The sequence below is a fragment of the Lissotriton vulgaris genome, chromosome 6 (genome assembly GCF_964263255.1).
Source record: "Lissotriton vulgaris chromosome 6, aLisVul1.2, whole genome shotgun sequence".
NCBI classification, from domain to species: Eukaryota; Metazoa; Chordata; class Amphibia; order Caudata; family Salamandridae; genus Lissotriton; species Lissotriton vulgaris.
The window spans coordinates 282,739,573-282,883,751 of NC_141694.1; positions in this window are offsets into that span (position 1 = coordinate 282,739,573).

The following is a 144,179-nucleotide window of genomic DNA, read 5'->3' on the forward strand; positions in this document are numbered from 1 at the left end:
TGGTGGAACAAAAGACAATTAGTGAAGGTCACACCTCAACAAGTCAACATCAGACAACAGAAGGAGTGTTCTGCAGATGGCCAAGAATGGGTGCAGTGGTTGCAGTCTGATGTGAATGGTAGGACTATGTCTGGAAATGTTGGTGAAGTTAGTGAACAAAGGTTGCTGGCAGAATCTGTTTCTGTTGACATTGGTCACAATGTTGATGGTAGTGTGATAGGCTCCCAGAGTAAGTCTGATGACTTTGTTAGGTATTAAATATGACTATGTAAGATATTTCACTCTCACAAGTACAGTCATACACATGTAAGATGTATGTATGAGTTTGTAGTCTTTTTGTGTTTTAAGGGGGGAAGGTGATGTAATATAGATTGCACATGCATCTCATGCACTGTTTAGCTTGGGACGTGTTTCCAGACAGTTTGCTGTGAGTGTTATGATTTAATGTGCATGGAGCAAACACTGGTGACGGTTCGAATGGCAATGGTCAGTTGCTGTTCAACGTTCAAGCCAGATGGATGCGACATGCTGTGGGTGATGTAAAAAGTGGAGATAAACAAGATGTTATCAGACTTACTTTGGTTGGTCTTACTTATCACAGCGCTCCTGCTGAATAAACGTATGAGAACCATCCGGAGAGCTCCTTTACAGTGATGTTGATTTTATGCTTCCCAGTAGTAGAATACACTCTGCTGGAGATCGGGGTTGACACCATACTACCTTCTTTCATCATAGATCACAGTTGCGCCTTTGCCCACTCCTCAATACGACTTGGCACAGAAGTAATTTTTTGTTGAAACACCAGTGTACAGAACCTGTTGACCCTCTCTACAAAAATCTAGGAAAAATGTCAGACATTCATTTCACACGACTGCTCAAAAGTGAGCTGCATGTAGTCTGTGAGGTTGAGACAGTGGGCACTATGTTGGGGTGGGTCAGTGAGTTTGTGTGTATGCCGCCCCAAGAGGGTGAGGTTTTACCGAAGACAGTTGTAGAACATGACTCTCTACCCTTCTCTTCCTCAATTGCTCCCTTTTAACCCCACACAGGCCAGACTTACTCAGGTTCCTGTGTGTCTAGTAAGAATCCACACACTCAGGCCAATATGTGGCCTATAAAGTAACATTTGAATAAAAGAAGAAGACAAGAGCTTGATCTCATCTATGACGTGACCACCTTTGGTATTTTGTTTTCTTCCCAAGAATATGAACTGCAGCACCAGCAACACCCTCTGATTGGCAGAAGGCCATCTGAAGAGAATTCACATCCCTTTGGCAAATAAGGGATGTCTGCATTTCCATGGATACTGAGAGGGTATAACTTTAATGTGGCAGCTAGTTACCATGAGACTGGACTATACCCACTTAAGAATACTGGGTACTTTACACCAACTTCGAAATGCAGCAGAAACTGTAAATAACTATGGATGCTAACTGACCCTCTGGGTCAGATTATTAATTATCAGTTCATCAGCACAGGGGAAATGTTTGGACATGTTTAAAGTTCAAGTTTCAAGTTTATTTTTATTATCCATAGTTGCTAAAAACAGTTGCACTGTTATGAACTTATCAGGATAAAAAATCGTTGTGGTTAAGCAGTAAAATCATTGATTAAAAAAATGCTGTGCGTTGCCTACATACAAGTATACAAATAAGCAAATAAAGCCATTTCAATATGTGTCATTAAAATGTGACAATAAAAACAAGAGCCCTAAAAAATATGCAGTGCAGTACTACATGGCTGTGATAATGATGGTTAATGTGGGCTACGGTGTACATCATTTGTGTATGACAATAGGGCCAGACAGCCACATGGCGAAAATGCAAAGAGTGCGTACATATCATGGGAGGCTCCTAGTGGATGGGGGCAGGTAAGAGTTATCCCATATTGGGGGCTCTTTTTGAGTTGTTAATATTAAGATTAGGGAAGCAGCTTCAGGTTGGCAAGTCGGGTTCTATATAGTCCATTTAATGCTAGAGTGGTTTGTGCACTCCTATGGTGTCATTTGTTTTTTGTTCTGCCAGTGTGAGGAATTTGACCACTCTGCAATTTTGTTGTATGGCCCCTGAATCGATGGATGCCAGCACCGCTTACCTCCTGGTGTGGGTTCCTAGCTGCTTGAGAGGGGACTTTAGCAGCCATATCCTCTCTTGCTGCAGCACCATGCATGTGTAGATTAAGTGCAGAATGTCTCCTGGGCTTGTGTCACACAAGCTGCAAGTGTTTGGTGAGCATGCCCTCTTCTATGGTGGAAGGTTCTTGGCGCATGGAAGAATGCCCAGGCGTTACTTTAAGAACTTTATTTTGATAGTTTAAGGGTAACCCTGATTGAAGTACTTTTGCTGGGAACCGGGGCCAATCTGTAATAAAGTGAAACACTGGTCCCCTCGGGGTAAGCGAAAGCCTCAACTTCTTGGCAAATCTAGAAAAGCATCACCAGATTGGTTTTTATACGGATTCAAATTAAATGTATTTGTTTATAAAAACATCTCAAAAGAATATATCTGAACAAATTCCATCACAAAAAAGTACTCCAACAAAACAATGCAGTGAAAGTGAGTGCCTAAAGTGCACAGGTGCTATATACAAAGCATATATACAGAACTATGGGTTGATATGGATGTAAATGTAATTAACACCACTCTGAGTCAGAGTATGATGTGCCACATCTTAATTAAAATCAGCCCCCTATTGCATTTATCAACGTTTCGACCCTATTAGATTTATCTTGTAAGGGTCATTATCAGGACCAGAAATTAAGATAGCACCACCAATATTAAGTGATAAATCCTGATACATGCCCTTTTCACCCTTTTAATGCTTTTACATGGAGTCTTCTATGATTAATTAGGGAGTAAAAATACTTGTTTAGTCCAACCCAAAGCAAAACAAAGCTGTTCACTAACACTGTCTAAAGATTGGCAATAGGTTGCTTATAATGATCAACGAAGAGTAAATCAAAGAATGTTCTTCGCATTGTCACAAGATCGGTATTGTGAAACTCAAGAAGATGCAGAGCTGCAACTTAGTAGTCTGTTTCAAAGGATAGCCATGTCCCCTCTGGACACATCACAACAAGGTGAGTATGGCTTCCCAAATTATATTTCAGTGGTCTTCTTGCAAGAGACAACCACCCATTGCAGAGACAATGACTGCAAAGTGTGATGTATCATCCCAAGAGCCTCTTAGGTGAAGCACAATGTGTCTGCCGGTGTTGCTCTTCCTTCCCTGCTTCCAGCTGCTACCATGCTGTCCAAGACGCTTCCAGCTCCTTCTTGCTACCTAGCAGGACCATGAAGGGAGAACCACTGCTGCACTGGCATTTGGAAATGTCGGCCCTCTCCTTGCTGCTGACTGAGCTGACATATCACCATACCCCAGGGGTCCATGCCCAGAATCATTCTATGAACCTTTGGCACTGCGGAATAACATCTCTACCTGCCCAGCACACACGCACCCAACATTGACTCCATTAACTCAGTCTAGTACCTTAACTGTTCAACATCGCTACCACCTGAAAGTCAAAGCCCATAAAGAAGATGCCTGAAATGTCATTGATGTGCGTAATACCTCCCAGTCCTGGGTGGTTCCAGATTTATCAAGCAATACTTTTCATTATGACATCCTAGTAACTCTGAGGCCACTTGGTATGGAAGACCAGTGGTAAAGATAAAGGTTTCTGAGATACAAATAATCTGGTGTCCCATTTGGGAAGCAAAATGTCATAAACTAGGATAAGATGGTCTAAAATGGTGACGCTGCCGTCCTACTGATGAGAAAGGGAGAATCATAGTCTAAATGCAATAATCATAATACAAATATCTACAATTAAGTTAAGCTCAGACGTAATAATAGAATCCGAAGTAAGATAAATGATCAAAATATCTGTTTTGAAATACCATAATTTTGCCCAGAGATGCTCATATGTTCAAGCTCAGGGGGACGAGGCTCTGAATGAGCATTGCCAAGACACAAAGATGGCAGCAACCACTTAACATGCTGTACTATCTCACTCACAGTTATATTGTTCATTTTAAAGCTGCCATATTGCAGTCAAAATTTGCAGGAGAATTCTCTGCATAAGAATTTAAAAAATGATTAACACTTAAAAGTGATTTTGAGCCAAATAAGTAGTACATAACATGGCATGGGTGGTGTTTTTCCTTTGGGAAATCCGTACAACAAAATTTTTGTGCCAATTTCAATGTCAGTCGTAAAGCCTCCGACCGCTAGTCAGAAGCTTTTCAATTGCGGTTGGAGGCTTTCTGACTGACACGTCAGTTTGCAGTCCGACTGCTGAATTACAATGTCTGCAGTTGGAACGTAAACCGGCTGGTTATTCCGACCGACTCTCGGAGTCTTCCGACAGGTCGGAGCCACACCGTAATCCCCTACGGACGGTGTTTCAGCCATCGGAATTACAATATTAGTTTCCTACAGCCTTTCTGTATCGGCCTTTCCAACATGAAACGGTCAGAACTGCTGACCGGAGGTCGGTCGGGCCTGAGACCGAGACAGTGTCAGTCGGAGACAACTCCTTTTAACATCGAAATAAGCCCCTATGTGTTAGCCTGTTATAAATTATTTATAATTATATTGGTGGGGCTTTGAAAAAATATATAATTTCCACGTTTCCCCTGAAAATGTTACTGTACCTGTTCTGAGATGTGGACCATTACCTTGCCAGAGAATCGAAAGGGAAATTGCGGGAGGTCATTAGCTTTGCATTAGGTAGTGAAACCGATGTAACCTGTGCCGGTTCCTCATGGCCAAGACTGCCAGGCGAAGGACTTTTCAAAGAGCAAACGTATTACCCAGTATGTTTCATAATTTGGTGATAGTTATTGGCAGCTCTCCTGGAAATGTGTAACAATGTTGTTACTGAAAAGAGGTATGAGAGACTTCTTTCAAAATTCTGTACTAATTTGATTTGAGCATGTTTTCAATTCGCCAGGAAGAATAGACATGGGAGATGGGCAAACAAGGGAAAGTGTTTCGCTGGGGGTGGCTTAAGTTTACAGGGGTAATTTAAAGAAAATAAAAAAATTAAAAAATGGAAAAGGTTTGTATGAAATTCAGCAAGGTTTATTATAAGATTATATTGGGGGGAACACCAAGTAGCGTGCCTGACTTTTTGCCGACGGGCAGTGCCGTGAGGGAAACGGCGGGAAGCACAACACGTCGGGAGGCTGCAGGAGGCGTCCAGAGACAACATACCACACTCCCCAGCACCCTCTTGGGCGACAGCGCGCCCGTGACGCGTGGAGAGCGCCCGGAGGCGCCAGTAAAAGCCTGACCCCCCGGGAGCCCAGAGGGGGAACACCAAGTAGCGTACCTGACTTTTTGCCGACGGGCAGTGCCGTGAGGGAAACGGCGGGAAGCACAACACGCCGGGAGGCTGCAGGAGGCATCCAGAGACAACGGACCACACTCTCCAGCACCCTCTTGGGCGACAGCGCGCCCGTGACGCGTGGAGAGCGCCCGGAGGCGCCAGTACAAGCCTGACCCCCCTGGAGCCCAGAGGGGGAACACCAAGTAGCGTACCTGACTTTTTGCCGACGGGCAGTGCCGTGAGGGAAACGGCGGGAAGCACAACACGCCGGGAGGCTGCAGGAGGCATCCAGAGACAACGGACCACACTCCCCAGCACCCTGTTGGGCGACAGCGCGCCCGTGATGCGTGGAGAGCGCCCGGAGGCGCCAGTAAAAGTCTGACCCCCCTCTCGCCCCGCGAGACGCGCGCGGGAGCGCCCGGGGCTAAGCCGGCCAAAGGGCGGGCCCTCTGTGGCCCTCAGTGGTCAGCAGTGGTCGGTCGGGCCACCCCCCTTGTTTCTGCTTCACTTTATTTCGTGAGTACTGTTTACATTTAATTAGTTTTTAACTTGTTTCCTCGCTCATACCAACCCCACTACCATTGGTATAATGCCTCCAAAGGAAAATAAAGGGAAGAGTGATACTGTTGCTTTTACAGGAGCTATGGACCAATTCATCAAAAGAATGAACTGTGTGGTGGATGAAAGTATTAATATTATGGAAAGGAGGGTCTCGCAGGAATTGGACATTGCGAGAAGATCCTCTCTTGGGCCAATGGCATATGTTCAAACACCTACCTCTAAAGACAGAACTGAAATAGTAGGAAAGTCTATTGGTTCCAAAAGTAATGAAATTAATGTGGATATAATTACCAATACCGATATACTGAATGCCTCAGAGGGTAGTTCTCTAATTGTCTCAGAATCTATTTTACAATCACCTAATAACCTACCTAATGTTCGTGCTGCACCGGTACCTGTTGAGCAAGCTAAAGTATATAACACCAGACAGCAGAAAGGGGTGAACGCAGGGGCTATTCCAAAGAGTAAACAAGGGCCTTCAACCAATATTAGTGGTAAGAGAAAGAAGGGTCCCAAGCACCCTGTGTCACCTAATATTAGTCTGGAAGGGGCTGCTGGCACAAACAAGGATATAGCCGGGATTGGCGCAGAAGGGGGGGATTCTGCTTCCACTGTCATACTCGAAGCACTACGACATATGCTCCGCCCATTAGAGGAGAGACTGAGTAAAATAGAGGTATTTTTAAAACGTATAGAAAGGGACATAAAGGAGAGATTAGACAACCAACAGAGTAAGTCTAGTATCAATCCGCAATTAACATTGTCAACAGATATTCCTGTAAAAACCTCAGATGTTATACTAGCGCCAAAGGAAAAAGTAGCACCTAAACCAAATGTGGGGGACCCTATGACACCTAGAGATGTACCCAACAACCAACCACAAAAGCAAAGTACACCAAGCACAACAATAAGCAGTAAGGGGGTGATAAAAGGAAGCAGACCAAGTAAAGATCAGGTAAAGGATGTACTCAATCTTCCCCCGGAGGTCTGTCCATTTGTGGTAATCCTGACTGGAGTTCCAGAGCTAGGTGAACAGGAGTTGGAAAGCTCATCTTACCTCTGGAAAAGGGTGACTCAATGGCTAAACACCAATAGGCCGCTACCCCCTGGCCTGAGGGGTAATATCCTAAGCATCAGGCGAGTACCCTGGGTGGGCTACTTGATGAAAGACATAGAAGGGGATAGAATAGTTATCAATTTTGACAATCCAAGAATAGTTAACTATATCTGCAATTGGAAGTACCCTAATCCAGACCCAGCCACTACCATACATCCATTTAAACTAACACATTTTTACCCACCCGGCCATTTTCATTCTAGAACTGATGGGTGGACTATGGTAAGACATCGTGGTAGGAGACACCAAGGAGGAGGCTGGTCAGGACAAATCCATCACCCCCACAACTTTTTCTCGGATCACTGAAATATTATCGACGGTCACATTATCGACTTACCAAAATATCGTTGACAAATTATCGACGACAAAAATATCGACTTTCTATACTTATTACACAAATTACAAAAATATCGAGTACTTACTATATCGAGTACATAAATATCGCTTCTATAAATATCGACTACAAATATATCGTTGGGCATGAAATTAGCCCTAACACTACAAAAATATCGACTACAAAAATATAGACTACCAAAATATCGTAAAAAAAAAAATATCGAGTTCATGTTTGTACACTTTCATTTCTAAAATACCATCTTAATCATCAATAAAAGTCATTGCTCTATACAAAATACATTTCACATATAATACCTGTTACTTACATAAAATTACTATTAATCAACATTTGCTATACATTCTATTACATGCATTTTATCATTTTCTAAATATTCTTTGCATTTAACAAACTTTTTCATTACTTATTTTCACATAAAAATCTATTTCATTTAAAAACGAACCTGCTTTAATGCGGGAATCACCACATACCACCATTCTCACATCAACAAACACTCCAATTAACTAAAAAAAATTCAAACTAGCCTATACAATGCTTCCTTACATCCTACAACCAATCAAATCAAAGCACACATAATACATATACTATGAAAGGGATACATGCATTCTACCATTTGTTGCTGCTACCTCTCTGGAAAGTAGATGCCAACACTCTGAAGATTTTGTTGCTGATTAAACATCTTTAAAGATCCAGCTCACTAGCTAATTAATCAAGTAAGTAACACTGCATTTTTTAGAAATCTAAATTAGAAGTGCACTATTTTCCTTACATCTCCTAACTCTTACACTTATTTTATTTTCATCTCTTCCTACATTTTTGATAGAAACTACTCCGACACAATTCCTATTACATGGTCATATTTCTTCACGTGCAAAATCAGATAGTAAGTATATAATAATGCTCTGTTATACACCAACTGCTGTTTTTACACACTAATTTACAAGAGTATTTAATTTTTAAAAACATTATATTTACAGATATACTGAGATTGTCCTATTTCTACACAAAAAAGGATAAAACTACACTAATTACACATGTAAGTATAGATGTGTTTGTTATGAAACAGCCAATTTTATTATTGCACATTTCTAAGCAACATATCGTGTTTTTTACATCTTCCCTATAGATCATTTGAAAGATCCAACATCAACTATACCAAAAGACAAGAGTACCCTTCTGAAAAATGTAAGTATAATATTAATTTGTCTAAAACTGGCCAAAAAAACGCAAACTATATTCTTAACACCATGTTATATATTTTGAATTGCCTCTACAGATATTCTGAAAACATCATACATCTATTCTACATATCCTATGAAAACATCCAACACAAACTATACCAATATACAAGAATACCCTTGTAAAAAATGTAAGTATACTTGTCATTTCTCTAAAACTGCCGGAAATAACACACACTATGTTCTTAACAAAATGTTATCTATTTTATATTTCCTCTACAGATATTCTGAATACATCATACAGCTATTCTGCCTACAACAAAGAAAACGACTTATTTAGAAGTTAGTATACTTTTAAATATTTCCCATTTCCAAATGGTTCAATATAAAAATTAGAATAATTTTCATTTATTTCTTCTATCTACTCTACAGATCAGACCTGTACTAACTTGATGTACTCCACCAATTACTACAACTCTACTATTTAAACAAGTAAGTATATGTAATGTTTACATCAAATGTACAAGTAAGCAAAAATGACAACTGCTTTTTAGTAGGAAATACGTTTGTTATGTGTAAACATTAACGTGGCTTTTCTATATTTTCATACCAACAGTAAATAAAGACATACATACAAGAAAATCCTTCAAAAGACATTTCTGCTTTTGTGACTACTACTTTGATTAACTGTAAGTATAAAAACATCATTAATGATGTTAGCACCACAAAATGAAAAATATGTGTTTTGATTGTGTTTCTTTCTACTCTTTCCTAGAACAAGTAAATCAAAATGACTGAAGGTGCAGAATTTGTCATGTCTCAGAAAAATAAATTACTATTATGCTACATGGGTTATGTGTATAATCAGGAAAGACAAAGTGGTAGAAAAGTTTTTGGGAAGTGTACCAAATATTACTCCAACAAATGTTATGGGAGGGCTACTACTGAGGAAACTAATGTGCTATTTACTAGGGAACACAATCATCCCCCAAATGTCACAGAAATTGAAATTAGAGATGCTTTAGAAAGTATTAAAAGTGCTAGCACACAAAGTGATAAACCAACAACACAAATCCTTAAAGAAGAACTGGTAAAAGTCCCAGCCCATGCTTCAGGTCAACTACCCTCTATTGACTCCCTGAAACGCACAATTGCACGCACTAAACGACTCACTAGCACAACCCAACCCAACCCAACAACTTTTGAGGAAATTATTATTTCACCAGAAATGGCCATCACACACAATAAAGACAAATTTATCCTTTTTGATAATGAAAGCAGTACAAACAGAATAATTATGTTTGCAACTGCAAGTAATTTACGAAAAATCCAACAGTGTCCCCAATGGATGATGGATGGAACATTTAAACCATGCCCAAAACCTTTTTATCAACTGTATTCCATCCACGGTTTATACCATAATTCTAACATACCTTTCATTTACTGTTTGCTACCCAACAAACAGCAAAACACTTACACAGAAATCTTAAATGTTCTCAAAACGGAAATCAATAATTATTTTCCTGAAAAAATAATTATTGATTTCGAATTAGCTATGATTAATAGCATTTTGAGAACATTTCCCCACACAGCAATCCAGGGTTGCTATTATCATTTTAATCAGAGCATATGGAGGCATCTCCAAAAATCTACTTTAAGTATACTATACTCTACAGATAGCACCTTTGCCTATCAAGTTAAAAAATTAATAGCCCTGGCCTACGTCCCTGTTACAGATGTAGCGGAACATTACAATTTATTAATTGACAGCACATATTATAAGAGGAATGAGGATAAACTAACCCCATTACTGGACTATTTCGAAGACACTTGGGTGGGAAGGTTGCACAGATCTGGACATCGACGCCAGCCCAAATTCCAAATCCCTTGGTGGAATGTCTATCTTAGTACTTTAAACAAAGAGCCTAAAACAAACAACAGTGTAGAAGGGTGGCATAATGCTTTCCAAGCAACTACAAACAGAGGCAAACCCACATTCCATAACCTTCTAGAAGCTTTGAAAAAAGAACAAAGCTATCAGGAACTAAGAATGGAACAATCAGTGTCACAAATAGGTCCAAAACTCACTAAACAAACTAAACAAATGTTCCGACTACTTCAAAGTCAAGTCACACTATACCCTACAACTAGAGGATTAGAATACCTGTCAATAATAGCTAAAAGTCTACTATAAAAATGTCAACTAAATATACTAATGTCTTCTTACAATAATAGTAAAATTTACATTTCATAAACATATATAATCAATTATAAATAATACATATTTGTTTGACAAACTTATTTGAATTAGGAAAAATATTTCGTAACAAATATGCAATGTTTATAATTTCATCACACATACACATAACATTAAAATTCGACATTTCCCACCCAATGAAAATTGTAAATTAAATACTTACAATTTTTGGAGATGAGAAAGACGCAATCAAGCAAAAAGCAATCCATACAATCCAATCCAATATCTTACAATTCCAATATGGGAAACCCTCAAAAACCCGAAAATAAAGTGTAAAACTTAAAAAAACGCTCCAGGAAATCCTGAAAACAGTAGTGTGGACACTTTAGTATATAAAGTGATATACACACAACTTTTAAAAAATGGTCACGCATATCAATGTATCAATCCGATTCGAAACCCTCCAAAAAACCCGAAAAAGGTTGAAAAAGTGTTAAAACCGCTCCTGGCAAACACGAAAAATAGGAGATAAATGTCAAAATATAAGCATAATAAGTCAAACATTTGTTTCTCCGTAAAAAAACACGCTTCCTTCCATGTAGTTTTCATGCGAGGAACCGGAACCTGTAAAATAACATGCATAACGAAACCCACCCACAAATACCCCCTTCACATTAGTAAATATACTAACAATTAACATTAAACATGTAAGAAGACATTTACGAACACTTAAAATAACACTTGAAGCAAAAAAATCACGACACATCTATAACGGAGACTTTTCACCAAAACGCTACTTAAACAATTAAAACAAACACCAAAAAACACTACAAAGTTCGATTATACCCTCAAACATGACCACTTACTTATAATTTGTAGGTAAAAATAACCTTACCTCTCTCCACGTGAAGCAACTCCCAACCGCGAGCTTCTCCAGTCCAGAATGGAGCGCAATAACCTTACGCGGTAAAAAAGTAGTCCCCTTAACCCATTTGTGTAAAAGTATAATAGACAATACAATGTTATAGTAAAAAAATATAATACATACACATGTATAATTTTACAAATTAATACACTATACTCATTTCAATTTTCCTTATTTAAGAAAAATAAATATATTTAATATAAATTAATATATAATAATTATTATATATTAATAATATTAAATAAATATGTAAGACTTTGAATAAAAGATGTAAATATTTTGTTATTGTGTACATTTATATGAATAAGTTTGTGTTTAATTTTAAGTAAACATTATAAATGTTGATGGTAATAATTAATAATAATAAATAATATAACTTATTTATTGTTATTAATATAACAATTTGAACCATTTACTATATAAACAATGGCCATAAAAAAAGTATTTATTTTATCTGTGAATGTATGTTTTTTTGAAATTAATAAAGGAATGTTTATGTTTATTAATTAATAATAATAATAATAATAAATAAAATAGTTATTATTTTTATTAATTATTACAAAATGTTTTATAATAATTTCTAACTATAACAAAAGTATACAATAGCTTAAATAATATTTTGGCAATAGCAGATATTATAATTAAACATATTGTTTCCTTATACAATTATAAAGTTTACAACCGAATACATTTCTATGTTTAATTTTAAAACAAAATTTTCTGAAATATATATACAAACAAATATTTTATTTTGTATTTCAATTTCTTCTAACAAATGTAATAATAGTCATGTTACTTGTTCAAATAAATTTTTTTTATATATATTTAATGATATTAATATTTAATATTAACATTATTAAATATTAATGTAAGAAATGTATTAACAAATATTTTTTTATGTATTTCAATATAAATACTTGTAACTGTAAGTGAATGATGGGAATATGTTAAATTTACTGAAATAATGTTGTAAACAATTTTATTTTTATTATTGACAACATGTATATAAATGTAAATGTGTTATTCTGTGAATACTAAAAGTCAAAATAATGTGATGTTATTTTTGTTTGTGATTGTATTGTAGTACACTAAAAATTGGTTAATAAAGTTTTTTGAAAACATCCATGTAGCATTATTTTTTAATATTAAAAGACAGTAATGAACAAATGTATGCAAATGTGCTGCACACTGACCAATGTAATGTGTCCTATTGCTACTCCAGTCAAGCTAATATCATAGAAGCTGCAGGACACTAGCTAAAAATTATTTACTATTCCTACTCCAGTCAAGCTAATATCATAAAATGTGGTGGACACTGACCAATGTTTATTTAGTAATTCAACTCCAGTGTAGTAATATCAGTGATGGTGCTGGACACTAACCAATTAATAATTAGAATTCCAACTCCACTCTAGCTACTGTCTGGAAAGATGCTAATACATATATTTTTTAGATAAAATTAAAACTTAATAATGTAAAGTTATATTTTTTGTATTTTCCTGTAATAGCTTTAATGTCTAAGTGTTTTATTTTACACTATACACCAGCACTCCAAAATACCCAAAACTGTCCCTGAACACTAAAAATACCCCTTCACCCCAAAGCCCAAAACTGACCCAGAACCCTACAAATACCCCTTTATCCACAAACTTAAAACTGACCCTGAACCCTACAAATACCCCTTTACCCAGAAACTGAAAACTGACCCTCAACCCCAAAAATACCCCTTTACCCAAGAACTGAAAACTGACCCAGAGCCCCAAAAATACCCCTTTACCCACAAACTGAAAACTGACCCTGATCCCAAAAAATACACCTTTACCCAAGAACTGAAAACTGACCCTGAACCTTTAAAAAACTCCTTTACCCACAAACTGAAAACTGACCCTGAACCCTACAAATACCCCTTTACCCACAAACTGAAAACTGACCCTCAACCCAAAAAATACCCCTTTACCCAAGAACTGAAAACTGACAGGAACCCCAAAAATACCCCTTTACCCACAAACTGAAAACTGACCCTGATCCCAAAAAATACACCTTTACCCAAGAACTGAAAACTGACCCTGAACCTTTAAAAAACTCCTTTACCCACAAACTGAAAACTGACCCTGAACCCTACAAATACCCCTTTACCCACAAACTGAAAACTGACCCTCAACCCAAAAAATACCCCTTTACCCAAGAACTGAAAACTGACCCAGAACCCCAAAAATACCCCTTTACCCACAAACTGAAAACTGACCCTGATCCCAAAAAATACACCTTTACCCAAGAACTGAAAACTGACCCTGAACCTTTAAAAAACTCCTTTACCCACAAACTGAAAACTGACCCTGAACCCTACAAATACCCCTTTACCCACAAACTGAAAACTGACCCTCAACCCTAAAAATACCCCTTTACCCAAGAACTGAAAACTGACCCAGAACCCCAAAAATACCCCTTTACCCACAAACTGAAAACTGACCCTGATCCCAAAAAATACACCTTTACCCAAGAACTGAAAACTGATCCTGAACCCTACAAATACCCCTTTACCCACAAACTGAAAACTGACCCTCAACCCTAAAAATACCCCTTTACCCAAGAACTGAAAACTGACCCAGAACCCCAAAAATACCCCTTTACCCACAACCTGAAAAATGTCCCAAACCCCACTAAATACACCTTTACTCACGAACTGTAAAATGACCCTGAACCCTAAAAAATTACCCTATACCAAAAATTATTTAACTAACTCTGAACACTATAAATAATAATGTACACAACATTAAACATTAATATTTAATTAACAAAAAAATAATAATTAACAAGAAAACAAAGTAAATATATTAGCACATTAGCTATAATAATAAATGTAATTAATTAATATTGTTTAATTCCAATTAATTAATTAACATGAACATACATTTATACATTAAATTTAAATGCATCCAATTAATGTAATTAAGTCAGTATTATTAATTAATTACCAATTAATGAATTAAAATAATATGCAAAATATTATTAAGATAATCAAATAATTATAATTAATTTTTTTACCAATTTATACATTTCAATAATATGCTAATTAATAATAAAATAAATCACTAATTATTATTAATTAATAACCAATTTATCAATTAAAATAATATACAAATCAGTAATAAAAAAATTCACTAATTATTATTAAATAATTACCAATTAATCAATTAAATAATATGCTAAATACTTAATAAAACAATTAACTAATTAATATTAATTAATTACCAAGTAAAATCTAATTAAAACAATTAACAAACATATATTAATTAATTAATTATTATTAAATTACTTCCCACCCTATTCCCCTATAAACCCACAACCCGCTCCTAAACATTAACTACCATTTATTTATATATATATTTTTTGTTTTTGTTTTTTTTTTAACATTTTCTTCTACATATTCTCGATATTTTTAACTTTCACTATTTTTCGATATTTTGTCTGGTCGATATTTTTGAGTCGATATATTTGTATTCGATATTTTTTGGTCATTTTTTCAGTTGATATTTTGTCCAACGATATTCCTATAGTCGATATTTAGTTAATGTCGATATTTTTCCGTCAATATTTTGTCCATTCGATAATATGTAGTCGATATTATGTCCAGTTACCCTTTTTCTCCTATAACCAATTTGATTGCCTCGAGTCAGTTGATTGACTACAGGTATTATCACTGACCACTAGACCTGAGGAATCTTTATTAAATTATGTAATCCCCAAACCTAATGTTATACCTTTTAAGGAGAGTGGGGAGGTGAATATACCATTTAATCACCAGGAGATTGGCTGTGAAAAAGTTTGCAATAGTAACTAGTTGGCAGGGAATGGCCATGAAGTAAACACGAGACCTCGTGACTCAAAGGAAGGAGATAGTGATAACAGTGAGCTATTTGTGGATAGGTACGTAAACATCTGTACTACTGTCGATGAAAATCTACCTCCCACGGTTAAATCTAGTACCCATTGTTTAAAAGAGAGACCCTCATTGATAACTTTAGTTTCGTGGAATATTGCTGGAGTTGGTATAAAAATGTGTGATCCTGAATGGAATAGTTATATTAACTCATTTGATATCTGAGTGCTACAGGAAACCTGGGCCACGGATCAGGTCCATAGAATAGGATATAGAACCTACCAAGTGGCGGCCGTCCCTTCAGTAAGAGGGCGAGCCTCGGGAGGGTTGGTAATATGGATCAGTACAACTATCGATGTGGGGATAAAAATGTTAAATGCCGATTCCTTAGACATACTTGGACTGAAACTAATCACAAGTGATAAGAGGGTAATAAACCTTTTAAATGTGTACAATAGACCATGTCCCGCTAATAGGGAATCACCATGTATTGAGAAACTGGAAATGTTTATGGATACTTTAGATCAAGATGAAAGTATCATTTTATGTGGTGATCTGAATTGCAATTTTGAGCCGATTGTTGGGATGGTTAAATTGTATGAGGATGAGGACGTTGTTAATGGGATACCAGCACTGAATAATGGAACTGTTCCTGGGACCACGTTAGCCCTCCAGATCACAGGGCTGCTCACAGGCCATGGTTTAAGGGCTTGTAATGGGCGCATGCCATCAGACTCGCCGAGAGCGTTTACCTTTAGCAGGGGGAACTGTAGGAGCAAGATAGATTATGTTTCTGTTTCTTTTAATTTGTGGCCATATACAAATGATTTAAAGGTTAGAGAACGTTTTGAGAGCGATCACTTCCTGTTGGAAATGAGTTTCTTGTTTAGTATGCTGAATGAACCTGGTGTTACTGAGGGTATTCATAGCCTAGAAGCCCCATTAACTTGCGACAATGTCATACTAAGTAACAATCGAAGGGCCGTTAAATGGGCATACATTCTTGAAAGAAAAGATCTGTTGGCTAACATTTATTCCACATTTGTGAACACATTTGAATTCTATAATATGGATGAATGCAAACCTGGTGAATTCATTGGACTACATAAATCCTTTTGCAAAAAACGGATTGATCTTATTACTAAAAAACCTAGGAAAGGGAACGGGTTGGCTAACGCAAAATCAGTAGGCAAACCTTGGTTTAACAAGGAATGCCGAGTAGCCAAGACCGACCTGATTAATGCGGTAAAAAGCAAAGGCTCTGTTGAACTTAAAGTAAAAAGGAAAATCTACAATAAAACAATAGCTGCTGCCAAATCATCCTGGGATGAAGATCTGTGGTGTAGTATGTTATCAGCTGCAAAAACTAAAGATCAAAGGCAGTTCTGGGAGCTGGTAGCTAAAGGGAATAAGCCAGATAAAGGCTCAAGGGAGGTTTTCCTAAATGAAGCTATATGGGTTGATCATTTCACATCATTATATGCAGCCCAAATTACAGAGGAAAAGCTCCCGGAAAACCCAAACCAAATAGTAACCCAGATAGAGAATATGAAAACCCATTGGTTATCTTTGACATACAAGAGACCAAGAGACTGAAATAGCAATTGCTTCTGTGAAGCAAGGGAAGGCACCTGGTCTGGATAAGATCCCTGGTGATCTTTATAAGCACAATATGGAGATCTGGGCACCTTATCTAAATCATTTGTTTAATGTCATCGCAGCTGGTGACCAAATCCCTGATACATGGGATGGGGCTGAAATGATCACTATTTTTAAAAAGGGGGATAGAGGCGACCCAGCGAACTATCCCCCCATTAGTCTTAGAGCTATAACACTGAAAATTTATGCCAGACACAATCTCAACCGCGTAAATACGTGGTTGGAGGAAAACTTGGTTTTATCCAAGTATCAGGCAGGGTTTAGGGAAAAGACCGGAACCATCGACCAGGTACTAAGGCTATGCTGCTTGTACTGGAAATATGTCATCATCCGCAGAGGTAATCTATATGTTACCTTTGTAGATCTACGAGCAGCATTTGACCTTATCCCTCGTGATTTATTGTGGAAATCACTGAAAAAGCAGGGGTTCCCAGGTGAACTATTGAAATTAGTGACTGGGTTACACCAGAATAACTACGCTAGGGTAAGATGGGGCCAAATGGTGAACTCACAGATGCAATCCCTATCAAGAGAGGAGTACGCCAAGGGTGCGTGCTGGCACCTACACTTTTCTCCCTTTATGTCAACGATATTGCAGTTTATATGGAGAATTGTGACAATGACTCTCCTCGCTTGGGGGCGGAATGAGTTCCGTCCCTCCTCTTCGCGGATGACACGATTCTCATTTCTCAAACCCCTCGGGGCCTACAGATTTTATTAGATAGGTTCCAGCAGTATTGTATCGCAAAAGGGTTAGAAATTAATGTAAAAAAGACTAAATATATGGCTCTTAATCCCCATAAAAGTTTCAGGAAAAACCTAACACTGAATGGAGAAAAACTTGATTACGAACTAAGTTTTACTTACTTGGGGGTATTATTAGACTCATCTTTAAATTGGAGACCCCAATTAGAAAAATCTAAAATTGTGTTCAAACAAAATTGTCTTCCGATACTGAAAAGACATAATAAATGTGCAAACAAGGCAGTTACCCCAGCGTTAGAACTCTTTAAATGCAAGGTCCAGTCAGCAGTTTTGTATGGGGCAGAACTTTGGGGACCTGTGTGTAGAAAGAACTTTGAAATCTTGGAGAATAAGTTCATAAGGGGATTATTAAAGGTACCTAATAACACTCCACTATTACCCCTACTCCTCGATATGAACATACGACGCACCGATCTACATGCAATATTAAGACCGCTATTGTTATGGGTCAGGTTGTGGATCACCCCTGAGCTAGCTGAATACAAAAATGGATTGGTTGAAGTTTTGAAACTGGACACTAACAGTAAGATTTCTTGGTTTAAACATGTTAAAATCTGGTTAACAAAATTGGGTTTATCCCATTTTTGGAGCCAGACAGAATCTTTGACTGTGTCCTCAAAGAAAATAGTCAAACTTTCTTTTTGGGCCTTTGTAAGCCATGAAGCTGTAAACGTTGGAGCACATGGCCCCATAACTGAAAAATTTTTAATGGTAAAAAATGTAGCCCAGTTTGAAATGTTTCTTGATGAGATCCAGCCACCATTGGCAAAAACACTGTATCTAAAGTATAGGTACGGTACATTAAGAACCCGGGAAACCGAGTCAAAATGGGGGAAAATTAGTAATGACCAATGTGCCTTATGCACAAATAATGTAAGAGAAGACATTTTTCACATTCTGTTTTTCTGTTCAAGTTATGTAGAAACAAGAAGGAAATGGATAGTGCCATTGTGCCGTAATATCGGAACTACTTCGCATAAGGAAGCCGGAAGAATATTAATTACGGACACTAGTCAAGCGATAGTGTTTGGCATCAGTAGATTTCTCTTGGCAGTAAAATTTATTAGACAAAAATTGTCTCTGCATTTTAAGTGTCTGGCTGTTATAACCCAATTTAATGTTTTTTTTAACCTTGTACATATTTTAAATAATCTTTTAACTATATTTATTGATGTGTGTTTCAAGCCCATCCTCATGATTTAGCTGAGAAGAGTTATGGTTAGTATTTGGTCACGCACTAGCACTTTTTCTGACTGTATATTTTTGTATATTGTTGATAATAATGTGGTCATGTATATTATGTATTCTGTATGTATATTATGTATTTTGTACATCTTTTATGGTGCAATTGCAACTAAATAAAGATTATTGAATTGAATATAAGATTATCCACCTAGACCTTGATTTATAGTTACACTAAAGATGATACACTGCAATGCTACGGGACTTCATTTGAATAAGCGTTTGGGAGGAATTAAGAGTACAAATTGGTATTCTCTGCTTTTAGGTGGGTCATATCCCACCTTAAGATAACTCTTTGCTAAAACAGGTGGGGCTTGCTATGTTGTTTGTACCAATCATATCGTGTCTGTGAAAAAATGTCTCTTTTTGCATAGTCACTCCCTCTATTTGTGACTGATGCGGATGATTTCGAAACTCAGCATACTGAGGCAATGCTGACCAGGTGAATGTGCTCTGACCCCTAAGACATGGTAAAATTGCCAATCTCCAATTGCCATTTTAACCTGCTGGTAAGGTCATCTCCATGACTTTCTAAGATGAATACAATTAAGTTAACGTTATTTTTGATTGTCTAACCTACAGCCCTTGATATTAAACCTTTATTTCATATGACTATAGAGATTCTCCTGGAAGTATAGAAGGCAAAGCCTGTTAATCGACCATTAAATTAAACATGGAAGTATCAGATAATTTGCTTTCTGAGAGGTTTAATTTTGGTCTAGAAAACTCAGAGCAGCAAACTTACAATTCCAACATTTTCGCATAATAAACATGATGTAGTATACACCGAAAAAGGTTATTCTCTAAGGGTGTTGTTGCGATTCTATTTCCCTCAGATGTGGCTTAGAGAAAGCACATCATATGAAAATGTTTGTTAATGTTGTTGCCCTCAATAGATTTTGGGAATCAATTTCTCAGAAATTAAGAAGAACCACCTATTCTAATATTGTTCTGAATGCAGGTGCAATAATGTTTGGTAATGTTTAGCATTGATGAAAGCATATCATGCCCAGATACTGGACATAGTGTTATTGCTTTTAAATTGCTAATTTCTTAGCATTGGATTCCCTCAGAGCCTCCCAGCTTTGAAGAGTGGAATGCATCCTTATGTATTAAATATGAAGTAGAAATCACGATCTATAGGTTAAAGGGTCGTTGTGGCGAAAGCAAAGAATTTGCTATCTGGGGTCCTTTCATAGATCGGTTGGCTCAAAACAAATGCCTTCAACGTCTGTAAAATGTAACGGTTTTCTCATTAGTCGATTGGCCTTTTCTCTAATTCGTTTTTAGATTTGTAATATTGTGCATTTCGTAATACCGCTTTCAAATTCGTTTTTCAATGTGTAATATTGTGCATTTCGTAGCACCGCTTTTAAATGTTTTTTTCTGCTTTCTCAAAACAGCATGTTTTAATGGAAGTGCTGGCTCGTAAATTTGATGAATTATAACAATGCTCCTCACTTCCTCTGTTACCGGTTCATCAGGCATCATCACCCCAACACAGCGCTAAAAAAATCTGTTAGAAAATACATGCAACAATTTAATATACATTTACAATGGACTTCATATAAACTACTGCCAGGGTGAGACTTGACGAAGGAAATATTTACCAGACTGTGAATGCACCAATAAGTGCAACGCTATTGCCTGGAGCAGTTAAAGCATTGCCAGAATTCATTCACAAGCATTGGCAAAGCCAATAGGTCTCACCTATGCAAGAGCTATTGGCTTTGCCAATAGTTTTAGACAAGTTGTACACCAGTGTGGCTGCTGTTCAGGATGACTAAAGGTAGTGGTGTAGAGGAGAGTGGGATGAAGTGTCATAGAGGGGAGTGTCATAGAGGGGTGAATAGTTGAGTAGAGTGGTGAATAGTGGAGTAGAGTGTTATAAAGTGGAATGTTGTGGACTGTAGCAGAGTGGACTGGAGTAAAGTGGAGGGTCATAGAGTGGAATAAAGTGTCATAGAGTGGAGTGTCTTAAATAGAAGTGTCAGAGAATGGCATCGAGTAGAGTGTCAAGGAGTGGCATAAAGTGGAGTAGAGCCAAATAGTGGAGAGGTGTAGAGAGTCCTGCGATGAAGTGGCATAGAGTGGAGTGACATATAGTGCATAGAGTGGAGTATAGTGAAGTAGAGTGGAGTAGAGTCTCATAGAACTGAGTGGTGTGGAGTAAAGTAGCAGTGTAGAGTGGAGGGGCATAGAGTTGAGGGGCGTAGAGTGGAGTAAAGTGTTGTAGAGTAGAGTGGAGTGTTGAATAGTAGAGTGTAGTCGAGTGCAGCCACGGCCCGTGGAGGGAGTTTCGGTGGAGCGGAGAGGCGGGGCGGGAGAGGGGGCAGGGTGTGGGGTGTTAAAAACTGGAGTATGGATAATTGAAGGTAAGTAAACAATGTAATTAATAAAACGAATTTCATAGCACACCCTGCATCGCATTTTGCAATGCAGGGCACACTACGAAGTTTGTTTTATTAATTAAATTGTTTACTTACCTTCAATTATCCATAATCCAGTTTTTAGCACCCCCACCCTGCCCCTCCCCCGCCCCGCCTCTCCGCCCCACCGAAACTCCCTCCACGGGCTGTGGCTGGTCTAGTGGAGTGGTGTAGTGCAGAGTAGAGTAACGTGTCATAGAGTGGATTGGCACAGAGTGGCATAGAGTGTCGTAGAGTGGCATGGAGTGTTGTAGAGTGTCATAGAGCTTCATAGAGTGGGGTAGTGTGACTTAAAGTGAATCGGCCTAGTGTGGAGTGGAGGTGAGTAGAGTGGAGTGTGGTGTGGTAGAGTGGAGGGGAGTGGAGTGGAGTGGTGTGTCATGTCATAGAGCGGAGTAAAGTTTGTAGAGTGAAGTGGAGTGTTAGAGAGTGCAGTGTTGGAGAGTGGAGTGTCGTAGAGTGGAGTGGCTTTGAGTGGAGTGGCATAGAGTGTCATAAAGAAGAATGGAGTGTCATAGAGTGGCATGGAGTGTTGTGTCATATAGTGGAGTATCGCAGAGTGGATTAATGTGGCCTAAAGTGATGTGGTGTAGAATGGAGTGGAGTGAAGGGTGATGTGATGGAGTGGGTGTGGTGTGGTGGAGTGTCATGTCATAGAGTCTCGAACTGCTCGAACTGGCTGTTCGAGCAGTAACGGCACCCACCCCCTCTAAGCGCCTTGAGACCCTACGGGTAAGTAGTGCGCTCTATAAATGTCTTTGATTGATTGATTGATAGAGTGGTTTAAAGTTTTGTAGAGTGGAGTAGAGTATCATAGAGTGGAGTGGCTTAGAGCAGTGTATGCATGGTGTGTTAGGGCACTGCCATTCCAGAGAACACATTTTCAATTGAAATGACTATTATATTGCACATACAGTTTTAATAATAAACCTATACAGGGCTGAAAAAATAATGTGTGGAAATTATCTCACTTTATGTATTGATTTGTTTCGATCGCATTGAAATATTTGTTTTTACGGTTCAAAATCACAAATTGTTATACTTCATTTGTGCTTTCCTAATTCTGATATATTTGGAAATAGTTGCATAGTTAATTTACAGATAGTAACATTTTGTTGTGTGCTACAAAAAAAACTATGATCTCCCAGTACTTGGCAAGATTGTCACATAAATCCTCTCAGTTTAAAGTCAAGGAAAGTAAACACCAAGTTCCCTCGAAAGACTGAGCCTGACATTTCACCTCTGTCTTTGAGCACACAGCAAATGTGACAAGAACAACATTTTAAGACTTCTTTACAGAAAACAAAGACATGTGGACATGTGGAAGAATACAAAGAACATAGGTGAACACGCTTAGCTCCACAGCAGGGAGAAAGACATGCTGGACAACCTAAAACAAATAAAGCCATCAAATAGAAATCCAGAAAATATGAGTTACCAAACCACAAAGCCAATGGTAAGCAATCGGTGGAATGCATTCCCAGGAATGCTTTCAGAATGCTCACAAGAGGTCTTTTCACAACTAGACAGCTGTTTTATCTGGTAAGCTTGGACCTAAACAGGGCGTGGTGAAGTTAGGAACCTTTGAGATTCAGGAAGGCATGTGAAGATTCTGGGGGCGAAGTTTGATGTCATCTGGCCTTTTATTACCCTGCAGACGTTCAGCCAGATGTACTGGTTACAGATCTCCCAACACACACGGTCCTACTGTGTGTCACACAATATCAGTCAGCTATGCTCACACGGTCTCCGAGTGAGGAGACAATATCATACCATCCAATGTCAAGTGGTCTGTCAAGAGGGGCAATTGAACTTTGTAGTTTATAAGTTACTTGGGTTTTGCAGATGATGCACTTGTTCTCCTGAGATTTTCGGAAATTATGGCTGGGGTTTGTAATTGTAATGGCATGACTTTTATGAAAGAAGGTGCGTGGAAGGAATAAGGTAGCATGGTGACTGTATGCATGTTTGTGAAAATGAAAACTGGTTCCTTGAATGAAAGCAATTATTTTCTTAATTTATGTGGGAGACAGATTTAAACCACTCCCCCCAAGACTGTATCATTAATTATTGTTTTGATTCTTTGAAAACAACTTTTTTTTAAATATTTATGTAAGATTTGGATCTCCTACTCCACTAACCTCCAACCCGAAGACAGTAGTAATTTAATGTCTGGCCTGGAATGACAGCATATCCAACATGGTATATAAAACAAGTCATAAGATTTAAAAACTAGGCACTCCCAAAGATTTTGTGTTGTAAATATATTAACTAACATTATTCATAGACATTTCAGCATCTAAAAGATGCCCACAGCTTTCCATAAGTGGCAGGATAGACGTTCGGCCTTTCAATGTTCTTACAATGTCCAGTTCCACAAAACTCTAAAATGTGGTTGTAGGTGTTTGTTAATGGGGGAGGTCATCCATTAAACTAGAGTAAGTCTGTTAGTTATACATTGAATGCATTTTCAGTGAATTTAGGGGGCACTCTATCAATGTGGGTCAGGTGACGTGGTTCAAGCAAGCAGCCATATAGAGCCTTCGTGGGAACAAGGGGTTTCTCCAAGGGAATGGATGCGCATCTAAGTAAACGCCCCTCTTCTACTAGCTTAATATGGAAGTAGCTGTTTGGTTCTTTTGATTATTTAAAGGCTGATCATATGATTTATAGATTGGTAACAGTATCTGAGAGAAAACTGTACAGAAGAGCAGGATGTCTGTTAGTCCCACTATATGTATCTTTTTACCATCTTTGTAATTAAATGTCCTATTTGAGCACTGGCCTTTCCTGCATTCTGTTTTCGAAACTATGCAACTATGACCATAGTCATTAACTCCTCTATACTCTATCTTTGCCTTCCTTGATGCGTTGATCCTCCTTACAATCTCTTTCCTTTCAGTGCGTTCTCCTCTGCTTTGTGAAGCAAGACTCTAAACCCTCTTATCTTCCCCTAATTTCTATCAATTGCCCTGCCCCTGTCTTTCTTGCATCTTTTCCACAAATCCATATCTATTCCCGGCCATCTCTTGTAACTATCTTCCTTCCCTGCATAACCTCCACACTCAACCTGGCATTTTCCATCTTGCCCTTTGTGTTTCACTGTCCTCCATGCCTTCTAGCCCATTGTGTTATTTTCAGACCTTTTTCCTGCTGTTGGGGTTACTCCTCCACCTTTCCTGGTGTTTTTCTTGTCCCCGGTAGAACTCCTCTGACAACCCTCACCCCAATAACCATTTCTTGTCCTTTATCCTCCATTCTGTTTTTCCGTAGCTTCTATTACACCCTTGCCAGCCTGTCATCCTCAGTTCAGGCCATTCCCCCTAAACCAGTCAGCAATAGATTACGGGTCAGATGTACAATGCCATTTTGTGACTAAAAAGCTTGCAAATTGTAAAATCCCATTGTTTGTGACTGCAAAATGGCATGTTGCTATGTGCTAAAATTATTTTATGAATCAGAAAAGTAATCTGATTCACAATATGGGTTTACCAGCCCATTCTGAATCAGAAAGAGGGCCTCCCCAAACTGTGGTTTGGAATGGGTATAATTTAATGGTTTGTGACCACAATTGCGGTCACAGATCATTGAAATGCTACTAACTCTTCTTAGGAGGCGGAAAAAGATTTGTAAAGGGGAAGCTGACACCATTGGATAACTGCCTGCGCCCACTGATGTGTTCCCAAATAGATTTCATTTTTTTTATCTAGCACTAGTTTATTTAAGGAACGCGGGAACCTTTAAAAAAAATCCTATTTGGCAATGAAAACACAGGAAGGGTGTGATTCAACATTTCAATTATAATAGCTAATCACATGGTCCCAAATAGTGACTTTCCTAATTAATATTCATTACTGAAGCTGTTCTTGACCCTGAGACTGGAGATTTTGCAATTCGGCCTATTAGTACATAGACTGGTCGCAAAAAGTTGTGACTGAGTTTGTGACCAATCTTTTTGTACATCAAGCCCTAAATGGGGCTACACTCATGAACTGAAAAACAAGTCTTGTGCGCAGATGCAGAATTAAGGTTTCTTAATAATTGTTTGTTGGTCAGCCCACCTCAATAATCGAGGAGCCCAAAGTCTGTGCCTGTTAGCTGTAATGGCACAAACAGGCAGAATAGTTAGATGTGGATCTTTCTCTTCAATCTGTAAAATCAAGCTTCAGGCCGGACTGGCCGTAACAGGCATTGGGCATTTCCCAGGGAGGCTGGAAGAGTGGGGCCAAATTTGCAGTGGTGGGGGCGTTTTTGATACTCTGGGGCGGTTTTGCTGTGGTACTGCTATATCGTCAAAGTAACAAAAGCAGCAGCGGGGGCTGGTCCGTCAACATTGCCAGGGCTGCTTTGGGTTCCCAGTCCGGCCCTGGTAAAATTAGATCTGACGAAAAACAATGCCTGGTCTGTTCCACACATGTGAAATTCCTTATTAAATGACCTTTTTCATCTAAGTACCCAAGATCTGGAACAGCATCCCCAGCATCACCATCACAACCATCACACCAGGAAGTATAGAATCAAAGAACCACCCTCTCCAAAGACCCCATCCTCACTACACAATAGGAAATAACCTTCCCACGAATATTCTGCATCATTGCCAACAACCATAGATCACACCCCCACAAGCACAGCTATCAGTGCTGCAAGTGGTATCATGGCGCTGAGGTGAAAGGGAACCTGATGTAGGTTATGCCGGGTCTGGTGGCTCAGTGGGCTAATGCATCCACCTCAGGGGCCTGTGTTTGACCTCATGGTCACAGGTTAGAATCCCGGCTGGTCCACTCAGCCTTTCATCTATCTGAGGTCGATAAAATGAGTACCATTGAGTTGGGTAACAATAAACATCTGTTATGCAGTGCCAATAGACCTATGGGTGAAAGTGCGCTTTACAAATACATGTTATGTTATGGAAGAGCCCCCCTACCCACACCCACCCCACCGTTCAGAATGTGTTTTATGCTTCCTCCCTGGGGCCTGGCTCCCACGATCTACCCTTAAGGTCAAAGAGTTATTTCTAATTAAAGCATTAACATTTCAGATAGGAAGGATATATGAATAGATAACCCATTTAGTGACTGATTTGTACAAAGTGAAACCAGAAAGGTAGAATTATTACCAGCTTCCTGCGTAACCAAATTGTGCGATTTTAGGCAAATATTTTATTTCACCGATCCTCCTTTTATTTTATTACCACATAAAAACACCTTCAAATAAGTGAGTTCAGAATAGGAGCTGTAAAAAAGTATTGTGTTTGATTTGATCGACCTATCTATAACAATCTGGCCCACATACATGAGCATGATAAATTACTTGCTTCTTAGGTCCCCAATGACACTGTCGCTAGGAGGACAAAGGTGGGGACTTGAATAGTTGAGAGTTCATGTTTAAAAACTATCTCTTTTAATGAGTACCTCTCAGGGCTCTGATATAATGTGACTTATTAAGGTCAAAGTTTCCGCACGTTAAAGAACACACTTGTTTGAATTTTGAGGAGACTTTGTCATATATATTTTATGTGATGTCTGCTCCATGATTTTCATGGCAACCATTTTCTGGGCTCGGCTTGTGCATAGGCTCTTAGAGCCAAGCCAGACGCTTGGTTCAGCTCTGGATCATCTCTCCTCTAAATGCATACATACATATATGTCTAAAAACCTACATCTTCCTCAAATACCTTTCTGTAAGAGAGTTGTTGAAAAACTATAAGATGGTCCCTGCAGCAGGGTTGGAGAAATACTGCGCCATCTTGAAATATGCAGCTTCTAGAAGGTCATCAATTGTATATTTTGAGGCCCGTGTATTATCCATGACACATGAAAGGCTGTGCTCCTGGACTGCGGAGGCTGAATGGTGCAGCGGTAGATTGTGTGAGGCGAGGTATATAAATCCAGTCGGAGAGAACAATGCTCCAAGGTGTCAAGGGAATATACCGAGGGGATCTTTTGGGCTCGGATTAATGCATTCTCTCTGCAGATTCGTTCTCCGAGGAGCTCTAAACTACTCACAAAAGAGCATGAATATTTCGTGTGAGTCCGAGTAGCTTGCAGAGATATGCCATGTATTATTTATTGACTCTCTCGTGCCTTGCAACGGAATCTAACGTCTTATGGGATTTGAATGGAGGCATCGCGCGGCAGGCCGCGTGTTCCAACCGCACACAGACAGCACTGTTAACGGCAGCGCCTCGGCCTCCCGGTACATGCAGCCGGAGCGCGCGGAATGGGGCCTGGAATTTGGCCCCGGTCCCGGCGAGATGTGTCAGCTGACTGGCCATCAAAAGGGTCCCTGCACTTTGCCACATTGCCCTATAGGGGAGAACTTCGCCACCTCTCTCTTTCTCCAAGCGCTGGAAATGTACTGAGCTTTCCCCTGCCCTCTCACGCGACTTCGGGGAAGAGGCTCTGATAAAATCTTTAGAAATTAAAAATAATAATAATAATAATATTAATAGTGCTTAGCATGTCTCTTCTGCTGTTTCCAAGCACCCGATGTTACCATCCCCCAACTTTTAGAACTCGATTTACCAGCCGCAGAAAGTGGAAGGTTGAGTTTGCCACTGGGACGCCAACTGATGATTTTCAGACAACCGCTTTTGTCGGTGGCGAGCGCTCAACTCCCGAGGCGGCCTTCTTTCTTCAGCCGACAAAATAATGTGCGCTGTGCGAGGCACTGGGCTTAACGTAGGGCAGTTGCTGTAGGGCTAATCAGCTGAGCCAGGAAATTTGAGAGAACTATGCGCTAAGTTGATCCCTGGGGCTAAGCTCAATTTGACCAGAGCTATGCCTATTACATGCGCTCTGGTCAGCAGCTATGTGGGACAGACAATAGCTTCTGTCTGCAAACAGAAGCAGGTATTCAGATTGTTAACAGATATGATGGGGGGGGGGGGGCGAGGGGGGCTCATACCACAGCAGTAGGGAGGGGCGTGAAAGGACTGCCCCCTCACTCAGAGAGATCCACCCGCGCCGGTAGCCTCTGAACAGCAGCCTCGTGAAAGGTGTCATTTATGGCGCGTATGCTGCAGCACAGAATGGAAACATGAGGTAATAGTTCGAATCTCAGAGCCAGACTCACTAAATACTGAAAACCCACTCACATTGCCTCGGTTTATAGGGCTTCGGGGACTCCGAGACAACAAGCCATGCAACTGCAGACTTTGTTTAATGAAAAAATAAATAGTTACCAAAAAATTAGCCGCAGACTGGCGTTCCCTTGTTGGAGCCCCTAATAATTTTTACCATGCGGCCCATTCGCACTCCGTCCAGAACATAAAAGATGTATTCATCTCCCGTCCGGGCCTAAAAAAGGAGGCCCCGATCTGCTTTCTCAGCGGGGAAGGCTGTAACATTCTCGTCGACAAATTACCTACAAGCAGCTCTGGGTCCACTCCTCTCTGAAGTATGGCGAGTAAATTCTGAGCTGGATACTACGTGTGTTTTCCGTGGGGTTGCCTTTCAGAGACTGCCGACTGCTCCTCGGCTAACCTTGCACTACCCCGAAGCCATTAGGCGCTATGTGTCCGCAATATAACAAGCCCTCCTTTTTTTGCAGCTGGGATGTTCAACTTAAGCGTATTCTCAAAGAAATCCAGTGTCCACTTCATTTTATTAAAAAAATCAATAGTAGCTGAAGAGAAGGAGAGAGAGTCTTTATGGACGTGCACTAGTTTATTTTATCCCAGCTGATGCATGAGGAGATGTCTGAAAAGGAGAACAATTGTGTTATGGTATAGTTACCTTATGTGAGGTTAGGTTACTCTATGAGGTAATAAGAGAGCTCATTGGGCGAATCCACTGACTATAAAAATCTCTGTGGAACTATAGGGTCACCAGTTGGAAATCTGGTATTACCTCCTCGTCCTGTCTTCCTTCACATTCCTTAACAGCGAGCAGCTAGTCTGCTCCACAGAAACCTATTACCTAGCCGAGCTTTCGCACTTCCCCCAATATGGCGCCACCATCAGGTGACAATAGAGGGGGAAGTGCGTCATAGAAACATCCTGTTCTTTTTTTTCTGCGTTTGTAGTTTCCTTCGTGCCTAGCTGAGCTGTGGGTAAGTGTTCCTTTATTTATTTTTATATTGCGGTCGGCCTGCTTTAGCGGCCGCCTTGTTTATTGCTGTAATTGCCCTGGACCCTCTGCATGTGCTGCCTGCTGTGCCTGTGTGGTTCGTGGTCCGCTCTAGCAGCCACTTCTGCCGGGTGCGCTCACCTGATGGGGGTTGACTCCACGACCTGCCTTAGCGGCCGTTCTCCTACTTGCCGATCCCGCTGCGCCCTGCTTTAGCAGGCGGGGGTTGCGGCAGTGATTTACTGCAGCGCACGTGGTCAACGTTGTTCCCGGTTTCCCTGGGTCAATTAGGCTGTGGCTGCTGCCTTCCAGGCTCGGGTGGCTGTTGGACCTCCTGCCAAGGTGCCTCATGGGTCTGTAGATCCGCAGGTTGCTCCTGATGATGAGATGGGTCCTGATGAGGAGGAATGTGTCCGGGGCGCTTTGTTCAGGGTGCGGAGTTCTCTGACTTGTTTGCCCATGTACGGGATAATTTGGGATTCACTCCTCCAGTATCGGATGTCCTGGAGGATGACTTCTCAATGAAATATCACAAGCTGACTCCTGAGTCCTTCCCCTTGCATGGTGCTGTGTGCAAGGTGCTGGATCATGAGTGGAAGGAGGTGGATAGATCCGCCATCCCTCGCTGCTTGTCTAAGCGTTATCCTTTGGAGGGATTTGCTACTGAATTTCCACAGGCCGTCAAGGTTGACAATCTGATAGCTGGTCTTTCCTCTCAAGGTTTGGTACTGTCGGATGACCCCCTTCCTGCCGATGCTGTGGATAAGCGCCTTGAAGGGGCGGTTAATCGTTTCTATGCTGCTTCCAATTTTCCTGTGAGGGCGACTGCCTATTCTAATTACATGGTCCAGTCCCTCCTAAAGGATTTTCAGGCCCTGTCTCTTCTTTTGCAGGATGGAGAGGATGCCTCCTCTCTCTTGGCCCTCGTGGAGTTTCAGGTGCGATACTTGTCGGATATTTCCTTTGACAATTTGAGTGCCGCTGCGGCTGCTTCTGGTGCTTCAATAGCTGCAAGGCGTCATATCTGTATGTGTTCCTGGAAAGCTGCGTCTTCTCAGAAGTCGGTCCTGCTTAAGATGCCCTTCGTGGGTTCCAAAGTGTTCGGGCCGCAACTTGAAGAGATGGTCAAACTGTCGGCGGAGATACGCAAGCTTGTGGCGCCGGTCCGTCCTCCTTCTGGGGGGCGTGGTTTGGCTACCGTCGTGCCTTTGGGCCTTCTGCTCGGGGTGGTTTGCAGCCCTTTCGTGGCAGGGGTTGTGGCCGGGGGGCCCCTAGAGGTGCCAAGTCCCGGGCCCCTGCCGGTGTTGCTGCCGCCGCTTCTTCCTCTTCACAATGACTGTCTGCCCTTGCCGGTTGGGGGTCGCCTTCAATCTTTCCTGCACCAGTGGTTGTCATTCCAGATGCCTGGGAGGTTCAGACCGTGTGGGAGGGTTGTCGGGTCGAATTTTCCTCTCCTCCCCCTCTGGTAATCCTTACAACTCCCCTGCCTCGTCTTCCTCTGCGACGGGAGGCCTTGCTTGAAGGTGTGCACCTTCTGTTGGAGAAGGAGGCTATCGTGGAGGTTCCTCCACTGGAAAGGGGCGAGGGTTGTTATTCGATCCTCTTTCTGGTCTCCAAGAAGGATACTTCAGATCTGCGTCCTGTTTTGGATCTGAAAGGGGTCAATCGCTTCAACCCCCATCGTACGTTCAAGATGGTGACTTTGTTGTCCATCCTGCATCTGTTGCTTCCTGGGAGCTTCCTGGCATCCCTGGATCTGATGGATACTTATCTGCACGTACCGATCCATCCGGCGGATCAGAAGTTTCTCCGGTTTTCTGTGGGTTCTCTGCACTTCCGATTTTGGGTGCTTCCCTTCGGCCTTTCATCGGCGCCAAGTGTTTTCACGAAGCTCTTGGCCCCTCTGGTGGGTATTCTTCATTCCAGAGGGCTGCAAGTTTTTCCCTATCTCAATGATTGGTTGATTGTTTCTCCTTATTTTTCTCAGTGACTGTCGGATGTGGACCAAATGTGTCATCTACTGGGGTCCTTTGGGTTCCTCGTCAATCACCGGAAGTCCTCCCTGGTGCCCTCCCAGACCCTGAAGTTCCTGGGGGCTCTCTTCCTCATGGATCTCAGGATGGTGTTCCTCTCCCAGGACCGCCAGTTGACTTTTTATCCTCACCTTTCTTGGGTTCTGTCCCAGTCCCAGGTGTCCGCCCGTCTCTGGTTGAGAAGTCAGGGAGAGATGGCGTCCACTTTGCATCTCCTTCCTTGGGCCAGGATGCATGTGTATACCCTCTTGAATCATGTCCTGTCACACTGGGATCCTGCCTCCCTGGACTAAGAGGCCCTGATTCACATCTCTCCGGGGATTTGGGTGGATCTCCAATGGTGGTTGGTCCCTCGTTCTCTTTCCCAGGTGTTTGATCTTCTTCCTCCTCAGAATGTGGTTGTGTTACTCACGGATGCCAGTGCTGTGGGTTGGGGTGCTGTGATGGGTGCCTCCAAGGCTCAGGGTCAGTGGTCCGATTTCGAGTCTCTTCTGTCCTCAAACAGGAAGGAGTAGAGGGTGGTTCGGTTGGTTCTTCGGTGGTTTGCTCCTCTCCTTCTGGGCTGTGCTGTCTCGGTGCAGACCGACAACCAGGTTGTTCAGGCTTATGTCAATCATCAAGGGGGCATGTGTCAGTCTCTGTTTCTCCTCTCCAGGATGATCAGGCCTTGGGCCGAGCAGAATCTCTTGTCTCTGACGGTGGTCTATCTTCCGTGGAAGGAGAATGGGTCTGCGGACTCTTTGAGTAGGGTGTTCCCCTCCTCGGTGACTATGTGTCTGTCCCCGGATCTGTTCGATCTGATTGTCCTCCGGTTCTGCCTTCCTTGGCTGGATCTTTTTGCCTCAGAGGATTCTGCCCTTCTTCCTTGGTTTTGCAGCCTCATTCTCTCCCAGTTGGTGTGGGCGATCGACGCTTTCTCCGTTCCATGGTCGCTGGGGCTCCTGTTTGCCTTCCCTTCATTTGCTTTGATTCGGCAGGTCCTCCGGATGATTTGGTTGGACTGGGCGGAAGTTCTTCTGGTTGTGCCGGAGTGTTCTCGTCAGTCTTGGTTTCCCCTGCTTCTGACCTTGTCTGTGTGCCCCCATTGGAGGTTTCCCCTGTGTCCCTCCCCTCTGCGGGCTCCTCTTCTCCAGATTGCCTCCCTGCTACACTTCCGATTGGGGGTTTGGCACTTGAGAGGTTGAGTTTGTTGGGTCAGGGTTGCTCTGTTGAGGTTGCCCAGTGCCTCCAGTTGTCTCGGCGCCCTTCCGCCTTGAAGTCCTATGACCGTCATTGGAAGAATTTCTCCTCCTGGTGTCTTTGGAAGGGTCTCTCTTCTTCTTCCTGTGAGGCTGTGAGGGTGTTGGACTTCTTGCGGGATGGGTTGGTCTTGGGGCTAGCTGTCTCTTCTCTGCATGCGCAGAGGACTGTCATTCTTGCCTTTCAGGGTTCCTCTGTATCCTCTATCTCACCATTGGTAGCTTGCCGTTTGCGGAGCTTTTTGCTTCAGCGTCCTGTCTCTCGCTCTCCTGTGCCAGCCTGGGATATTCCCCTGGTTCTCCAGGCCTTGATGGGCCCCCCTTTTGAGACTTTGGTCTCGATGGACCTTAAGTTCCTTTCTGCTAAGGTTCTTTTCCTGGTGGCCATTACTTCTGGGCGGAGGGTTGGTGAGATTGGGGCTTTGATGCCCCCCCCCTTTTTGCATTTTTGGGCTGACAAGGTCATTCTCCGTCCCAGTCAGTTTTTTCTGCCCAAAGTGTTGTTGTCTTTCCACTTTCAGGAGGATATTGTTCTCCCTGTTTTTTTCTGGATCCTGCCTCTACGGAGGAATTGGTCCTCCATTCTTTGGATGTGCTGAGGGCTCTCTGCAACTACCTAGATCGGACCTCTGGTTTCCGTAAGGTTGATTCCTTATTTGTCACCTACGGCCTCTCTGGGAGGGTGTTGGACTTGGCCCTTCTGGCAAGTTCACCCCTAGACTTTTTGCTTGTAATGGTGACCTGGTGATGGTGATTTTTGGTTTGTGCGCACTTTCACTGTGTCTCAGTGGAAAGTGCGTGCTCACTCTGAGTGCGTGGAGTGAGGTTGGCCTGCCCTCCCATAGGAATGCATTGGGAATGTCTTTGTCCCTGGTAGTTCCTGATGCGTGAGGTGTGCATGCGCGAGTTTGGTATGTGTGAACTCGTGAGAGTGAATGCTGCGCAATGGTATGTACGGCGTGTATGTGTCTAGTGGGGAAATGCGACTTCTAGACATGGCTGTACGTGTGCTGTGAGGGTGCTGGAGTGTGATTGGCTGGAGCTGGCTGGTGAGCCTGGCTCCAGGAAGGCTGGATGGGTCTGCCTGGTGGTGAGTGGGAGATTAGCATGCTGATGGCTGGGGAGGAGTGTACCTGTGTCCTGAATGAGGCTGGGTTTTCCCCAGACAATGCTGGCTCCGCCCCCTGTGGTGCGACTGATGACCCTAGCCCTGCCAGTGAATGAAATGGGTGGTTGAGCCATCAAGAGTGCTCCAAAACCAGCTGCGACTGGTTTCTCCCCCACCCTGCACCCTTAAACAAAGGAATGTGGTGTATAAAAATGGGGCTGTGTCCCCACAGATATTGTTCTCTTCCAGGATCCTGCCTGAGGGGGCTGCTGCTGTTGCTGGGCCAGAGGACCGCCACTTGGACTGTCTCCCTGCCTGGAGACCCAGTGAGCTGGCTCTGGGCCTAGCCTTGCCCCCTGCCCACCTGCAGGACTTTGTCTGGACTTTGCTGGAACTCTGCCCTGCTGAGGGCACCTGGGAGCGCTTTATCTGTGCCTACAGCTCTGTGGAGCGCTTTATTGTCCAGCAGCGCCGGGGAGCGCTGTTCATCGTCTTGGAGCGCTTGGGAGCGCTTTCTGTAAGGCAGGTGCCCACCCTGCATTTTGCTGCCCTAGCGGCTGCCCACGCCGCATATTTGCTGGATTTATTTAAATTATCGGGAGCTCACCCCGTGTGGAAATCACCGCCGCAGCCCAGGAACCCTGCCGGGCCGCCGCGCTGCCTACGGCGACCCGGAAGTCCCCCCTCCATTCCCCCCAGCGCCGCGCTGCTATTGGCTGCAGCGCGACCCGGAAGTCAGGCAGGCCGGGGCAGGACATAGAGACAACCGGAAGCGGACGGGAGGCCACCCCGCGCTCCGGTGCGAGGGAGCCGGCGCCTGGTCTTCCCCCCCAGGGCTCCCAAGAGCAAGGGAGAGCCCCGGAGAGAGAGGGAGAAGTGTGAAAAGGGAGCCCCCGAGGAGCGGGAGCTCCTGTGAAGAGCCAGCGGGCAGAGGAGACTGCGACCGAGGAGAGTCCCGAGGAGCGGGAGCTCTCCCGTCAGCTGCCACGAGACCGGTGAGTGCCTGCAAAGGGGCGGGGGCAGTTGGGGCACATTGCCGGTGCCTGCCCCTCCCCTCCAGTATGAGGCCCTGGGTGGTTGTGAGGCTCAAGGCGGCATTCTGTGCAGAGCCCCGAGAGGCTCGAGGGGCACTTGCGGCATAGTTTCACGAGCCTGAGAGGCGCCAGGGGCAATTACTGCTAGAGGGGGCGTCGGGGCACATTGCCGGTGCCCGCCCCCCCCTGCTAGTCCTACCTTTGTTTCTGGGGGCATTTGTTTAGGAGCCCCAAGGCTCCAGGGCCCACATGGTGTTTAGAGCCCCATAAGGCTCAGGAGCATTGCGTATTGTAGAGCCCAGCGAGGCTCTTTGGGGGACAGTAGATTTGGTCAGAGCATGCGAGGCTCCAGCGTTGACCCTCTTTATCTACACCAGTTGCCCAGCACTTTGTGGGCAACTGCCACGTTTAGGCGCCCCTGACACTGGGACACAGGGCGTTCTCGCCCCAACAAGGCCAGAGAGCCTAGGGACAGTCACAGGTGGTGACTAATGTGAGTTTTGCCCAATTGCTTGTGCTTGCACCTCTGAATGTGTTTTTATACGTCATGTGCCTGGTTCTACACCGCTGAATGTTTTTATGCATCATGTGCCTTGCTCTTACACCGCTGAATGTATTTTATGCATCATGTGTTATTTGCACCTCTGAATGTGTTTAGGCGTCATGTGTTTCCTCCCTTACACCTCTGAATGTATGTTATGCATCATGTGTTATGTGTTTACACCCCTACAGGTATTGTGATACTTAGGTGGTTGTTCTCCTAGTACAGGTGGTGCTAGTGAGGTCCTGGTTACCAGTGATTACTGGTTGTGTGCTTTATGTTCTATTTGATGCTAAAGTGAATATTATTCTATGTGCAAGTGCTAATTCTACCTAGTGCTAAGTTCTAAAAGTGCTGATTCCTGACAGTGGTCCATGTGGCCCTGTCTTGTACATATCCCCTGTAAATTCTGCCCGTGCCTATTGGCACATTGTAAAGTGTGTGTTTATCTACTGTGTTTTGGTGTAATACAAAGGCTATTTTTATATATAACCTTGTGTGGAGTTTCCTTTGTGGTGGGCCTTGGGTGTTGTTGCTGGGGTGCGTGCGCAAATACTTAACTCATATCGCTTCCAAGTTTAGCCTTGCTGCTCGCGCCACGTTACCTAGAGGGTGAGCAGGGGTTATCTTGGCGTGTAACTCCCTTGCCCTGACTTAGGAGTGGTGGTCCCTGACTGACTTTGGCGCAAGCCCTGGCCAGCCGGGCATCCCATTGCTAACAGAGGGGTCTTCATCCTTCCTTGTCCACCTTGACTCGTTGAGTCAAGGGTGCTGTGCTTTCGGCCGACGATTCTGCCCACTGTCCTCTCTCCTCTTCTGTTCAGGGTAGATCAACCAGGGGCGTCTCCTCCTCCTGGGCCATGTTCAAGGGGGCCTCCTTGAGAGACATTTGTAATGCTGCACATGGGCATCTCCCCATACGTTTGTTTCCCATTATCATCTTCAGTTGAGGATGGCAGCCTCGGCTAACTTTGGCTCTCATGTTTTATCTGCGGTACATGGTTTATGATTTGTACTGCTTTCGCTTGATTAAATGGATCTGTTTTCTCTAATTTTCTGGTCTGTTTTATTACAATCACTGTGTGCTTGGGTATGGGCTCACCGTTAAGGAATGGGACGGGAAGACAGGACGAGGAGGTAATGCCCGGCTACTCACCGGTAATATTAATTACTCCGAGTTCTGGTCTTCCCGTCCCATTCCTGAGCCCTTCCTGCCCTCCCTGTTTTTTTTTTGGGATGATTGTTTTAATTTCTGGGTTTTTCTTTGGTTTTCTCAGGATGTTTCTATGACGCAATACCCCCTTTACACTACCCCCTTTATTGTCACCTGATGTTGGTGCCATTTTGGGGGAAGTGCGAAAAGCTCGGCTAGGTAATAGGTTTCTATGGAGCAGACTAGCTGCTCACTGTTAAGGAATGGGACGGGAAGACCAGGACTCGGAGTAATGAATATTACCAGTGAGTAACCGGGTAGTCCAACCCACCCCTTCATCCTTTCAAGGCCAATGACATAAGTACAATTGAGTTGAGTTATAGTGTTACTTTTTATTTAGTTATTGTTTATTCTTGGTGACAAACATAAACACAAAAATACTTCAGTGTTACGGATACAATATTTAAAAATATGTTATACAATAATCATAAATGTTCACAATTGAAAAAGTAATCAAATCAATCAGCTGTAGTTTTGACACATTTTTATTACAATGTACAGTCATTCTAATTGGAAATTCATGTATGTCTAGTTTCAATAAAGGCACACAAGGACCTAAGCTTCCATCTCTGAGTGCTAAAAATGAGCATTCTGCTAAAATATTCTGGAAGGTTTTAATTTTATGATGACAGAATCAGCCTCGTATCAAATCAAATGAGGCACCTATCCAAACTCCTTTGATTAAAATAATGGAAACTTTCCCCATTATTCTTTTACTTCTCTAGCTAGAGGAAGGGCAGTTTAAGATTACGTATAACATAAACTGTTTCTTGCCACTGTACAACAAAGTGTAAAAACTAAATAATCTAATTGTGTGCCCAGTAATTGTGAGGGGATTATACTAGCGGTAAAATACTCTGGTGGTTAACACAGTACTTGATAGGCCTGGGCGGGGAATTCCACTTTGTTCACGGAGTTTGCAGAGTTTTCCGCACTCTGCGGAGCATACGGAGTTCAGAAAGACTCTTCTCTGCTTTCCTCGCTTGCGCTCTCCAATGTGAAGTTGGAGAGCACAAGTGAGGAAAATCAAACACCAGACCATCTCCCAGCGAGGTTTCTCATAGTGGGCGGTCATGAATGGTCGCAACCACTCGCATTGAGAAACCTTTCATTTGTGTTGAGGAAGCTGCCAATCGAGTAGAACTTCTACTCAAGTGTCAGACAGAAGAAGTTCCCTCTTGTATTGCATGTGGTGCAGTTCGTACTTATTTAACAGAGTGGAACAAACACCCGGTATTAAAAATCAGCGTGAACGGTGCAACATAACACACTCTGCTGCTTGCGGAACACCGAATAGCGCAGCAGAGTTTTTTTGTCACTTCGCAGAGTTTTGCGTAAGCTCAGCGAACTCCACCCAGGCATAGTTTTGGAAGTGTTCTGTGTTTTGTCCAGTCACAATTTTGACTCAGAATGTAGCATAGAAGTTTATTGTGCCTGCCTCAAAGCACATTGTGTAATATGCAGATCACATATTTTTATTTTATGTAGAGAGGTAAGTGGGGTGCTGTTTTTGACATGAGGATCATTTTGTTACTTCCAATTCGTAAGCTGCAAACCTTCTAATATATCACAGTGATCTATTTACCAGCATCAAGGAGCTGCATGCTAACTGTAAATCAAGGTTTTAGATCCTTATTGTTTTTTCTCAGTCTGTAGTTATTCTAAGATTGCATAAATGGTTCCTTAGGGAAGTAATAAAGTCTTGTTAGTACAGACAACCCCAATCTTTGTGTTACTTTTTATGTACTTTATGTTTCTCCCAATCATGCACTTTTGACATATAATGTCTACAAGTTTGGCAGATATGTGATTCCTACTCTTCATATACCTAATCGTCTTATGTAACATTTCGTGTACATTGATTTACACCCTTGAATGATTTATTGTGTCTTTGTTTGATGGAAAGCACTCTGACACGCTAAGTTGGGAGGAGTAGCGCCATAAAATAATTAAATAAAAAGATATTAAATTCAATTAAAATTTGTGTAATTACTCTTACACACAGATACATCAGGCATTCTTAATGGTGCATGCTTAGCTCTGACATAGAGGGTTGAGCAAAGTGAGTGTGCCTTTGCTTCCTCTCCAACCATCAGTGTCTAGGTGTTAAGCTGGAAACGGCTCCCAGCCAGGCTGATATTTGAACAAAAGAAGGGCCAATGGTCCTTTAGATCAGGGCTTTGTTTTGGGCCCATTTGGAAGGGAAAAGAAGTACTCTCCCTCATCACCTCCACATTGCTGTACCGAACAAACCTCTTTTAATTACAGCTCCGAGCAGATAGGAAGGCTTTCTTTACTATTTACCTATATTCATACTTTTGCCATAAGGTATTTTTTTCGTGGCTTAACCCCACCCCTGCCCACCCCTCCCTCCACACCAATCTCCATTTTATGGAGATTTCCCCTCTTTCATTATTTCTGCCCCTCACTTCCACTTCTCAACTAATGCACAGCGTTATGCTCTTCCTAATTCCCATTATTATCCTAGGTAAGTATTGTATCCTTACGAGTATCTGTATTGCCTGGTTTTTATTGTATCTTTACGAGTATCTGTGTTGCCTGGTTTTTTACCTTACCATATTTTTTTGTTTGCAGCATTATTTACTCACTTCAAATTTAACAATGTAACTGACTCCATCGCTAATCTCCGCTATGATTTAAGCCTGTTTAATTCAAATTCGAGAGGACCGCATTTTACCTCTTCCGATGCAGGCCGCAAGCTCAAGCGCGAGCCTGCACCGTCTTAAACATTAAAGGAAAGTTCCTTGGCAAAGGGAGCCCCACTTCCTCCCTTTGCCAGGAACCCTTCTTCTTTGTATTCCCGGCCCTACAGCCTGCCACATGGTCGCACGCTCATCCCCATGACAACGGGCAGCAGCTGATCACTGGGGAAATATGTCAGTTACTCAACTTCACTGTGCCATAGGCTGCTGCCCCCTACGCGACTCAAGCAAGTAGATTTAAGGATCAAAATTTAACAGCCTTGCCCACTAAAAATAAAAAAATAAAAAGGAGGAAGATATATATATAAAGAAGAAGAAAAATATATATGAAGAAAGGGAAAAACCTTCATTTGGCAAATACATAGCATCTATTGGTGCTATTATTATAAATAAAAAAAGAGAGGACTTATCTCCTTTAATATCTTAACCATACATACCCTCTCTCCTCACCCCCCTCTTATACTTTGGTGTTTACAAAGCACCTTTGCCAAACCCATTTTATACCTAATTTAGAATCAAATTCATTTTTTACCTAATCTCCCTATCTGCGCAATATCTGACACAGATTCAGACAACACTTCCGCCCCACTCCTAATATTGATAATGAAGCCCTTAAAAAAATGCTTTATAAGGAGATGAAGTCCTGCATGCTTGAAACCTTGACTCAGGTCATGTCCTCTAAAATGTCACTCCCCATTGAGGAGAACGAGATCCCTGAAATTTTGAACCCTCCCTACTCTGACGATATCTCCGAATTAAGGGACAAAAGATTAAAGAAAAGTAAAAATGTGGATCAAGTGACCCCTAAGAGCACTACGGGAGGTCCTAGCACCTCATCAAATGTGGGAGGTCTTAGCACCTCAACTATTAATGGAGGTCCCCGCACCTCGGACTTCCTGGGTGTCCCTAGCGGCACGACTTACTCAGGTGTACTTGGCGAGACAAAACATCTGGGTGTCCCTGCGGCACAAAATATCACAGTGCTCACTACAATATGGGAGACAACAAATTTATTGATGATGAATCCTCAGACATACCTGATGAGTATGTCCTAGATCTCGATGAGGACAATCAAGAATTGTACAGTTCAGAGTGGTGGAACTCACATCATCCTCTAAGGACAATATCTTTAACCCCCGGGGGAAGAAATGTTTTACCCATTAAACCTCAAACACCCCAGAAGTTCGGAGTGGTCTCCACAAGACCATGTTGCTAAATTTGTCAAAAATTGGGTATGAAACCTCTTAGAGCAGGACACTCGGAACATTCTTAGAGCTGAATGCTCTAGACCATCTATCGAACACAAAACCTGCCAAACCCTCAACTTGCACCCCGAGCTGATTAAATTCCTCTACAAGCTTAGACGAGATCCAAGGAAAGGGATGGAAAGATCCCCGAAAGGATACTAAGACCATCTTCTTGATATCCTGGGACCCTAAGCCAGAATCATAGATTTCGCTGAAGAAAGCCATATCAATGGCACAGCTCTCAACGCCGACCTAATCAGAGGCTGGAGCCAGAGGGCAATGATACTATTGGGCAATGCAAATGCAAGTCTCAACGCAGAAAGACATAGAGTTGTTTTGAACAAAATAAATCCCAAACTCACTGATATGGCGGATAGAGAGCCCTCACAAAACCTAAAAGTATTACTCTTTGGGGAAGATCTCATTAAATCCTTGGAAAAGTATGTATCTACATTCACCGCCTTGGATAAGGCCCAACAAAATATGCGCAGAGTATTCAATCCTAACCTTTTTGGACGAGCAGTCTATCAAACATATGTCTGATGTAGTTTTACAGAGCTACCAACATGCATAATGTAGCCTCCGTTCTTGTAATGAAATTGTGATTCTCTTATTACCATGACTAGAGAATCTGGATTTCATTAAAGTTACGGAGGCTGACATTATCCCACCCATCCCTACCCTTGGATGGTGGTCTTTCAGTGAATAAATATTCTTTTATTAACAGTACTAGTATTATAGTTTGTTAAGTCTTATTCTATTTATTACATCTAAGAGGTATTTACTTCTCTCTTTTTTTAAGGTAACGCTTCTTAACTCCAAGACATCTGGACTTTGGATTTTCCCTCGTTCTTCCTTCTCCTTCGTATTGCTCATCTGAGGTTGTTTGAGAAGTTTAAAGTTTCATGGAACTATTCTTTTTTAAACATTTAAAAGAGGCAGATTGTTGATGACTCATGCCTTTTATGTGTTGTAATGTTCTGTTCTGGATCCTTTTAATATTGTGATGTATGAGGCTGCTTGGAGACTGTATTAAAAGATAATGCATAATGTCAGCCTCTGTGTCTTTAACCATTTCCATGCGTCGGCCGGCCTGCGGCAGTCTGACGTCACGGTGGGTGTGTGCAGAAGACGGCCTGTGGCTGTCCAAACTGCGCACGCCTCATTTTTTTCGGCACTGTGGCGGAATGTCTGTCGCGACGAAGCAGTTAATGAAATCCAGATTCTCTAGTCATGGTTATAGGAGAATTGCAATTGTATACCAGTGTCGGAAAATTACACCAGGACAAATTCTGCATATATTTACCTGGGTAGACTGGATCCCAGATCCTGCCTGGAAATATTTGCTAGAACCAGGATCCAGCGGGATCCCACTTCTTTCTAGCAATTGAGGGAGTATATCTGAGGAAAACCTCCGCAGCTTGAATGTCCAAAACAGTAACGCTATTCACAATGAAACCCAGGTTCACTGACCCCAAACTCTAGACTTGCACAACCAATCAGAACTTTGCTTTTATTGGTAATAACCAATGTCAGGGTGTCTTCCGCCATATCCATCTCTCCAAAAAACCTTGGGAGCCATAGTTGAGAGCCCCAGGTCAGCACTGGGATTCCTTTGACCTTGTAGGCTTCCACTCGAGGGTATAGCAATAAGCCGCTAAACCTGCTAGTAAAACAAGCCAATGCTTTAATCAGCTCCTTAAAGAGTTTCCTTTGATGGTTATGCTCTGTGTAGAAGTCATTCTTACAGCGAAAACCTCAATAGCTCTACACATTTGTTTCAGTTCTAACTGTACCTTCAAAGTGGCAATACTAGTTTGTTTTTTTGTACCAGGGCTGACAACCTATATGATTGTATGTGCTAATTCGTAAGTGGTTATCATCAGAGTACTGCCCCATGGTTATGACGGTCATTGCAGTCAGACTGTGGTCTTGTCAAAAGATAGTTGATTACACATGCAAGGCACAGACATTAGTCGGGTAGAGTTTTGGATGAAAACTGTGAACCAAAGTTAAAAGTAGAATCAAGTCGCATATGAACATTTTATTAGCCTTGGCTGCCAATATAAATCCCTGCTGGACACACGCTCTGATGAGAATCTGACTTTTTGGCAACGGGTCTCTGATTTGTCATTGTGGCCTAGCTTTTAAGTGTAGTTTGCTCAGTGCGTAGCAAGATCAGGTGGTACCCGGTGCGGAAAATTTCTTGTCACTCCCGGCTTGACAAAATGGCAAAAATATGTGTTTAAAACACATATTTTTGCCATTTTGTCACCCCCTCAGTGATGACACCCGTGGCGGCCCGCACCCACCGCACCCCCCTTCCTACGCCACTGAGTTTGCTTAGTAATTATAAAAATGGGACTGAAACACCCAGACTTTATCAATTTATCTGACAATAGTTAGAAGTTGATGGTGTCAAACGCCTTTTAATGTCCTCAAACGCAATGTGGAGTGGGGCCACAGCCCCACACAGACTCACTGGCTGAGGTAGTAACAGTCGCTTCTCTGTGTATCATGGGCAATCCCTTAGGGAAATGTGCTGACATGGTTTTTGGCTCTATTTCTGAGTGATGGTGACTTTAAGCTTGCTACCATCTTGAATCTCTATTTTTGCTTTGTGTTGGTCCTTTTAAGGCCTTTTTCCAGACCTAGAAGCATAAACTAGAGGATAGCTGCTTTATATGATGATAGATCCCTTATTCTTGACTCTAATCTATCTATTGCCTATTGGCTTTGACATAATTATGTGTCCCTTCATCATCCTACCTATAGTAGAGGGTGGATCCTGTAGTCCTGACTTTATATTACATATTGGTATGGTTTGTGTAGGTACTCTGACAGAGCTAAGTGTTATTTCATCCTTCTCAGGCCTACAAGGCCCAGAACTAGAGAGACTCCATTTTGCTTTCTGTCCCTGCAGACTGAGATGCTTGCAGGGTAAAGGTAATGTTTTAGTTATAAGGTGTTGTTCGCTAGGGGAAAACCAGCCGAGACTGGTTCTTATCGGAAGAATGTGTTTGCCTCCTGGGCCCAGACGTAACATGCGGATGCGCACTGCGGTTGCGCGAGGAGCCCTGGAGCTGGCACAGGAATTCGGTGGGAGGCAGCCCTCTGTTGGAAATTTCCATGAGGAGACAGCATTCCATATTAGTGAAGTGCAGAGGCGGAGTCAGTCAGAAAGAGTTTGAGTTGGAAGGAGTTCAGTCGATGATTGGAACAGAGAGAGTTAGTAGCAGTTGGAGTTGAGTTGGAGCAGAGGAGCAGAGAAGAAGATACAGTGGATGCTTGGAACAGAGAGAAGTCAGTTAGTCAGTTTGTCTGTGAGACAGTTGAAATCAGAGAAAGAAGAAGATGCTTGGAACAGAGAGAAGACAGACAGACAGTCAGTGAGCTGGAACCAGAGGAAGCAGTCAGAAGCAGTTACTTATCAGAAGGAGTTGTGATCAGCTGGAGTCTGAAGTGATACCTTTTGGAAGAGACTGAAGTTATATCGTGGATTAATCTGTGGGAGCAGCTGGAGTGAATTAGACATTGGAACAGAGATAATCAGACAGAGTGAAGAAGCTAGTGGAGCGAACGGTTATCAGAGCGGCAGAAACAATTAGGCTGAAGCTGGAAGGTGGAGAGAGTTTGTGAGGGAGAGGAATCCAGTGCAGAGTGATCAGCGCAGATGTGTGTCCAAGAGTGCAGGAGAGGATCTAAGACGAGCTAAGGCACAGACGAGAGAGGAGCCCAGATGACAGCTAGAGCAAGACCTCATACTCCTTAGGGGATATCCTTCTTTATCTTTAAACATTAACCTTGTCCCTACTGTATTGCTAATCATTTTTCTTTCAGCGGTGTGCAGTCTATTTACAGTCCCTGTTAGTTACATGTGGATGTGGTCAGTCTATTTACAGTCCCTGTTAGTTACATGTGGATGTGGTATAGTAATAAAGCTTTACAGAGACCCCGCAGATCTGTGTATGTGTCTATTCCCATTTTACCTTTCAGGCTATGTGTTATAGTATAGTGTTATATTGTAATAAAGATACCCCAGTTCTTAGTGAACCAGTGTGCATGTGTTGTTCTTATGATAGAGCTAAGCTTTCTTCTAACCAGATGCTGTATAGTAACTGATGGATCAAAAGGAAATAGGAGCGCTTAAATCAGGGAATAAGTTTTGCATACAGTGTGTGCCTCTTGTTCTTATAGTGCAGGTAACCTTTTCTTCTAGTCAGGTGTTACAGCAGGTAAGTAACAACTGAATAATTAGGGAGAGAGGAGCCCTTGAGCTAGGAGAATAAGTTATACACTAAGTAATTTGGCCATTCCATAATATTATTGTACCCCTAGTGAATAGTGAGAGAAACTTCCCAACATAGAGAGAGAGAGAGCTGAAGGTATTCATAGGAAAGTGATCGTCGTTGGTAAGCGGCGTTAATGAGAACACCAGGAGGGAAACTGGTGCTTATACCCGCAGGATTGCGGCTTGGGATGTAAGCAAGAGAACACCAGGGAAGAAACTGGTGCTTATACCCGCAGGATTGCGGCTTGTTATACCCACAGGATCGTGGCTTGGGTGAGCACTGGTTGTGGCCAGTGTGTAATGGTATATAATCAGAACTGCCCCAGGGTAGAATGGTCTGGGCCCATGTGGTCGTGAGACTATATTGTATGAGTGTGGGGCATGGACGTCCTTAGTAATCAGTGAGTATTCCTAGTAATCCCTATAGATTTAGTGGTGTTTCTGATAATATGAGCTTGTATATTGCGAGTTCCCCATCCTCAGGTAGGTACACAGGTGCCTGGATAGATGGGTCCTGAGGAGGGAGGTGGTTACGTTTTGGCCGGGTTGGTGGTGCTCTGGTGAGCTAGTCCTATCTGGTCTGAGAATCCGGTCATAACAGGAACCCAGCCAGGCAATTGCAACCCTACTTTAGAATCGAGTGTTCAATTCATAAAGGGGCACCCTTAAATACACCTTTGCTGGATGACATAAGAAAGCAAGGATCCAGTAACCTGATATTATAACTCGTTGTTTGAGCCTACCGTCATACATCTTTAAGGAATTAATTGCCATATTATAAGAATATTTTTGCTTTGCACTATGCATCCCAGAGGATACTGCAAGGAGCGAGGCACAGCACTCCTCGATCAGTTCCCAAATATTTTGTTGTGACTTTCTATTGTAGTACACCTAACTTATTACTTTGTTCAGTAGTAAACCAGGAGGACTTAAAAAGTAATTCACTTCTGCTCATAGCAAACTCTTTGTTAATTGGGCCCTAGAAATCCGTGAGCCAATTTGTCAGAATACTAACCTAACTCTCTCTTAAAGAGCACTGTGCTGATTCTTTAGGGGCCCTTATTTCCTTGCAGGTTTCAGGAAACTTAACTTGATTCACAGTTCTGGACCCTGGCAAACCAGAGTCTGTTCTCCGGTGATTAATACTTTATTGTATGGACGAGCATTTGCTCTAGCTGCTCATTCTCATGGACCATTTTCTCTTTTCTGTGGTTCTTTGTCCCATCCTGCCTGGAGCTGAACAGAACACCTTAAACCCAATTTCTTTCCTAACCTGCAGCCAGTTCAACTTTACAAAGCTACAGTGATACGGTCTCTTATTTATAACCTCAAAAAAATCTTTCTTCAGATTCGATGAAACTTGCAGGCCCTTATAAACAGAATTTGTACATTTAAGCCTAAACACAATGTCTGCAATAAGCATATTTGTCGTTCTTTTATTGTCTAGGAATAAATGGAGGTTTCACTTTTGCTTCTGCCAAAAGTTACAATTCATTACCACTTCCTATGTTTGTTTGGTCATAGAGAGGGCAATTGTTGAAATAGAACCTGACATTACTTTAGTGACTATTTGAGGAGGGTGCACACAATTTCAGACCAATCATATTGGGCTGGACAGAGCATCCTTGCACCCAGTCACTGGCCTGTTAAAGGCCAAGTTGCTCTTCCTCCTTATAAACATGTTCTAAAGACAGCGATAAATGTAGTGTTCCACTACATTCCCACTTGCAGCTGAATAACTAGCTGGGCATCATTGATGTGCCTGTGATGTGTGAGTTTCTTTGCCCGACCATCCCCACCAATGGGAGCATATCAATGAGAAGTGGGGAGAACAGAGGGCCCTGCAGAATTTCACAATTCATCATACTCGGCTAGGAGAGCAATGGTCCTAATTTAACCTGCTGGAAAAGGCCAGAGAAGCAGCCAGCCAAATATCAAGCCACACTGAGTCTCAATCCATGATCCTTTTGTCAATATCTGCCATTTATTGTATGTAGGAGTGTGCACCAGATTGGTGAAATCGAGGTCATTTAGGATCACTTTATTTTAAAATTAGGGGTTGTCAATGGTTGTCTACTCGGTAACAGCAGAAGTCCTTGGGAAATATTCCATTGAGCTGGTGGTCTGTAAACTAAACATATCATAAATGATGTGTTTGAGCTCTTTCGTTTGCTGATGTGTTAAAAACTGCAACGAAGCTGGGAGGAGTGTGCTTTTCAGGGACATCAATTGTGTTTTCTTTACCAGAAAAGAAGTGGCTCAGCTCAGAGCTGTGACACTCATGTCTAGAGATGTGAGACAGTCTATCAATATTGAATGCTTCCACTGTGGACAAGTACAAAAATGTTTAACTTCACAAAGGGGACAACATTGCCATCAGTGACCGCTCTTCCAAAGTCATCCAGCACATGGACTGACTCTAGCCAATGGCGACACCCAAAACCCCTTAATGTTGATCTAACCCATTAGATAACTCAATAGGGTTGACAACTTCTTAGCTAACCACTTGTACCACTAATTTCACTACAATAGGCTAGAGTGAAATAGCCCAAGAGTTAAACGTGGCCTGGAGGTCTAGAGATTATTTTCTTAACCATTCGGGTGCAATGGATGTAACCTTCATGTTAACAGAGCTCTCAACTGGGCACTACTGACGTGACAGTGACGTAAAAGAATCTTCCCTTACCAATTATTTCTTTCGCTAGTGGATCGTCATTTAGTTATTGCCGATGGAGGGCAATCTCCAAGCAGGAATGTATCCACTGGACCCCGGGGAGAGAGGTGAGCAGCATTAGGCCATGCCCGACTACATAAAGGGCACAACTACTTTTCTGCCCCCTAGGGAGTGGATGAGGGGGGTTAGCCCCAATCTTCCCTTCTGGGTGTGAGACAGAAAGCACACTAGACACCAGGTAAAAGTAGGCCAAAAAAAGGATGAGTTGGGTCAGTCTACCCAAGCTTCAAACCATGCCTCTACCCCACAACAGTCTTCTCGCCCCCTCCCCCCCCTTAGGGGGCACATTTGAGGTGTTTATCTCAATCTGCTTCCAGAGGGCAGAAAACCTACTAGATACCAGGGACAAAAAGGTAAAAAAAGAAGGAGGAGAGGTGGCTCGACCAAGCTAAGGGCCACCCCACCCCACATTGGCCCAACAGTATTTCTGCTCCCTAAGTAGTCGATTAATTTATCTGCTATCTGCCCCCTTTCCACTGGAGCAGCAAACCGACTAGACACCAGGGAAAAAGTAGAAAAAAAGGAGAGGCGGCAGCTCATACAGTCATCAGGCAATGACACCACCCCAGAACAGGAGCAACAATGTTTCTGCCCCTTTGGGGGCAAATAGGGACTATTTATTTATTTATTTATTTATTTAATTTATATGGCGCGTTATAACCACCGGGGTCTCTAAGCGCTGTCTGTCCAGATTTACGTGAAAGATGTTGCGTGATAAGATGTTACATTCACTTGAAACCAGCTGTGCACCTAAGATCTGCTCCATGCTTGTTTAAACAATACAGTTTTTAGTTTTTTTCTGAAAAAAAGTAAGTTACTTTCCTTCCTGAGCTCTGGATCCAATTTGTTCCATAAAGCTGGGAGCATGTTGGAGAACGCACGGCCCCCCACCGTGGTCAATTTGAAGCGGGATTGGGACAGAAGAGTGGCGTCCGACGAACGCAAAGTCCTACCCGGTGTGTAGGGGGATATTCGGGATTTCAGGTATTTTGGTGCTTTGCCATACAGAGCCTTGTGAGCGATACACAGTCCTTTGAAAACAATTCTCTGACGAATTGGGAGCCAATGCAGCTCCTGCATCAGGGGAGAGGCATGAGCAGACCTGGGTTTTTTAAATATCAGCCTAGCTGCATCATTCATAACTCCCTGAAGTTTGTCCAGCAGCCGCCGTGGCAAACCTAGATATAGGGAGTTCCCGTAGTCCAGCCTAGCCAGAATTGTGGCTGAGACCACGTGTCTCAAAGTAGGGAATGAAAGTAGGGCAGAGATCTTCCTTAATTGTCTTAGGAGGCCTATACAGGTGCCCACTACGGTGGAAACTTGTTTTTCCATGGATAATTTGTTATCCACATATAGGCCTAAGCTTTTGACTGCGACTGCCGGTTTTGGTGGTGCACCCAGCTCCCTAGGCCAAAATTTCTCGCTCCAAGGGTTACCCGAGATGGAAATGGGCAACACTTCCGTCTTATCCGGATTGACTTTCAGAGAGTTCTCAGACATCCAATTGACTGTGGTTTTCAGTATGTCCTGTAGCCTAGTGGAAGCTCCCGGACCATCATCCAACCGGATGATTATCTGGGTGTCATCGGCATAGTTATACACTAGGCAATCCATCCTGTTCAGGAGAGCAATTAGTGGCTGCAGGTAGATGTTGAAGAGTAGGGGTGACAAGGCAGAGCCCTGTGGAACCCCACAGGTGATCGGCGCAGGGGTGGAAAGTAGATCGCCCAGCTGCACTCGTTGTGTCCTACCCTGCAAAAATGATGTGAGCCATGCATGTGCTGTGCCCATGACGCCAAAGGATCTCAACCGCGACAGAAGCTGTTTGTGACCAGGGCCGTTTCTGCCATTAGGCAGGACTAGGCGGCCGCCTAGGGCGGCAAAATGTTGAGGGCGGCATTTTGTTAGTCTGTAAATAGGAAATCATGCAGTGGAGAGTGCACTGTGCAAGCGCACCTGCTGTTTGCATTTGCATGCGACATCATGATGCTGCGCAGACAGTTTAGAGCCGAGCGGGGTGCGGGACACACTAGTGTAAGTGTGGGTCCCCAGGGCCGTCAATCTTGTAGCGCTGGGATAGCGCTACCAATGACGGCCCTGGGGAACATTTTTGGCCAATCCATGAGCAGTGCTTCAGCCAGGGAGGGCAGGCCAGTGACGGTGACGAGCAGGGCGCGCCAGTGCCACCATCTCTCTCGGCGCGCGCGGGGGACGGTCGGACTTCCGTGTGTGTCGGCTGGCACGCTGCTCCCCCTTTGATGGCCGTGAATTAACCATAATTTAATTAGCGTAATGCAGCTGGCACCTGCCACAGTGCCACACAGTCTTGTTGTCCGGTCCCGACTCCGTCTCCGGCCGGCCCTCTTTTTTTTCCTGACTCCAGCACCACGCCTGCAAAACAGTACAGCCGTGGTCAGGCCTGGCCGTGGTGGTCGTGGGGACGTACGCAGGTCGTGACTTGAGCAGTGCATGCACCGGTGAGTCAGTCAGTCAGAAGGCCGCTGGAGAAAATAAATATATATATTTCGGATCGGATGCAAATTCAATTGCAAATGAATCATGTGTAATAATCTCAGGCAGCCTGCTATTGCTAATAATGTTGTAAATGATGAGGCGGGCGGGTGAATCGTTATCTGTTATCTCCGACTCCGAGCCCGTCCTCACGGTCACGGCCAGACTGAGAGTGAGTGGCGCAAAACACTGGTGAGCAGAGCTGGCTAGCAGCACTGTGAGGGGGGAGGTGGCACGGGCGGGGCGGGTCTGTTGGTTGCAGCAGGCCAGGCAGGCTAAAAAGATCTGAGAGTGAGATCATAAGATGGCGGTGGTGGCGGCCCCATGTGTACAGGCCTGCGGCCTGTGACTGAGGTGAGGTGATAAATCTATCCCCCTGCATGTGAGCAAGGCTGGAGCCTGGAGGAGTAGTAGGACACGGGAGAGGGGGTCAAGGAAGCAGGAAGAGAGTGTGCAGAATTTAAGAGTAGAGGACCCTTTACCTTATTTATGCATTTTTATAGCGCAGACTTTACCCGAAGGTGTCAGAGCGCTTCACAATAGGAACAGTCTGAGAGGACATTTCACTCTCCAGCTTGATTTGTTGACAAGCGGTGGTTCTTTAAAGTGGTAGGGAGACCCCATTGCATCTACTCCTGCGAGGAAATATGTCTAAGCCGTCAAACCTTGAAGTTCATTACATTGTATGATTGCACTTTTGTTGTTAATTTTGTCAAATGCACCACAAACACTTTTCCTTAGAGTAGAGCGGTGATGCTAAAGCAATATTACAAAGGGTGCTTTATGGAAAAACTGGTTTGCCTATGAGGAATGTAAGACTAGACTGTGACCCTATTGAGTAACTTCTTTATGATGGCACTTTCCGCCATTGCATAAATGACATAGACAGACTGAATAACTGGGATGGTCATTACTTCACTGCCAAACTACAGAAGAAAATAGAAAAAGAAAGCTTCCCCGGTAAATATCTATTTGTACCAAATATCTTTCCGAGACCTTTGACAGCAGTCCTAATAACAGGCAACCATTGCATTGCAAGCAGACTCCTCTCTTTTTGCTTTTCCCCTGTTAAGAGCCAGTTGAACTACAAATATAGCAACAGTTGTCAGCATGTCCAGGGTTGAACTGGTCAGCAGTTGAGCACTTTCCATGTCCTGGGCTCTATATGTGCCTAAAAACGAGACAACATAATGGACAACATAATGGATGAAAAGACAAATATTCTAGAAAATCCTATGATCTAAAGTTGACTGCTAGTGGGCATTATTGGTCCTGCATGTAAGTAGGTGATCTTAGGAGATGCCAGCTCATTTGGTCCTCTTGTAGAATGTTTGCAGCCTCATCCAACCAGCAACCGATAACTTGCAGCTGTTTCAACTCTGTAATAATGAGGATAGAGGCAACATAGTTTGCTTTGTGGACATATCTGAAAATGTTTAGCAAATTTCAAAACACGCAAAATCTGCAGTTTTTTTTATTTAGATGAAGAGCGGTTTTAGGCTGGATATAATACCAAAATTCGACCTGCAGGCCAACAGGATAAATTAATACATTTCGAAAGTTTCTCGCGGTTCATACACTTTGGGAAGTTCTTGATGCGAAAGTGCAATGTGAACCCCAAGAACTGCCTGGACTGTCCACAGACCAAGGAGATCGTGTGGTGAATGTAGTTCCCCATGATAGAAAAAGGGAGGGGGAGGCATTTTTCAATTCTCGCCTAGGGCGGCACAACACCTAGAAACGGCCCTGTTTGTGACACACGGTATCAAACGCCGCGGAGAGATCCAGTAGTATCAGGGCGCTCGGTGTTTTTACATCAGCCCGAGTTCTTAGCTCATATAGTATGGATAGCATGACTAGTTCCGTGCTATGATTAGCACGGAACCCTGCCTGATTGGTCTCCAGCAGGTTGTTACTCTCTAGATGGCCCGAGAGTAGAGCTAACACATGCTGCTCAATCACTTTAGCCAGAAAAGGCAACTGAGAGATGGGCCGGAAGTTTTTCAGACATTTTGTGTCTGCACCAGGTTTCTTCAGTAAGGGGATCAGGCGAGCCTCTTTGAAAGCTAGAGGGATCTGTCCTGTGCGAAGAGAAGTGTTCAATAAATGCAGAACCTCTTCCTCTATTCCTGGCATTGCCACCTTAAATATGTCAGGAGGGCAAGGGTCCACCAAGGAACCCGATTTAACTCGGCCTATGATTTTAAGTAATTCTTGTTTGGAAATAGGGGAGAACTCAGCTAATGATGGGATGTTTAACGGGGCGATAAGGTCCGGTAGGCGAGGACAGTCGAGGGGTGCAGTTTCCTCAATTTCGTCCAAGATATCGGATATCTTCTTTACGAAGAAATCCTGAAACCTCTGACAGTCCTCCTGAGTGAACTCGGGACTTTGCTCTTTGTTCACCCTGAGCTCCGCCAGGACCCGAAAGATTTCTTTTTGCGGGTTTCTTGCAGCAGCTATTCTTTCCTCGAAGAACGCAGCCTTCCTAGATTGTATGGCTAGTTTATAATGGGCTAAGGATGAGACGTATTCTTGTTTGGAGATGGCGTCATATTTTTTACGCCATGCCCGTTCTTTCTTCCTCACCCCACGTTTCATCTCCCTTAGGGAATCATTGTACCAAGGCGCCCCAGCTCCTCTCGCCACCTTCTTCATCCTGCGAAGAGGTGCCACCACATCAATGGCACTCCCCAGTTTATGCTGGAGGTGTCCACATAGAGCATCAACGTTGACATCCTGCTCTTTTGCTGAAGGGCGGTGATCTAAGAGGTGGACCAATTTCTCCCCATCCAGATTTCTCCATTTGCGGGCCGTTTTCCAGCCCTCCCCAGGTTTGGACGGGGGGCCCCTCAATATAAGTCTACCCTTTATTAAAGAATGGTCAGACCAAGCACAGGGAAGAATTTCCGTACAGCCCTGGACTGGCATAGTGGTCCAGACTAAGTCGAGTACATGACCTTTATCATGTGTCGGTTCCTTGACCTGTTGAGTAAGACCTAATGAGGAGACCGCCTCCTCGATCTGTAATGCTTGTCCTTCTTTGGGGGATTTTTCCCAATGATAGTTGAAGTCTCCAACGATCACCAGTTTATCATATCTTGTGCACAGGTCCTGGACCAATTTCACAAAGAGAGTGGGGAAGTCTGACGACGCCCAAGGTGGCCGATAAACCACCAAGAACACCACACAAACCGCTCCCCTCCTGAGCTTAACCCCCATAACCTCTGCTCCTCCAAGGGTTTCAGAGAGGAACCTATCAGCACGGAGGCATGACTGATATAAAAGGGCTACTCCTCCTCCTCTCTTGGCCCCTACCCTGTTAAAATGAATAGCCAAATAGTTATCTGGAAGGGCCGCCACTAAATCTGGCGCTGAGCAATCCTCCAGCCATGTTTCGGTGAGCGCGAGGACGTCTAACTCCCCGTCTTCCAGAAGTGTGAAGACCTCCAACCTATGGCTCTGCAGAGAGCGGGTATTCAATAGACCGTAGCTCAGGGTATGGGTGTTGGAAGAGCGCTGTCGCCCTCTAATACTCCTAGGTGAGATTAGCAGGCCCTCGCAACCCAGCCGATGTATGGTAGCCGGCTCCAGATGGGACTTACCCAGGTTAAGCTGCAGTAAGTCACCCCTTGAGTAAACCACATTCTGGCCAGGGGTTCTGGCCCCAGGCCCCGGATGGTCACGGATGGGCAAAGATGGACTCACCTCCGGCGCACCTATGGCGCGCCCGCTGCGCGTAACCGCTGCACGTTTGCTCCATGTGAGCTTTAAATAGGAGGCTGCTGATGGTCCTAGTACAACCACTAGACCGTCAGCTCTCCAAGATGGCCCCCGGAAGTGAGGGTGAAAGGGCTCCCTCTGTACCGCGTTAGACACTCCCTCCACAACAAACAGCACAAGCTGCGGTGGAACGGGGAGGTAAGCGGTGATATCTACACAGGTGACTTAGCTAATGTGCCCACAACAGTTAAAAATATACCGTGCAAATAATGATCATTTACAGCAGTAAAGCGGCGATTTTAAAAGAATGCAGGTTTCAAGTAAAAGCAATTGCGTGCTAGCGTGGTCCAGCAGCGCGTCTGTAAACAGCGTTTCTGTGTCAGTAAATGCTAGATTCTAGCGCGGCAGGAAATGCTCGCCCTAAATAGGAGGCTGCTGATGGTCCTAGTACAACCACTAGACCGTCAGCTCTCCAAGATGGCCCCCGGAAGTGAGGGTGAAAGGGCCTCCAATCTGTTCTAATCAGGGACAGAAAGCCATTAGACAACAGGGATTTTTACTTGGTGGGAGGCACAAGAAGTGGGGCGGCCTACCCTGGCACTGGGCCATGGCCCCACCCCCGAAGGCAACACAAGGGGATGATGGATGCAGCACCAAAACTTTTCACACACTCATCCCCAGTCACAGATCTGGGTTGAATCCATCATCATTCATTAGCTCACTTCACCACCCCAGTTCAGACCCAGCCATATGCAAATCAGTCTTGATTGACCCTGTTCCTCATGGGAGCAGTCCAGCCCGAACTGCCAAGCCAGGTCTTCCCTGGACCGGAAACAAGCATCCTGGGACCGGTTTCAGGGTAACACCCCTCATCAGCTAGGGTAGCTTGAATCCAGTGGCAAAGTGAGCAAGGAACCCACGTCTGGACATACCCTGCCAATTTTGGGCGAACAAACCAAACACAAGGAGATGATGGACGGCGCACTGAAACATTTCAGATACTCACCCCCAGTAACACACTCCGGCTGATGAGGGGTGTTCTGAGGGTTTTGCAGTCTCCGGGTGTTTCCAGACTCTGAGAAATATGTATTGGCTTCTCATTACACTGACCAAATATCAAACCCCCGCCATGTCACCTTGATGTTAGTCAAATCTTTTTACAATGTCCAATTGGGAAAGCCACTTGAAAAACTCTATTCATTTCTGCTTTATATTCAGATTCATTCTAGGGATACTTTGTTATTGGAATTGTTGTGGTTGCACATATTAAGGGTTCGTTTCTTAGAGACTTCAGATTAGTTCAGTCAATCATTTGCAAGAAAGATCACGAGGGACCATGGCGAAGTTTCATTATGCCAGTTGAGCATACACGCCCATATGGCCGTTATCTATCATCTGCCCAGATTCGTAGCTATCAGTGCCGTGGCACCAGGGTCCAGAGCGTTCCAAGCATTCTCTGCACCAGCTACGGTTCAATTAAACCTGCCCACTCAGAATATTTTTCTGTGAGTGCATCTCTAGGACCTTGTACTATGTTAACTATTCTCGGGCAGTTGGGGGAAGAGTAAATGCCATGAAAAGAGGGACATGGCCAAGTCAAGCACTAGCAAACTCTTTCACTGACAATGTATATACATGGGCCCGTATTACTTAAAGTGTGCATTTTCCCTGTTTACACACCTTTAACGTACTTGCCCCGTTGCACCCCAGGGACACTTTCTGCAATATTGTCCATGGAGCTCAGAAGGTAGTGAGTGGATAGAGATAGGGATCAGGCAAAAAAGAGAAGGTGGAGAATAGGAAGAAGGAGGAGAAAGAAGGGGAAGATGGGGAGGAGAAGTAGAGAAGTAAAGACAAGATGCAGCACCAACAGGGAGGAAAAGGATAGAGAAGAGAAAGGGACAAAGAGAATAGAGAGGACAAGCAGAATAAAGGAAAACGTTAAGCTATTGATAGAAGATATGATTAGAAAAACGTATAGGAGAGAGGAAAGACAAAGATCAGAAGATCAAAGGGTAACAGTGTATGCAGAGAATAAGAACAAGTAATAAAGGAGGCGGGAAGAAGGAGACAAGTTGAGTGTGAGAATAGGGTGAAAAGACTAAGTGGAAGCACGTAGGGTTGAGGGAAAAGGAAAGCAGGGAAGTAGATGAGAGGAGCGAAAGATGGAGCAAGGGAATAAAAGGGAAAGAAGTAGAATGAGAAACGAATATTAAACTGAAACATAGCTATCAATAGTTCAGTATGTGTTGTTACACCAGGGTCCAAGAGCTTTATGGGGCCCTGCCCATCTCATCTATGAGTCTTTTCACTGTCTAACTGAGGGCTAAGGGGGCAGTTTTCCATGTTTGCGTCCCACCCAAGCTACCTCACTGCCTCTGCATGTACCACCGGTCTTAGATTAGGAGGATCTACAACTCTAACATGTACTCTTCTTGTGTGCTGTATACTGCCTTGTAACTCAGGACAACCAATGGATGGAATTTAAAGGGACAGATCTGCTTGGGCCAGTACGCAATCCAGCTAATGTGTACTTTCGAGGGATGTATCTGATCCAAAACCTATACAGATGGTATCCTTACTTTCGAGAACAGGATAATAATATATATATTTATATGTATTTTAAAGATGATTTTTGCAACAAAGAACATTCACAGAAATATAAGACTCTCTAACAAAAGAAGTTGATGCTAAAAGAAAGTTATGGACGTGTGTAAATGCTGTATAAGTCTCCCCAATCGTGAAATGCATTTTCTCTGGGGTCAAATGTGGGATGTTTACATTCAATATACCAGCCGGGGGTAACCCAAACAGCACAGATTTGCTTCAGTCTATCAAGGCTATCGCTGGCACTTAGATGACTGGAGTTACAGAAAAGGAAGCCGATACTCCTATGATCCATCACAGAAGGAATCCCAAGGGTCCCTCGGGCAGGTAAACCCATCTGCCTGCTAGCTTCAGGTCACAGTGAATGGAAGGGGTTCAGCCACTCTCTGACCTTAGCACCATCCCAGCCATCTGGCTGCAGCAAGCATTCTATCTCCTGCTTGCCGACCTGATCATCCGGGGCGTCCTGTGTGAAAGGAACTCAAAGGAAGGCAGGGAAATTCAGGACTAATGTTTAAGGCTGCTCTGAACGACGTCTGTCTTGAGACTAACAGTGCATCATGCATGCAAGCATCCTTTTCATGCTATGTGTGCTCTGGAATGATTCAGTGACAACAATATTGCACAGAGACAGATGTATTGTGATTTTTTGTGGTTTGAGGTTTTCATCGAATAAAAACTACATACTTTTCTGTATTTCCATGTCCTGGTTTTAAGCTGCCTATTCACCAACAACGAGTGGGCATCTGTAAATCTTAAATACGTCAATAAATAACATTAATATAATGTAAATTAAATATATTGCCATCATATTTAATACTATATATAAATATATACTTATATAAAGACACACACACATATATGGGTGTGTATATGTATATATATATATAATATAACACTATTATTAAATATATATTTTACATTCTATTAAATTTTTTAAATATACTATTATAAAAAAGCATATATATATATATATATATATATATATATATAGATAGATAGATAGATAGATAGATAGATAGATAGATAGATAGATAGATAGATAGATAGATAGATAGATAGATATATTTACACACTACCTAATATAGGTGGTTTCAATAATGAAATGTTTTAATTGTGAAACTATGTTATTTCTTTTATTCATTGTGATTTGAATATGCTAAAGGCACCTTGCATGGTTTGCAATGTGTCTTTCTTCACTTTCTATCATTAGACTGGGAGTGACCAAAGTATGCCTCATGTGATTTAAGGGCGTGGGTTTTCCTGATATGTCATGTGATCAAGACCGGGGCAAGGGGGCAAGCTGGTCGAAACGCGTCATGTTGTGATTCAATGGAATAAAATTTGCACTTTATAACTAATTCCTTCGTGGTGGTCCGTTCCTGATGGAAAAGCGGCGTGGAGGTTTGCGTCAGCTTACTGAACGACTTGGTTCTCATATATATATATATATATATATATATATATATATATATATATATATATATATATATGAGAACCATCCTAGCTGCATGGTTCTTTTCATCCTGAAGAACGGTGGCAGAACGATCGGGGACCCGAGGAAGACTCCAATAAATTTAATATTCACGGTACTTACCGAACTGTTGCATTATGGGGGCTGTGGTTGTTACACACATCACCACAGCTGCAGGCGATTTGGAGGAGTAGCTGACTTCCTGTTCAATAAAAGGCTGCAGCGTTAATCATGAAGGGGTGGTGCAGTTCCAAGTTTGCTATGGACGTCTGAGGAAGGCACTTACGTGGCGAAATACATTATGTCCGCAATCATTAAATGTGACGCTTCCAACAGACCCCGCTGTGTCCTCTGATCCCTTCTATCCTGGAGTGGTCGCTGTTCGATATATATATATATATATCACTGCTCTAAAACACCAGCCAGTTGCACTCAAGGACGGATGCTCGTCAAGCGGGGGTGTGCAGAAATTGACAAAGGCTAAGCGCCGAAAAGCATCTTGTTTTGCCCGGAGTTCTAAATAAAATCTATTGAACTGCCTCCCTCGTGAGTGCCGTCTTCTGTTACGGGTACGATTACCTGATGGAGTTGTGAGCGGTATATATAATATATATATATATATATATATATCCTTGCTCGCTGCTCCAAGGTACGGGGCACTCTTACGGCGGGTGCAGTTCCAAGCGCGTCGGAGCCTCGCGCTTCAAATGTGAAAGCTCTACCCCTCCCGGTCCCGGGTGGGAATAAGGACTGCACACACGGGAATTCTCAGTTAGAAGCAACCTTTTACTTGCACTGACGCGTTTCGGAAGCCACGCTTCCTTCCTCAATGTTTGTTACACCGCAACGCGCGTCAGGGCGCCATTTTATTTCAAAATTCACACACAACTCTAGATGATGAACAGAGGACTGACGCGTGAGCGCCATATTGCTAATGCATGTCATTCTACAGTGGCATAGCTATCAATAAACATTCTCCACATTATTTCTAATAATATTCAATTAATAGTAAACCTTGCAAATTATAAACGAAAGGAAATTACTCTGTGATATAGCCGTGGATCGGCAAAGAACCTCTCTCACCTATACGGTAGGTCATGGAATGGAATCTCGCCGTGGATCGGCTTGTGGCAACCAAAAGGTTGCCTTTTTAGTCTCCAAAACCCCATATCTCGATTTTACACATCTATGTTGTATGATCAATTTCATATTATTAAAAAGTTACAGAATACTTAACAATAATCCTGAAAATACCAAAAAAGTATACTTTGTTCAATCTCAACATTCATCTGAACAATTGTCCTTTTCAATTGATTTAATGACAAGAAAGCACCGTCAATAACAGAAAGATATGCATGGCAGGTAACATTCTCATATCGCTTGTTCTATTTACATGTGTAACCATCATGAATATACTGCATGCATTCACTCTTGTTCTATCTTTTAAATTCCTAAATGTACAGTTAATTCTTCCCCACAATTCAGTCCTAGAGGGGCCTTTGTTTGGCAGTCTACCCCCCCCCCCCCCCCCATGTTCGGGGAACGGAACACACAGCACTCAGGGCAAACATGATAGAATGCAGAGTTCAAGTTCGAGGAAGACAGAACCAAGTTCAGAAAGTTCGCAGAATTTGAAATTTTAGGAGTGAAAATGCAAAACACACGATGCTATGATGTACGAAAACACCTCAGCTATGTAATGAAAAAGCAAGATAAAAATGTAAAATATTCATGAGTCTAGCACGTGTCTACGAAGTAAAAAAAAAAATTAATACTTCAGTGCAACAACGTGTAAGCACCAAATGTTGCAACTGCTTCCAACAAGAAGTCATTGTTCTCATCCATGAACATTTCAGCCATCCAATCAACCAAGGGAAAAGAACATGCATGTTCCTCGATTGCCGGAGCTTCTAGCATCATCAGAGGACAACTCAGGTTTACTCAAGATAACTGCGATCCAGAAAGTCATTGGCCGCAGTCCAAACGTTCCAATTGCCTAGAACCACATGTGCCGCTGTGCAGGCCATAATCCCAGTACCAGAACAGTCTATTTCATGAGCAACTAAGGGACTCATTAGTAGATCAAAATCCAGATCAGGAGACACTGTGTTGCAGAGACACAAATCCAGGGCCCATTCGAATTCACAATCCAGGCAATGAAAAACAGGCTGCACACAAGTGAAAAAAGAGAACCGGAAGGTTAAACCATACGCTACACTCAGAGTCGCTAATGGCAGCGCTCCATAGTATTTTAGCATCCGGTCACGCAGGTGGAGCAGGGGGGACTGAGCGTCAAGGGGCACATACTGTGAATCCATTTTGCAATAAACAAAATAAAAGCAGAATGCCGGTGCCCAAAGCCAGGAGCAAGGGGAAACCTCCAAAGACACTCAAAAAATCGAATGAAATAATGCAGGGATCACACCGAATGTAGTCTGAAATGAGGTAACAATGCCAGAGCATACTACTTTAAAAAAATGAGCCAAGCCAGTAGTCGACGAGGTATTCAAGATTGTGTGGATCAAAGCACTGAAGTGCAAGGGCAGGTCAGTGTTTAATAAAGCATTTACTTCTGTATGAGTATTTGCAACGTGAAGGACGAGTGTCTCACGCGCAGATGTAAGGGGAACTTCCTTCTGGGACAAAAGAGCTCTTATTCTGCTCATCTTGTTGAACTCTGCTTTCAAGGTCGGAATCGAGGGCCAGATGGATGCATCAAGCCTGCCATGTGGAGGAGCGAACAACACATTCTTGCAACAAGTAACACGCTGGGAAACGGTAACAATGTAAGCAATACCGGCGTGCAACCCACAACACTCTTAATTAATTAATAATGAATAACTACCGTTAGCAAGCAGTGTGAATGTAGGTGTAATTGCCGGGACAGGGGTGCCTTTCAAAACACAAGCCAAATTTGGTGCAAGCACATTACAAGAGCCATTCAACTGAAGATTTCTGCATGTTAACAAATGATCGGGTGTAGAGACACAATCTTCGCCATTCAAAAACACTTCCTTACCATCCCTCAAACATCTGTAACTGAATGGGAGGTTCCAAACTTCATGAAGGAATGCTCCACCCAGGGGCTCAAACCTGCCTATAGTATAGTGTTTCATGCAATTCTCAAATTTTAAAAGGGAGGACTGTAAAGTTATTAACCCGTGGATAAGCCAAATAGCCGAATTCGCTTCTGCTACAGAAAAAGGCAATGGTTCTCATTTTTCAATATGCAACAGGGAAAACGTGGCATCTTTCATTGACATAAATTGCTGTTTCAAAGTAAAATTAAGAGGCAGAAATAATAAGCTTGTGTTCATGTAATCCCATGAAACGCGGCCATTCTTAAGTGTTTGCAAAGTTCAGGCAAACTGCATGACAGAAAGCAATTGATTTTGCCCATGAGGCAACACTGCAATGTCTTCTTGTACAAAATCAACCACAGATGACACAATATTATCTAAAGTGTAAATTCGGGAAGAAAGGGTGTTAATGCTATTGTCTGCCACTTCTAGCACTTTTTCTAAATTAGCTTGATCTATAGCTCTAAGCCTAGAAGCAGCTTCAATGTGAGATCGTTTCGGAACTTCATTGTAAGCAGCATATATCCATCTTTTCGATCTGCCACCCGCAGGGCCCTTAACAAAATCACTTAAATCAACAGATTAAGTGAGTTTGAACAAATGCGACTTGACAGACGCTAAGGATGAATGTCTGAGCCAACTCTGGCACAACTTGCGAACAGAATAGGTGGTGACTGAATGGTGAGTTTGAAAACGGGGATCAACTCTAACCGCCGTATAGCCAGGGGTCAGACCCAGAAAGCGGTGCTGGCAGGAATCTGCACTTTTTTCCGTAGCAACTAGCCTTCAGGATTAATGCTGGAAACATTAAAAGAGGAATTACTAAACAGTGCCTGTATTTCACTCAGGGGTGTACTGGTAAAATTATTCCAATGGGGGTATGTACCCAAATCAGGAAAGGAGGAGCATTTAATTTTTTAGAAGTAGCCAATCCAATGCATGTCGTTTGTGAAATAGTATCTTTCAGAAACAACATATGGTTCGGGATGAGACATGCACGATGCAAAGCCTCAGTGCCTTGCACTTCCCAACTTTTAGAACCCCAAACAGATTTAAGATCAATAGTATCTCTCCACAATTCATAGCCCCCAACAGCCAACTGGTCAATAAGGACTTCGAATAAAGTAATTTGGTGTGGGTAAGTCTAACCTTGGAAAATGCCTCATCAATCAATTTAAAATAAAATGCATTAGGGTTGGATTGATCAAAATCAGTAAAATAGGAAAACTTTTTCAGAAACGTTTTGGAGCTGCCTTCCACTGGTGCGGGACAATGTTCCCACTGTGTGAAATTAACCATGCTTCTGAATCAGCCAGTCTTATGCAGAAAATGATTGTACAAATCGCCATAATTTGCAGACTCTAAATGTAAATCTTCAGCATTGAAGGCAGCATAATATTTCAAATCAGTAAATAAAGCTTCAACCGCTTTTACATCCCAATCGTCAGAGCAAATATTTTGTTTAACCACATCCCCCATAGAAACACGAAGTACATTGGGAACATTAATAAGCTCTGTGGGACCATGAATCTGGAACTTTACAGCATCCCATACAATCCCATCTAAAACGGGCCAAGCAGTTATATTAACAAATGTCTGGTCCCTCTTCATGATGTGCGAAGAGGAGTGGGGAGAGAAAATTCCATCAATCACTCGTATGGACGTTCTTTGTTCAACATAGTGTCCATTGATAAAATGAAAAAAATATACCACAAATCCTATGGACATGAACAAAAAAATTGCAATCAGCACCAGCCAAATGTAAATCCAAGGTGGGATCAAAAAATGTTTTTTAAACCAGGTAGCAAAAATCGAAACTTTTGAAGGGGTCTTTGATGTGGACAAGCCAGTGTCAAATGAAAAATGGGATTGATTAGCCACACGGGTCTCCAAATCAGGCATAGACAAATCAGTTGGGTAAGTATATTCAGTGTCTTTGAGAGGATCACCAGCAGGTAGATTCAAAATATGATTCGTGAGTGGACTCATTTCAATAGCGATTCAAAAAAGGGGGTTAAAAAAACCACCCCCTTTTCTGAATCATTTCAATAGCAACATCAGGCCCGATGGCAAGATCCGGGGCCAAAACAGAGAGTCGCACCATTGCTGGACATGAAACCGCAGGCGTCATACTATACAGTATCAGCTGCCATGTGTGGTTTGGCATGGTCAATTGAAATGTACCTGTTCCCCTTTTGCCCAGGAAGAGGAGGTAAAATTACTGTTCTTGTACCCTGCACTCCAAGCACGGCAACTGAAGCTCGATAGGAAGGACCAAATTATTTTTTGTTGTCGATCTTCTCTCGGACCAGTTCTCCAACCTGGGGTAGCCAGCCAACTACCGGAATCTGCAACGCAGCTTCAGACGTGGAGGGCAAGTGTTCATTTGCAAGACTGTCTCTGGTCTTTTGTAGATTCTGCAAAACATTAGAATGTTCATCTACGTCAAAGGATGCGGCTCCCGCCACCATGTCTAGACCTTCAAGGTCCGGAACAAACATCTTGATGCCAAAGAGCGTTTCGTATGGGTTCTGCCCACCCAGAGACCTTCTAGGGAGATTATTAAGTGCACGTTGTTCGCTATTCAAGTGGGTGAGCCATTCTCTGCCAGCACCTAACACCTTCGCTGTCAATGATTGCTTTAAGTCACGGTTCATCGGCTCCACAACACTATTGCCCTCATGCCTGTATGGAGACGAAAATTCGACTTGGTGCCCCAATGAACCCATGGCATCCTTGTACGCCTTAGAGGCGATCACTGGACCCTGGTCCGAATGGAAGGTGCCACATGCAAAAATTCCCACAAAGACACGCAAATCTCTTATGACAGTTCTGGCATCAGCGCTCCTTTGAGGCCACACCCATCCAAAGCGCGTGCAAAAGTCAACTGCTACTATGTTGTACTTATATGCAGTATCAGAGGAGAAAGGACCTCAGTGATACAAATAAACACACGCAAGTGGCTTATTAGATATGTACAGTTGAGTTTGGGGTGGGCGTGCAGCAGAAGAAGGCTTAATTTGCTGACAAATGCCACACTGAAGGACAAAATCACGTGTCTGTTTATACAAACCCCGCCACCAGTATCGTTGTTGAAGGAGAGATACAGTAGCTGGAACGCCTGCATGCGCCAAAGTCATCCCCGCATGGGCTGCTGTAATCAAAGCCTGTCTGCGGTCCGCGTTGGGAATCAGTCTGTCACCAACGTCGTTAATTCTCACATAAGGAACTTTATCGGGACTTAAGTGATAAGTGTACTTTGAAGGGAAACCCTTAGGATAATTACCTCCCTTCTCAGTCGCGGCAATAGCTGCCAAGATGTCATCATCAATCTTACTTTTGGAACGTGTAACCGCTGCCACTGCAAATGTTGCTACTGCTGTCTTTGCAGCTTCGTCTGAGAGACAGTTGCCAATAGCGTGAACTCCTACGCGCTGATGACCCAGAGTATGAATTACAAAAATGAGTGGGAGACATTCTTTAAGTTACGCCACTCGAACCCAGATCATTTTATGTTTTATTGTGCGACCTTTGGAGTCACGATAATCATTTTGAGTCCAAAAGTGTAGATTGTCATTAAAAGACTGTACACAGTAGTAGGAATCACTTACAATAAGAGTAGTCACACCGGGGTCTGCGTACTCCAAGCATCAGAGCACGTAGTTCTGCTAATTGGGCAGTACAGTCCCCTAATGTCTGTGTATGCACAACATCGGACTTGAATTCACCATCCACCATTGTACAAACCACAATTGCACAGGCCGCGGAATACGCGTGTCTAGAACCCGTGGCCGCTTGATCACTTCCATCAGTGTAAATGATACAATGAAAATCCTCCATTGGGCGCATAGTCAGAAGAGCAGGATGAACAAACTCATACTGCAAAAACTCCTGAGTCTGCAAAGAGGAATCGATGTCAAGGATGTAGCCCATTGTATCCACCGAGGGTGCAAAGATTTGAAATTTGGTACACTGGCCTTCGTCACTGTCTCCAAGGCAGGATACGTAGTAACAACCACTATGCGTTTTCCCTGTGACAGTGCACGTTCCTTAAGAATCGCCATTTGCACTGCTGTCTAAACGTTTTCCACAGTGGAAAACCGCAACTCGGCTGTGTACAGGTGTGACTTGTAAGCTATAGGAACTGTGTCTCCCTCATTAAAAGGGAGGTACGTGAAAGCCCCGCCCCTGGCACAATTCTTATCACCAGGTTTGTGTGGTTATCACAAGTCAACAAGAACTTAGATTCAAGTAGGTCAGCCTGCAAAGATTGTAAGACGGCTGAATGTTCTGGCAGCCAGCACGATTTGGAAAAAGTAGATTGTATCAACGCATAAAGCAGCTTGATACGCTGGGCATATTCCGGAATGTATGTACGTCCAAAATTTTGAAAGCCCAGTTAGGATTGTAGCTTCTTCAGCATTGTGGGAGCGCGCAAAAGTGTGTATTTCTCCAAGAAGTGAGGAGCCAAGCCCCTACCTTCATTGTTGAGCTCGTAGCCCATGAACAACACTGTGAATTCTGCAATGTGAGATTCCGCAAAGTTGAATTTATAGCCAAAGTCCGCAAAAGGGCAAATTATGCTGTCAACACGGTACTGATGCGGCCATAAATCGTCGTCTGTAAGATAAATGTAATTCACATATGAACATGCATCTGCGTCGAGCCTCTCAAGCAGAGAGAGAATACGGGCAGCAAAAACGTCTGGACTGTTCTTGTAGCCTATGGCCAAACGAAGAAATTGGCGTTGTTTGTCGCCACAGGTAAAACTCATCCACTGACTACTTAGTGGGTTCAAGTTATGGGCAAAGAAGCCGTTGGAAATTTCAAGCATGGTTTTAAACCTTTTACATGCAAGACTATCCACTAGAGTAGAGCTGTGAGTATTCGGCACCGCACACGTATGACAATGTGAGTTTAAGTGGCGGTAATCCAATACAAAACGGTACGAGCCACGTACGACAATGTGAGTTTAAGTGGCGGTAATCCAATACCAAACGGTACGAGCCATCTGGCTTGGTCACAGTAAAAAGTGGATTATTCATCGGAGACACAGATGTTTAAATTACACCTTGATAATCCAATTGTTCAAGGATCTCGGCTACAAAGGCTTTTGACTCACGCCATATGGGGTGTTGGGTTTGTGGCTGCGGCATGGACCGTAAAGGGATCTCATGTCGAGGGGAAAATTTGTCCCATCCACAGTGAGTATGGTACAATGCCGGTGCAAGCCCCTTAGCCCAATATTCTGCAAACTGCAGTGCCTGCTCCTTTGGCACAGTGTGCGCGAAAGCGGGGAGGATCACCTTATCCCCTTGCGGTGCGGCCAAGACAAACAGTGGGGGCCAGTCGACCTCCGCCAACAAAATGTCATAAGTAGTAATCAGATTTTCCCAAGAAAAACCTTTTATGGTACGTTCTATGTCACCCTCAATTACAAGGACTATTTCATAAAGCCTTTCAGGGGCAGCCACTCTGGTGTCTGCTGTCTCAACTACAACGAAGGTGTCAGTCGCTGTCACCTTCAGTAGTGGATGCAGCGCCACTCGAATAATGGTAATCTCCACCGCGCTGTCCAGCAGGGTTAGAGCCCATGTCAGATTCCGAAGCTGCGTTCTCACTATCTGTGGCATATCTCGCTGTTACAGAAGCAACTTTCTTCTTCTGAAACTGGGGTCTTTGACGCAGTGTTTAGTCCTGCTTGCCTTTTCTGTCAGCTTTACGAGGATGCTCACGGCTCTGTTGGGCACCTTGACCTCTGCCTCCACCTCCTCCACCGGTGGCTGTTACCAATGTTTCCTGCAAAGAGTGAGGAGAACTTTGTTCAGGAACCTGAAACCTATCAGGCAGTTTAATAGTACTGCGGTCGCGCAAATCATATTAACGTTCAACAGGGGCAGGTGTATGCAATGCGGGACGGGAACCCGGTTTCTGCTGCTGCTGCTTCCCCTGTTTTTTGTTCTTACTCCAATTTTGTTTCTGAACTTTTGGTCTCTCATCCTTATCAGATGGCCCTTGCTGAGCTTGCTGTTGCTTTTCTTTTTTTAATACCTAAACTATTACGGCCCACGGTTTTATAAGCCTCCGTAATAATTTTCAGCAACTGACGGGGTTTGTCGGTGTCGGGTACCTCACGCAGAGCATTAGAGACTTGGAAACGTACAACATCCCCCTTGACGTTAGCAGGGACGAGATCACGTACCATATCAAACGCTCCCGCCAGGCGCATTCCCAACTCAACTGCTGCCCTGGTCCGTGCTCATCCTGAACGCGCTTGATCACAGTGGGCAAAACAGTCATTGACGAGTTGCCAAAGCACCTAGTGTAGACAGCTGCATAAATCACCCTCAAGTTGTACACTCAGTTACGTCAGGCACTAAGGGCCATATGTATGAAGGTACCGATTTGCGATTCTGAAATAGCGATTTTTAAGAAATCGCTATTTCAGAATCCCAAATTGGTATGTATGTACAAATTCGCTTTTTTTAGGAAATACTTAGAAATTCTTAGTATTCCTACAGTGCGATTAGAAAATTGTGAATCGCAAATTGAGAATAATTTCAAGGGTGCAGGGGTGTCAAAAGGACACCCTGTTGCACCCTTGAAATATGCATGGGTGCACATGTGGCATGTGCATTTTTCAAGGAAATCGCAACTTACCACCAACTAGAAGTTGGTGGTAATTTGCGATTCCTTAAGGACATTTTGGAATTTGTTTTAGCTTCATACATTGCATTTAAGGAATCGCAAAATTTGCGATTCCTTAAATGCAATTGCAAAATAAGGAATCGCAAATTTTGCGATTCCTTATTTTGTACCAAATTTTACTTCATACATATCATTTTGCTAATTTGCATTCGCAAAGGCCGAAATTCTGCGAATTTCGGCCTTTGCGAATGCGAATTTGCTTCATACATATGGCCCATAGACGCAAACTCACGGTGAGAATCCTGTGTTTCTCAACAGGACTAGTATTTGGGAACACTGCTTCCAGTTGGTCAAATTTTTTGGCAAGCCAAAAAAGCATTTCTTCCTTATCTTGTGGACGCTTGCCCATGACCGCATTACCCACGATGGGACTAAGTTTAAATCCCCCACCGCCAACTGGATGCCCTGCACCAGCCGGGGCCCCACCCGGGAGGTTGCAAGTAATGTAGTGAATCAGACCCCTAATAACTGCTACCGAAGAGGCATACAGGGGTCGGAGTTGTTGGGCTGTCAAAGCACCAGCCTGAGGATGCAGGGTATAAGCAGCCAACACAGGCCAAGTAGTGCCTGGAATGGACAATGGTCCTTGTCTGACCCTGTACCAACATGTGGGAGGGTGCCATTAAACCAAACGGCATGCTGCCAAATAGAAATCGGAATCTTCACTGTTGGATATGGAGCGCACACTGCAGGAGCATCAGCAGGGGTATGCGAGTGATAAACACCAGAAACAGCATCCACTGCGGGAAATGTGACCCATGAGTAATACAACTCAAACAAGTACGCCATGTCAGCAGAGTGTACAAAACCATTGCCTGTCCCTCAAGAGAAACAAGGTATTCTTGCAAATGATTTTGCACAACTAAACGACTGTGAACTGGGATATCAACTGCAAGAAAACAGACAAAATGCCTATACCACCATTCTTTATATAAAGTCTTACTTCTGACAGCCAAAAAATAGTTTCTTTAGTTTGACCAGGTATTTTTAGACAAGACAGAACATTATGTATTCATGTATATTTTGATTCCAAAAAGTAAAGGTCAAAGTCAAAGAAAAAAGAGTATAATCAATCAATGAAACAATCTTTAAGCCAGCTATTGCTTAACAATTACTCCTTTAGGTTTGCCAACGCGTTTCGATGCCAGGAAACCAGTTCCTGATATCTCCTCAGGGCTTTGTCATTTATCAGGTTGCTGTTAGGAACGGGGGCTGTGGAAAATCTTTTCTGTGTATTAAATTAGTAGTAGTTTGTGCATTTGGACCATCTATAAAAGTGTGCTCTTCAGCTAGTACACAACGTCTCCCGTTTCTCTTATTTCATTGTATCTTTGGTTTGATATCTATAGCCATGGTGGAATTTTTGGTCTTTCACAATTATGTAATTAGCCCAGTGTTCTGCAATGCAAAGCTGTGTCGCTTATCTACTTCTTCCATCTTCGGATACTTTGAACAAGCGGACCCTTTTACTGCAATGTTGTAACAGCCTTAATCCCGACAAAATATCTTTGCAATAATGATCTAACAAAAAGTCTTAAAAAAGAAAATATAAATGAACTGTATGAATAAAAATACCTGTTCAAACTAAAGAATCTATTTTTTGGCCGTCAGAAGTAAGACTTTATATAAAGAATGGTGGTGTAGGCATTTTTTCTGTTTTCTTGCTTAAAAAGGGTCAAGCCTACCCCCATCCCCCTACGGACCTAACTCCTTAGTTTTACAAGGGATATCTACCGCAGTCATATCGAAACAGTAATAGAGAAGTGCAAGACAATACTAGAACGCACAACTGGGTTATAATTCAAAGAAACCTTTGAGAATTAACAAGCTTGTAACAGCCTATGTAAATATAGGTAGGTTTTTATCCGTCACTACCGTCAACCGGAAACGCTAGTGAGGGGGTCGTAGACTGATATAAGCACTACTCAAGTGTCTCACAATAAGAGCACACTCGTTGGCGTCGCCATGTAACAGGGATTCTGCGCAAACACAGAACTGTGCACAGAGACTTAGGACATCAGTGAATTAGGGTATGCCAAAACTCACCTTAAAAACCAAAATCCCCCACCAGACTAGCAATGTGTCACATTAGCTCTTGGTCCTATAGTAAAGAAACCAATTATTAACATCCTAGAACATGCGACTTAGGACCATCTCAGGAATGGTGGGAAGTGAGAACACTCTTTTGTTATACGTTCATACCAGTCCACAACGGGAGTAAAATAGAGACATGGTAAGGTTAAAATGTTTATTTTAACAACATGATCTCAAGCGCAGCATTTTAATCAACATAAGCATACATATGGATAATAATAATAATACGGACAGCATGGTTACAAATTCATAAAATACAAAAGGAGGAATCATGTTACAATGATAGTGCACGCAGGTGATAAAAGCGACTATTTAAAACACCCTCCATCTCTAGGAACTATGTATTATAAAACTATAGAGGGTCTCTTGAGCTTTCTTAGGGGGACGCCATTTACCTGTCCGCTCAGTAAGTGTAAATTACATCAGGATCGGTTAGTCTCTCTGCATGCCTGGAATCTTCCAAGTGTGTTCAATTCTGGCAAGTGCGCTATGATAAAGGAGCCAGAATCCTACTCAGCTTGTAGCTGCCAAATTGTTTTATCTAGAATGTGTTACACATACACGCCGATAAACAGGCTCGCACATTATGATAACCTTGGTGGCTTAGCACTCACTGTACAGACTGGGGATACAATGTATGTCTAGAGATGTCGAAAAACAACCCTTTTCTCATGTATAGACCTTCATAAAAGCTAAGTCAGCAAAAACAGCTAAGCAGTGTTGTGTGCAAAAGCAGCAAAAAGGAAAAATGGTGTTTAAACTCCAAATAAGCCATGCTAACTTTGCATGCAGAAAGAGGCCCACAAACCATACTACACTCCAAGATTTCCACTTTTTCGCACACCTCAATTCCTTTGGAAAGCACTCAATATTGACATGCTCTTCCTCACAGAGACCTGGTTCAACAATACCTCTCACTCTATGTTTGATCTCCTAGTACCCACAGGCTATTCTATATTTAGAAATGACAGAATTGACAAAGTTTGGGGAGGTGTTGCAGTCAACTTTAGAAACTCCCTTCAACTAAGGCTTTTCCTAACAGCTCCTTCCGCACTTTTGAATGCTTATCCAATGAACTTCAATTGCACCGCTGCTCACCCCTCAGATTCCATGTCATTTACCCCCCCCCGCCTTGTAGCAGCCCCTTGTTTATAGAGGAACTCACTGACTTCATTAGCGACCAATACTCGCAAACCTCCACTGGGGCTCGTCTCAAGACTCTTCTGCGAATTTGCTGACCACCTTCCTCTCTGCAAACAATCTTATCCAACACTGCACAGAAACAACACACTCAATCCTGGACCTTGTTATTTCCAAAACAGTCATGCTTACTATCGCTACACCTATTCATGTATACTAGTCTGACCACCTCCTCATCCCATTCTCTCTTCACCTATCACACTCTATAACTCCCGGCCAACCTAAGAGGGCTACCTCCTGGTTCCGTAACACTGAAAATATTGACCTCGGTACCCTCTGTGAATCAGCTTTGTTATCACTTTCAAGGCTAGATCCGAACCTAGATGTTAACAAACTCACCTCCCAATGCCTCACAGTCCTTGCAGTCGAAATCAATAACGTTGCTCCTCTCCAAAGCAAAAAGAAACGACCCACTCCCTCAGCACTGTGGTTAAACAAATCCCCATATGAAGAAAGGAAGTACCTAATATTCCTGGAGAAACAATGGAGACAAGCGCCCTCCACCGATAATTTGGCCACACTTCGTTCAGTAAGATCCGAGTACCACAAGCACATCTTCCTTGGAAAAGCGACGCACTTCAGAACCCTCCTTGACACAGCCAAAAACAGACCCAAAAAACTATTCGATCTCATCAAGAATCCAAACTGCTCTCCCCCAACCTCAAAGTTGGAGGATTCCACAAAGAAAGCAGTGTAATTCGCTATATTCTTTTACGAAAAAGTGAAATCACTTGTGGATCAGGTCAGTCATCCTACCCCTCCAGAGGAGCGCAAATCCTAAGCCATTTGGCAGAACTTTGACCCCATCTCCGAAGATGCCCTCCTCAAATGCATCCTCGAAACAAAGCACTCCAGCCATTCTCTTGACCCCATCCCTAGTACCATTGCCATTGACTTCTATACCCATTCTCTGTCCTATTGGACCACTTTGGTTAACCTCTCCCTCTGTCAAGGCTCCCTTCCTGTTTCCTTCAAAACTGGGCAGGTCACCCCTCTGCTTAAAAAACCCACTGCTGATGCGAACGACCTCAACAACTTCCGCCCCATCACTAACCTACCTTTTCTTGCGAAAATATCAGAAAGATGTGTAGCGAAACATCTCTCTCATCATATCAAGGACAATGATCTTCTTGACAATTTCCAGTCTGGCTTCATTCAAAACTGCAGCACTGAAACCGCCCTGCTGCAAATGATTGATGAAGCGCTGCGGATACTTGATTCTGGGGAGTCTTGTCTTCTTATTCTCTTTGGCCTTTCTGCAGCCTTTGACACTCAATCACAACACTCTCCTTAACACTCTTCAACAGAGAATGGGCATGGAGGGCACTGTTCTTAAATGGTTGGCTTCCTTCCTCTCTGATAGATCGCAAATGATCAAAATAGCGAATAGTCTTTCATCTCCTCTGGTGGTAGGTCAAGGTGTTCCTCAAGGCTCTATACTTGCACCCACATTGTTCAATCTCTATTTAGAACCATTGGGAAATCCCCTAAGCAAATCTGGGATCCACTATCATCTCTATGCGGACGACACTCAAATCTACCTCAAGGTTGCTTCCACTCAAGATCTCTCCATCATAAACTCTACTCTCGACTCCATTCAAAACTGGATGTTAACTCATCAACTGATTCTGAATCCCTCTAAAACTGAATTCCTCCTCCTCCTTCCTCACTTTCTCCTCCCTCAGTTCAATCATGGATGGATCAGATGAATCTACTTAACATTAAACCCATCATTGTCGACAGCGCAAAATCCCTTGGTGTCATATTCAACACAAAACTCAATCTACTCTCCCACATAAATTCCACTGCAAAGTCTGCTCAATACCAACTGCGTCTTCTTTGGGGGATCTTTGCTTCTTCCCGGAGCAGGACCTTAAAACCCCGGTACAATCACTGGTTCTCTCCAGACTGGACTACTGCAACTCTCTTCTTACTGGACTCCCCAAATCACATCTGTCCCCCTTAAATCTGTTCTCCAATCAGCAGCTCATTACATATATGGGGCCAAAAGAAGCGACCACATCACACCCATTTTATCCACCCTATGTTGGCTTCCCATTGAGGCAAGATCTATTTACAAGACTGCCTGTATCACCCACAAAGCCTTGCACTCTTCTTCTCCTCGCTACCTGGCGAATAAACTGAAACTCTCTGGAGGCTCTAGACCATTATGTAATGCGGAAAATCTATTGCTTGAAGCTCCCACTTTCAAGAAGGAAAGGTGGATGGCCCAATCCTTTTCAGGCAATACGGTGAGAATCTGTAACCACTTCCGCCCCAGCTCCGGACCACCACCTCTTCCCAGGCGTTCAAAACTGACCTCAAAGCTCTCCTTCAAAGACACTGCCAAATTTAATTCACACCCTCTCTTTTGTCTGAAGGAAGTCCTTCCATTATAGGAAATTCTGTTCTGCATGACTATAGAAGTGCCTTCCCAATGTGTTCTTGTGGTTTGAGAGTCTGCCATTTATTGCAGTATTATACTTCTACTTGTATTGTGTACTCCTTTGTAACATGCGCACGTCAGTTTCCCCGTGTAATGTATAGTTTGCTACCGCTTGTATTTTGTTTGCTTTTGATTCATGCACATTTGCCACCATTGCCTCATATAACGTAACGTTTGTTCTTGTGTTTTGAGTATCTGCCATATAGTGCATTATTATACCTCTATTTGTACTTTGTACGCTTTTGTAACAGACACACATGTCACTTTTTTTCCTCTTGTAATGTATCGTTTGCTACCTCTTGTATTTTGTTTGCTCTTGACACATGCACAATTGTAACTATTGCTTTATGTAACGTAACGTTTGCTTTTGTAACATGCTGACTTGTAATTTTTCCTCATGTTTCACTAATGTTCCTATTGTGAAGCGCTTTGACACCTTCGGGTCAAGTCCACGCTATATAAAAACGCATAAAATAAAAATAAATTGTCACGTGGATGATGTCATCAGTGATATCATCAGTGATGTCATTTGAGATGTCATCAGTGATGTCATCAGTGATGTCGCAGACCATATCATGAATGATGTAATATGTGACATCATCAGCTGTGCATTGCAGGTGCGCGAGTTATAGTTAGCACAACTAACTATAACGGAGGAATTTCTATGGTTTTGTACAAGTGAAATGTCCTCTAACTATAACACTCATGAAACCTATGTTTTTTTCAGTGAATTTCAAAGGTTTTTTAAATGCTAATTTCTAACCATAACGTCTCTGAAACCTATGGGTTTTTTTCAGTGAATTTTAAAGTTTTATTAAATGCTAATTTTTAAGTGCAATAATAGTTATGCCTATTTTTTGTACTGAATTTCTCCAGTTTTTTTACTGTTTATTTATAAATATTTTATTAATTAAACAACATTATATATTTTTCTGAAAATTGCAAAAAAAAAATTAAAACTGAAATATTTTGAATTATTTTGTTTTTTTTGTATTTTAATATATTTATATAATTTTCTTGTAAAAAAATTTTTCAACATTTTTGGGGAGTTGTACACCCAAAGCGTACCTACCGCAGCGGGTCCTCCTATTCTAGCTGCCATTGCGTGAAGGATTCGCGTATGGTGAGCGACGAGTGCGTGGTTTTTTCAGGTACATCATATACGTATAATGTTATGTTGGGTCCGCGACCGGTGTGCGACCGGTCCGCGACTCCTGCTTCCATGGATTTGCCACACATGCGTATTACGATATGCGATGCTTGCATGGTGGCGGGCCCCACGTGGCGTCATATATGTGCTGGGGCGCGCTGGGTGCCCGACTCCCGTGAAATGTTTTATATTCTAAAATGAAATGATATGTACGTGTCTTTAATGTACATATTAGGGTAAAAGATTATCTAAGGTATTCATAAAAATAATATATTTCTACTTGTAATACACTAATATTATTTTTAAATATATTTTTGCGAAGTTTGCTCGGGTGCGTGCTTCGTGAGCGCACGGTGCGCGGATCCCATGTGACCTCAAAAAAAAAATTTGATTGGTTCATAACATTTCCCACTGTAACTATTGAAGGACCCCAGCCATTTTAATTATTCTGTTTGGAGCAGTTGATGAAAGACATCTCTTCTTCTTCCAGGGCTGGTTTTGGAACTTTTTTGGTGTATTAAAAAAATTTAATTGGAGAAATTGCATCTGGTTCCCAAGCTCCTCATGGCCTGAGTCAGTGGTATGGAAATGTTTCACCTTTCCTGCCGGACAAAAAAAAGTAAAACGCAAGAAAAGTCACATCCTTGCTGTGTGACAGGGTCCTGTCGCGAGGCAGTGACAAGAAATATTCCTGTGGAACAGCGAGTATGTATAAACATCTGCGGACCATTCACCCGAAGAATCTGGGATGATAAGAAATGAGGCGTGCAGCAAAAAATCCACCACAAAGCATTGCAAGCACCTCCGGAGCATCCACTTCAGCACCGCCATTAGACATTCGCCCAGAATTTGCTTTTCCGCAGCAGCACTGCACTAAGTGCAAAACCATCCTCTGTTATGGTGAACAGTTAGTAGACTTTATTTGTGCAGTTCAACTGAACCACAAATGCAATTTTTTCTAATTTTTTGTATTTGGATTGATTTTGAATTCCAAAAGCTAACTGTTCACTTAGGGCTAGATGTAGGTAAACTACATTTACTGATTCTAAAATACCAAATTTTACCGATTCAGTATTTTAGAATCGGTAAATGCTATGCAGGTAATTACTTGGTAAGTATTACCGAATCAGTACTTACCGATTCGGTATTCCCCATTCATTCCTATGGGCCTATAGGCCTTTTGACCCATAGGAATGAATTGGAGTTACCGAATCGGTATTTACCGATTCGATAAAAGGGGGGAAACATTCAAGGGTGGCAGGGTGTCGCTTTGACACCCTGTTGCACCCCTGAATTGTGAATGGGTGCACATGTGGCACACATATATGCCCTAAGGGCACGTATGTCGGCAACATGGCACTGTTATTAAATGCAAAAAATTGCTTTTTTTAGGGTTTTCGTAATTTACCACCAACTTGTAGTTGGTGGTAAATACTGAATCCTTACAGGTGAAAAGCACTCACTTGAGTGCTTTCTACATTTCAGATTCAGTAATTTACTGAATCGGTATTTAAGAATTCGGTAATTTACCGAATTCTTAAATACTGATTCAGTAAATTACCGAATCTGAAATGTAGCCACCTACATCCCAAATGCCTAATACCGGTCGGTAACGGCCAAAATTTGGTAATTTTGGCCGTTACCGACCAGTATTAGGGTTCCTATATCTGGCCCTTAGTTCCTTTTCAGTTCAATTTTTAAAAAACACCAAAAAGAGTACAAAATTGTTAAAAAAACTGCAAAAAAACAGAAAACAAAAAACTGAATAAAAAAAAGTTCAGAACTACCTAATCTGTTTTTTAAAAAAAAACTATAATTGCATGGTAGTGTCTGAAAGTTTGGTTGAATGTATGTGTAGAGCATGATTGACTGAAAGAATGCATTAGTACTGTATGGTCAATATATAGGGGCAGATCAATGAGGAAGTGCTGCAGCATAACACTGCAAGCCCTTTAGCTGCACCGCGCTGCGGCACTTCTGAAGCACAGGGATGAGACATATTTACATGTATATATCGCAATTCTATGCTCCCTTTGCACTAGCACACAAACTGCAGCCATGCAGTGACGCAGGCCCCCCTGCACCATGGTGCAAGGATATCTGTGTCGTGGGGAGATTGTTTTTGTGCAGGAAAGGACTACTTCCTGCACAAAAACAATAACTAAAGGCATTTTCCTCCTTCAATGTGTGCTGTGGAATGCAGCATGCATTGAAAGTGGAAAAAACGAGGTGAAATAAAAACATTTCTCCTTGTTGTGCCTCGCTACACCACCTCTAGGGTGGCGCACCATTCACATATATCTACAGATTTACACTTTCTCGTAAGTCTTGAAATGTGTTATTCCATGGGTGTTGTGTGGGAACAGACACAGAAACACCCATGGAATGCCCCTTCAACGCAAATTGCTATGTTTGAATGGGTCGTATTTTCAAGGAGAGGAAAAGCCACGCCGGGTGGCTTTTACTCTCCTTGAAAATATGGAGGAGTCCCCAGCACCATCACTATGTTACAAAAAGTGACGTACTGGTGGCGAAGGGGACTTGTAAATTTGCCCCATAAGTGCTTAGGTATTGGCAGAGTGATACAATAAGAACAAAGGGCCAGATGTGGGCAATGAAGATTTACCGATTCTAAAATACAGAATTTTACCAATTCGGTATTTTAGAATCGGTAAATGGGATGTAGGTATTTATTCGGTAATTATTACCGAATCGGTAAGATTCGGTAATTACCGAGTCTGTATTTACCGATTCAGTAATTCCCATTTCACTCCTATGGGCCTGGTGGCCCATAGGAATGAATATGAATTACTGAATCGGTAAATACTGATTCGGTAAACAGGGGAACACATTGAAGGGTGGCAGGGTGTCACTTTGACACCCTGTTGCACCCCATAATCATGCTTGTGTGCACATGTGGCACTAAGGGCATGTATGTCTTCCACATGGCACAGTTGAAAATGCACAAATTTGCATTTTCAGAGGCATTCCGTATTTACCACCAACTTATAGTTGGTGGTAAATAACGAATACTTAAAGCACATAAGCACTCTTAAATGTGCTTCCTACATGCCATTTACCGATTCGGTAAATACCGAATCAGTAAATAATGATTCAGTAAATACAGAATCCTTAAATACCGATTCGGTATTTACCGAATCATCACCTACATAGCAAATGGCTCAATACCAGGGGGTAAGCCTGAAATTTACCGAATTTCAGGTTTACAGACCGGTATTGAGCCACCTACATTGTGCCCATAGTGCTGGATTGCTGATTGACGAACTGCATGAGACTGACAATAGGTATCCTAGGCTGCATGAGTACTACTTCAGTATTTAGTGGAGTGTACCAATAGTATGTATCTGCTTAGAGGTTTGTAGGGATTGTGCACAGAATATTGTACGTGTACTTGTGTTGGTGCCTAGGTCATTCTATAGGAACATCAATAGTAACTAGAATGATGACAGTGCTGTAAACAGAGTGCTCAGTTTATTTATCAGTGCTTAGGTATTGTCTCAATGCCTGAGTCATTCTGCAAGTGCATATACAGTGACTGGGTTCCTAGAGTGCTAGTAGTTGACAGCAGAATAAGTGTATAAGCACTTATGTTTCAGCAGAGTGATTAGAAAAGGACATGCTTCTGTCAGGAGATTGTTGGAGTGGACACAGGCTCACAGTGTGATTCCAGACAAGCATGACTATTACCTGAACTTTTGCAGGACAGACTCAGTAGTCTGCAAGGGTTTAAGGGACCGCATATATTGTGCACATTTGACTGTAACACTGCTTGTCTCAATTCCTGATTCATTTTGCAAGTGCATAGACAGTGAATAGGTTCCTAGAGTGCTAGTAGTTGACAGCAGGATAAGTTTAAAAAGACTTATGTTTCAGGAGAGTGATTAGATAAGGACATACTTCTGTCAGGATGATTGTAGGAGTGGACACAGACTCACAGTGTGATTCCAGACAAGCATGACTATTGCCTGGACTTTTGCAGGACTGGCTCATTAGTCTGCAAGGGGTTAAGGGACCGCATATATTGTGCACATTTGACTGTACCACTGCTTGTCTCAATGCTTAAATCATTCTGCAAGTGAATAGACAGTGACTGGGTCCCTAGAGTGCTATTAATTGACAGCAGGATAAGTTTATAAGCACTTACGTTTCAGCAGAGTGATTAGATAAGGACATGCTTCTGTCAGGATGATTGTAGGACTGGACAGAGCTGCTTTAGAGCCATAGAACAGGTCAGCAGAGCTGCTTTAGAGCCAGAGAACCAGGTCAGCAGAGCTTCTGTAGAGCCAGAGAACCAGGTCAGCAGAGATGCTTTAGAGCCATAGAACCAGGTCAGCAGAGCTGCTTTAGGGGGAGAGAACCAGGTCAGCAGAGCAGCTCTAGAGCCTGAGAAACCAGGTCGGCAGAGCAGCTTTAGAGCCAGAGAACCAGGTCAGCAGAGCCGCTGTAGAGCCAGAGAACCAGGTCTGCAGAGCTGCTCGAGAGCCTAAGAACCAGGTCAGCAGAGCTGCTCTAGAACCAGAGACCCAGGTCAGCAGGGCTGCTCTAGAGCCAGGGACCCAGGTCAGCAGAGCTGCTCTAGAGGCCGAGAACCAGGTCAGGAGAGCTGCTGTAGAGCCAGAGAAACCAGGTCAGCAGAGCTGCTTTAGAGAGAGAGAACCAGGTCAGCAGAACTGCTTTAGAGCCAGAGAAACCAGGTCAGCAAAGATGATTTAGAGGGAGTGAACCAGATCAGCAGAGCTCTTTAGAGGGAGAGAACCAGGTCAGCAGAGCTGCTTTTGAGCCAGAGAACTAGGTAAGCAGGCTGCTGTAGAGTCATAGAACCAGGTCAGCAGAGCTGCTTTACAGCCAGAGAACTAGGTCAGCAGAGCTGCTCTAGAGGCAGAGAACCAGGTCAGCGGAGCTGCTTTAGAAGGAGAGAACCAGGTCAGCAGGGCTGCTTTAGAGCCAGAGAACCAGGCCAGCAGAGCTGCTTTAGAGCCAGAGAAGCAGGTCAGCAGAGCTGCTTTAGAGCCAGAGAACCAGGTCAGCAGAGTTGCTCTAGACCCAGAGAACCAAGTCAGCAGAGCTGCTTTAGAGCCATGGTACAAGGTCAGCAGCGCTGCTTTAGAGCCAGAAAACCAGGTCAGCAGAGCTGCTCTAGAGCTTAAGAACCAGGTCAGCAGAGCTGCTCTAGAGACAGAGAACCAGGTCAGCAGACTTGCTAGAGAAACCAGGTCAGCAGAGTTGTTTTAGAGGGAGAGAACCAGGTCAGCAGAGCTGCTTTAGAGCCAGAGAACCAGGTCAGCAGAGCTGCTCTAGCTGACACTGACTGACTGACACTGACTGATTGACACTGACTGACTACTCTCTACTACTCTACTGCTCACTCTCTACTACTCTCTACTAATCCCTCTCTCTACTACTCACTCTCTACTACTCTCTACTACTCACCCTCTACTACTCACTCTCTACTTCTCTACTACTCTCTGCTACTCACTCTCTACTACTCTCTCTCTACAACTCACTCGCTACTACTCACTTGCTACTACTCCATACTACTAACTCTCTACTACTCACTCTCTACTACTCTCTACTCCTCACTCTACTACTCTCTACCACTCACTTTCTACTACTCTACTACTCGCTCTCTACTACTCTCTCTCTACTACTCACTCTCTACAATTTTCTCTACTACTCTCTACTACTCACTCTCTACTACTCTCTACTCCTCACTCTACTACTCTCTACCAGTCACTTTCTACTACTCTACTACTCGCTCTCTACTACTCTCTCTCTACTACTCACTCTCTACTACTTTCTCTACTACTCTCTACTACTCACTCTCTACTACTCTCTCTACTACTCTCTCTCTACTACTCACTCTCTGCTTCTCACTCTCTACTACTTGCTCTCTACTACTCTCTACCACTCATGCTCCACTACTCACTCTCTATTACCTGCTCTCTACTTCTTTCTACTACTCACTCTCTACTACTCACTCTCTAGTACTCTACTACTCTCTACTACTTTCTCTACTACTCACTCTCTACTACTCACTCTACTACTCTCTACCACTCACTCTCCACTACTCTACTACTACTCTCTACTACTCTCTCTCTACTACTCACTCTCTACTACTCACTCTCTACTACTCGCTCTCTACTACTCTCTACTACTCACTCTCCACTACTCACTCTCTTCTACTCGCTCTCTACTACTATCTACTACTCACTCTCTACTACTCTCTCTAATCCTCTCTACTACTCTCTACCACTCACTCTCTACTACTTTACTTCACACTCTCTACTACTCACTCGCTACTACTCACTCTACTACTCACTCTCTACTACTCTATCTCTACTACTCACTCTCTCTACTCCTTCTCTACTACTCACTCTCTACTATTTGCTCTCTACTACTCGCTCTCTACTACTCTCTACTACTCGCTCTACTACTCACTCTCTACTACTCACTCTCTACAACTCTACTACTCTATACTACTCTCTCTACTACTCTCTCTACTACTCACTCTCTACTGCTCTCTACTACTCACTCCCTTCTACACACTCTCTACTACTTGCTCTCTCCTACTCACTCTCTACTACTCTCTATTACTCACTATACTACTCACTCTCTACTACTCTCTCTCTCTCTCTACTACTCTCTACTGCTCTCTACTACTCTCTACTATTCACTCTCTACTACTCTCTACTACTCACTATCTACTAATCTCTACTACTCACTCTACAATTCACTCTCTACTACTCTCGCTCTGCTACTCACTCTCTACTACTCACTCTCTACTACTCTCTACTACTCACTCTCTACTACTCACTCTATTCTACTCTCTACTACTCACTCTACTACTCTCTACTACTCACTGTACTACTCACTCTCTACTACTCTCTACTACTCTCTACTATTCACTCTCTACTACTCTCTACTACTCACGCTCTACTACTCACTCTATACTACTCTCTACTACTCACTCTACTACTCTCTACTACTCACTATACTACTCACTCTCTTCTACTCTCTACTACTCTCTACTATTCACTCCCTACTACTCTCTCTACTACTCTCTACTACTCACTCTCTACTACTTTCTACTACTCACTCTCTACTACTCACTCTCTACTACTTACTCTACTACTCTCTACTACTCACTCTCTTCTACTCTCTACTACTCACTCTCTACTCTATATTACTCACTCTCTACTTTCAACCACTCTACCTTTCTCTATCTCTCTTTCTACTACTCTCTACCTCTACCTCTCAACCTCTACCTCTCTACCTCTCTACCTCTACGCCTCTTCCTCTACACCTCTAGCCTCTCTACCTCTCTTTACCTCTCTCTACATTCACTCATATGCATATATATGCATTTATATGGATATGTATGTCTATATATATTTACATACATATATAAACATAAATATAACCTGCATATCTATATAAATGCAAATATAAATGCATGCATACATATACATATATGCATACATATGCATGTTATGTACATGAAAGTTCTAAAAAAAAACACTAATAAAAGCAAAGCTAAAAAGCCACCTAATTACAAACAGAATTGCTATAACTTAAACGAGGGCGAGACCTATTGCATTTTCAATGCTTGATTACTTTGGTTCCATCAAGAGGGCATTCAGATGTGACACACATTTGCCATAAATTCTGAATGTTAGCACTCTTGCTGCTCATTAGATCACTGTAGCAGAGCTACTGCTCACCAGGGAAGACCTGCTGCTGGTATTCAAAGTGCATGTTTCAGTCTGCATGTTAGAATTTTTTAATGAAATAGAAGAGGATTTGAGAAGTCAAAATGTGCGCTAATTTTTCTTTCTGCAGCATTAATCATAATTTCTATGGCAAAATGAAGCCCCTCATTTTGTTCCTTTGCAAATTAAATGTTTTAAGTGTTACCATTTTAGTCCAATCAAGATGGCTTCAGGTGTTCCATACTTTTGTCATAAGTAAGACTGTTAGCGCGCTAGTTGTTCTTTAGAACACTCTGGGACATACTGTCATTGGGCTACACTAGGGCTGCATCTGGTTTTTATTTGTGCTACATTTGGGCGCCTTTTGTCTCTGGCGGCCATCTTGGGAGACTTATTTGATATGAAGTTTCCTAATTTCCTCATTTACTACAGTCTCCTCAGTAGGAAATACTTTCAGTGTTTTACTTTGGTTCCATCAAGAAGGCATTCAGATGTGTCTCACATTTGCCTTGAATTCTGAATGTTAGCACTCTAGTTGCTCATTAGATCACTGTAGTAAAGCTACTGTTTACCAGGGAAGTCTGCTGCTGGTATTGAAAGTACATGCTTCAGTCTGCATGTCAGAAGTTTTTTTTTATGAAATAGAAGAGGATTTGAGAAGTCACTCAAAATGTGCCCTAAGTTTCCTTTCTGCAGCACTAATCATACTTTCTATGGCAAAATGAACCCCCTCATTTTGTTCCTTTTTAAATTAAATGTTTTAAGAATTACCTCTTTATTCTAATCAAGATGGCTTCAGGTGTGCTACACTTTTGTCATACATACGGATGTTAGCACCGTAGTTGTTTTTTAGAACACTCTGGGAAGCTGCAGTAGAACACAAAGGAATCAACTGACAGTCTCTGCCTTTGTTGGATGTACATGTTTTACTGAGAATGTCAGACTTCATTCTCACATGACTGAGAAAGATAATGTGAATTTACAGAAAATATGCTCTCAGTTTAGCTTATAGATCACCTTCCAAACCTCTGTGGAAAAGCATGAGAAAATAGTCTTCTCTCAAACATGATTCATGATATCCCAGCAGAAGGCTTTTTCACATGGTAAAATCACTTTAGAACACACCACAATTCCTAAAATGAGTATGGTACCATCAACAAATGATTTATAATATAACTAAAGTCTTAAAACCTTCTATTAACTGCAATGCTTTTTAATGAGGTGCTATCATGTACATTGGTCCCAAGATGGCTGCCAACATTTCTTGGATGAAGTGCTGACAGCCAATCAGATCTCACGATGAGATGTGTCGTTAGGCTCCGCCCAGATATATATGTTTATTTTTCCTTTAATATTCTAAAAAACTACTGAACAGACTTACACCATTTAACCACAAGGCACGAGTGTGAACCAAGGACTACCTCTTTGCCAAATTTGGTGTAATTCCGTTTAGCAGTTCGGGCTGAAGCTGTGATTAAAGGTTCCTATGGAAAATTGCATAGGGAAAACACGTTTTGGGACCCCCCTTTTTTCTTGGCCCCTGCATGACGAATCATCCCTAGACTTTCAGGATAGGAGCAGACCGGAGCTGGCTATAAGTTTAGAGAATTTCGCGAAGATTCTTCGACCGGCGCCAAAGTTAATCCAAATAGCAGATTTCCTATGGAAAATAGGTCCTAACTATAACTACCTACTGGCGACCGCCAGTAGATTATATATATATAAATATAGATATATATATAAATATATATATAGATATCGATATAATATATCTATATATAGATAGACATAGAGAGAGAAATATATATTTATATAAGTATATAAAGATATGAAATAGTATTATCTATATCTTGTAAGATATATATATATATATATATATATATATATATATATATATATATATATATATATATATATATATATGTATATATATATATATATATATATATATATATATATATATATATACAGATATATCTATATATACATATATATCTATACATATATAAAAATTATGATAAAAAGTATTACCAATAAAAATTATACATCAATATACAAAAATAAAAAAAGCATAACAGTTACCAATAGTGTTTATTTAAATCTGCGTACAAATTCATAAATAGGAACATATAAACAAAAATATATAAACACAGTATAAAATATTTAAAAACATAATTTACATTTTCATTAAATGATTTTACCAATTAATTAGTGACAAAAACAGTTCAAAGGATAAAAAGATATTTGAATAATTAAAAAAATCAGATAATGTAAAATAAATATAGACATTAAACTAAAAATAACAATAACTAAAATAATTAGCATTCATACATTATAAAACATACACAAATATTTACATATTAAATTATGTGAAAAATTAACCAGTCAAGATTAATTAAATTAAGAATTTATAAAACATATATTTGCAACACTTCCCACCCTACTCCCCTACAACCCTATAATCTGCCAATAAATACAAATATTACATTTAAATGAAATAGAATTCTTTAAATATATTAGTAAACCCAAAAATTCTCCTATAATATTTACATAAAATTAACAATAAAATAATAACCAATAAGGCTAAAAAAGAAGTGAAGATGTGTGTGTGGGGTAGTGGGGCAGATTTACAGTAAAACCAGGAAACTAATTGGGGAACTTTTTCTTCGAACAGTATTCAACATGTTGGTTTTGACTGGTGAATGTAATTCATCGTAAGAATAATTGTGGCGAGCGGTTCAATGAAAAAGGGCTATCAGAAATATTTCCAGTTTCACATATGTAAAAGTGTTACCTCCATCTAATCCCCCACTCAAAAATCTGATTGATGCCTAACAAAACTTATTTTTCAAGATGGTCCACAGCTGAATGGTAGTCACATTATCTAGTAACTTGTTGGTGATGGGAAGACCGGCAAAGACTCTGTAATTACTGTGCTTGATGACTCTTACATACAGTGCTTGATCAAAATCATATTGGGTTTTTTCAATACTGCACACATTATTGCATGCTCTGGAGAAAGTGCCCTATATTCCTCTGTGTTCCTCCTTCCAGTCACCTCCTCAGCTCTCCCAGGTGAAAGTTTTCTCCACTTCCTACTGTTAATCTGGGTATTGTTCCTCCAATGTTTAATGTTTTATGTACGGTGAGACCCAATGTCTGCTTTTTTGTTGCACTGTGAAGGGTTTTGACACCCTTGGGTAGAGTGGCGCTATAGAAAAATGCAAAATAGAATAAATGTATATATATAATCTTTGATAATCTGAAAATTAATTCCATAATTCACATCTTTCTGACTATTATCTACTTCTGAACAACCATAACAATGCACAACTGAGAAGGTGATCAACCCTCTACTTGGTGGCGTTTCATCTCATAAACTGTCAGTGCCACCTCCAACAATCTTCTATAGAAACGTTGAGATGACAGTATATTCATTTAATTCCTTTATCAAGCAGTTAATCCTTTCTACTTGGCTCACTTTGAAGTGTAGTTGAAATACTGTGGTTCCTACTTTGAAGCATTCGGATTTAAAGGGTATTTTTCCTACAAATAGTGTTTGGCAAACACGTATGGAGAGTCTCAAAGTAGCTGTAATTGTGATGCAGGTTTTACTTTGTGTCTGACCTATTGGGGCATCAAGATCAGCACAAATGTTTTCCTCAATTAGTACTGTTGTAGCTTTCAATTTTTCCTGTGATATGATATGTTAGGGAGATATCAAATGTATTTTCACAGATGGCATTTTTCTTTCACTCCCATTGAGCTCTGAACCTTTCATTATTCTTAGACCTTGATTTTAAGTATACATTGTTATTTTTTGGTAATTGGGACTTGGAGCTCTGAGCATTAATAATTCAGCTTCTGGCACTCTCTGTCTTTTACCAGTATTCATGTAAGGGTCCTGTGCCTCGGTTAAGTTTGTCATGGTCTCTCTATGGTCACTATTTGGCATACATCAAAATTATGTTTCTGTTCCTAGCAACATTAGTGACATTACTTTTAAGATACATAGTGCTCAAAACAAACAGCAATCCCACTCAATCCCAAAAGAGTGGAATTGTTTACTACTGAGGGCATGATTATGAAGTCTCGACACCGTTGCGGTCTCGGGACCGACCAACCTCTGGTTGGTGGTCCTGACACTGCAATTACAATGCGACCATGCATGGTACAGTCACATACTCCCATTTCTCTATGGGAGCTTGTGCTGCCGCTGTAAAGTGTCCGTAGCTCAAGTTCCCAGAGAGAAATGGGAGTTGTGTAAATCCCTGCACCGGTGCCTGCCATAGGGTGCAGGGATTTACAGGGGGCTCCATATGTGCCCCCCAAAACCCCAACTGGAGGTCTAGGGGGGAAGGGAGCCCTGCTAGGGGCCCCAAAGGTACTTTTTGACAGCAAATCCATGTCAGAAAGACCGACATGGATTTGCTCCTGGAAAGTGCCATCATAATCTGGAAGGCTGAAACGCCTTTCTCACGGCATTATGCGGCCCTTCCAACTGGCCGACAGGCTCCTCGAGCCCATCCGTAGTCAACCGGATTGACTGGCCGGTTTGAATTTTGACCGCTGTAATTGTAATATCAACCAAAAAACAATTGCCAATACTGCTACAAATTACTACACTGAATCAATAATGATATAAGAACTGACCATCACTATATCATGAAGCTCATGAGTTGCTTTTAATTTTTACTCTTATTTCATTTTTTAGAAAAACCTTTGTCAATTTTTACCTACATATAATACATTTTTAAAAAACCACAAATTCCCTGTACACAATACCACATAATCCAACACCATCACATCAAGCATTCTTCTTCAAACATACATCATTCATAACCATACTCTATAATACATCATGTACAATAAACAAAAAAAATAATTTCAAATAACGAAAAAACCTTTTCTACAAAGAACAAATATATACATTTATATACATTTACAGCATTGAAATGAACTTTATCAAATTAGCACAAACCTTTTTGCTATAAAAGTTAACCCGTAGTGCACACAAAAATGGTTTGGTTTATCATAAGGTCTACTCGTTTCAAACCCCTACGCGGTTCTGGGGGTTCTCATCAGGACCATAACTTCACTAAAAAAGAACAAGAAAAAGGAAAACTAATCAGAAAATGACCTTCTTTGTGTCATTGCCAAGGCTCGACCAGAATGAGCGCCAGCAGCAGCTTACCTTTGCGTGAAATCAATTGGGCATATGCCCACTAGTGGCACGAGTTGGACACGATGAACGGGACACTGAAGTCTATCTGTCTGTCCCTGCACGTATTGGCCAATCAATGCGCCTAATGGGGCTACGTGGAGAACGTCTATTAGGCCGATTTGAGTCGTCCCTCATGGATAGATGGGACATGTAGTTTTTTATGTTCAAGTTCAGGGCGCTAGAAATAATCTGGCTTATTTTATAACAGCTTGATAGAAATAGTCCATCAAACAGTAGTCATATGACGATGGAAGGAAACATTTCTATGTTGATACCTGCATTGTTTCTAGGATATATCAGTGCATCTCAGCCCGTGAGCTGTCATTTAGATGTGGCCTTCTGAATTTGTAAATGGTTGTTTGTTGAACCTTATTAAGGGGAGTACTTATGATGTTTCGATATTCAATGTCCTTAATAGTGACATGTTCTAGAGAGTGTTTATAGTGTAGTTGCAATGTGCTATACTATAAATGCTCATAGTTTATATAGTTCAGAAATTTTGTTGAGTCCAGACACTGCTGTGTCAAATTTGACTATTAAATAAGCCTCTCTTTTAGAGAGTTTGAACTTTCTGTCTCCTCCACGTGGGTCCATCTCCACAGTTGAAATTACAGTCCATTGCATGTCTTTTTCTGTGTGCAAATTGCTGGTCCAATGGTTAACGAGGGGTGCAGTCTCTCCTTTTTTTCTAATCCATACACAACAAATTTGGTTTTACAGTTGGAAAAGGTCTCGTGTTTCCAATTACTCAAAATTGGCATCTAGTTAAACATCTGGATGCGAATTTTAAATCAATTCCACTTTTTGCTTTCAAAAATAGAGCAGTAAATCCAACTACATTGTGAGGGCAGCCGTAAAGAGGGAACCTAAAGCTACACTTAGACAACTAATGGGATTAGCTCCAATCACTGGCCACCATAAATGTGGGACTTGCACTTGTTGCAAGACCACGGTTGAAGGCACCCTTTTTAGCCACAGAGGAGTACATTGGAAACACGAGACCTTTTCCAACTGTAAAACCAAATTTGTTGTGTATGGTATCACCTGCCCTGTGGGATGCTTTATATAGGGAAAACAAGTCAGGAGATACTCCAGAGAATTACTCAACACAAGTCACGGATTAGAAAAAAAGTAGAAACTGCACCCCTCGTTAACCATTGGACCAGGAATTTGCACACAGAAAAAGACATGCAAAGGACTGTAATTTAAACTGTGGAGATGGACCCATGTGGAGGAGACAGAGAGTTCAAACTCTCTAAAAGAGAGACTTTTTAAATAGTCAAATTTGACATGGGAGTGTCTGGACTCAACGAAATTTCTGAACTATATAAACTATGAGCCTTTATAGTATAGCACATTGCAACTACACTATAACCACTCTCTAGAACATGTCACTATTAAGGACATATGACTATCCATACATCATAAGTACTCCCCTTAATAAGGTTCAACAAACAACCATTTACAAATTCAGAAGGCCACATCTAAATGACAGCTCACGGGCTGAGATGCACTGTAACATCCTAGAAACAATGCAGGTATCAACATAGAAATGTTTCCTTCCATCGTCATATGACTACTGTTTGATGGACTATTTCTATCAAGCTGTTATAAAATAAGCCAGAATATTTCTAGCGCCCGGAACTTGAACATAAAAAAACTACATGTCCCATCTATCCACGAGGGACTACTCAAATCGGCCTAATAGACGTTCTCCACATAGCCCCATTAGGCGCATTGATTGGCCAATACGTGCGGGGACAGACAGAGGCGCTTCCGGGTTTCTTTTCGGTAAGCACACGCTAGACTTCAGTGTCCCGTTCAGAGTGCAAGGCTGTTGGAATCAATCGAGTTTATTGATCGTTCCTTCGGTGTTTTTCAGGAGACTGAGCCCTCCCTACAACAGAGGATAGAACAGATTGCGGGAACCAGGTAAACCGTGCCGCCATTGTGCCTTCGGGTTCAAGCGTGGCACTGTTGCACACTTAGTAATTTCTGTCCATATTTGCTCAAAAACCCTGCTCTCATGTCAGCTTTTTTTACTTGTAGACGCTGGGCAACTGTTGCCCCAACAAATTCATTTTTTCATTACCGCATGGCCCAAAAGCTCCACGTAAGTGCTTGTATATCCAATTGTTGGAGTCCTCCCCACCGTTTATTGACTATAGGGAAGCCACTGAAACATGACGGTTTTCTATCTTCTTCCCTCTTCTTTTCTGTTTATTTTAATTTTATAGAAATCATCGTGTCTAACTCGTGCCACTAATGGGCATATGCCCAATTGATTTCACGCAAAGGTAAGCTGCTGCTGGCGCTCATTCTGGTCGAGCCTTGGCAATGACACAAAGAAGGTCATTTTCTCAATAGTTTTCCTTTTTCTTGTTCTTTTTTAGTGAAGTTATGGTCCTGATGAGAACCCCCAGAACCCGAGGGGTTTGAAACGCGTAGACCTTATGATAAACCAAACCATTTTTGTGTGAACTAAGGGTTATCTTTTATAGCAAAAAGATTTGTGCTAATTTGATAAATTTCATTTGAATGCTGTAAATGTATATAAATGTATATATTTGTTCTTTGTAGAAAAGGTTTTTCCGTTATTTGAAATTATTTGTTTGGTTTATTCTACATTATGTATTATAGGGTATGGTTATGAATGATGTATGTTTGAAGAAGAATGCTTGATGTGAATGTGTTGGATTATGTGGTATTGTGTACAGGGAATTTGTGGGCTTTTTTTGAAATGTATTATATGTATGTAAAAATTGACAAAGATTTTTCTAAAAAATGAAATAAGAGTAAAAATTAAAAGCAACTCATGAGCTTCATGATATAGTGATGGTCAGTTCTTATATCATTATTGATTCAGTGTAGTAATTTGCAGCAATATTGGCAATTGTTTTTTGGTTGGTGTTCAATTCTGCTCAGCCTTGCTGCTTAAGAGCCAGACCCTTCTTTGGTATTCAGTAATTGTAATATGGCAGTTGGAAGTCAAACCAGTGATGTCGGTCGGAGGCTTTCCAATCGACATCCTAATTAGCCCCTAGGTGTTATACTCCAGCAGAACATGTGACAAATGCAGTCACTTTCTGGCCGTGGTGGTGGATGGGCAGCCCATGAAACAAGTATTGCCAATGCACTAAATTAGTGCAGCGAACACCAGTGCCGGCTGCCACTTGGGGGCGCTGGGGCTTCGACTCACTTCTTCACTGTGCCACAATAGCTCAGCATGTTACAGATTTTACATTGAAACAAATGATCTCATGGATCAATTGTTTACATGTAAAAGCTGTACGATTACCTTGTTAGCAAAAAGGGCTTCACTAGCCTTAATTTGCATGGGTAAATCGGGGGCTGTTATAGCCGGGCCTCAAATAGACCCTGTACAGATCTGACATATCTGTACATATCTGACATACCTCACTAGTGTGATTTCAATGGAGCATGTCTGATAATGGAAATGCAGGGCTTGTCAATCACACACCCTCTTGTCCTATCAGAAGCTAAAATAGATTAGAAAAGGTCTGCCTCAGTACCTTAAAACCTATGTCAGCTTCTGATTTAGTGGAAGTTCATGGGCCTGCCTCTGGCATGCTGCAGATGGATGGGGAAGTCGAAAATCATAGGTCTGTCCCAGGGATATTTTTGTGTTTAGCAGCCTGACCATGTTTTTGTCTGTGTGCTGAGGAGTTTATGTGCATATCTGTGTGACTATCTTTGTGTGCGTGTGTGCCTGCAACTCTGTGTGAATGCATCTTTCCTTCTATGCCTGAGTACGTGTTTTTAAGTGTATGTGTTTTTGTGTGTGCGCTTTGAAAGCCTGTGAAAGCGTTGGTGATTCAAGAGTACTTTTAGGCTTTGAGGGCCTCACCACTTCCATAATCCACCAGCTGCCACTGGCAAACACTCCAGAGGAGTGGCAGCAATAGTCATGCTTCACAGTGCATGACAGCCACTCTCCGTCATTATACTGATTCCAGAAGATGCAGAGACTTTGAAAACAAAAGACACACAAATGATAGCCTGAATGCAGAACAAATCAAACATTCACCCCCAGTCAAGAGTTCTGGGTTAAATCCATCATGCTGTTGCTCACCATGCCATCCCAATTTAGACCCAGCCATATGCAAATCAGTCTTGATCCTGCTCCTCATGGGAACAGTCCAGTCTGAACTGCCAAGCCAGGTCCTCCCTTCGAAACAAGCATCTTGAGACCGGTTTCAGTGTATCACCCCCATCAGCCAGGCAAGCTTGATCCAATGGCACAAAGAGCCCGGGATCTACGTCTGAGCATAACCGGCCTACATAGGGTGAGAAATCAAAAGACGTACAAATGATGGAAGGAATGCAGCACAAATCAAACATTCACCCTGTCCATCATCTGGTCTTTTTGCATTTGTTACCTTAAGTGGAGCGAGTATGTCCAGACGTGGGCCCCGTGCTCTCTACACCACCAGATTCAAGCTAGCCTGGCTGCTCGTTTCATGTCCAGGGAGGCCCTGGCTGGCAGTTCGGTGACTGCGGGTGAATGTTTGATTTCAGTTTATCAAAAGGGATAGGACACTTGTGACCACTTATTCCAAGAGATAAATTGAAAAGCCCTCTTTAAACGCTGCGTATCTCGAGAAGCGGTATATCTTATTCTCCGCCCCACGCAAGCGTTATGGCAACAGTCATTGGGCTTATTCAGTCAGTATCTTGCCAGCCTCACCCGAGGCAATCTCTGGTTTTTTCGTGGCAGTATCCAGAGAAAAAGGGGTTACCCCACTGAAGCTGAATGATAAGTAAAATAGTATGCAAGTGATTATAAGTTTTATTCGGATCACTTGACCACTAATTAAAAATTAATTGGTATGCTCTGGGGATAATTAGGAATCCTTAGCATAAGTCATTTGGACAAAAAAATAACGTCAACATGTTTCTGCTCTATCGGCCCGAGGGTCTAAGAGCTTTCGTCAGGACACATAAACAGAAATACACACAGTGAATAAAAAGCTAATGTCACTATTTGTGACTTAGAAGGGTCTCTATTATTTGATAGTCTTACCCATGAAGGTTTTCAATTTACACCTAAGGAATTAGAAAAAAGGAATAAATGGGGGTAACTTATGGCCTTTTAACAATTTCATGTTAGAAACGTGGTCTAAATAACATGCATTGTGTTAGTCAGCACTTTGCGCGCTTTTATAGAAACATTTTGTGCAATTTTTAAAGAAGCACACAACAATAGTGACATCATGGTGAGTTTAAGCAGGGGGAAGGTGATATACATAATATGCAGTGCACACTAGACTATGTGGTATGTTAAATCATACCACTGAATTAGGATTTTGCACGAAGAACCTCGATGGAAAGAGGGGAGGTGGGAATGCAAAATCGCTCTTTTACATGAGTTTGCGTTTTTCAATACCTCGTGAAGAGGTCTTACCTTAGGTAGTGATTTACCGGGTTTCAGCAGGAGGTCCCAGGCTGAAGAGACATCGAAACGAGATTGTTAGCACGATGTCTGCCGGTAACTAATACACGGCGTGTGGAGAGGGAAACACTCACCCGCTCTGGAAGCGTGTTCCGCGTCTTGTGCTGGCTCTGCCTCCTGGACGCTAGGAGCACGCTTCCGATGGCGTTTTCACCATGCTCAGCCATAGAGATAGAAAGCGGACATATATTTTCAACAATCGGGGCACATTAAAAAACATGAAAATATGGTTTTAACTCCCTTTCTGTGTCATGATAACTAATTTAGGGTGATTAGCATGACTTGTATGTAATTATCAAAACGTTAATAATGAGATCTTGTATTTAAGAAATTTCTGGAAAATCGGCGAAAAAGATGCCGAACTAGGTGGCTCCATACTATTTGACTATCACTACGGTTTTATTAGTGATCTATGTCTTAAAGATACATTATCATATTGGGCTTCCACTTAGTATGCAAGAACTCATGTATATCTGGAGGCTCAAGTTTTATAGGCTTATAAGTTCAGCGTGCAAAGTGATGCCAAGAGATTTAGTCATTTAAACCAAACTTATTGGTTTTAAGACGGTCCACCCAACGTTGTTCTTTCTCGTATAGTACTTTTTCTGCGTTGGGTGTCACATCCGATATCTTCTCTATTACCGTCCATCTCAGGTCTTCAATGCTGTGATTTAGTTCAGTAAAGTGGGAACAAAGTTTTGTTGTATTCTTTTTGAGGCGAATATTACTTTTGTGTTCCCCTATACGTAGTTTCACCTTCCTGCAAGTCATCCCAATATATTTCTTTTCACATGGGCAGGTGACCATATAGATCACATGGGATGAATTGCAGTTACTATGTTGTTTCTGTGTCCATTTGAGTGTAGGGGACAGTTGTAAAGTTTTTGTACTGGTAGTTGATTTGCAGGCCAAACAAGAACCACATGGGTAATGTCCTGTTACTGGGACCATGTGGGCATTTATTGTGGATTTTGCCATGATTGTTTGTCTTGGACGCGTATGTACCAATAGATCACGTAAATTCTTTGTGCGTTTGTTTGCAATACGTGGTTTTGGCCAATTGAATTTTCCGGTATTGACAATATGCCAGTTTTTATGGATGAGTTTGTTCACCTGGTATGATGCTGGACCAAAGGTAGTTACGCATGTCATGAGATCCACAGTTTCCCTCTTTTCGAAAGTTGTTAGGAGGTTGTCTCTTGGTTGATTCATTGCTCTTTTTCTACATTTCTCTATGGTTGATGTCTTGTACTCCCTTTGATGCAGTCTAATGCTGAGATCTTTTGATTGAGCCAAGTAGTCCATTTTTTGACTGCAGTTCCTTTTCAACCGTAAGAACTGACTATATGGTAAATTGTCTCTTAACGGTTGAGGATGATAACTCTTGTAGGACAATAAACTGTTCTTGGCAGTTGGTTTCCTGAATGATTTTGTTTCAATTTTGTTTTCCTTTGAATATATAGTCAGGTCTAAGAAGTCAATGCTTTCTTTGTCAGCCGTGTATGTAAAGCGAAGCCATGGATCACGAGTGTTAAGCCATTCCACAAATATTTTTAGATCTTGGTTGTTGTGCCATATCAGGAGAACGTCATCAATGTAACGTTTCCAGTAGAGTATACTGGAAACGTAAGGGTTGGTTTGTGTCAATACGTGGTTGGTTTCAAAATTACTCACGTAGAGCCCTGCCACCGAAGGGGCAAAAGCACTTCCCATTGAGGTTCCGTGGCTCTGTAAGAACAACTGATCTTCAAATTCAAAATAATTTTCAGTGAGTGCCATCCGGCAACATTCTAGGACAAAATGTTTTGGTGTCCTGAAGTCCCAGTTTTCCATGAATAGAACGTCTTCCAGCATTTCTAGCGTTTCTTTTTGGGGTAGGCTAGTATATAAGGACTCGACGTGTTTCTTCAACATTCTGTCCATCATCTGTTCTTTTTGCATTTGTCACCCTAAAGGGAGGGTATGCTCAGACGTGGGTCCTGTGCTCGGTACGCCAACAGATTCAAGCTAGCCTGGCTGATAAGGGGTGGTACCCTGAAATCGTCCCAAGATGCTCGTTTCTTGTCCAGGGAGGACCAGGCCTGGCATTTTGCGCTGGAATGCTCCCATGGGGAGCAGGGTCAAGACTAATTTGCACATGGCTGGATCTAAGCTGGAGTGGCGTGGCATGCAAAAGAATGATCTGTGACTGGGGATGAATGTTTGATTTGTCATCCATCATCTGTTGTTTTTGCATAGACTTTGAAAACAGCAGTCTATAAAATGATGCATATCACAAACACGACCAGCCTTATCGTAAGGAACAACACCAGCGCTTGACTGGTTGTGTAATCTATCAGTACAGTATTCCATTGTGGTGGCTGTTGGCAATACTACGGTGCTTGGGGCATGTCTCCATGTAAATTATTTTTACTGGAGAGGAGTTTCTATTCTGGCAATATTGGGGCATAAGACGTGGTGTCCATTATTCAATTATACCATTTATATGATGCATTTTGTGATATCTCAAATTAAAGGTCTCCTTCGTCCCCAGCTGTATCATACAATTCTCTGTTAAATGGGCCATACATTATCTTTCCGTCTTTTTCTCTTTAAAGCTTATGCGACTTTAAACTTGTAGCTCCACTATGTGCATATTACCTGTATTATACATGCATATTCGAATAACAGGATTGACACATAATGACAGTGGTTATAGTACAGGTATTTCGTATACTGAAACATTCACCATTTACCACACCACCTTGCTTTTGTTTGAAGTTTAATGTCTAGTGAAGGGATGGTCCACAATGATAGGTCCTTTTTTGTGGAACTTGGGCTTCTGTCCCTCAACATTAATCGAGGCCTGTGATTCTGTACCCCTATTTTAATTGTGCTGTGCAATTCTGAGAATATTCGTCCTCTGTGTTGAATTTGATTGTGGGGATAGTGTTTGGGGATGTTTGACTGTTTCAGTAATGCGTGTTTGATCTACTGCATCTGTTCCTTACCTGATACCTGTCTCCCCTTATTAAATTATTAGTGTGCTCTGAGAGCTCTGCTTAGAAATGTTGCAGCCACATGCAGGCTCGGTCTACTTCTTCTCTCTAATTATACATTTATCTGCAGAGTCCAGAGATGGCAACAGAGTACAAAGTTTAAAAGACTACAGGGCTATGTTGCCAACTTCATCATTTCCCTATGAGCTCAGGCATGTGAGAAGACAGGAGGATCAGGAGAGAGATTCTCAGCCTTTGCACTCTGCAACTCCAGGATGGCATGACCTAGACTTCCAATGTGGTAACTTCAGTGAATCTTCAAGTGTTTAGGTCCAGTGAGGGCTGTGGCGAGGTTTGGGTGTGTGTTAGGGATGCAGTGTGGCATGCAGAGTTCAAAATGCTGCCCATGTTACTCCAGAATTTCTTGGAGCATAGATGGTCGTAGCAAGAATGCCCTCTCTTTATTGGTGAATATTTACAAAGAGTTGAGTTCAGTGGGCTTCTATCCAGGACTGTGAGACACCCAAAAATGCAAAAAGATGTAGAGGTGGCTGTTGAATCTTTACCTTCTTTTATTTCCCCCTGAGACTACATGAGAGTGTTGTCTTGTGGAAGCCTGACATATAGAGTAGCCTTGTCATAAGGGTACACCCTACATCCAGCCTATGTCTAAAGGCATATGACGCTCTATCATATGGCCTTCATAAGTAAAATAGACAGAGCAATATAACTGAGTTTGTTCTGCCTTTGATTAAATTTGCATTAGCAAAACATCTTCGCTTAAAAGGTTCCCTTGGAAGGGTGGTAAAGGTTCAGCTAATTTAAAATTAGGCTTCCAAAAAGCCAACAAGAATCAATAACTTCAAAAGGACAGGAGCAGGTTGTATGATTTTAATTGGATATAAATGCTGATAATGTTCTGTTATGCAGACATGACTGTGGGAGGGCGAAAAGACATTGAGAATGCCAGCCCACTTGAAGCGTACTCTATAGCTAGATTCACTACTTGACTCACCCCAGATATAATATAAATCTTGTATAGTTGAACTCCGAACATGAAGCTGCCCTCCTTGTTGAGTGCCTTAACTAGGGGTGGGCGGTAAACTCCGCTCCTCCGGCAGAGTTCACAGAATGTTGCATGGAGTTTTGTAAAAACCCTCACTTGCAGCTCGTCACCGTTATGTTGACGCTAGACCGCCTCTAGGCAAGATTTCTCAACCCAGGCAATCACAGCAGGGTGCTACCATTCATGTTGAGAAAGCTTCCACTGACGTTGAGAAGGCTGTGCTCAAGTAGAAAATCTCCTCAAGCCGCAGAAAGAAGAAGGGCCCTCTGCCATGCCACGTGGTGCTGTTCGTGCTGATTTTGTAGTGTGGGACAGGCTACCAGCGCTATAAATCAGCACGAGTAGCGATACGTACCAAACTCCACCGCTCATGGATTCTCGCAGGGCTTTAGGTAACTCTATGGAATTACACAGAGTGAAACTCTGCGAGTTCCACCCACCTCTATCCATAACAAGTACTAGCATCACAGGAAAGGTCAGAGTTAAATATTGTCAAAATACTCACAAGACTTTAGAGGAGGGTTTCCTGAACTGTGGGTCACGAAAGCCCAAGCAATAAATAAAGATGCCTTTAAATGCTGTACTTATCTTGTCACGTTTGCTGTACTTCAAAGACAAAGGCCAAGTAGCAGGCTATGTCTTCTGACAAATTGTTGCTTATGTGTTTTAACATGGGGATAGGTGCTTATAAATTCCTCCCACTTTGCAATCAGAGAATGAAGAGAACTTGCTGGGGGGCAGGGAGTGTGAAAGGAAAGGCTGTAGGATGTAATTTATTTATTTTTTGTAACACACAATAAAATGTAAATACCTGAGGGGAAACATGGTGGCCGGCGAGTAGCGGGTCGCGGGAGGGCTCCGTAGAGCGTCCATGTAAAGTTAACAATTGGATGCAGCGGAATGAGTATTCAAGCCTACCCGAGTCCATATTGATGGTGGTCGACGGCGACGATTGAATTGTTTGCACCAACATGCACGGACCTCTGTTTGCACAGTTCCAGGCCCCGGTGTGAGGAGTTTGTTTCTCTGGGAAGCGGGAGGTGGAGAGTGGTGGCGGCTTCGGCGGTCCGCCCGGGCGGCGTAATTGAAGACTGGCCGGCCCCCTTCTGGCAGCACCGCATTGTGGCAGCAAGGCGGAGCAGGTGTGGGACAGAGCAGCCCTGGAGTGCCGCAGGGGGAGAGGAGATGCGGCGAGGATCCCCTTCCGGAGGATGGGAGCAAGAGGCAATTTCCATAGCGTGGTAGAGGGGAGAAAAGAAGCGAAAGTAGTAACGGATCAGGCGGTCACCGCCTGCTTTGATACCCATGGCGAAAGCAGTAGCAGCAAAAGAGGCAGGAGGAAGGCAGTCTTTGCGGGCACACACCAAGAAGGGGTCCCCAAGTATGCACTGCGGAGTTTAGCAAAGCATCCAGAGAAGGGGGACAGCTGGCTGCACAAGCATCTGCAGGTTAGGGAGGTTAGGGAGATTTCCATGAAGCGAGATGAAGGGGAGAATGGAGAGAGGTATAAGGTCGGGGAGGGGACAGAGAAAGCGAGCACCATTGTAAAAAAATCCGCTCCCTCTGACCCAAAGTCTAAGCATAAGAAGATTTCGTCTAAGAGGCTGCAGAACCCTATAATCAGAATCACTCCATCTCTTAGTACATATTTCAAAGTCTTATCAAAGGTGCTAAATCTGACGGAGAGTAAGATGGCAGCTATTACTAGTGGCCAAGGGAATGGCATATCGGGACAGCCAGATACTTGCAGTAGCCCCTTAGATGGTCTCGGAGGGGCCCCTGGAGGAGAAATATCATTGGCAAACCCTGATCCGGATACAAGAAACCAGCTTTCTCCCACTATTTTAGGAAACACAGGAAGTTTGGGCGGACAAATCTCTCCCCCGATGACCCCGAATCACGCCCTAAACACCTAGAAAAGGAAGGCATATTAGTAGGGGCCCTATCGCAGTTTTATTGGATGAAATTAAAAACAGATTTCTGATTTCAGAGTTCAATCAGCTGGAGATAAGCAGGGCCTGTGAAATAATGGATAGGACGATCGATGACCTCAGTAGCAGAACTACAACTTTGGAGGAAGAGGTCAGACAGCTCAAGGGTACAGTACAGGCAAACTGTGTGGACATAGACAAACTAAAGGCTGCGGAAAAAAGAGAATTCAGATAGAGTCGAAAGGATGGAGAATTTCCAAAGGCGAAATAACCTAAAAATTCTGAAAGTGCCGGGAGGCAGAGAGGGCGAGGACATTAAACCATATGTGATAAAATTCATCAAAGGAAAACTCCAGATAGAGGAGTCAGAAGAAGAGATTGCAAAAGATATTTAACGCATCCATAGGGACCCTTTCAGGCTAAACTCAAGTCGACCTAAACCCAGGAAAATTCTGTTGAACTTTTTAACTTACTCTCTGAAAGAGAAAATACTCTCTAAAGTCCTGGCGATTAAATCAATTGGGGTGGATGGAGCTAGATATAAGATAAGATCAGATGTCTCCGCCACAACCTCAAATAGGCAATGGGAGATGGGTAAAAGGATCGACACATTAAAGAGTTTGGGTGCCCCAGTACAGCTTAGATTCCCTGCCTTTCTAAAAGTTATGCTAAACAACAAAATGCACATCTTCCATTCTGTGGATTAGCTGGATGAGTTTATAAACAACTCACAACCAGGGGGTTAGATGTTAGATTTCTTGTCCCTGAATGACACTATAATACTAAATGGAAGGGCAAACATTATGGAATAAGACAGGGGAAAATATAGAATTATATTAGTGGAGTGGTGTGGCTCACTGGTTAGAGGTGGCAGACCCGGGAGCAGAGGACGGCCCGGGACCAGGGTTCAATTCCCGACGCGGCAGGGTCGTGGACCAGGGTCAGCGGACTCGATAATTCTCACCTCGGTGCCTACTCTAACCAGGGATCACGCTCGGCAACTCTGGGCATTAGCTTGCCTCATCTCCACAACGGCCACCCACATTCGCCAGGGATGCCTGGTTTCACCTTGGAGATACCCAGTAGGAACCAACTCACAGGGAAAGCCAGGACGGGTTCCCCAGCGGTCTATTCGCACCAGGATACTCCGGTAGTAATTGAGCGTGGTATAAAAGAGCATATAATATAACATATTCATTAAAAAAAATATATATATGCCTTTTTTCTGCTTAGTCCAAGGTGTAAACTTCTAAAAATGGATAAATCATCAAATTATTAAAGCATTTGGGGCTGACTTACTCCAAACTGCATCTTTTACATTTTATCTTTAGCACTTTCAGCACGCCTGCTCTGGGGGGAATACCTGAATGGCTTTAGGCCATGTAGAAGTAAGTGAGGCTTTCCCATGGGGGGGGTGTGGGGGGGTGTGGGGGAGCACGGGGTGGGGATCAGTGGGAAAAAAGAAGAAAAAAAAAGAGATCCTCTTTAGCCTCTTCAGCCTTTAAGGTTTCTTCAGTTTCGACTAGGTACCTCGGTGCCCTGGGGTTGGTGAAAGCCTTTAAAGAGAGATGACGAGAACATAATAAAAATTCTTTCATGGAATGTTAACGGGCTTAGGGTGTGAGAGAGGCGAGAGAAAATTCTACAGTATCTAAAAGACTGCCCAGCCCCGATTATCACTCTACAGGAGACCCACCTATCAGATAAGGAGGGTTTGGATCTATTTAGAGCCCAAAATTGGATTTCCCAAATAGTGTGTACATCCCAGATGGCTGTGACAAAAGGTGTGGCGATCACAGCAAAAAGAGGTTCACAAGTGGTTTTTGGGGCCCAGAGCTCTGATAAAGCTGGAAGGTTGTTGGTTGTTAAGGCCAAGATTATGGGGCACGCTGTCTCCTTAGTGGGATATTACGGTCCAAATCAGGATGACGTTTCCCCTTTGGGTGACTTATTAGCTGAACTGGTAGACTCTGCGGACTCAATCATCATGGCAAGTGACTTCAATGCTGTTTTAGATCACTCCCTTGACAGAACCTCACGAAGTAGATCATGTGTGAATCCAAAAATGTCTATCTTTATTAAGCAAATGATGGCGCAGTTGGGGCTCTGCGATATCTGGAGACAGAGAGCAGGGGATAAAAAAGGTTTCACCTTTCACAACCAGAAATATAAACATCAGTCAAGGGTAGATTACTTCCTCATAGATAGTAACCTGGCTGAGTGGGAGTCCATCTGTTGGACCATTCTGCTGTGCTTTTACACCTTAAATCAATAGGGAGAGTCCCTCAATCTAGATGGACTATGGATCGGACTATCTTGCAAGAAGAGGATGTCATAGTAGCACTGTCACTGTGGGAGACAGAAGAATTCTTCCATTTTAATCAGGGATCAGCTTCGTGCGGAGTTACTTGGGACGCTTATAAAGCTTTTTTGAGGGGAAGAATAGGGACGTTGGCCGCTGAGAAAAGACGTAGCTATCTTCAGTTGAGCAACAGATTCCGGCCTTTGAGACCGACCTGACTGACTCTATGATTGAAGAAGATGCCCGGAAAAACTTGTTAAAGAAAACTCTAGAAGTAAAATCCAACCTGGCAGTTACCTTTCAGGACAGAGTAAGAAAAAAATGGGAAGCCAGCAGACTTGCACATTTTGAATACAGTGAAGGCTGCAGTAAACTGCTGGCTTGGAAAGTTAAAAGCGAGCAGGTCAAAAAAAGGATTGACCAGGTTAGCTGTGAACACACAGGTGACACTACAAGCGACATAAAGGAGATTGAGCAGGCTTTTCACAACTATTTTAGTAGGGTGTACCAAGAAGAGCTAATCCCTACACAGGATGAGGTTGAAACATGGCTGGGTCAGAGCTCAGACAATATTCTTACCTCAATAAAGAACAAGCGGCTAAATCAGGAGATTGGGGAGGGAGAAGTAAAGCTTGTTTTAAGAGAGGGTAAGAAGGGGAAAGCCCCTGCCCTGATGGCTTGCCTCTGGAGGTATATAAGGCTTTGGCACCTGTTTTGATACCTATCTTAGTCAAAACTTTTAATGATAACTATAAAAATAGGGCTGAATGATGCTAACATTACTTTGATTCTGAAGCCAGGAAAGTCTCCCTTAAATTGCGATTCGTATCGGTCAATATCTTTGTTGAACTGTGATTATGAGATCTTCGCAAAGATATTGGCAGATAGACTAAATAGTCCTATGACGGAGTTGATCCATTTGGATCAAAGGGGTTTTATTCGGGGCAGGTTTATGAAGGAGTTGACCTATTCATTGATAGGTTCAATAGACTTGGCATCTGTATATGAGCTTCCACTTGCGGTCATAGCTTTGGATGCTACCAAGGCTTTTGGCCGGGTTAACTGGGCCTTTCTTCAGACCGTGGCAAAATCTGCTAACCTTGACCAGAACTTTTGTAGAACTTTGGCAGCTATTTATAGATCACAAAAAGCCAGAGTGTTGATCAATGGCTCCCTGAAAGAGCCGGTTTTTATCAGTAGGGGGACGAGACAGGGGTGTCCTTTATCGACACTCCTATTTAATCTATACATAGAGCCACTGGCTAGGAAAATCAGGGAAGATCCAGAGATTATTCCTGTTTGCTTTGTAGGGTGGAGTAAGAAATTGGGCCTATATGCCGACGACATCCTTATCAACACTACCAACCTTCAAAACACCATGAATCGTATAACAGTTCTAACATCAGATTTACAGGTTACGAGATAAATAGGAGTAAGACAGACGTTATGTCCTGGAATATGGAAACAGGGGATGATACCAACAGGGAGGTTATGAGATACCTGGGGGACATGATTCTACAAGACATCTCTAAATTAACCAAAATCAACTTGGTAAAGGTAAAATAGGATATTAATGGGCTTTTAAAAATCTGGGAACATCTTCAGCTCACACTATTAGGTCGGGGAAATCTAGTAAAAATGATGGTCCTCTCAAAACTTACCTTCAGGTCAGATTAGCAGTTTCATTTGGGCCAGCATAGACCCTAGAATTGCCTGAAAGAAATTAAGAAGGAGGGTGGAGATAGGGGGCCTGGCCCTACCTGATCTATTATTTTATTCTTGGGCCTTTCTATTAAAAAACAGGAAAATGCTGTTTAGTACTCCTACACCATCGGAGATAGGGAGGCTACTGGGTGTAATGACATATCAGGAGCCAGGGGGCAGCTTTGGTTTTATTTGTAAATATGCGGATCCTAAATACTTTAAGAAGGTCCGGCTTAAGATCTTGAGAGGCCTGGTGGAGACCTGGTATAGGGTCAAGAGAGCTTTGAAAATACCGTATTTTAGCCAAATGGCCCCTATTTGGGACTCACCGGGATCTCCGATCTGGACTAAGGGTGAGTTAGCTCGGCCATTAAGGGAGGCAGGTCTAAGAAGGTGAAATGCGATTATACATGAGGGGCTTTTAATAAGCTGGGAATCTTATAATCACCTTACGGGACAACAAATGTCTAGATTCAAATTTCTGCAAATGCAAATTTTGTTTAAAGATCCCGGCACAGTGATAGGTAAATCAAATGAATTGGAAGACAGTCTTTTGGAGGAAGGAGTATCCAAAAAGGAGCTTGCAACTATATATTGGCTGATATTGGAACTGGAGGATGGGACTTTTCACTACCAACAGACCTGTGGGGAAGATGCTTGCCAGAGGCATCGCTGGAATACAAGTGGCAAGTATCAATGTCTATGTAGTTTAAAATAGTAAAACCTGCCCACCTAACAAGAAACCACCTTTTCTCCATTCATAGGGCCTATTGGACACCGCGGACACTGTCAACATTTGGGAGAAGAGGAGACGTAGCTTGCCATAAGTGTTGCAGTTTAAAAGAGGATGATGGGCACATGTTTGTGAAATGCCCCGAGATTCAGTCTTTTTGAAGTGACGTGAGTGGGGCCCTTTCTGCTATGTTGGGTATTGGTATTAAGGTAAGCACTCTAACTGTGATATTTGGATGTGTAGATTCTCCTGAAGTTTAACAGTGAATAAGGCAAGCCTATTTTTTTTATGCAATTATACTGTCACGAAGAGAAATTAGCAAACAGTGGATTGGTAAGTCCCCGCCCAAGTTCATTGATTGGCTAAATTCCATAAAGTATGTCGCTAGTTTGGATACGAAGGCCTCTCAAAAGCCTGGTTTATGGTCCCCCTTAATTGAGTGGTGTGAGCAACCTTTGAACAATGTAGTCCAATGATTATGCCTATCTGCCTCGTTTGGTTGTCTGGTTTCTTTGCCTCCTCCCCCATGCTCCCTAGTTTGTGCTTTGGCCCATGGGGTGAGCTGGGGAGTGTTAGTTAGGGAGTGTAAGATGGAAGACGATGCTTCAAATTCGAACTAGGGCGGTCAAGGACGAAGCTGATGTCTGTTTCTTTCTTTCCTCTCGCCCTTTATATTTCCAGCCCAAAAGGCACGATATTACTTCAATCAAGGGTGCAAATGGAATGAGGTTTAAAGAGGCTAATGCGGATTTAAAATAATGTAAATACCTGTAAATGAACTGTACACATTCAGCAGTCAAGAAAGGAAACATGATGTACATATTGTGTAAGTGTGACGGAAACAAAGATTTTATTATGATCAAAACAAATCAAGTTACAGTACTTGCTGATGTACAAATGATAAATATTCAATGAAACCAGATTTCACCCACTATCATTGCATGCAATATAGTTTCATCAATAACACTGTATGTCTGTGCAAATTTAGCAGACATTTCACTGGAAAATTTGCTTTCTGTAAATGACAGTGCAGGACCACACGAAGCTTTAATTTCATTAAAAAATTACCTTCTCATGTAAAAGTGAGGTGGGTCACTAATGTTTGTTCTCAAAATTGAGTTGTGGTTCTAAAAAGTTTAGGAAGCATTAATTTAGAGGCGTTTTCTCCAGGGTGTGAAGTTGCTCTGTCCACCACACAGCCTAAAAGTGAGAATAACAGATGTCCCTACTAACTTTGACAACGGGTACTCTGTGGCAGAAAGTTTGCCTCAGTAATCTTCGTGACTCTCCAGCTTGATTGTTGTCCCCGCTCACCCGTCCAAAGCGCTACGAGGCCTCAGGGTAGAAGTGCGCTCTAAAAAACCCAATTTCATTTCATTTGATTTCCAGGTAGCCAAGGAGAAGTAGTCTAGGCCTAGCTCAAGGGAAGTGAAGTGGGGTGTGTCTAGATACAATAAAACACAATTATCACATTTGCAATGCACATGTGAATTTCCGGGCTATGCTGTGAGAGTTAGCAGCATTCCAATTCAATTATATATAATATATTTCACAAACGGGATTTAAATGTGGAAAGTACACAACACACAATGCAGAATAAACAGTAATGTAACACAAAATAGTTGTTACATCAGGTCCCTTCATTATGCACACAATATATTGTTTGGAATCGTTAGAGGATTGTGAACATCGGTACAATCCTCAAAGCAAAGAGCACAAAACTGTAACAATGTTGTTAGGGAAATGTTGGTAAGGTTAAACAATGTTTGTAATATAGTTTTACTGCATGGTGTACAGTTAGTGGTGTCATTCAACTGAAAATGAGATATATTACTACAACAGAGCCTGAGAGAAGCTCCTTATTGAAGTTGAATGGGCCACAGTGATAAAGGGTGGCAGAAGGACTGTAAGTGGGATGAAGGAAGTGAGAGGTTTCTAAGTGGGGCGTGGTCTATGTAATTATAGGTGTTTCTTAAACAGGTAAACTACATTTCTGTGGTTTCCATAGTGTATCCGCCAGACTGGTATTTTGGTGTCACTCTCTGTTTTCTGTTATTACATTCAGATGTAAGAACACAGCAACTGACGTACACCTAAAACCCCCTTGGACTGTTGGCTTTGTCAGTGGCTGTGTTTATGCACTCTGCAGAGAGGCCAAGAATTGGATGACCATGTATTCTGAACACCTTTTTGACCCACTGACAGGCACTGCAGGAAGCTCACACTGCCTTGAGCCTGAACAGCAAGCTCTTAATCAAGGATGTTCAAAGTATGCACTATACAAGAGTAAAATGCTGAACCAAAAAAATCAAAAACACAAGATCATGGGAATAGCTAAAACTGTAATAGAGTGCAAGATTCAGTGAAACAAGTGAAATGTAAACAGGAACTAAATCACTCACATGGACCACCTGAAAATGTATTACATCTTTGGTCAGAAATTGTCAGTGTTTTTCCCATTAAAGTTAAGGAAGTGAAAACAGGGCCCAATAGGGACCGGTTTATATGTCCGTTCTAAAGTACTGCTGGTTCTGAGACCCAGACTGACCCGGCCCACTTAAAGCCCTGGGTAGCAGACCACTGTCTGTCTCTCAGAAAGGATTGTAAGTCCATCTCAAGCCACCCAGGCTAGCTGCCAAGACTGCCTGGCAGGCCTGGGTCACAGCAGCAGGGCAACATCAAGACAATGTGGTCCGGATACGAAGTGTGTTTGCCAGTCACCTCACCTGCCCTTGCAGAGGTGTAGCCATGCTCTGGCCACAGATGAGGGATAGAGGGTGCTTCATCGGGTCTGTCCTTGTCTGTGGACTCTTTGAGCAGGCTGGCAGCTCCAGCACAAGCAAAAGCAGCAGCAACAGCAGGGTGCCCAATCTGTGAGTCCTCGGTTTCTCACCACCATTGTTGACTTGTCAATGCCATCAACCCTACATTTACACTAATGTATCGGAAAACAATGCGCCCCATATTTGTGTGCTCTTTTTGTGTGGCAGATGTGCACTGTCGAGTGCACATGCATTGCTTGGCAAATTCTGTGGTGCTCCTTCAGGCACATGCACATCTTACATATGTCTAGTAATCAAGACACGTTAAGGTTTGTGCACACTTAAAGTTTACTGGTAAAACTAATATGTAGGATGACGTTTTACCGCAGCAGTGATGTATGTACTAAAACCACATCACGGAGACGAAAATAATTATTAACTTCACTGCCAGAAAATGGGTGGGCATAATGGCACATAAAAACATGCACAAACACATGGGGCAAAGTTATGCCTAATTGTTTCCTCTTTGCAACTGAAAATCAGGAGGTAGAAAACAGCATTAATGGTAGTCTTGCTATTGAGTTTAGCTCCTGTTTTTTCGCTGTGTCTGACACTTATAGCTTAACAATAAGTACATAGGCCACAATACCACTCTTTGATGAGGTTCACTGTATGTTCACACCATTGAACACACCTGTTGCCAAATAACCATTTCTTCAATTCTGAGGCTTGACAAATGTCACGTAACTATTCTGTATTCAAGTCCACAAGGCCTTTCAAGTTTTAAATTGAGTCGCTTTCTTCGAAAAGTGATGAACAGTTTAGGCAAGTGAGGGCCAGGTTGACCAGGGACAGAGGAAAAAAAAAATCAGTCTATCACAGTGGCGACGAGGCATCTGCATATCGCACCAACAGTCCTGGCACGGTCGCCGCATTCAGGGGATCCGCCAGGGCTTAGTCAATAGGCTTCCTTCCCCAATGGCCGCCCCTTTGTCCGGAACCACTGAAGCTCCGCTTTCCTCGCACACCCCTTAAATTCCTCCTTTCTTCTGTTGTCGCGCATGCCTAATGTGACGGCCAATTCTAAGCTGTCGTCTTCTGCCATGTAATTACATGAGTAATTGGCGGACAAAAAAAGACCTGAATACCTGAGTCCCAGGTTAATTGAAACTAACACCTGCCTGTGCGCGGTGCTGTAATGGATGCAATAATGCAACGGGATCAGCGCCTATTGAAAGCGGAAAGCTTTTCAGGACTGGCCGTTTTGATGTACAGGCTTTGATTCAAGCGTGCGGCTATGGAACATATAAAAGCTTTTGTCATCGTCTGTCGAGATGGAAAAAAGAAGATCCGCCCGTTAAATTTTTGTTCAAAAACCTAATAGACAAACAGCTTTTTACAATAAAAAGAGACCAAGCAGCTGCCCAGTGAATACTATGGCTGGGGGAAATAGAGTACAGTTTAATGCGTAAGCCCCCTCCCCCTCCCCCCGCTGTCCCCCATCCACCCCAAAATAATAATTGTTTAATCGAGCGAAGGTTTAATTTTATTTTATGTATACAAGTGTTTTTCAGTTGCTGACACCAATGAAACTATTGCTCAGCACCTCGTAACTTGCAATTAATGTTTTTCAATAAATGTTCCGAATAAATTAGTTAGTCGAGTCTTGGTCAGAAAGATGGATGAGCATTTACGGGCTTGGGGGTGGGAGGTGGGGTTGGTGATGATACAGCTTTAGAGTAATGCATTTAGTGTTATTAAAAATGGTAACGACTGTTATTATTTACTGCCCAATTATGTGCTTTCATTCTGGAACAGGGAATACGTCTTTGCATTCACTTTGAATTCACTACTAATGCACCCAGTGTAGCACTCGAGCCAGACTGACCGTTCATGACCTAAAATACAGTTGCAATCAAGTTAGGCAAATAGTGAGCCAAAAATCTAGCATAACTAAAAGACAGAGTTACAATAATCAAGACAAGTCCATGGATGCGTGAGAACATCCTCTCTCCACCCATGGAACACCTTCCCAGGGTAGAGTAACGCTAGGCTGTGACTTGTGCTGCCTTGTGTTGCTCCAAATTTACCAAGCAACGCAAAGTCACGCAAGGTGGCCTTGCGTGGCTTGGTAGATCTGATTTAAGGATTGCATTGCCCTTGCAACAATGTGTGTGACGCAAGAGCAATGCATTCCGGTGATAAATCTGGCCCTAGATGATTCTGGAGTAGGTGTAATTGACTTAATTTTTTTTCCAACTCGAGTATGGATGTCAATTTGTTATATAGACCTGATACTAAATCTCATGGATGCACTGGCAGAATCACACAATATTGTGACCTGAATTTTCTAAGCCATCCGGTTAAAACCATATACTGGACCACGGCCGGTCACCAAGATAGTTCAAGCTAACTCTGGCAGTTAAATGATGCTTAATAGTGTCTGGGGTGACCTGCAGCAATAAGTTCCTATCCTGGGTAAGTTGGCCTGAGGTCATTTTAATGTCTAAGGGCCAGATGTACGACCCGTTTTTCCATGCATAAACCGGTTTGTGATCCGTTTGCGCATGCAAAAACCTACAGGGCCATGTACAATGTATTTGCGACTCGCTATTTAGGAATTGCGAGTCGTAATTAGGAAAGGGGCGTTCCCTTTCTAATTGCCTCCGCAAATCAATGTACAAATGTTTTGTGGCTGCAATTGGGGTCGCAAAGCACTCGCAAATTACCACCCTCTTCAAGAGGGTGGTAATGCAGTCCCAATTCGGAAGGGGTACCCAGGGGACCCCTTTCACTTCATGATTGTCTCTAGAAATATTTTTAAAGGGCAAGCAGTGGTCCTACCTGCCCATAAAAATTGAAATGAATTAAAAAAACTTGTTTTTTATAAATGCATCCTGTTTTCCTTTTAGGAAAACGGGCTGCATTTAAAAAAAAAACTACTTTACTTTAAAGCAGTTCCAGACATGGTGGTCTGCTGAGCCCAGCAGGCCAACATCCCTAGGAGGACCTGTGATTCCCAATGGGGTCGCAAATTGCGACAGGCTCATTAATATTAATGAGCCTCGCAATTTGCGACCCCATTGGGTATAGCAAACAGTGGGCTGAACACTTGCACATGCAAAATAGTGCCTCGCAAATTGCAAGTCGCATAAGACTCGCCATTTGCGAGGGGCTATTTTTCGCGTCGTACATCTGGCCTTAAATGTATCAACACCTAAAGGATGAAAGCAGCTTCTGTTATTTATAGTGCTTAGAAATTATAAAAACGATGGTATGAAGTTAACTTCAAAACAAGGAGATATTATTTTACTATATTATTAGACACTGAAAAAAGTTTAAGCTTTAAAATGAGTAATATGGTGGCTGGGGTGAGGCCGCTCTTGTAAAATATTGAGATGTTATCTCTTCAGTGCTGCAAAAAGATTGATCACATTGTAACAGGATAAAATGCAGGATCTCCACCAGCGGGGTTGTGGATTCATAATTTGTGGCAAATAAAGGCCCTAGAGAACATAACACATGTCCTGCTGAATACGGGGGAGACATTTGAAAAAGTGTGGACTCCCTTGATAGACTATCTTAACTCTCTGGTTATGAAACGATAATTACCATCATATAACCAGGCAGCATGTCTTGGACCTTGAGCGGAGATGGGTCAAGATTAGAATGAGAAAGACTTAAGTTGGAAGTTTATTTGATGGCCCCTCGAACTTGGCAGTGAATGCATATGATCTGGTTGAGTGCCCCCATTGGCGGTAGGGATAGGGGATGGGGAATATCTTGTCCTTTTTTTTGTTACAGGATGATTTAACATGGGACGAGGATTAGTTGCTAATCGATATGACGTGTTAAGCTATACCATATGACAACTGTTTATCGTATACCTATTAAAAAAGTCACTACAATTTGTTTTACAAAAAAGAGGTAACATATTTTTGGAGGAGTTTTTTCTATGACAGTCCTAACAAAAACTAGGACACTTATTTGTGACTAGTTGGATTCCAGTAGACCACCATAATGTTGAGTGACCAGGCCCACCAAAATCATTTTGCCCTGTGCACCCTTGCCAGTGAGTATATTTTTCTGGGGGATTTCTACTGCTCAATATGGCAGAATGGTTGTGAAGACTAGCAGTTTGGCTGGATCATTATCTATATAATGAATGATTTCTACTCCCTGTCATGCTTTCAATGTGCACACAAAACTCAGAAGCAGGATGCAGGAAATAGGTAATTTATTGCATAATTTCCTTCCATTCTGCCACCTCACAGTCTTCCCACCACAGTTGGACAGGTGCGAAGGCACATCCTAACCAGCCATTTCAGCCTCTGAAGCTGACGACGAGGCCCAGAAATCCTGGTGGAGTCGGCAGGACTGGGACAGTCTTTCGTCTATGGAATTGCCAACGTCTAAATAAGGCGGGCGGAATGCCAAACTGGCGGGTGGGAAGATTGCCAAAAAAGAGACAGCAGGACCAGTTCCGCCAAGATCTAAATCAAGCCCTAAATCCAGACCCAGATGAAGGAAAACAAGCCCTTTTTAATGTTTCAAAAACTGCAAACTTAACTACAGGTTGTCAAATAGAACTATTTGATCTATGGAAATTCTGGCCTCAAACCCTTCATACTCAACATACCAGTTACAGAAACTACATTATTTGAACTTCAATTCAACTCCCTTGTCCCTTCCAGCAATTTCTCCCATTATTAATAAGCAGCATTAAAGTTTACATCACTGGCCCAAAATAACAACCATCAAGGGGCTTTGTCTGCTGAGGGCTCTATGGAATTCCTATCATAAACTCAGAGGATCACTGGTGACCTGTATGAAGTACAAAATACCTCATATTGTCGTTTTCAGTTCCCTTGTTGTCTTTGGGGGACCCCAGTGACCTTTGGAGGACTGAGTTCCCATGTCCTCTAAAGGCAGCTGCCACATTTCTTCAGATGCTGCAGCCAACTATTCAGAGTGCTCATTCTAAATATTCCCTTAAGTCAATCAGAACACTTAAATGTTTTTAATTCAAGCCAGATTGTCATCAAACGTGTGGTACAGCGATGGGCACCTGCTTCCTCCCCAGTTATGCAAATCTGCATATGGGCTGGTGGGAGGAGCAGGTGGTCCAAACTCTGTCAAAAAATCAAATGGGAGATGGATCACTTGTCCTGCGTAACCAGGGTTTTTTGGGAATTTTCGTACACTGTACCGATAAAAAGCCCTCATTCACGTACGGAGGTTGATGGTGGCGGTATATCTTGATTCTCCGCCTTACTCCTTAGAAACGTGACAGCATCATCATAGGGTTAGTAGTTATGCTTCCTCCCCCCGAAGGTATTCCCCTGGTTAGAGCAGGATGGGCGGTTGGAAACTTTGTTGTATAGGAAACTAACTGCAGGAAACACTGCTCCATGCAACAAGTTTCCACCCCCAACATTTAATTAAAAGTATCCCCTATGGGGAATGTTTGAGAACTATCAGACATTGCAGCAATCAGGATGACTGCGATAAGGAATTAGAGGTCTTAAAGGATCGCTTTAGAATGAGAGGCTATACTGAGTCAAACTTAGCAAATGCAATGTATAAAGCAAAGAGAAAAACAGAGAGGATATTCTGTTTAAAAAGAGAAATATGCAAAAACGCAAAGTAGGATCTGAGGATGTAAACCAATGCAGAATGATCACATCTTATAATAAGCAGCACAAAAATGTAAGAGAGATTCTGTGCAGACACTGGCACTTGATAAGAAATGACCAAATTCTGGGGAACCTAGTGCAAAGAAAACCTCAGATAACCTTTAGGCGAGCACGATCATTTAAGCAAATGCTTGTGAGCAACATGATACCTACAGATAAATCCAAAATGCCGGCTACAATGTGGTTAGTAAGGAAAGAAGGGTTTGTCAAATGCTCTAAATGTAAGGCCTGTGGCCATGGCAAAAATACATCGAGCCACAGATGAAACTTATCGCAAATAGAGAAGAAAAAAAAAAAGGCCAATTCTCGTGCAAAACTGATTTTGCTGTCTGTGTGCTTCAGTGTCCATGTGACCTGAAGTATGTAGCAGCACAGTCCTACCAGTGCATAAGCGAGTGCTCCAACACTTGAGAGCTATTAAGAATGGCTATAAAGCTTATCCAGTGGCTCGCCATTTTAATTAATACCACAAGAATGATGTTCAAGGCTTGACATACTTTGTGGTAGATGCGGTGAAACCTAATGTAAGACGTGGAGACCGTGAGAAAAAACGAAGAAAGTTAGAGTCCATGTACATTATTGAATTAAATTCCAAAATCCCAGAGGGACTTAATATGGAAGATTTTCACACACACTTATAAGTAGAATGAACCTATCTTCCCGTATAGCTCTTAGTTTTGAACCGTTTTTAACTTTACACTTTAAGGTCACATGAGGTTTATGCACACATTTTAGGACAAGACAGTTGCCCGCATTAGGAGTATAGGTCATAATATGTGATTAAGCTCACATGGGCAACATCTGTGATTATTTACGCATTATCAAAACGTTTGTATATTGGTATACTGTAAATATAGGAATGTAGTTTTTGAACATTAAAATGCCCACTTGGGCAGGATATGAGAACCATACAAGTGCATATAATGTTCAATGAACGTTATTTTAAAACAACATATGAATTTGAACGCATATTTTGGTAAACCTTTCCCCATGTTAATGTACTTTTGTTGTGCACAGCGCGAATCAGGCTTTGCAGATCAAAGAAATTTGCCTATTCGGGCATTTTCACTTGTGGTACACTAATTTTGCAATGGGGATGTAGTCAGATTGAAAATGTTACGCTTTATACATTTGATTAACATCAGATTTGTTTTGATTGCGAATAATGCCACAATAGATGTGTTTATGATATGTTTTATTGTGAGCTCAAATTAATTGACAGTCTCTATTTATGTAAATAGGAATTAATTTCATAGATAACACAAACTCTGTAAACAAATTGTAATATAGGTTTGTTTAAGAAATACTGGTCTTTATGCACTAAGATTGTAGTTTCACCAATGACGATTCACGCACTGCATTTAAAATGGCTGAAATTTTTTATTAGATTGTTGGTGAGCAAGCCTGCATGTCAGGCGAAACGTGTCCGACAGCTGCCAAATAAAACTATTTTTTATAAAATGTCTTCGTCATCCGTCGTGTAGGGAATTGCTGCAGTGTATTTTCGGACCCTGCTTGAGTGGTTCTCTCGGCGAAGCGCCCTCTGTTCAAGAGCAGCGGCGGGCATACTCAAACAGCAAGAAAAGATATATATATATACATATACATATATATATATATTTTTTTTTCCCACAAATAAAACAGTGAAGGCACTCCATTCGGTAGTAGTTCAAGGTTCTTTATTCAAAACTGTGTTCGCCTACGCGTTTCGAACCAAAGTTCTTGTTCACGGCAGTTTGTTACATATATATATATATATATATTCCATCTCCAGGTAAGCCCCAACGGAGTAAAGCCACAGGAAGCAAATTGGCACAGCATAATTTATTTTATCACTTGCTAGCAGACGAGAAAACAGGTACAGTTTTCAAAAAAGTTCTTTTCAGCCAGACGCATTTCAGGATACCTAACATCCTTTCTTCAGTGGCTTTGCAGCAGGGGAATGAAAGCGCTGTTTTCGAGTGCATGTTTTAATAGTGCAATTACCTGCCTCAGTGGGCGTGGCTCTTAGCAAAGCCATCTGGGCAATGTAGTGCTACTTCGTCTTCCTCATGTGGGGTGGCTTGTCAGTCCCAAGCTCTCAAGTTTAAAATCACAATCCAAGTGGATAAGAGCACTGTCCTGCATGTCGACTGCCCCGCTTTGTAGTGATGAAATCCGTGCTTTAGGCAGAGTCACCCTGTAATGCGCCACACTTGCCTTCTTTCCGATGTAGCAGGCCACATGTTGTAACCTGCACGGACGCGCAAGCAGTGGGCTTTTTTATAATCCCTTTGTGTGTCTTTTACACAACCGTTGCATCAAATTTGTGATGCAGCGGTGGTACAAAAGATGCACCATAAAGTATGGTTTTTAAAATCTGATGTACTTGCAAGGTGCATCATATTGTAAAACTATGCACGAAAAGGAGGCTTTCCTGTATACATGGTTAATGTTCTAGTGCAGAAACGCCTCCTAAAAGTGAATAAGTGAAATTTATAATATTTAATTCAGTCACTTTTGCACTTATACTACGTAAAAATCCTGCACCTGTTTGCAACAGAAAGCAAAGGGGAGTAAGCGAAAGTGAGCGCAAAAGGGAAGGGGTGTGAGAAACAGACAGGAGGAAGTAAAGTGGGGGAAGGGGAGTGACAGTGAGTGAAGGGTTAGTGATAGTTAAGAAATGGAGGGTGAGGGAAGAGGAATAAGGGAGAAGAAAAAAAATTAAAAGAGAGGGAAAGTGAATGAGGGAGAGAGGAGGAGTGGTAGACAGAGAAAAAAAAGAAGATTACGTGTAAGGGAGAGAGAGAGAGAGAGAAAGAGGGTGAGCAAGGGACTGACAAAGAGTGAGGCAGTTATTCTGTCACAATAAGAGAGTGATAAGAAGCTATTTTTTGTTCCTCATAATTACCTTATAAATAATGAAAAGTTAGACAGTGATGAGAAAGTATTTTTTATTTGTTATACTTACCTTCTAAGAAATAAAATAAGTTAATTAAATATTTTTAATAAATATAATATCTGTAAAGAGAAAAAAAATGAATTATAATATATACAATATATATTTCACAATACAAGAGAGAAGGAACGAGATTAAGAGTCAGGAAAGGAAACTAAGGGCTATAGTAGGAGTGAAAGAAACAGAAAGGGAAAGAGAAGAAGAATGAGGGATAAACAGAGAGAGAGATAGAGAAAGAAAGAGAAAGAGAGGGAGAGTGCCAAAGTTTGCCGCCATCTGTGTGCGCCAGGAGGCACTTACATTTACATCAGGGCTCCCGCAGAGGAAGAGAGTAAGAGAAAAATGGAGTGAAAGGAGTAAGAGAATAAAGGAATGAGAGTTATCGAAAAATAATGAGGTACGGGGAATAAGAGAAGACGATCGACGGATGGAGTGAGCGAAAGAGTATGAGAGAGATTGAGGGAATGGGAGCAGCAGAAATAGAATCAGAGTGATACAGAGAGAAGAGAACATAAAGTAGAGGAACAGGACTCAGATTGAATGAAGGGGAGTGACAGCGAGGAAAGGAATATAAAGGTGAGGGAAGGGGAGTGATGGAAAAAGAAGCATATTGAGAAAGGAAAAACAAATAAATGAGAGACAGATGGATTTATGGAAAGAGAGAGAAAAGAAAAGGAAGACTGGTGGAGAGAGAAGGAGACAGTAAAATAGAGAAACAGAGGAAGATTGACGGACTGTGAGGAACTGAATCAGTTATAGTGACTGACACAGAGGAAAAGACTTACAGATGGATGGAAGAAAGGGGAGTGAACGAAAGGGAGTGATGAAGTGAAACAAGTGAAGTGAGTGAAGATCAGTCAAGGATGAAGTGAAGGAAATAGAGTAAGAGGTCAGTGAAAACAGACTGATCGATACAGCAAGACAAAGGTAGTGATGGTGGAAGATAAAAAAACAAGTCAGGGACAGACAGGAGAATGAGAGAGTTGGACAAGATGAGTGAGGGTGAAGGAAGAGTACTGATGGTGAAAGAAGGAGTGTAAAGGTGAATGAAGGGGAGTAAGTACAATGAGGGAAGAAGAGTAAGATGAAGAAAGGTAAAGGGGTAAGAGAGAAACTGAAGAAAGGATAGACAGAAAGAAAAGTAAGAAAATGATGAAAAGGTATTTTTAGACTGTCGTACTTACCTTATAAATGCAATATCTGTGGAAGAGAATAAACAATTGAGTTATAATATATATTTCACAATACAAAATACAAAATAACTTGTACAATATGTTATATGTTTTATTTTGCTGTTCTCAGAATATATTGAATTTCACTAAAACCGTGAGTTCAATACTACTCATCATATGACAGCGGGCAAAAAAAAAACACAATCAAAAAGATTGTGTTTAAAAAAAAACATACAACCTTTCAATAAATAATGTAAAAATTTGAAAAAAAACATATCTTAAATGTTTTCTTCCAAACAGCAATTTCTTAAATAAATAACAACAATCACAAACTGCTAAAACATTCTTACTTCTTTTTTATACTCTCAAAGTAAAGTTATGCATAAACATATATTAACAACATTTACCCGAAATACTCATTTTTGATTGACATACTATTCCACATGGCCAAATAGTATATAGAAAGTCCTTTGTTTGGAAATTACTTAATAGTACTCTTAAACTTCCATTTCCCAACCTTCTGAATCAAAAGCTCCAACATCTTTTCTATAATCTAACAATAGTTATATCTCCACCCGATACTATTTATCATGTACATAGAACCTTAAACAACCAGTAAGCTATCAGAATCTCAACATCATGTGGTATGCTGATGACACTCTGCTCATCCTTTATCTTTATCTTTATCATATCCTGTAATGCTGATATCACTCACTATGTGATACACTTACACTACCTCTATGACAAATACAAGTTTTTTTTATCTTGATCACCCTCACTTACAAAGTAATTCTTAACAGCAGACTAACTTTTATTAACAGCACTAATCTTCCTAGGCCAATTATTTTCCCTAAAATTTGGGTTGTAAAAACACTAGGTAGGAATTTCGTAAGGTAAAAGGCAAACGTTGTTTAAAAGTCAATTGAGTATCATTACAATTAGTCCAGCCTTGTTGACATTTTAAATAAGCTGTGTTATGTCCTGATATTGTAGAAGGACCATCATGGAAAATAATTGCTGTAGTTACAAAAGTTCTTCCTGAAATTGATAATTGAGAAGCCACAAAATGTTTAATTAAAGTTCCATCAGGTCTGCATCGTTGCAGCATCAAAATGACATACTGTCCATATCTTCGTAAAAATAATGTTGATAGCATTTTAGAGTTACATTGGGTACAGACCATGTTTTGATTTGCTCCTCTAACTAGATTATTAAAAGACACTGATTTGCAGTCTGGTAATGTCAAATATATAAATCTTTCAGTGTCTATTGTAGTACTACTTGAAAAGGAACAATTGTGACAGTCATGTTCCCATTTATAAGAAAGGCCAAAAAGATTTTCAATATCTATACCTTCATCTTGAAATACAACAAGCATATACATTAGAAATTCCTGACAATCTTGCTGAATATTCTGTGACAATTGATTTAGACCAGAACATATGTCTAAAACATTTCGAATATCAGAAACATTTTCTATTTTTGTTTTATCACTGCTACATTTCTCAAAGACAGAATTCAACAAACAACAAAATTATTGATCTCGATGTTCTTGTAAAGTTTGAAGAAAAAAACAACATTAACCACTACATTAGTATAGCAGTTGACACCATAACTGTTTTCAAACTGAAATTCAACATCTTCAACAGAATCCTTTTCCTTACTGCTTACAATTACTGGTTCATCTAGTTTTTTTCTTTTCGCTACAACCTCGCTACAATTTTTCTCATATCTTCTTTTTCGACCTACCACACGCTTTTCAAATAAAGGATATTGAGGTAAATTTGGAGCATATTCTCTTCTCAACCTATAATATTCTTTTACACAATTTAGATCTGCACTAATCTTTCTGTCATCAAAATCAATCAAGTATAATCCAGATAAAGATCTGACTTGAGATAAAGCAACATATGCAATACCCTCTTTGAACACAGAACTTCCAATATTCACCAAAGCACTATCTACACTTAAACCTTGAGATTTATGAATAGTCACTGCATATGCCAAACAAACAGGAAACTGTTTTCGGCGGACATATAAATCTTTCAGAAGCAAAAACCGAGCAGAACAACGACTCAATTGTTGTACTTCTTCAATTTCATCAAATTCAATTTCATCTCTATTTTGGTAATTCACAAAATCAACAACATGACCCATTGCTCCATTTACTAGACCTCTTTCCACATGTAAATTCCGTCGTAAAATTATATGACAATTTAAAAATGCATATAGACTCTTTTCAAAACCAGCAGTTTTAGATATTGTCTTCTCTAAAGAATCCAATTTTGACTTCAACTTTTCTGACAAAATAATAGTAGCTCCTTCATACTCTATTCTATCAATAGCTTCCAGTTTTACAATTTCTTGATTTTCTAACTTTAACATTTTGTTGTTGAAGATTGAACGTTCTTGCACAGTTGGCATCAAACATATCACTGATTTATTTTCTGCAATTTTTCTATAAATATTCTCTGGGAGAATTTTTTCCTTTGGAAACAAATTAGAAAGTAATCGTGCCTGTAAAGCTTCTTTCCCATGTTCACTTAATTTTCCAATTCATATATCTCGAAGAATTCTATAATCCTCATCCTTTGCCTGTCGCATATTTTGAAATAAAACCATATATTAACATTTCCAATACTTCCTAGGCACTTCCTGGTATCTTTATGTGTAAGCATGTTAAACACTGGTTGTCCTTTCACAGGAGTTAGCTGTAGGAGATCTCTATTCACAATTATACTTGGGCCTCAACATTCCATATCGGGTATTCTTATATATAGACCCCCAGGCAGGCTATATGACTTCACTGCTAGCCTGGCGGAAGCGGCAGCCCACCTAGCCATAAGGAAGAGCAGAATTATGGTACTAGGAGACATGAATGTCCATTTTGATGATCAACTGGATAAAGAGGCAAAGGACATCAGGCAAGAGCTACAGTCCCTACAATTAGACTAAAAAATTGTGCTCCTACCCATAAACATGGTCATCTATTGGACCCTGTTTTCGGGAACTGGACTGGAGTGAAAGTTCAGTCACCCTTACCGATACCCTGGTCAGATCACTTTTTAATTCCTTTCCACTTTCTGATATCAGAGCCTGAGATAAAAAAAGACAATAAAAACCGTTACCAATGTCGAAAATGGAAACACTTCTCACAGGAAACCTTTAATAAAATACTCGAGCTAGGAGGACCGCCAGGGGGCACGGACTGCGAAAGCGCATACAGTAGGAACGTATTTTAACTGCCATAGATAGCACTGCCCCTATACGTACTATTAAAAGACCTAATAGCAGAAAGAAAACCGGCCGTGGTTCACACCTGAGTTACAGGCTGCGAAATCCTTTTGTAAAAAATTAGTACGACAATGGCGCCTAAACTTCTGCCCTACAATCAAAATTCAATTCAAAAAGGCTCAAAAGGAATATAACATTAAAATACGTACCACTAAGGCCATGCATTATAAATCTCGTATTGGGGAAGCAGAGAACTCCTCTAAGGAGCTCTTTAAAGTTTTTAAGGAGATCTCAGTGATAACCAATGACAACACTACCCAAAACGACTCAGTGGAAACATGTAATAAGATCGCTAACTACTTTTCTGGAAAGATAAAAGACATTTATGCTACTTTCTCTGGAAATATGACATCTGGACATGATTTTGTAGATAGGGAAGGAGTAAGCTCTATAGAGATATGCTTACAATGTTTCTCGGTCCCCCCTCCAGAAATCCTTCATAGCATATGTAAAAGTATCAAGTCAGGCTCCCCTAGTGACCCTGTTCCACCTATGGTACTAGGAGAGAGCTTGACAGTACTGGAGCCCTTCTTTAGACATGTGCTCCAGGTCTCCTTTGCTTCGGCCAGGCTCCCGGAAGTATGGAAGAAAGCAATTGTTCTCCCGATCTAAAAGAAGCCTAATGTGAGCCATGATACCCTTGAAAACCTACGTCCTATCTCCCTGTTACCCTATTTAGCGAAGGTGGCGGAGAAAGTGGCTAACATTCAGTTAGTGGCCGATCTGGAAACTAACAATCGCCCTCACGCTTCCCAGTCAGGCTTTCGGCCTGGCTACTCCACGGAGACTGCCCTTCTGAGAGCGACTGAAACCTTGCGACTAGGAGCAGATGCTGGACATACCATGGCACTCATTATGCTGGACCTCAGTGCCGCGTTTGACACTGTAGCAAATTCCATCTTGCTACAGTGCCTAAACAAAGCCGGGGTCACTAAGTCGGCACTGGGCTGGCTGAAAGCGTTCCTTACTGATCGTAGCTTTCAGGTACAGCGGGGAGCTTTCTCCTCTGACAGCATAGCCTTAGAACAAGGGGTGCCTCAGGGCTCTGCCCTGAGCCCCACCTTGTTCAACCTATACATGGCACCTTTAGCAGATGTGGTGCAATCGTACGATGTTGAATTAGTTTCATACGCTGACGATACCCAACTGCTGATCTCTCTGTCCCAAGCTCCTCCCACGGCAGCTGCCAACTTTAAAGCCTGTATGCAGGACCTAGCAGGTTGGATGAATCAACACTGCCTGAAGCTCAATGGCTCCAAAACGGAGGTACTAGTGATAGGAGGGAATAATGCAAGCTGGACAAGAGACTGGTGGCCAACCTGTCTTGGCCCACTGCCTACTCCCTGTAAAGAAGCTAAGAATTTGGGCATCTGGGTGGATCCCAAATTATCTTATGATGGCCATATTCATAGGTTAGTGGGGAAATGCTTCGGGGTATTAAAAACTCTCAATCGCGCCCTGGACCTACTTCCCTTAGAGGCTAGACGAACCATGACCCAAGCTTTAGTGACCTCCTGTATAGATTATGGCAATGTGCTATTCCTGGGTACCACTGAAAAAAACCTTGGGCACCTGCAGGTACTTCAAAATACTGCAGCACGCTTGGTCCTGAGACTACCCAAAAGAGCTGCATCCAAACCATCTCTGGCTGCTCTACATTGGCTACCTATAAAAAAAAGGATCCTATTCAAAGCTCTCTTAATGTGCAATAGGATTATATCGCACAAAGCTCCTCAGTATCTTACGGACCTAGCCCTCACCTATGAGCCAAGTAGAGCTCTTCGCTCTAAAGGGACTGGCCTACTTAAAATCCCCTGTGTCCAAAAAGCTAGACTGGGAGGCCGTTCTTTTAGAGTGCTAGCGGCCAACAAATGGAATTTACTTCCACCGAACATTAGGTTAGCAGATACTGAAACTAAGTTCAGAAAACTTCTAAAGACCTACCTGTATACCTTATAGACTCTGTCTTCGGTCACGGCACTGCCTCTCTCTCCACAGCACGGGGACACGCCGGGATGGCGTCAACATGCGCTCTACAAATTCCTTTATTATTATTATTATTAAAAACAATGATGTGTTTGCCTCCAAATAACACATCATACTCTGTTTTAAGAATGTGTTGCATTCTTAAATGCACAAAAGCAAGCATTATATTTGATACCATGCTTACCTCATCAATAATGAGAAGTTTCATTTTATTCAGGACTCTAGAAACTTCACAACAAGCTTCTCCAGATAGCTTGTGGTATTCTGATTTATTGTCATGCTCTACTGGCAGCATCAATAAATGATGTAAAGTAATCCCTTTAATGTTATGTGCTGCCAACCCAGTTGGGGCAATAACAACACAAGAGAGCGATGACTCAGTCCTTTTCTGTAGATAAGTTGAAATTCCTTTAATTAGGAAACTTTTTCCAGTTCCAGCTTCTCCACTCACATACAGTCGGACAGGTTTAAATGACGTACATGAGCACTCTTTTTTCTCATGACATAAACCGTGCTCAATCTGCTCTGTCACTTCGTCATATATTTGTTTTTGTTCAACATTTAGTTGTTTTTCCAATTCTTCTAAGTTAATTACATCCTCCTGAGCTTGTTCCATTGCTCTTTCTACCTCATTCATGGCAGTGGCTGCTTCATTTTGGATAATTGGTCCTCCTAGTGGATCCTGACTCAACAAAGCAGAACTCTTACTATCTTGAGAAATGTCTCTTGCAATGGTAAATGGTAAATGGTAAAAGTATTTCTAAAGCGCTAACATTCATCCTAAAAGGATATCATGGCGTTAAAATTGAACAATGTACAGAGAGCTGGCACAGGTCGATGACAAATTTAATGAGTGTTAGGACACAGCGTGGTTTTAAGTTTTTTTCTAAAAGTAAGATAGTCATCGGTAAGTCTTAAGTCTGTCGGTAAATTATTCCACAAGTTTGCAGCTAAATGTGAGAAGGCACGGCCACCCGTCTTAACCTTCTTTATTCGGGTGGTTACCGCTTTTGCGGTGAATTGGGATCGAAGATTTCTATTTGGTACATAAAAGTTGATTCTATTTTTTAGGATAGTCGGGCCAGTATTATGCAGTACTCTGTGGGTGATGCACAGTATTTTGAAAGAGGCTCTTTCTTTCATTGGCAGCCAATGTAGGGCTCTCAAACAGCTTGTAGCGGAGTCATATTTTCTTTTGTTACATACGGCTTTTGCTGCCGCATTCTGAACAAGCTGTAGCTTTGAAAATAGGTACTCCTCCATGCCAACGAATAGGGAATTCCCTTAATCAAGTCTACTAATTAATAGTGACTGGACTAAGATCTTTCTACATTCCAAGGGAATCCAGGGAAACACTCTTCGTAGCATTTTCAGTAGCGCGAAGCCTTTACCACAAATGGTTGTTACATGGTTTTTCATTGACAATGCATTGTCAATGTGGACTCTCAAATTCCTCGCCGTCTGAGTTGGTTTGGGGGGTGTACTAAGAATGTTGGCCCACCAGGTGTCATCCCAAAGCTGTTGGGAACCGCTGAACAATAAAATCTCCGATTTATCGGCATTTAATTTCAAACAATGGTTATGCATCCAACTAGAAAATTCAGAGAGGCAGTTGAGCAGTCTGTTTTTGGAGTCTTCTTCTCCATTTAAGGCAACCATTAGTTGCGTATCATCTGCGTATGAGCAGATGTTAACGCCCCACTTCTTCCCAATAGTGGCTAACGATGATACATAAACGTTAAATAATGTTGGGCTTAATGATGCCCCCTGTGGTACACCATACTTGATCTTTCGAGGTGTGGAGGTATAGCTGCCTAGTCGGACAGATTGCGACCTGTCGGATAGAAAAGAGTTCAACCAAGTCAGGGCTTTTCCCTGTATTCCTTTTGCGGCTAACATTCGTAGTAAAAGGTTATGGGATACGGTATCAAAAGCCGTTGATAAATCTAACAATATAAGGGCCACCTTTTTACCCACATCAACCTGACTTCTGATATCATCCAGTACTGCCAGGAGAGTTGTCTCAGTACTGTTGTTAGACCTAAAGCGTGTCTGCGAAACATCAAGCAAATTATTAGTTTCCAGAAAATTTGACAGTTGTTTGTTCACTAGTTTCTCCAATACTTTAGAAAAATATGGCAACTGCGAGATGGGCCGGTAATTGGCTGGATTGTTTATATCCGCACCCACTTTTTTTAGTAAGGGAGTCACTACTGCTGTTTTCCAGATAGCTGGAAATTCTGCTTGGTCTAGGGACTGGTTTAATACTTGCGTCGCTATTGGACCGATTAGAGGAATTAATTGTAAGAAAATGTGGTGTGGGCATGGGTCCAATGGGGAGCCCGATTTAATTTCTGACATAGCTTTATTTACTTCTTCCTCTGAAAAAGGGGCAAAGACATGACACCTGGCCAATGAGAGAGGCTCTGCATCAACATGATGCTCAGTCGTTTTCTGATCATTACTGGAGAAGGATGAATACATTTTATCTATTTTGTCAAGAAAGAAATTGCTGATTTTCTTGCATCCCTCCTGTGAAGGTGACAAATTTGATGTAAGGCTAGGGGGATTACAGAGTTCTCTAACAATTTTAAAAAGTTCTTTAGAAGAATGTTTATGTTCTAATATTTGCTGTGAAAAGTAATCTTTTTTTGCTTTCCGTATGGCTGCATTATAGGCTTTCAATTCTTTTTTATAAATGGATCTGTCATTCATGGTTTTACTTAACCTCCATTTATGTTCCAGCGTAGTGCATTTTCTTTTAAGAGTCTTGAGATCTGGGCCGTACCACTTCTCCGACATCGTTCGTCTGGATTTACATTTAGTGGCATTTATTGAACATTGTTCAAGTGCGTCCCCAATACTTTTTTGTAGGTGATATATTTCTTGTTCAATAGAGGAGCCTGAGTTAGTATTAAAATGGAAGTGCTGTTGGAATTTCTCCAGTGAGAATTTTTTCCAGTTTCTAGCTGTAGCTGGGGTCTGTATTGTTGGTCTCGTATTTCTTATAGGTAGGCTAATATTGAAATCTATCCTATAATGATCAGTCCATGTAAGAGGCACAATATTGTTAATAGTTGTGGTCTCGATATTCTTGAATATCAGGTCCAGCCTGTGTCCTGCTCTATGTGTATCCTGGTTAACTATTTGTGTTAATTGCAGGATTTCCATGTTGTCTGCAAGATGCTTAGTAAGTGAGTTAGTATGTGACTCAAAATGTACATTGAAGTCTCCTAGTACTAAAATGTTTTTATGTTTTAGACAGGCAGGAAGAATCTGATAGAGAAGCTGAGTACTAAATTCTGCTGTGCTCCCTGGAGGGTTATAGATAATAGCTCCTCCCATCAGTAGATAGACTGAGTAAATCATTACTTCATGTTTGCTATCCTGTATAGGCACTTCTTGGATGCAAGTGAACTTCTCTTTAAATAGCAAGGCTACTCCTCCACCATTCTTTTTGGATCTATTAAGATTTAAAATGTTATACCCTATGGGGAGCACTGTGGCAATGTCAGGAATACTATGGGTGTCAAGCCAAGTCTCCGTGAGGAACACTAGATCCGGTTGCAGTTGATATAAAGTGTCCCAAAGTTCAATTGAATGTTTAGGGAGAGATCTTATGTTCAGATAAATACAGGAAATTTCAAGGTTAGGAGAATTTCTTAGTGTTAGATCGTCTTTGGGTTTATTATCCCATCTGCATGTCCGACAGCCAAATGGGCCCATGATTTTAGCAGGCTCCACTTTGGCACATTGAGGGTGGCCCTGTAGGGGTTTGGTATTGAGTGACATAAGATTGTCTTTAGAATAGGTTAGTCGCGGAGTATCTGACCTATCACTAGCAGGTGAGGCAGAGTTTGTAGCCCTTAGTCCCATACAGGCGCGGACGGGCGCAGAAGAGCTTGTCTTTGGTGCGTCTTGCAATCTCTGCTGCAATTGTAGCTACTTGCTGTATTTAGTCATTTAACATTTTCAGATAAGTAGCAAAAATAGGACATTCGATAATATCTTTAGTTGCGTTGAATGAATCTTCATAACCGATAAAATCTCCAAGCAGTTCCACTTCTGTACGCAAGGGCTTAAACAGTTGCAAAAGAGCTAAATAGTAAAATTCCCTTTTGTCAGGAGTTTCACAACTCAGTTTTCGATGATTAATCAAATGTCCTTTTCTTTGTTTCACCAGACATCCTTCAGATCCAATCACAGCATACTCCTTTATTGTTATCTTCTGTAATATTCCTCTTAAAAGTATAGCTTTGCAGCACTTCATATAGACAAATGTTCTCCAGATGATTACTTCTATTTGGATAGTATGTATCCAACATATTTGTCTTCAAAATATCTGTACTGCTTGGTTCTTTCGCTGCTAAATACTCAATTTCTTGTACAGATTTCAAAACTTGGTTTCGTGTTGCAGCAAGACCTAGACTCACCCAGATGATTGTCCTAGATTTGGCATATTGACTTGTAGATGATAAACGATCTGAACATTCATATGCTCCAATTTCTCGATGAGACAACATCTTCAAACTGTAGCTGTACAATTTCTTACTTGGGCTCTTTTGATGAGAAATTTTGTCCAACATTTCCTTTAGTTCTGCCTTCTCAGATTTAGTAATGTAAGACATTACATATCGAGCCACAACAATGGAGTTGTCTGCAACAAACTGAAAATCCATGTTAGCATTCCACATGGAGAAAATTACTTGGTTATAGTCATTTATGTATTTGGACTCTTCATTTCTTCTTAAGTTGTAGGTATTTTTTGGTGATTTTCTTGTAACAGTATGTCGCAAAGATGACATGAAATTGTTTACTCTTCCTTTTGATAATACTGGTCGTGGAAATCCAAAACGACATTTTGTGTAGAACTTGTCCTTAGATTTGAACTTTCGACGACAGTATTTTCCACAACGATGGCTTTCAAACCGTAAGACTTGATGTCTTAAATTGTTTTCTTCTGTACTTTTCGGAACAGCACATGTAGAATATTGTTCAATAAAACTCATCACTGTGTCATCCGAATCTGTTCCAAATATGGGAGCATCTTTGATCCATAGCAGCATATGTATGTGAGGAGCACATCTTGCTTGATACTCCTTTCTCCAAAAGAAATCCAAAACCTCTCCAAGAGGAGGATTTTTTGGGTTTGTGATAAAAGACATGAACCAAACAAATTAATCGGAGGGTCCAAGGGCGAGTTTAATGACCCACACTAGGTACATGCCCCAAAACCATATATCCCAGTTTGGAAGACTGCCGGGAGACACCGACGGAGAGAGCGGTGCTCCTCTTAACCTGAGCTGCAGCCAGGTGGGGTGAAGCGCAACAACCACAACTAATGGTATGTGGTTGAACATACAACCTGGACATTGCAGGTGATATCTTTTACTTTTCACAAAAAGCAGTAGTTAATTTACAACGGGTCCTGATGAATGCATGAAACTATTTCTTAGATATGCTGAAACATGTTGACCACTACTGATCACGGATATTATGTCAAATCTGTGTTTGCACTTGTTTTTTAGATTTGGGGGACCGGGAGATAATAATACATCATTGACATCTACCCAGCCCATCCAATTTTAATGTTTTTCACTACTTACTTTCCATTCACTTTACACTGCCTTTTTCAGTTGCCACATCAACACTGATAATTTCAATTAAACCTCCCTCCACTGACAGATTTCTTTCACACTCACAAACGGTCATGGTAACATCTGACCGGCCGGTTTGTTTTGTTATGTCTCCTGGGCAAGGATTACCCAAATGATGTGAAAGAGGCCGGTACAGTGTGGCTTCTGATGGGAATTTTTCCCTATGCCCTTGAGTCCTAACTCGAGCACTATTACACCTAGTCCGCACTGTTTGTTCCCACTTTGTTATCTGTATGGTGTTGGGGTTGGTGTCCATAGTTGAATGACATATTCGTTTTGACCTCTAGGTACCCTTTCTGATAAAAGACATCATAGCTTCAAATCTATGATTGAAATACCTGCATACATTAACTGGATCCAAAGAGCACAGTTCTCCAGGTGTCTTCAATTCTATATTTTCTATGTTTACATTTGCTGCTCGAAGAAATTCAAGTAAGTCTTCCCAAGCATACTCAGCAGAGCTAAGAGTAAGGAACCATGTAGGAGTTCCTAAGTTTCGTAGCATACATTTCAATTCCCCATGACGACGGAACCAATACTCGTTAGTACCACGCTGACAAGCCATGAGATTAATTAGCTGAGAATCCAAAACAGTGTCTTTCTGTTGGACTTTGTCCATAAAGTCCCTTGCCGAAACATTTTGCAGATGTACTCCACTTTTTAGTATATGGTTCACTGAATAAGAAAGTCCAGACAAGTCACTTTCAAACAGAAGATGAAAAAAATATGGAATGCATTGGCGAAACCTTGCATCTTCTGCATATAATCTTGATGTTCCGGTATTCAGATGCAGGAATTTGCACAGGTCGGTCATCATATCTTCCACCTACACCTGTTGGAAATAACTGAGGAAAACAACGAGCTTCCAAGCTTTCTTCCCATACACTTATAGGACTTCCTTTTGCTTTTTTCATTTGGAATAACTCAATTCAATTTCAATTTCAAAATGCTTTATTCGGTGTATATAAATATAACCATGTAGCAAGAAAAATAAAAATTACATGTACATCATTAATTTACATCAGGCCCTAATTTATCGAGTACCAAATACAGGCATTATGTGCTCCTTCTTGATTCTGAGAGAGGAAGACGTAATAAAGGGTTTACATTTCATGATATAAACATGAATCATAAGAGTAACATGTGTTAACGATTCAGTAAGGGACAACAGTCATAATATACGATAGCTGAATTAATCAGGTATGCAAAATTGGCAAACACAATTTAAAATACTCATTTTCAGACGCATGTACAAAATGGCAATGACAAAGTGCATATAGGTTAAAAACGGTGTATACCTTCATCTTAAAATACATGTGCAAACTGGCAGTGGTAAAGTGCAAATAGGTTAAAACCATGTATTAAGTTCATACAATGATTGATTTCCATGCAAAAATGCATTTTAAAATGTTTGTAGCCAGATGGAAGCATATATCTGGGCTTCCTAAATTAAACATCAGCTGCATCGCTATCTTGGTACTACGTATATCATATTTTAAAAAGATGGGTTTCAAATAAAATTTCCTATAAGGAGTATAAAATTTGCAAAACAACATAAAATGACAGCTACTCTGCTTGGAAATACCGTCACAAGGGCATAAACATGTGCCATGCTGCTTAATCAGTGGAAATGCTACTAGGTGGTGTACAAATCCTAGGCGTGAGCGGGTTAATACAAAGCGATGAGAGCTCTTGGTGACATCGGTAAGGTATGATTGAAAGCCTTCGTTAACGCTGTACTCTTGATAAGTGTTGAACGTACTTTGTTTTGCACATTCGGTCATTCTGGTACTTCTTTTATGTTTCAGGAAAGTGACTTTAAGCTCTTTTTTTGATAAACCTGCCTCCATAGGTTCTTTAAAAATATCAGACTCATAGAGTGTTTTGTACCAAGATTGAATATGGCATAACCAAGGTATATTGGAGCGGTGATCGAGGTTTAAACAGTCATTAATCACATTCTGAGTGAATTTTGTTTCTTCTTTTGACCAGATTGATCGCCATAGGGCCAGAGGGCGCAAGGCAATTAAGTCCTTGACATAGTTTAAGCCCACTTCCCTGTGTATTAGCTCATTTGAGGCCGCAGCCGGGGCGCAAAGCAATCGTTTCAAAAAGGCATTCTCCTCATACTGGATTTGGTTACCGCTCTGGGTATGATAGCCCCATATCCCTGCCCCATACAGGGCTGATGATATGCACCTAGAGTTATAAATAGATACCATCTCTTGTATTCTACGGCCCCCTAATTTTGTCGCAAATCTAAAAACACTACTAGTATTCCTGACCATTTTAAGACGAACACTCTCCTGTTCATTAGCCCACCTTCTGTCTCCTGAGAATGTAATACCCAGATAACAGAACTTTTTTACAGTTTCCAGTTTCTCCCCATCTAAATAAAAGGTCCTATTCTTTCTTGTCTTCCTTCCACATGACATTATAAATGTTTTTCCTTTATTAATTATCAGTTTTCTACTTTCTGTGAAGGTCTGAAACTTGTTAATTAGGTTTTGCAGGCCGTTTTGGGTCCGTGAAACAAGGACCGCGTCGTCCGCGTATTAAAGAATTGGGATGGGGTTACCATTTATAGTGGGGGCATCTGCTTGGGTTGTTCTTAAAATTTGATCAATTTGGTTTATAAATAAAGAGAATAAAAGTGGGGCAAGAACACATCCTTGTCGAATGCCTCTGTTAATTCTAAATAAAGGTGTCCATTCGCCAGCAGTACCAAATCTTACTTTGCTAGACAAGTTTTCATAGAGTCTGGCTAAAAAATAAATAATTTCAGTAGGAGCACCCATTTCTAGTAAAACTGTCCATAAAAGCGAATGTTCTACCAAATCAAAAGCCAAACTTGAATCAGCAAAGCACAAAAATTAATTTCCTTCTTTGGCTTTTGTATATTTGCTGATGATGAGTTCCAGGTTCACGCACTGCTCCATCGTTCCCATCCCCTTTCTGAACCCATACTGCACTGGGGATAAGATGTTATTTTCCTCAACCCAGGCTTCTAGTCTCTCTAAAAGGACCCGACTAAGAATTTTAATTGATGAGTCCAGAAGCGAGATGGGGCTGTAGTTACGTGCCTCTGACCTGGGGCCTTTCTTGTAAAGGGGTACGATAATGGACTGGCCCCATGTTGGTGGAAGCCTGTCTTCTATAGCAGCATTAAAATATTGTGTCAGGATAGGTGCCTATAGGTTCATTTCATGTTTATAAAAATCTATGGCCACCCCATCGGGGCCCAGGGCTTTACCGCCCTTACTCTTTCTAATTGCCTCGGTGACCTCAGTTAGGGTCACAGATAACGGCTTTTTTTGCCATTTCGAACCGGGTACTATATCTAGATCTAAAATCAACCCATCTGAATTAAAAATCTCAGAAAATGTGCTATCCAGGCGCGGCAGCTTACGTGGGAGGTGATTTCAGGGATGTTGTCGTTCTTTAAGAGCGGGCTGTTAATAGTTTCCCAAAATGATTTGTGGTTTTTTGTTGCCGCTGCCATGTCCAGATTAGACCAAGCCTCATTTTGTAATTCTTTTTTCCTGGTGGCCAACGAGATCTTATAATTGTGGCGCTCCTCTCTAATTTTTACTATATCTCTGGACTTGGTATCTAGAGCTAGTTTGAGTTTATTTAGCGAAAGGGCACAATTCTTATCAAACCAAACCACTTGACTTTTCCTCAGCTTTCGACTCCTAACTGTAAGTGAATCGTCAATCACTTTAGTTATTAAAAAAAAAAAAATTAGTGAGTAAATTGCCAGGGGTCACTTTGGAACCTAGACAGTAACCTATTTCCACACTACATTTTAAAAGTACTTCCTTCAAGAATTGGGCAGGGTTAATTCTAACCCACTTTATTCTCATGCTGTTTGCTCTTTCGGCTGTAATCCCTTGGACGGGTCTCCCATAAACATGGGTTTTTCGCCCCCAACCAAATAGTACCAGTGATAGGCTGTTGTGATCGCTCACAGTCTGCTCGGCTACCCATAAGTTGGAATAGACTGATCCATTAGACGCCGGAATGTGGTCAATATTAGAGTGGGCATCCCTCCCTTTAAACGATGGACATTCTACATTATCTCTATTCTTTGTGCAGTCTAGCAACTCTAAATCTAATTTAGCTGCTAAATTATTCAAGGCGATACCGTAGTTGGTATGGGGGAAATGATTGTAAACAGTACTACCTCCGCTATAGTACTCGCCTCGATGACCACAGATCCCCTTCTGTGCATGACTGCACGCTTGGATGTTAAAGTGTCCCGCCCAAATTATTACAGGCGGATCGCCTAGCTGCTCTAATACTCCCTCTATCGCCGGCTCTATGTCTTGAACAATCATACCCCGGTTAGCTCCAATGATGTTATTGTAAAAATTTACTATAACTAGGTCCCTACCTTTACCATGTACCAAACGTAGAATCTGCGCGTACGGGGCCACCTCTATACAGCTACCAAGACTGAACTCAGTTAAGGTAGTCGATACTAAAGTCAAGAGGCTGCCTTTTGCCCTTTCTGCTACGGGGATTGCTGCATCCACACTATAAGATGTGTACCCCTCAACTTGTATTTGGGCTCTATGCCACGTCTCCTGGAGACAAATTATATCATGCCCTTGTGTAATAAAGGTGTTCCAAAAAGGGGTCGTTATTTTGCCGGCAATACCTGCTATTTTCCAGGTAATGATGTTGAGGCCTTCATCAGTATTATCATGTACAGTGTCATAAGGTACAACTGTTTCTATACTCTCAACCGGGATGGTATCTATGATGGAGGTTACATCGGTCTGAACTATTTTAGCAATTGTGTGTACCCCATCACTTGCTATCCTTTCCGCAGGGTACCCGGCTACCCTCTTTATGCCAGACACCTCTGAGTCAGTTTCAACCTTTCCCCTAATAGCAGTAGGATCAACTGTTCGGGATAATGTGGTTTGTTCCCTCAGTCAGTCATTCTCATCCAGTGAGCCAAACACCTGAAATCTGTTGTAGGTCGGTATTGCGAAGTTGTCCCAAGGATTATATATTGGGGCAAAGTCGTAGGCTGTGTTATATTGAGTGAAATGGGCAGCTCTCTGGTGGTCGATTATCCGTGCTGTAGGGTGTCGCTCCGACTGGCCCCTATAAAAATAATCTAGAGGGAGTAGAGTTGTGTTATATTCCCAATTAGAGTGCACAGGTGCATTTAAGATAGAGTCTCTGGTCCAGTCGGATGTCCTGAAGTTTATAACTATATAGTCACCATTTATCTCCTTTTTACTGGGTCCCAACCAACCTACTCTCTGGGTTGAGATAATCTGATTTGCCCCACACATCGAGTTTCTAGTGAGCCAATGTAGTGTTTTGTTTTTAAGTGTTTGCTGGTTTTCAAATTGGGTGGGCTTTAACTTTGGTACATTGGTGAGGATAGCTACAAACGCACTGCTTTCAGGTGGTAAGTTTATCGTTGCAGGGATAATATTGTTGATGTTCCGGACAGGTGCTCACCTGTCCATATTATTAGATTCTAAGCTGCTTTTCTCCCTTTGTTCCACAGTGGGTTTCTGCCCTGTTGTTATAGTAAGGATGTTAGTAGTTAATTTTTCCGGGGCAGTGGCTACAACTGTTGGTGCAAGAGGGCTAACTACTCTCGTGTCGCCGCCAGCCAAGTTGTTATTAGGCTTCCCCTTTGGGGCATTTTTTGTAGGTTGCTTGTGCTGTGTGCTAATGTGTTCTAACAGATCTGGATTAGCTATTCCCAGCTTTTCTAAATTCTCTACCTTGTCCGTTAAAACCCTCAATCTTTCAGCTATTGGGGTGATAAGTGATTTTACTAAATGCTCGAGCTGTGTTATGAGACCCTCCCTATTAACAAGTAAGGAGTCTTGTTGCACAGTACCCTGGTTTTCGTTTGAATGTAGGTTGCTGCTCTGCTGCATATTATTTTTCCCCCCCTTGTTTCGAGGAAATTTGGGTTGATCTCTTCTGCTTACTTCTACGTCTCCCCCAGGTCTATTTACAATTACCAATTTCCTACTAGGTACCGGTCTACCTTTGGGACCACTTGGTCCATTACCGCTTATGCTTTGTGATTGGCTCATATCAGCTGTATTATCTGCTAGATTAGCATCATTATTACCATAATTATCTAGCTCCTCTCTGACATTAGACACATCAATCACAGGTGGGGTAACCTCACTTGGCTGCAAGTTGGGGGTTAATGACAGCCTGCTCTCCCGAACAGCAAAATCAGTGGGTAGTGACTGTTGTAATACATCAACACAATTCTGATCATTCCCTGGTAAGTCCGCATATGAATGCAATAGGATGGAGTCCTGTGACACGGCTGTTGTTATAGAGGTGTTTGCAGGTATATTAGTTCCTTGCGTAGGGTGAGTAATCAAACACATGCTCGGCGGTAGTGAGAGATGCCTCTCGGTATTTTCTATGGCAGTGACAACAACCCCTATTGTTTTTTGTAACATTTTGTCGATCGCAGTCAAGCTTGGAAGTGGGGTTGTTACCTGTGCTAATTTCCTTGACGAAGATCGAGTTGACATTGGTGTCTTTTTAACCATAATGCCAATTAGCGCCTCGGAAGGTACTATGTTAAGCCAAAATCTATTCACATGCAGTTCAGAAGAGATATATTACCTTGGGCGGTGGCTTGATGGTGTAACCAAGAGATGTGGCCCAGACCAGACTCTTCAGGCCTCAGAGGGCCTAAGAGGGCCCGCCCTTTGCCCGGGCTTGGCCCGGCGCATCCCGTGAGCATCCTCGCGGGACGAGGGAGTGGGCGGTGCTTTATGCGCCTCCTGGCGCTGGATGATGAGGGGGGCGGCGTCCTGAAGACGAGGCTGCTGGAAGGTGTAGTCCTGACCGGCAGAGCCAAGCCCGGCCAGTCAGGAAATGCAGTGCAAGTTGCTCGGCGGAGCAAAGCCCGGCCACCACACTGAAGCAGGAGACTGTTTAAATGCCTCAGCGGAGCAGGGTAAGCTCAGCCGGCGTGGAGACCCCTTTACAGCTGACACCAGGTCCTCGACAGAGGGCGGTGCTTTATGCGCCTCCTGGCGCTGGATGATGAGGGGGGCGGGGTCCTGAAGATGAGGCTGCTGGAAGGTGTAGTCCTGACCGGCGGAGCCAAGCCCAGCCAGTCAGGAAATGCAGTGCAAGTTGCTCGGCGGAGCAAAGCCCGGCTACCACACTGAAGCAGGAGACTGTTTAAACGCCTCAGCGGAGCAGGGTAAGCTCGGCCTGCGTGGAGACCCCTTTACAGCTGGAATAACTCAATAATATTCCCCATTACTTCTTTGGAATGCAGAGGATGAACTCTATAATGCTCATAAATTTGTTCACTTCTGGACACATCCACTTTTTCAATTTGCCCAGCTGACAAATCACTGTTCTTTTCTGCAGTTGTTTCCTCTTCTCCTACATATACATTTTTGTAGTACTGATTGTTTTTTACCAAATGCAACTTTGCCTTTTTGACTTTCCTAACATCCACTAATTCTTGCCAGATCTTCTTACTCTTTGTAGGAACTAGAATAACTAGAGGTTCCTCTTCCACTTTCTCTACACCAATTGTGTCAATATTTTTCTTAAAATCTAGAGGCAAATAAACAACTCTTCCCTTTAATCCTCTCTGTAAATCTGAAGGAGGCGATTTCCCTGTCTTAGGAACCATGCGAACAATAGCCTGAAATGGATGCACAGATTGAATCAGAATACACTCATAGGTATTTAAATCCATCAATTTAGAAGGAATCTTTACCAACTCAAGAATATTATGTACAGCTCTAGCAGGCATTTTGTTATCATTTAATATATTATAGCAATATTTACAAATACGTTGAATAGAACCCAAATCAAAACAATTCTCTACCAACAAGTAAGTTGCAAAATCCTTCCACGCATTATTATTTTCCTTTTCACTTTTTAAATATAAATCAACTAACCTAGTCTGATTTTTATAATGAGTTCGTCGAGAACACACAAACAAAATTTTGGCTTTTCACTTGAAATGAATTAAACTTTGTAATTTCGTGGTCAAAAATTTCTGTACTAAAATTCTGTATATTTTCATCCACATTGCCTTCAATTACTGTATCAGTTTCTGCACTGTCCTCTTTTTCACCAAAATAACTAAACTCAATTTCTTCACAAATCTTCTTTACATCTAATACAGATCCATGCAAAAGAGCAGTGTTTAACTGTTTTAGCTTAAGTGCTGGACTTTTTGCATAATACAACCTTCTCACTAATTTCCTCACTTCAGTATGATGCACTGTAACATCCTAAAATGGTGAAAAACACTCTGACATACTTTTCTAGAAAGACAAGCCAGTGAATGCCCTTGCAAACCTGTTTTTTTCTCTCAGTCTGCAAGGATCTAATTCTTGCAACATCTTCATCTTTAGTTTGAGACTTTTCTTAGTATATTTACGTAAGAAATTGCGAAACAAATCAATTGAATCCTGTCGCACACTACAAATACTACTACAATTCCAAGTGTACACCGGAGCCTTAGACGTCTCCCTAAAACTTCATCAGCTAACACCTCTTCTGCATTTCTAGACACAATTTTCTCTTTTTCAATTGGACAACCGTCCTTCACCTCATATGCTCGACCACTGATGTCAACTGCAGGCAACAAATCATTAGTCTGAAAGTAAGTCTCTTCATTAAAAAATGGCTCACAACTTGAACTATGCTTCCATTCTCCAGAAAAAACATCTCAAAAATTAGTCCTATTAATTACTCTTTTCCACTTTTTGCTTTCAAAACATTGATTGCCTTGTCCAGTGTACGAATTCTATTGATTACTAAAATGTATAATTTTTTTTTCACTTCAAAAGCCTGATCAACTGTCCTCTCTATACTTTTCTTTTTCATGTAAAAAGCTGTTTTCCTTTTACAAATATTTAAATTTTTTAATACATTTACAACAACTCTGTTATAAAACATTCATCTACGAATGTCAATGAACTGATTTTTGCGTCTATTACTATAGACAATATCATCTCCATCTACATTTCCAACATTTTTTTGGGGGCTCTGCTTTTTCTTTGTAGTTACAGATTATTTTTTTTCTTTTGCACATTCTCCACATTTTTTTTACGTTGGGTTAATTTCCTTATAAAATCTTTAGTTGGCTTACCAGGAGCATTCTTCTTTTTCTCTGAACATTGCTTTTTGGATAAATCTTCTTATTGTGTTTTCTTGGACAATAAAGCCTGTTTATATTGTCTTCTTTTTACATACTTAGTAGGCATATTGCTTTTTCTCTCTATAGATAATTATAATCTGTTCAGGCACGGCCGGTAGTAGGTGTAACTGCAGGGCGGTGACGTAGGGAGGGGGAGGGACAGGGTGGGGGGTTGTAATGTATGGATTACGGACTATAACAGGTAAGTAAACTTATAAATAAATAAAACGAATTTAGTTTTGTGCACTGCATCAGCAAATGCGATGCAGTGCACACAACGAAATTCGTTTTATTTATTTATATGTTTACTTACCTGTTATAGTCTGCAATCCATACATTACAACCCCCTACCCTGCCCCTCCCCCTCCCTATGTCACCGCCCTGCAGTTACACCTACTACCGGCCGTGCCTGAATCTGTTGTGAAGAAAAAATAACATGTTATAGACCACTACTAACATACTACATAGCAATTAGAATCACTAAATGATATAAACCCTGGTTTACTTCATAAGTAAGTTTAAAACACAGCAACTGTGTCTGACCAGAGTAGGAAATCATGCAGTGGAGGGGACATGGCACAGGCAGAGGGACAGATGGCACAAGCAGAGGTTTAGATGGCACAGGCAGAGAGAGAGATGGCGTAGGCAGAGGGTGAAATGGCGCAGGCAGAGGGTAAGATGACACAGGCAGAGAGAGAGATGGTGCGGGCAGAGGGTAAGATGGCGCATGCAGACAGAGAGATGATGCAGGTGGAGGGAGAGATGGTACAGGCAGAGGGGAGATGGTGCAGGCAGAGGGGAGAGATGGTACAGGCACAGGAGGGATGGCACAGGCGAAGAGAGAGATAGAACAGGCAGAGGGTGAGATGGCGCAGGCAGAGAGAGAGGTGGCGTAGGCAGAGGGTGAAATGACGCAGGCAGAGGGTAAGATGGCGCAGGCAGAGGGAGAGATGGCGCAGGCAGAGTATGAGATAGCGCACGCAGAGAGAGATAACGCAGGCGGAAGGAGAGATGGAGCAGGCAGAGGAGAGATAGTGCATGCAGAGGGGAGAGATGGTACAGGCATAGGGGAGATGGCACAGGCGGACAGAGAGATGGCACAGGCAGAGGGTGAGATGTCGCAGGCAGAGGGAAAAATGGCGCAAGCAGAAGGTGAGATGGTGCAGGCAGAGGGTGAGATGGCGCAAACAAAAGGACACATAGCGCAGGCAGAGGGTGACATGGTGCAGGCAGAGGGAGAGATGGCGCACGCAGAGACAGAGATGCTGCAGGCGGAGGGAGAGATGGTGCAGGCAGACGCAGAGGGATAGTGCAGACAGAAAATACATTCCATTTCCAATTTACATCACTATCTCTAAACCAGCATTTAATCAAACCATGAGAAACAATATTAAAAAAAAGAGTACCCTATAAGCAAAGAGATGCAAACTGTGAGGAGACACAGGTGACATTATAGAAAAAGGTGCAAATATAATACTTTAATTTACACAAACACTAGTGTGATCCTAGTCAAAAATGTTAAAGCCATACATTTTACCAAAAACATATAAGACAGTCAATCATTTAAAACACAGAGCACAGCCCATATAAATGACCACTACATTACAATGCAGAAACCTGACTCATTTCCAAAATACATTTCCAATATGCACCATTCGTTTTTTTTGCCAGCATTACATACAAACATGACACACAATACATAGTGAAAGGGGGACTGTTCCTAGTAATGTAGTATAAATACATAAAGGGTGCAAGCACAGGAGAGAGATGATGCAGGTGGAGGGAAGACGGTGCAGGCAAAGGGAGAGATGGCGCAGGCACAGGGTGAGATGGAGCAGGCGGAGGGAGGGATGGCGTGGACAGAGGGTGAGATGCCGCAGGCAGAGAGATGGCACAGGCAGATGGTGAGATGGTGCAGGCAAAGGGAGAGATGGCGCAGGCGGAGGGAGAGATGGTGCAGGCAGAGGGGAGATGGTGCAGAGATAGTGCAGGCACAGGGGACATGGCACAGGCAGAGGGAGAGATGGTACTAGCAGAGGGTGAGATGGCACAGGAACAGAGAGAGATAGCGTAAGCAGAGGGTGAAATGGCGCAGGCAGAGGGTAAGATGACACAGGCAGAGAAAGAGATGGTGCAGGCAGAGAGTGAGGTGACGCACACAGAGAGAGAGATGACGCAGGCAGAGGGAGAGATGGGCACACAAAGGGAGAGATGCCACAGGCACAGTGTGAGATGGAGCAGGCAGAGGGAGACATGACGCAGACAGAGGGTGACATGGCACAGGCAGAGGGAGAGATGGGCACACAAAGGGAGAGATGCCACAGGCAGAGAGATGGCACAGGCAGATGGTGAGATGGTGCAGGCAAAGGGAGAGATGGCGCAGGCGGAGGGAGAGATGGTGCAGGCAGAGGGGAGATGGTGCAGACAAAGGGGAGAGATAGTGCAGGCACAGGGGACATGGCATAGGCAGAGTGAGAGATGGCACAAGCAGAGGGTGAGATGGCACAGGCAGAGAGAGAGATGGAGTAGGCAGAAAGTGAAATGGCGCATGCAGAGGGCAAGATGACACAGGCAGAGAGAGAGATGGTGCAGGCAGAGGGTGAGATGGCACACACAGAGACATGACGCAGGCGGAGGGAGAGTTGTCACAGGCAGAGGGAAAAATGGCACAAGCAGAAGGTGACATGGTGCAGACAGAGGGTGAGATGGCATAGACAAAGGGACACATAGCGCAGGCAGAGGGAGAGATGGCGCACGGAGAGGGGGAGATGGTACAGGCAGAGGGGAGATGGTGCAGGCAGAGGCAGAGGGATAGTGCAGACAGAAAATACATTCCATTTCCAATTTACAGCACTATCTCTATACCAGCATTTAATCAAACCATGAGAAACAATATAAAAAAATGAGGGGCATATTATCAAGGGAGTTTATCTCCGCTTTTTTGGCTTTAAAAGCCAAGAAAGTGGAGATAAAATTATCTCCCTATTACCTAGCTGTCGCTAACACCAGTTAGCAACAGCTAGTAGGAGATAGCGACCATCTTGGGCCCCACTTTGCATGTCAGTGATATTTATCACTATGACATGCAAAGGGGGCATGCCAAGATGTTAGCGACTGGAAACAGTCGCTAACATCGCTATCTCCTATTACCAACTTTTGGAGATATTCACGCTAAGCGCGAATATCTCCAAAAGCTAACACCTGCCCTGAGCAGTTCTTAGCCATGTTATCCAATGGGAGGTGGATAACATGGCTAAGAGCATTAGCTCGGTAATGCATGAATATCGCTGACTTTTCAGCGATATTCATGCATTGCGGCCGATTTTTATCGCATTTGTGATAAACCTTGGTAATACCAAGGTTTATCTGCGATAAAAATCGCCGCAGCTCTGCGGTAATTTTTTGTCTCTAACCAAGCAATAGCGATAATTATCGCTATTGCTTGGTAATATGCCCCAGAGTTCCCTATAAGCAAAGACATGTGCAAACTGTGAGGAGACACAGGTAAAATTTTAGAAAAAGGTGCAAATATAATTCTTTAATTTACACAAACACTGAGTGTTATCCTAGTCAAAAATGTTAAAGCCATACATTTTACCAAACAACATATAGCACAGTAAATCGTTCAAAACACACAGCACAGCCCATATAAATGACAACTACATTACAATGCAGAAACCTGACTCATTTCCAAAATACATTTCCAATATGCACCATTTGTTTTTTGCCAGCATTACATACAAACATGAGACACAATACACAGTGAAAGTGGGACTCTTCCTAGTAGTGTTGTAGGGAGAGTGAAAGAGGGAGTAAACACAGTTACAAAAGAGGAGTAAAGAAAAGGGATAATTACAGTGAGAAAACAGTTATGTGAGTAAGGAAAGGAGAATGAGAGAAAAATAAGCATATTAAGAGAAAGGTAAAAGGACTAAGTGAAACAAAAAGATTTATTGAAAAAGAGAGGAAAGAAAAAAAACACTGTTTGAGAGAAAGGAAGACAATGAGAGAGAAGAGACAGTGAAAGAGGGAAAGTTAGTAACTTCGACATTAGAAGACATTTTTATTATTGACTTAAACTGCTCAACATATATCCCCTTTCAAATTAATAACTCACCTTTAGAAATGCTTTGGAAGATTTACAACAGTGGCAATGACACACCAGATTTTCTTAAGCATAATCTCTGAAATGTACCTCAGACCCTGCAACCAAAAATGGCACTGATTGCCTCTCATTCTTCACACATATCCCTGTCCTTAATTTGTTCCCACAAAAATTCAAAACTAAACTAACATTTTTATTGGTTCTACATTTCAACACTATCAAACTCACATATTATTCAAGCATCCCCCCTCTGCTCTTTCTACCTGTTACCATGGTAACACTCCACAGAACACCAAACTAAGCTCACAGGTGAAAAGTTAATCATACAAGGTTGCAAATAAACTCAGCAAGGGTGTTTGACCTCTCAATACACCAGCTTATCCTGTGAAATGTTCCTTTCAATGACCTGTTCTCAACCATTAGCATTACTTCTTTCAAAAAACAGAAGAATACACCCTAGCTTTGAATGTTCAAGTTTAAGAAATCACCAATCATTTCTTTTTTTTCAAGTGCACTGAATCTCTTCCACATTTTTTCTAAACTCCTGCTTCTCAAACTGCCATTTCATTTTCAGAGCCCATCTGAGTAAAACCAGATCTGCCTTCAAAATGCCTAGAGTGTGGATAGTAGGACACAGTTTTATTTTCTGGAGTGAAAGGTATGCAGCAAATAGATGCTTTCTCAACCTTGATTTACCAAATGTGGACATTATGTGGATTGGCCAGAGAGGATTGAGATGTCACCAATTGATGCCATTGGTAGAATCCCCTTTGCATCTGCCACACCCTGACCTCATAATTGTGCACTGTGGTGGAAATGACCTTGTCACTTTGACTGGGGTAGGTCTGGAAATGCTATTAAAGGACATCTTTGGACAATTGATGTCACTTTTTCCACAAACTGCCTTTGTATATTCAAATATAACCCAAAGGCAGAAATGGAAATGGTCCAACCAATTTTGTCCGCAAATTGAGAAAGCAAGGAAACATGTGAATAAATCTATTTCTGCTTTCCTCAGAGACTATGGCATGGGTTCTATATACCACAACAACTTGTGTTACAACATGTAAGGCATCTATAGGAGCGATGGTGTACATTTCACAGATGAGGGGAGCAGAATCTTCCTCTGTAACATGAGACTCTGCATCAGTACTTACTTGTAGGTACAAAGAAACACACAATAAACACAACGGCTCTTTTTAGAGCCAACTAACATCTAAACACTCGAATCTGATTTTAAACTTCATTTTTTCATTAATTTTTAGGGAGGTGCGCGCACCGTGTGCGCACCCCGCGAAGGTTTTTCATAGAAAACAATTTATTTTTAACCATTGGGGTCCTTTAGGGACCCCTGAGAAGGCCTAGGGGGTCAGGAAGTCACTACCCTGCCCCCTTTTCACGTTCTCAACTTTCTTTTTACACTTCTCCGAAACTACACAAAATGGCGGCTATAGGGTGCGCGCACCGAGCACTCATCTTGCACTCACGGTGCACTCACCGTGCGCGCACCTTCCAAATTTTTATTTTTATTTTTTAAAAACATATTTTTGTACCTTTTGTGGTCCTTCACGGACCCGCTGAGAAGCCCTAGGGGGTCAGGGAGTCTCTACCCTACTCCCTTTTCACATTCTCAACTTTCATTTTTCACTCCTCAGAAACTATACAAAATGGCGGCTGAAGGGTGCTTCAAAGAGGGAGAGTGAGAGAAAGGGAGCAGGAGATAGAAAAGGTGAGTAAAATGCTGGGAGGAAGAAGTAAAGCAGGGTAAAGGGAGTAAAAGTAACAGAAATGGAGTGATGGTGAGAGAAAGGGTATGAACATAAGAAAAGGGGATAAAAGAAAGTGAGGGATGGGGAGTGAAGGAGATAGAAGTGCAGTGAAGAGATGGAGGGAGTTACAAAACTGGATTGAAAAAAAGGGGGCTCAGGATTTCAATAAGGGAAGGAGAGTAAGTGAGGGAGAGTGACAGAAAAAATACATAAAAGAGAACAGATGTCAGATACACACAGAAGGAAGTATAGTGGGAGAAAGGGAGTAACTATAAGTAAACTTACAATGTAACACAAAAATGTTGCACTCTATACTATAAATCTCACTTTATACCACAATCACTTGGCTACTACCTCATAAATTACAATTACAAATAGAAACATTTCTCAAATAATTTTTGATTTCTAAATATAAATTTATTCTTCTGAATTTTCATAATGTAAAATCACTTCTAGCATCAAATCATCAGGAATTTCTTCTTCGTAAGTCTGCAAACATGATTCTTCAAACTCTATCATCTCCAAACATTCCAGAAATTCACTGTCCAAAGACTCATCAAAAAAAGTCACTTGTTCCATCTCCTCCACTAAGTTCTTCTTCATTAGTGTTGTCATAAAACGGAACATTCAAATCTTCTAAGAAAGTAGATGAAACTTCAAACACGATTTCCACTGTCTCCTCATTGAGATCCATATTTTTAACAAATTTGTTGCTGTCATTTGCAAAAAAATAATAAACACTTTAATTTATCATTTTTAGTAATAGATAAAATAAAACTAGCTTTAACAAGTATTCTGTCACAATATTCCCTAAAACACACTAACTCACATTATCATTATTTCAGGGTTTAGGGCAGTGCTAAATGCTAGTGAAAGAGTTTCTATGGCATTTATACAGCACACCCAGCATTTCTTTTTACACAGCAAGGAGACTACTTGGGAATTAAGAAGCCTGACAGACATACTGCATAGGACTTTCTAACACTACATCTCCTAAAGCCAGACTGATTTTGTGACTACATGTATTCTAATATTTTTAAAAAACACATCAACCAGGCAAATTATTCTGTCCGAATTTTCCTGAAATGATTACTAAATGCTAGTAAAATAGATTCTATGGCACTTATAGTGAAGTGAGGGAAGAGATATGAAGGCGAGGAAAGGAGAGTGAGAAAAAAAGGATATTAACAGAAAAGAAAAAGAAGTAAGTGAAACAGAAGGATTTTTTGAAAAAGAGAGGAAGGAAAAAGAGCAGTGGTGGAGAGAAAGGGAGACTGTGAGAGAGAGAGAAAGAGAGGAAGAGTGAGAAAGTTCCACATTAGAAAACATTTTTCTTTTTAACTGAAATTGTACAACATAGTTGCCCATACAATTTAAGTACTCACCTTTTAAAATGCTGATGAAGATTTACTACAGTGTGAATCACACACCAGATGTTAAGAAGTCAAATTTTCACAAATGTACCTCAGACACTGCAACAACAAAATGGCCGTCATTCCCTCTCATTTGTACACATATATCCCCGTACATAACCAATCAAATTTCTTCCCACGCAAAAACGAAACCAAACTAACATTTTAATCGGTTGTACATTTCAATACTTTCAAACTA